The sequence below is a fragment of the Mauremys mutica genome, chromosome 24 (genome assembly GCF_020497125.1).
Source record: "Mauremys mutica isolate MM-2020 ecotype Southern chromosome 24, ASM2049712v1, whole genome shotgun sequence".
Taxonomy (NCBI): Eukaryota; Metazoa; Chordata; order Testudines; family Geoemydidae; genus Mauremys; species Mauremys mutica.
The window spans coordinates 13,373,437-13,517,615 of NC_059095.1; the positions used below are offsets into that span (position 1 = coordinate 13,373,437).

General features: G+C 45.2%; 1 protein-coding gene across 3 annotated transcripts; it reads left to right on the forward strand.

Annotated features, from left to right (window-relative positions):
- Window positions 1-3,274: 3,274 nt before the first annotated feature.
- Window positions 3,275-100,096, forward strand: ELAVL1 (ELAV like RNA binding protein 1). Of its 3 annotated transcripts, none has more exons than XM_044998591.1 (6): window positions 3,275-3,391; window positions 40,226-40,409; window positions 72,266-72,369; window positions 78,713-78,866; window positions 83,897-84,122; window positions 98,551-100,096. In XM_044998591.1, the coding sequence occupies exons 1-6, from the start codon at window positions 3,275-3,277 to the stop codon at window positions 98,873-98,875; spliced, it is 1,110 nt and encodes a 369-aa protein (XP_044854526.1). In that variant the 3' UTR covers window positions 98,876-100,096. The 3 variants fall into 3 exon arrangements, with proteins under 3 accessions (XP_044854526.1, XP_044854527.1, XP_044854528.1); XM_044998592.1 differs by lacking the exon at window positions 3,275-3,391 and adding an exon at window positions 6,485-6,511; XM_044998593.1 differs by lacking the exon at window positions 3,275-3,391 and adding an exon at window positions 15,070-15,266.
- Window positions 100,097-144,179: the final 44,083 nt, after the last annotated feature.

The following is a 144,179-nucleotide window of genomic DNA, read 5'->3' on the forward strand; positions in this document are numbered from 1 at the left end:
AAGCCATCATTGCTACATGTCATTGAAATGTCACCATCATAGAAGATTAGGTTTGGAAGAGACCTCAGGAGGTCATCAGTCCAACCCCCTGCTCAAAGTAGGACCAACCCCAAGTAAATCATCCCAGCCAAGGCTTTGTCAAGGCGGGCCTCAAACACCTCTAAGGATGCAGATTCCACCACCTCCCTAGGGAACTCATTCCAGTGCTTCACCACCCACCTAGTGAAATAGTTTTCCCTAATATCCAACTTAGACCTCCCCCACTACAACTTGAGACCATTGCTCTTTGTTCTGACATCTGCCACCACCGAGAACACCCGAGCTCCATCCTCCATCCTCTTTGGAACCCCCCTTCAGGTAGTTGAAAGCAGCTATCAAATCCCCCCTCACTCTTCTCTTCTGAAAACTAAACAAGCCCAGTTACCTCAGCCTCTCCTCGTAAGTTATGTGCCCCAGCCCCCTAATCATTTTCACTGCCTTCTGCTGGACTCTCTCCAATTTCTCCACAACCTTTCTGTAATAGAGGGCCCAAAACTGGACAAAATACTCCAGATGTGGCCTCACCAGTGCCGAATAGAGAGGAATTATCACTTCCCTAGATCTGAGGGCAATGCTCCTACTAATGCAGCCCAATATGCTGTTAGCTTCTCATCAACTGTAATCCCCAGGTCCTTTTCTGCAGAACTGCTGCTTAGAAATCTGATGAGGTTCAACAAGGACAAGTGCAGACTCCTGCACTTAGGACGGAAGAATCCCATGTTGAACAAAAACGGTCCCAGGACTGCCCTCTGGGGCACTCCAGTTTCTACTGTCTGGCAACTAGACATCAAGCCGTTGATCACTACCCATTGAGCCCGATGATCTAGCCAGCTTTCTATTCACCTTATAGTCCATTCATCCAATCCATATTTCTTTAACTTGCTGGCAAGAATACTATGGGAGACTGTATCAGAAGCTTTGCTAAAGTCAAGATGTGTCACGTCCACCACTTTACCCATATCCACAGAGCCAATTATCTCATCATAGAAGGCAATCAGGTTGGTCAGGCATGACTTGCCCTTGGTGAATCCAGGTCAACTGTTCCTGATCAACTTCCTATCTTCCAAGTGCTTCAAAATGGATTCCTTGGGGACCTGCTCCATGATTTTTCATGATACTGGAGAGCTTCACTGTTTGTCAAATGTCATCACTACATTGTGTGACATCATGGCATGGAGCTGAAAAGTCATTGTTATTTCTCAGAACACCATCCTTCTGTAACAAACATCTCAATATGTAGTGATATGTAAACATAACATCATAACACTGCTGTACTGTGTTCAGAATCACAAGTTGAGGAGGTTTTGCTGAATTGTCACCAAGTTTCTTCAAATGTCCTCACACCATTATTTAATTGCATTTAAATGTATTAATGTTGCATTGTATAGCAACATAACATCATTCAACATGTTTGAGTTGTGCCAAATGCAGGGCTGGCACAAATGGCTTTTCAGTGGCAATTCGGTGGCAGGTGCCCCAGTCCCTCTTGGAGGGAAGGACCTGCCACCGAATTGCCGCCAAAGAAGCGGCGGCAGTGCCGAAGTGCCAGCGATCATGGGCGGTGGAGGGGGTGGTGGTTGTTTTTTTTTGCCGCTTGTTCAAGGTCTACGTTAACTGATTGCCATATCTGAGGTCATGAAGGAATTTTTCCCTGGGTAAGATTGTCAGAGACTCTGGGGTTTTTTTGCCTCCCTCTGCAGCATGGGGCATGGGTCACTTGCTGGTTTGAACTAGAGTAAGTGGTGGGTTCTCTGTCATTTTAAGTCTTTAAATCAAGTTTTGAGGACTTCAATAACTCATCTAGAGGTTAATTGCCTATTTCAGGAGGTGAGGTTCTGTGGTCTGTGATGTGCATGTCAGACTAGTTGATCATGATGGTCCCTTCTGGCCTTAAAGAAGGAGTCTGTAATTGCATTGTGACAAACTAGCATTACATTTAAAAAAAATGCCATATCCTAATGCAACACGAAGGCATTGCACAGATGTGTCATCATATGGCATTGGAATTTAACAACACAAAATGAAGACATTCCCTCAAAACAGCATCACACTTTCTTTAAAAAATTAACACAGTGCAGTAAAATGGTGGCATTGCTTCAAATCATTGTCACGCCTTTACACAACACAATGCGTTTTGCATTAAAATAGCTGGCCTACTATTTTGGGGTAGAGCAGCTTTCATGTTCACCTTAGCACAAACATTGACTTGTACTGTAACCATCTATTTCTCTTTGTGTCCTGTGTTTTGATATCGGCCCCCCACACAAAGAGCTCATTTCACCCAGTCATGTCTTTTGATATTAGTGAATGCTGCTAGAGCTTTTCAATGATTCCAGCTTCTTGCTTTTCACCCTTACCACCCTATTACTCTGAAGATTTGTAGCCAGGGAGTGTTAAGAGTTTTGTTCCATCTCTGCAAGTAGAATTGGGGCCAGGCCAAATAGGTGCTTGAAAGGCAGAAAGACTCCTACTTGCCAGGACCTATGAAAGAGTGCTTAAGGTGCCCATGATTTTGCTTTGGCCAAAAATGCTTGGGAGCAGAGGAAGGATGAACATCAGTATCCACTGCCAAAACTGTCACTTTGAAGCCTTCTGCCCTCGTGAGCCTTTTACTCCTATATTTGTAGCCTGACCTTTGTTTACTCCTTTCATTCATTCCTTCATTTCCTCATTTCTTTAGCCTAAAGGAAAATGAATGTTTAGGCTGACAATTGTCTCTTTGCCTTCTGTGACCGTATTGCCATCGGTTTTGCAAGCAGACATGTCTAAGTAGATAAAGAGTTTTCTCCCCCTCCGAATCAAACCAGTGACCTGAGTGTCTCACTCTCTAAAAAACACACGAACAAGCCTCTGCTCTAGCAGCCCCGCTCCAGCCTGGACCCTGCCAAGGCCAGCTGCTACACGTGCCAGTGAACATGCTCCCCAAGTGGTGGAAGCAGCTTTGGGCTAACGGGAGCATCCACACAGGGGGCTAGTTCTGGTCTGGACAGGAGATGGGTCCTTCCTCCCGAGACACAGCAAGCGCCACGAAAAGGGGCCCGCGGGCCATTGGGAAGGCAGCCCAGGTGGCTCCCCGCCATCCCCGGCTCTCCCCGCTCCAGGCCCGGCGCTCCCGCGCCAGGCTCCCCCCATCCCGGCCTCCGCTCCCGCCCGCCGGGAGAGCCCGCCCCGGGGGTACGATTGACGGACTGAGCGTTGTTCCAATAGGGCGCCGGCCACGTGCGCAAAGGAACCAATGGGGCTCGGCGGGCGGAGCGGGGGGCGTGTGCAGGCGGCGCAGCGAGCGGCTTGTTGTGCGCGCTGCGGAGCTGTTACCCTCCCGCTGCCCAGGCCCTGCCGGAGCCGCCGCCAGGTGAGGCCGGGTCGGGCGAGGTGTGCGGGTAGGCTGGGGCCAGGCCGGACTTGCCTCCTGCCGGTGGGAGGGCGGGCTACGCTGGGCGCGAGAGCGAGGCTGTGGCCTGGGCCTGCGGGGGAGACCCGGGGCCTGTGTGTGGGGGGAGGGGGAGACCCTGGGCCTGTGTGTGGAGGGGAGACCCTGGGCCTGTGGGCGGGGGGAGACCGGGGCCTGTGTGTGTGGGGAGACCTTGGGCCTGTGTGTACGGGCAGGGGGAGACCCTGGGCCTGCGGGGGCACATCAGACCGGAGCTGGGGCCTGTGGAGGGGAGAAGTGGAGCTGGTTGCAGTGGTATTGTGTGTGCAGGATGCAGGCCCGGGGGAGCGAGTGTGGGCTTGTCTACATCATGGGTTGTGTGTTTTTTTTTTTCTTCTTTTTTTGTTCTCTTTAAATTTCCCACTATTGGTAAGACTAGAGCGACTCCACTGACTAGTGGTCGCGCTGGGTGGGAGTACTAGTGTGGACAGTATCAGAGGGGGAGCCGTGTTAGTCTGGATCTGTAAAAGCAGCAGAGTCCTGTGGCACCTTATAGACTAACAGACGTATTGGAGCACGAACTTTCGTGGGTGAATACCACGAAATATCCCTGTGTGGACAGGGATCCCATGTGCACTCACATTAGCACTGTAAGTTAGACCTGCTCTGAATAAGGTTACCCCACATCGTGTTAAATGCCGGAGACTGTGTGAAACCTTGGCTATATTAGTGCTCCACTCGTGTTACCATCCGTGAGGGTGCTCTGGTGAGAGATTTTTCAAGTAAAGCCGAGTGTATTGACCACCTGTATGTGTAGTGAGCTGGGTGATAGGAAGAATGTGTGCGTGGAGAGTGTGTGTATGTGGATCTGGCCCATGGGGAGAGCGTGTGTTGTATCTGCTTCTGATGCAGGGTGATTGATGATGAAGTGTATGTGTGGAGCGGAGCATGTGTATGATGTTTGGGGGGAGTGTATGTGTGGAAAGGTGTGTTTTGTGCCCTGGTAGAATCAGATGGGGGAATGTTTTGGGTCATGGGGTCTTGGATATGTTGATATTGTGGGGGATAAGGAGGAAGGGGCTTTATCATATAGAGTGTTCTCATTCATTTTTGCTGCCTTTGATGTGGTTGATGACTTAATCCTCTTGATTGTTGTGATATTTTTCTTTTTCTTCCTTATCTTGCACTTTGGATGATGTATTGAATAGATGGGGTGTCATACAATTAGTTAGAGTTGCTGAAAACTTAGTTTCCTTTAAACAGTTTTTCATACTCACCTCTTTCTGTCTGCCATTGTCCTTCAGTTCTCCGTTTTCGCTTCTTCTGTATACTGTCCTCTTTCTGACTTCATCACCACTTATAAATTAATTATCACCCCTATATGCCTATATACTCATGACACTTCCATACCCCCATCCATTCTAGCATACTTAGCTGATGCTGACATCTTGGGTGTCCAGCCACTATCTCAACTTCTGTGTTGGCAGTGCTGGCCTATGCATCCTGCATTCCAGGAATGAGGATGTGTACTGACAATCTACTCAAAACTAGTTACTGGTAAGTAGACCTTCTCATCTTTTCTCCTAATTTCTCTTTTCTGTCTTCATTAATAACTCTACTCTTTCTTGTGTCTCAGTCTGTAATCTTGCTATGACCTTTTATTCTACTCTGCCCCATATTGTCTTTTTGCTAACACCTGTTCCTTCTTTCTTCAAAATTTGTCCTGTATTGACTGCTGAAATGCTTGTTCATATCCTGGTCACTTCTTGCCTTTATTACTGTAATCTCTTGTCTGACCTCTCTTTCTGTTGTTTCTTCTCCTTCCAGTCTGTTTGAAATGCTGCTGCCAAAGTCATCTTTCTTTCTTGTGACTTAATGTTACTGTGATCCTTCCTTGGCTTCCTGTCTCTGAATTCATAAAAGGAGCATAATCCTCATAGAAGGCTCTGCATTGCCATTGACCCCCACCATCTCTGTCTCTTCTCATTATTCACTCTCTGCTTCCTTATCCTTTTGCCTTCTTCAAATCTTTGTAGGCGGAGAAGCGGGGATGCGACATGCTCAGGGGAGGAGGCGGAGGTGAGGTGGTGTGGGAAGCTTGGCTGCCATTGGGTGCAGAGCACCCACCAATTTTTCCCTGGGGCTGCTCCAGCCCCAGAGCACCCACAGAGTCGGCATCTATGGCTACGTTCACTACCGTTGAAGCCCTAGCAATAGGTCATGGTGTTACAGTCGTCTTAGCCTCTAGCAACCCCTAGTGATCACTTCTTGGTCCCTGCGATGGCCTGTTTGTGGCTATGTCTTCTGTGGTCTAGCCCTCCAGCCAGGTCACCTCTTTCCAGTTCTGTCTTCTTCTGGGGTAACAAAAGTACAATGAAAGAATCCACACCATCATCCTAACAAAAGGTCAAATCTTTGTCTCCTTTCCCCATTCCTAGTTTTGTGCCTTCTATCACTTTTACCTTCTATAGCTGCAACATCTTGTCTACATCCGCCAGAAGTCCAACCTCTTTCCTTTAAAACCTCTCTAAGCAGTCCCAGGAACCTTCACCCTCTGTTTCCTGAAGTGATTTTTCCCCCTTTTCTTTGATACCTATGTTGATTGTAAGAATTTCAGGGTAGAGATGTATTATGGAAAAGTTAGTGGCATCATGGTTAAGGTTATGTCAGACATCTGATTTTCATGGGCCCTTACTATCTGAAGCCCTGGAAGTTTATGGGAGTAGCTATTCTGGAATAATTACTCCAGAATAGTTACATTGGTACAAGCCCTGTGTGAGCAGTCTTACTTTGGAATAAGTGTCCACACGGGGGGGTTATACTGAAACAACTATTCCAGAATAGCTATTCTGGTAAACTTCCAAGTGTAAACAAGCCCTAAAAATACAGAACACTCTGAGGCTCCCTCTAATTTTTGAGGGTCTTAGGAACATTAGTATGTGCTGCTGGACACTATATAAATTTTAAAATCCTCTTTTTCAGAAATACATCAGAGTGTCTCCAGTTTTTTTGATCTTTGCAGCTACATGACCTTGGTACCTAGAAACCCCAGACTGCTGACCTCATACGTTCACATCCATATGGGTTCTTATGTCATCGAATGTTGGTGATATATAACTATTTTTAAACTTATTGTTTAACTTACTAACTATGCTGGGAAAAAAACCCAGGAGTTCTTGTGGCACCTTAGAGACTAACAAATTTATTTGGGCATAAGCTTGTGACTGGAGGATAGCTAATGTGATACCAGTTTCTAAAAAAGATTCCAGAAGTGATCCTGGCAATTACAGGCTGATAAGCCTAACTTAAATAACAGAATTACCAGACACCCAGATGAACACAACATGGTTTTTGTAAAGGGAAATCATGCCTCACCAATCTATTAAAATTCTTTGAGGGGGGTCAAACAAACACGTGGACAAGGGTGATCCAGTGGATATAATATACTTGGACTTTCAGAAAGCCTTTGACAAGGTCCTTCACCAAAGGCTCTTAAGCATAGTAAGCAGTCATGGGATAAGAGGGATCCTCTCATTAATCAGTAACTGATTAAAAGACAGAAAGCAAAGGATAGAAATAAATGGTCTGTTTTCAGAATGGGGCGAGGTAAATAGTGGTGTCCCCCAGGGGTCTGTACTGGGACCAGTACTGTTCAGTGTATTCATAAATGATATGGAAAAAGGGGTGAACAATGAGGTGGCAAAATTTGCAGATAATACAAAGCTACTCAAGGTAACTAAAGCCAAAGCTGACTGCGAAGAGTTACAAAAAGATCTCACAAAACTGGGTGACTAGGGAATAAAAAGGCAGATGAAATTCAGTGTTGATAAACGGAAGTGATGCACATTGGAAAACATAATCCCAAGTATACATATAAAATGATGGGGTTTAAATTAGCTGTTACCACCCAGGAAAGATCCTGGAATCATCATAGATAGTTCTGTGAAAACATCCACTCAATGTGCAGCGGTAGTCTAAAAAGTTAACAATGTTATGAACCATTAGTATCAGAGGGGTAGCCGTGTTAGTCTGGATCTGTAAAAGCAGCAAAGAGTCCTGTGGCATCTTATAGACTAACAGACATATTGGAGCATGAGCTTTGGATGCATCTGACGAAGTGGGTATTCACCCACGAAAGCTCATGTTCCAATACATCTGTTAGTCTATAAGGTGCCACAGGACTCTTTGCTGCTTTTATGAACCATTAGGAAAGGGATAGATAATAAGATGGAAAAATCATAATGCCACTATATAAATCCATGGTACACTCACCCTTTGAATACTCTGTGCAGTTCTGGTTACCCTGGTTCAAAAAAAATATCAGAACTGGAAAAGGTACAGAGAAGGGCAGCAAAAATGATTAGGGGGATGGAACAGCTTCCATATGAGGAGAGGTTAAAAAGATTGAGACTTTTCATCTTGGAAAACAGATGACTAAGGGGGGATAGCTAGAGCAGAGGTGGCCAACCTGTGGCTCCAGAGTCACACGCAGCTCTTCAGAAGTTAATATGTGGCTCCTTGTATAGGCACCGACTCGAGCTGGAGCTACAGGTGCCAACTTTCCAATGTGCCCTGCCCCCACTCCACCCCTTCCTGCCCCCTCCCCTGAGCCTGCAGTGCCTTCACTCCTCCTCCCTCCCACCCCAGAGCCTCCTGCATGCCATGAAACAGCTGATCAGGAGGTGCGGGTAGAGAGGGGGAGGCGCTGGTGGGTGGGAGGCGCTGGGGAGCTCATGTGTGGGGCCACTGATGTATCTCTGTGGCTCTTTGGCAATGTACGTTGGTAAATTCTGGCTTCTTCTCAGGCACAGGTTGGCCACCCCTGTGCTAGAGGACTATAAAATCATGAATGGTGCGGAGAAGGTTTATAAGGAAGTGCTGTTTACTCCTTCACATAACACAAGAACCAGGGCTCACCCAGTGAAATTAATAAGTAGCAGGTTTAAAACAAACTTAAGGAAGTGCTACTTCATGCAGTGCACAGTCAACCAGTATAGGGGATGTTGTGAAGGATGTTGTAAGTTTAAAAAATAATTAGATAAGTTCCTGGATGGCTATTACCCAAGATGGTCAGAGATGCAAGCCTATCCTCTGGGTTACCCTAGCCTCTGACTGCCAGAAGTTGGGAGTGGATGGCGCGATGGATCACTCAATAATTACCCTATTCTGTTCATTCTTTCTGAAGCAACTGGCATTGGCCACTATCAGAAGAGAGGACATTGGGTTAGATTGATCACTGGTCTGACACAGTGGTTCTCAACCTTTCCAGACTACTGTACCCCTTTCAGGAGTCTTGATTTGTCATGTGTACCCCAACTACTTGCTTCCAAAATCAGACATAAAAATGCAGAAGTGTCCCAGCACACTATTACTGAAAAATTGCTTACTTTCTTATTTTTGCCACATTGATAAAATAAATCAATTGGAATATAAATATTGTACTTACATTTCAGTGTGATACTTGAGCCTAATCTGAAGCCTGAGCCCCAAGTGGCAGGGCTGAAACATGTAACTTTGCTTTGCTTTTCCTAGTATCTAGCCTAAATCTCTTTCTGTAGGTCAAGCCCAATACTTCTGTGGACATGGAAAACAATTGATCATTGTCCTCTTTATAACCGCCTTTAACATATTCAAAGACTATCAGGTCAACACTTTTTCAAGACTAAACGTCCATTTTTTTTTAAACCCCTCTTCAGAGGTCAGGTATTCTATATACCTTATATCATTTTCATTGCTCTCCTCTGGACTGTCTCCAATTTATCCACATTTTTCCTAATGTGTGGTGCCCAAAACTGGACTCAGTGCTGAGTAAGTGGGACAGTTGCCTCCCGTGTCTTACAACACTCTTGTTAATACACTCCAGAATGATACTCATTTTTTTTTTTTTTGCAGCTTGTTGACTCATATGCAGTTTGTTATCCACTATAACCCCCAGATCCTTTTCAGAAGTATTACTGCCTAGGCAGTTATTTCCCATTTTAAAGTTGTGAATTTTTCTTTTCTTCCTAAGTGTAGTACTTGTCTGTACTGAATTTCATCTTGTTGATTTCTGACCAATTCTCAATTTGTCAAGGTTGTTTTGAATTCTAATTCTGTCCTCCAAAGTTCTTGCAACTTCTTCCAGCTTGGTGTCACCCACAGATTATATATAAGCATACTCTCCTCTCTGTTATGCAAGTAATTACTGAATACTACGAGACCCAAGTCAGACTCCTGTGTGACCTACTAGATATGCCATCCCAGTCTGTCAGCAAATCATTGATAACTGCTCTTTGGGTATGATCCTTCAACCAGTTTTGCACCCACCGTTATAGAGCTTCTTCTAGACCATGTTTCCCTAGTTTGCTTATGAGAATGTTATGTGGGACTGTTAGAAGCCTTTCTAAAATCCAGATATATCATGTCTACATCTTTCCTTCCCTTCCCACCCCCTACCAACAACCAGGGCAGTAATACTATTAGAAAAAGAAATTAGGTTGGTTTGGCTTGTTGTATTCTTGACAAAATCCATGTTGTCTTTTACTTACAACCCTGTTATCCTCTAGGTGCTTACAGATTGATTGTTTAATATTTTGTCCCAGTATCTTTTCAGGTATCCAAGCTAGGCTGACTGATCTATAATTCCCCAGGTCCTCTTCCTTCACCCCTCTTTTTAAAGATAGGTACTACATTTACTCTTCTCCAGTCCTCTGGGACCTCCCTGTCCTCCGTGAGTTCTTAAAGATAATTGGTAATGGTTCCAAGTTGTTTCAGATAGTTTAAGTACCCTAAGGTACATTTCATCCAACCCTGCTGACCTGCATACATAACTTACCTAAATATTTTTTAACCTGTTCTATCCCTATTTTGGCTTGTTCCTTCCTTCTTGTTAATCTTAATTTTGTTAAATATCTGGTCGCAGTTTGCCTTTTTAGTGAAGACTGAAGCAAAATAGTTACACTTCAGCCTTCTTGATGTCTTCTATTATTAGCTCTCCTTTCCTGTTGAGTAGAGAACCTACACTTTCCTTCCTCTCTCTTGTTCCTAATGTATTTTAAAAAACCTCTTCTTAAGGCCTTTTATGTACCTTGCTAGGTGTAATTCCCTTTTTTGTCTTAACCTTTCTGAATTTGTCCTTACATGCTTCTATTATTTTATTCATAGAATAGTAGGACTGGAAGGGACTTTGAAAGGTCATCTAGTCCAGTGCCCTGCATTCATGGCAGGGCTAAGTATTATCTAGACCATCCCTGACTGGTGTTTGTCCAGCCTGCTCTTAAAAATCTCCTACGATGGAGATTCCACAATCTTTCTAGGCAATTTATTCCAGTGCCTAACTACCCTGAGAGGAAGTTTTTTCCGAATGTCCAACTTAAACCGCCCTTGCTGCAATTTAAGTCCATTGATTCTTGTCCTGTTCTCAGAGTTTAACAAGAACAATTTGTCTCCCTCCTCCTTGTAACAGCCTTTTATGTACTTGAAAACTGTTATCATGCCCCCTCAGTCTTCTCTTCTCCAGACTAAACAATCCCAATTTTTTCAATCTTCTGTCATAGGTCATGTTTTCTAGACCTTTAATCATTTTTGTTGCTCTTCTCTGGACTTTCTCCAAATTGTCCACATCTTTCCTGAAATGTGGCGCCTAGAACTGGACACACTACTCCAGTTGAGGCCTAATCAGTGCGGAGTAGAGCGGAAGAATTACTTCTTGTGTCTTGCTTACAACACTCCTGCTAATACATCCCAGAATGATGTTTACTTTTTTTTGCAACAGCATTACACTGTTGACTCATATTTAGCTTTTGGTCCATTATGACCCCCAGATCCCTTTCCGTAGTACTCCTTCCTAGGCAGTCATTTTCCATTTTGTATGTGTGCAACTGATTATTCCTTCCTAAGTGGAGTACTTTGCATTTGTCCTTATTGAATTTCACCTCTTTACTTCAGATCATTTCTCTAGTTTGTCCAGATCAGTTTGAATTTTAATCCTATCCTCCAAAGCACTTGCAACCTCTCCCAGCTTGGTATCATCCACAAACTTTATAAGTGTACTCTCTATTCCATTATCTAAATCACTGATGAAGATATTGAACAGAACTGGACCCAGAACTGATCCCTGCGGGACCCCAGTCAATTTGCCCTTCCAGCTTCTCTGTGAACTGCTGATCATTAATCTCTGGGGATGGTTTTCCAACCAGTTGTGCACCCACCTTTTAGCACCTCCATCTAGGTCGTATTTTCCTATTATTTATGAGAAGGTAATGTGAGACTGTATCAAAAGCCTTACTAAGGTCAAGATATACCACATCTACCTCTTTTTCCCCCTATCCACAAGGCTTGTTACCCTGTCCAAGAAAGCTGTTAGGTTGGTTTGACGCAATTTATTCTTGACAAATCCATGTTGACTGTTACTTACCAACTTCTTATTTTCTAGATGTCTGTAAATTGATTGCTTAATTATTTGCTCCATTATCTTTCTAGGTACTGAAGTTAAGATGACAGGTCTGTATTTCCCCAGGTTGTCCTTATTTCCCTTTTTATAGATTGACACTATATTTTTCTTTTACAGTCCTCTGGAATCTTATCCATATTCTATGACTTTTTGAAGATAATTGTTAATAGCTCAGATACATCCTAGAATACTCAAGGAGATATTTAATCAGGCCCTGGTGACTTGAAGACTTGTTCTTTCCCTATTTTAGCTTCTATCCCACCTCATTTTCACTGGCATTCACTATGATAGATGTTGAGTCTTTTTGGTGAAAACTGAAGCAAAAAAGTCATTTAGCACTTCTGCCACTTCCATATTTTCTGTTGTTTTTTCCCCTTCTCATGGCATAATGGGCCTACCCTGTCCTTGATCTTCCTCTTGCTTTCAGTGTATTTGTAAAATGTTTTCTTCTTACTCTTCTATGTTTCTAGCTAGTTTAATCTCATTTTGTGCCTTGGCCTTTCTAATTTTGTCCCTATGTAGTCGTTTTTTATATATTCATCCTTTGTAATTTGACCTAGTTTCCACTTTTTGTAAGACTCTCTTTTTTGAGTTTTAGATCATTGAAGAGCTTGTGATTAAGCCAAGGTGGTCTCTTACCATACTTCCTATCTTTCCAGTGCAGTGGGATAGTTTTGTCTTGTGCTCTTAATAGTCTGTTTAAAAAATGCCAACTCTTTTGAAGTTACTTACCAGTTCTCTGTTTGGTAAAGTCTGCTTTGTTGAAGTCCACTATCTTTATTCTGATGCTCTCACATTTTCTTTTCCTTATAATGCCTGGTAAGGAGACTAATAGTGCCAGGAACTAGGGGGCAGAATGAGCATTATGTGGTACAAAAATAATGGAAGGGAAGAGCTCCTGTGTGGGACAGTAATCCCGGAGAGAACCCTGCCCCTACTTAGCATGGGGGAAAACAGTGGGAGAAGGGAGGGAAACTACTGCATGGTGTCTATAGGGGATGTGCACATTTCCCCTCCCCCATTGCTTTTCCCTTTTCTTGATACCCCCCCTCAAACAACCATTCTTCATAAAACCCAGGGAAATTACCACCCAAAAAAACGTAAGCAATCTAAACTTATTAAATGTAACCCCTACTGATCCACCCTTAACACCCATGGTTCATGTTTACCTGCTCTGAGTTTTCCTATAAATCACAAAGTACCATGCATCTCTAACACAATATCCACACCAAGTTCTCTCTGTTAATAACACTTGCATGGAATGCACAAGCTGGATTCCAACCTCATGTTTCCCTCATGTGCACATAACACAATAGAATAATTTAGTAAAGAGATGTCTACAAGCTGAAGTTGGAGTTCAGGTTTTGAGGTCCAGTGAGTTTGTAGTGTTGTGTGTACATGTTAGAGGTGCATGATACTGAGTTGTGAATGAGGGTGGGATGTTAAGGAATGACTCCTTAATTGGATATTTCCTTGCTTTCTAATGGGTGAGTTGATACAAAGGCTAAAAGATTCTTTGCTTGTAATCTTACATTATAAAAGGTTTTGAGAATTAATGATACATTAGATGAGTTCTAGTGTCCGATTTGCTGTCTACTTACCCGTAGGTCTTGATCAGCATTGCTGACTTCCAGGTTTCTCCTCTCTATTGGTTGTATTTTAGGTTTATTTGCATTTTTCCAAGCCATGTTTATTTTCTTCCTATGTTTCTAATATTTATAGAGTCTAATGTTAAATCCTGTGATCCTGTATCAGTGATCTCACCTCCCCAGTTCAGAGCTTTGCCACTTAGTAGAATGTTTTTTGTTTCCATGTCTTCAGTCAGCTTTGTGTGTGTGATTTTCAGGCCAGTTAAATAAATTATGAGTAAGATTGTGGGATGCATTGTATCAAAGATGATAGTTAAAATACACCTACCCCAATATAACGCTGTCCTTGGGAGCCAAAAAATGAACCACGTCATATTGAACTTGCTGTGATCCGCTGGAGTGTGCAGCCCCCCCCCCCCCCCGACGCTTTACCGCGTTATATCCAAATTTGTGTTATATTGTGTCACGTTATATCAGGGTAGTGGTGTATGTGTCTTCTGCTTTCTCTTTGTCCATTGATCTGTAGTTTGGGTGGACATTTGGGAAAAGGAGTGGGAAGAGTTGAGTGTATCTAGGCTCTGGAGGGTAGGGGAAGAGAGGAGGAGAGGAATCCATGCCAGGGAGAGAATGGGAGGGCCTGAAGAGAGGATGTGCATGAGGGGGAATTCAGGCCAGGGCACGGGGGGAGAGATGGGATGAAGGAAAAATCACAACTGGTGGAGAATGTGCACATTGCCTCCCAGGAAAGTACTATCAGGGTTGGAGGCAGTGGAGATGGGATTGTTGTGACCATTAAATGTCTTGAATTTGGGCCTGGTGTGAGTTGTGTGTCTTTTTGGGTGATGAGATAGGCTACAGAAGTAACTGTGATTGTTTTACTTAGCTAAGGTGGTATCCCTTAGCTAAGTAAACTACAAACTTCTTCTTACAGTAGTTTTAAAAATAGTAGGGAGAACTTCTTCTGTAGGCTTTGAATAATTTGTGAAAGGAAAGATGAGTTTTTAGCTGAAGGCAATCAGTCTGGCATATCCAGATACTTTCAACATACAAAGGTGGTAGACAGGGTTGTTCATTTGGAATAAGATGAAGAATAAAATGCAGAAAAACAAAATCTCATGTATGTTGGAGACTGCCTAGTGGACATAACTGCAACTTGGTAGAACAACTGTTACAGCTGCCGTGTTAATTAAATGGGAATTCATATTAAAAGTAAACTGTTCAAGGAACACTAAACTTACAAAGTCAAGCACTGAATTGTTAGTAAATGCCAGAATTATGGTTGTAACCTTAATTCTGCCTCCATGTGAGTATGTTTTGATAAAATATTTAATTATGATTACATTATTTTTTCCACTGGACCACCTCTGCATCACTTCGACCTGTTTTTATGTGTGCGGGGTTTGCTGTGAGTGCTTTTCCTAATTTGTCAGCACTCAAGTGCCTTAGTGTTTAGACCTTCACAGTTACTCCAGAGTGAGGTTATTATTTCTTTAGCCATGCTTGGTTGTAACTTTGTTCTTGGCACACTAGTGTTGGAGTCTAGGCACCTCAGTGATTCAGTATCAGTCTCTCTCTGGTGGTTGTTCATTGGTCTTCCCTTCTTGCAGTAGTGTCTCTTTTGTTTTATTTCAGGTGTGGCTTCCAAGGAAGACTGCTCAGTAGGTTCAAAACTTATGTGGTAGAACAGTGTCCAGTACAGATGGTCAAGTTGGTTGTTTACCTCTGTGATTTGCATGGGTGACATGTCAGCAAGTGTCACCATGGCACTGAAGAAACAGGAGGAGCTCTTTGCAGAGGACTGAAGCTTTCCTTTTGGCAGCCCAGGAAGACTCCTGAGGTCAGCCAGTGTACTTAAAAGGGTAAACCCTTGGAGCTGAAACTAGAGTTGGCCATGATAGCTCACCCATCAGAACTTGGTGCCAGCGCCACCTGTATCAATGTAGGAGTCCCTTCCCCCACCAATATTCATTGCTCAGATGGCTTTGTTATATGTCATATATGATACTGAGCTTCACTTTGCTGGATAAGATGAAGCTTTGCATAAGAAGTGAAGGTGCAAAGAGTCAACAGCTCCTCAGCATGTTTCAGTTGAAACCCTGTATTCTAGTCAGCTCCTGTTTTAAGCTTTTTGGATGGCCCCTTCTGCATTTGGGGAGCCATTCTGTGCTCCTCAGTCTTGGCCAAACACTTCTGGGTGTTCTGTGAGGCTGTGATGAAGCCAGTACCAGTTTTAAGGCATTAATCTTGCCCTCTGTTACCAGATGTCAGATCTGAGTGCAGTCAGAGTGCTTTTTGCACCAAAGCCAAGGAAAGGAAACTCTGGCCTTGATGCTGGCACAGTTGCATTGAGGGCTCTGGACAGCTAGTGTTGGTGCTTAGCAGAGCACTCAGGGTACGTCCATACTACCCGCCCGGATTGGCAGGTAGCAATCAACTTCTCGGAGTTCGATATCGCATCTCATCTAGACACGATATATTGAACTCCGAACATGCTCCCGTCGACTCCGGAACTCCACCACCGCGAACGGCGGTGGCGGAGTCGACGGGGGAGCCGCGGACGTCGCGTAGCTGAAGTTGCGTACCTTAGTTCGACCCCCGCCCCAGCGTAGACCAGGCCTTAGAGTGCTACAGGGCCCTCCTGCCCTCTGTTGTCTAAACAAATCCAGGTGTTTGAGTGAAGGTAAACTAACTATCAGAGTGATAGGAACTGTATTTTGGATAATGATAAGCCAGAGGACTCTGCCTGTACAAGACTGTGACTCTTCAGGCAAGAACCCTACCTACTTCCAGTAGCTGTCTAAGTCAGCCAAATTGTGATTTGTAATCTCTCCAAGGTTCTGCAGTCTCTCAACCCTGCAAATGTGAGGTACCTTATTTTAAGCTAGCTGGAGAGGGTGTGGTGTGGTGAATCCTTTGACTACCTTCAAGATGAGGTAGCTGTACAAAGTCCATCCTCCATGAGAATGCCACTGGCTAAGTCTCTTGCTTTCCCCTCCTCCCTCCCCCCAAGCTCTTGGTGATGGAGGTGGCCATTAAAAGAACTTTTTGTTCACTGTATTGTGCCTCAGAATCCTTAATGGTGACACTGAGATGTATTCCAAAGTGGTTTCAGTCAGACCAGTAAACCTGTGTGCCATTGTCTAATAAGTCTTCGTGACCAGAGATCAGGTGGAGCTTAGTAAGAAGGCCTCAACCCTCATTGGGCCTTTTTTCTCCAAGAGGAGAATACCAGGAGCTTATGAAGCTAGTTCATGAGGATGCAGACCCAGTCTACTTTTGATGCAGTTGATATAGTGGCAAGAGGTGCTGCCTCATGAATGAATGTCTGCTTGGCTGCAGTCAAAGAAGTGCTGCATGACTCAAACATCCTAGAAGTTGTGGCTGTTGGGTTTGCACTCGCCATCCTAGCACCAAGCATTTGGCAAACATTCATATAAGGGGGGAAAAGAAAAGGCTTCCCTTGGAAATTGTCCATGTTGATGGCTAGTTTCAAAAGGAAGAAGCCCAGTATCCCCTGCACTGGGTACTTTGACTCAACAGCAGAAGCCAAAGGGTCCTAATACCCTTTTCTGCAGGCAGAAAATAAAGGATTTTTCTAAAGGTTCTAACGTACTTAGTCTGCCTTCTATCACTAGTAGCCTGCCAGAACACTGTTGCCCGAGGCAGGCTTCCCCCTTCAAGAGAGCTGGTAACCTCTCTTCAAGAATCCTGAACACTGTTTGATAAGACTATAAAATTAGATTTTTAGGAAACAGGGACAGACTGCAGTTAACTCCCCCAAACATGAGTGCTCTTGAGCTCATTAACAGGAAAGATTCTGGAGGAAATTTAATCCTCCCTGGCGAACAGTAAATATGCCTCATCTTACTGAGAGAAACAGAATGTAGGTGTTTGAATCAGAACCAGACACTGAGGTTCCTGTGTCCATAAACAAGTGTAGTTGGAAGGAAATGAGGTTGGAGACATGTATTTCACAAGTGTGTGAATATGCAAAGCCAGAGGATTCTACCTCACTCCTTTTGTCATCTTTTGTAGTTAGCCTGATGAGATTTGGCTTTGGCAGAGTCTGGTCTCATATCTAGGACAGGAGATTCCTGCAAAGCTACATTGCTTATGCTTTAGCTTCAGCCCCAGGTGGAGAGGCTCAGGACCCTGGGCTTCAGCTCCATGCAGTGGGCCTTCAGCTTTCTGCCCTGGGCCCCAGTGAGTATAATACTGACCATGCTTGGTGGACACCCTGAAAACTGTTTACAGTCCCACAGGTGGCCCCAGACCCTCTGTGGAGAACCACTGATCTAAGATACCCTTGCTTTATCTCATTGTGGGAGCCTTCTCACTGACAGCTTAGCTGTTGACAGGGTAGAGACACAGACATGGTATCTCTAATCAGGTGGTTTGGGTCCTGTCACCTTGGAAGAAATCTACTGGAAGAATGTATTTTGATGGTAAGGGTTCGTATGATGCAGTCAGATCCAAGTTGGTACCGCTACTTGGTTACCTTCTGTCTGAGCCTGATGACTAATTTCATCTAGATAGCTTTTGTGGCTATTTACCTGTCATGAATTAGTCAAAATTTTACATCAGTGTGTCTGCAGCCATTGGCTTAACACAGAGCATGACCCTTTGAGATTTTAATGTGTACATGACAAAACTGATGAAACCTTTTGAACCTCTCAGTTCCCAAGAGGTTAAGTTTCTTATAGAGGTCATTTTCTTGGTGGTAGTGAACCTTAGGCCCAACAACTGATCCACCATATACCAGACTTTTTTTTCAAGGCTAAAGTGGTCTTAAAAACTTAGCTAAGTTTCTCTCTGTCAGAGTTCCCGTGGCCATCCTGGTGGTGTCCTCTTGTACTTTGGTTCTACTTTTAAATTCTCGAAGGGCTTTAGTCTGTTATCCAGTGCTGTTCCCAAGAGGATCTTGACTAAGTGGATGTTGGAATGTTTTTTGTATTCCTGTCTCTTTTGAAATGAAATGGTTGTGGCATGACTTCCACAATTCAAAGCAGGGCTGCAGTCATGATCTGTCTCAGATGTTTACATCACTGATGCTTGCAAAGCGACTAAAAAGATGCTCTGGCCACACATTAAAAACATCATTTCTTGGATTTTTTGCCTCCAGGAGGGATTTCTGTTTCATTCTCTATGCTCTAGAACAGTGATACTCAGACTGAGGCTCGTGAGCCGCAAGTGGCTCTTTAATGTGTCTCCTGCAGCTCTTCGCAGCACGTGATATTAAAACACTTCAGTTATTAACCAATGTAAGGCAATGTCTACGCTCCACAGCTTGCAGCGGCACAGCTGTGCTGCTAAAGCTTGGCCACTGTAAGGCACTCAGTGTAGCTGCTGTTTGCGGCAGGAGAGCTCTTCTGCTGACAAAATACAATCACCAACAATGATGGGTGGTACCTTTGTTGGCAGGAGAGCATCTCCTGCTTACAAAGCATTGTCCACACTTGCCCTTTTTTTCCCCTCAGTAAAACTGAGGGGCGTGGTGGTTGTTTTTTCCCACACCCTTGGCTGACACAAGTGCCTATACTGCCCCCAGCCCTGCACTCTGGTGTGGAAGGGCAGAGAGCGGGGCTGGGGACAGTAGGGCTGTGCCGGAGGAGCTGCTGGCGTGGGGCTGCCCAGCTGCTGTTCCAAAGTCTCTGGCGCAGCAGGAGGAGGACAGAGCCACCCCTCTCCCCCCCAGTAACATGAGAGCATGGGGGCCCTGGGCTGGGAGGAATCACGTAGAGGGTCACATGCCCCCTTTTAGCTGGTGCCCCCCCAGTACCCATAAGAAATAGATTTTACTTGCACCACTGTTCCTAGCTTGCCACCTGCTTAGCCATTATGTAAATTCTGGTAAGCTGACTTACTCAAAGTAGTTCCTTTTTAAACAGCATATTTAACAAATACAAATTCATGCCTTTCAGGTGGCATAGAAGAGCAAGCCAGTGATCTAATGGAAGAGCAAAATTCAGTGGCTCTTATTCAAGCATAGCTCTGGAATCTGCCAGTTCATGCCTAAAAGATGGGGAACTATTTATGTAGGTGTACTGCTCGATTTTAAAAGATTGATTAAACATTCTTTTGACATAACTGACTGGTATGAATGCTTTGTGTACCCGTTTAAAATATAATATCAAAACTGGATGCCAAAAATGTGCTTCCTTGGTGGAAGCAAACTTAAGGCGTAAAATCCTCAAAAGAATAATGGCCTTTAGAATATTTGTCTAAGTAGGAATTTAGACAGCTGCCTTTCTATTAATGTAAACATGGCAATTTTTTGTATCTCTGCAATTAAGTGAAGCTTTGCTCATGTTTGTGATCACTGAGTTGAAACTGTTTATGGGTGGAAGTTTTGAGTATCAAGACGGATTCTGGTCTTACTGGTCTAAATCCATTAAATTCAATGAGCTACTCCAAGCTCTTACCAGAATGAATGAGATCAAGTGGAGATGCCCTGTTTCTTTGCCTCAGCACATAATAGGAACAGACTAATAATTGAATGCTTTAATTTTTTTCAATATTTAATATATACATACTTTCCAGTCAGAAATAATGAAAGGGAACAAGTGTTGAATTTAAAACAACAAAACAAGAAAACCTATTTGTTCTGGAAAAACTTTTATGTCATCTTCTACCTAAAAGTTCACTTGTCCTCTGAAGATTAATGATGTCATATTTGGAAACAATTCTTTAAACTGTGAACCGGGAGTTTAGTCCTATTGAAGTGTAAAACTTGACTCATCCCTAGCTATGGAGTCCCAAACAATGCTTTCGTTGTTAAAGAACTTCAACTTTTTTTTGGTACACTTTTTTTCCTTTTGGGACATCCTACAAACTGCAGTGTGTTACTCATGGATAATATTTTTAGAGATGGGAGAACTACAAGCCTTTAATTCTGCTTCTCTAAAGAGAACCTTTTACAAGATTCCCTCCAGGATTTTTACTTGCCTTCTATTAGATTTTGGAGGCTACTTTTTTTTTTTTAAGGTGTCTTATTTTTATTTTCTTCCATCCCTGTCATTTTTGTTAATCTTATATTGGCATTTCTTTATAAAGTTTTGCATCCTGTGCAGTCAAAGGAACTGGCTGAAATGTTTTGAGGGACAGCTTTTATTTTCTGCAGGAGGTTGTGTGTAACAGCTAGTAGAGGACCTGCTGTTCTACTTTCCCACTACTTCTGAGAATCAAAAAAAAAAAAGTTTAACAGCTAGACTTGCACTATGTTCCCTATGACCATTCAGTGTCCCTTCTGCACTACTCCATGCGTTCTGCCACCCACTTCTCTAGTTTTTCTACCCTGATGTCACTTCCACTCAGTTTCACTGTCCTCTCTCAGAAATACTTGCCATGCCTATGCACGCGCACAGAAACACCCCTTCTCTTTTGGAACAATGGCCTCCTGCAACATTCTCTCTTCTCTCCCTCATTGTAACTGGTGAGAAGGGTTGTAGATTTTTCTCCTCTTACCAAATCAAGGTGAAGGGTTTCCTTGATCTATGTTTTTTTCATCCCATTACTTGAAGTACTGAGGCAAAAATGATCTCCTTCCCACCCTCCCCAGTTGGAGAGGTGGCCAGTTCTCTCTCCTGTACCTGTATTCTAGGTCAAATGGGTGAATAATCTTGAGTGGGGTAAGTGGTGGAATCTATGTTCATAGACTTTAAGGTCAGAAAGAACCATCATGATCATCTAGTCTGACTTCCTGCACATTGCAGGCCCCAGAACCTCACCCACCCACTACTCTAATAGACCCCTAACCTCTGGTTGAGTTACTGAAGTCCTCAAATCATGATTTAAAGACTTTAAGTTACAGGGACCCACCATTTACACTAGTTTAAACCTGTAAGTGACCCCCCCCCCAGCAAGCAGGAGGCTCCCAGAAGCAGCTCCAAGGCAGAGGGTAGGAGAAGCACATGGCAGTGGGACAGCTGAACTGCTGGCAATTGATAGCCTGCTGGGTGGTTGCTGCACAGGGAACTTAAGGGAGCAGGGAGCTGATTGGGGGAGGGCTGCCAGTCCACCCTGGTTCCAAGCCCCCACCAGCTAGCTGCAATGGGCTGCTCTTCCTGCAAGCAGTGGACAAAGCAGGCAGCTGCCAAACAAAGTTATAAGGGAGCATTGTGCAACTTTAAATGATCATGTTCTCTAATTGATCAGCAGTGTAACAATGAAATAATGTTAACCAGGATGACTAAGTGAGGAGTTACTGTATCTCTATATTTAACAAATTATATAGCTTAATGTTTTCAGATTCTTGTACATTTTTAATTTGTTTAGAAATTGGTGACTGATATTGCTTTAGATTAACTTTTTGGTCATAGTTTATATCAAGCTGCATTAGGATAACTGGAGTTTAATTAAAAACATTTAATTTTTGTATACATAATCTGTTGACATTTGCAACTAAATGATTTACTAAAGGATCAGAGTGATTAACTGTAGTTAGTGTATTAACCTGACATATCAGGTTAGCTTAGGAAAATTTTCAAGTATGCCAAAGTGAAAGTGACTGGAGCATAAAAGTCTCTCTTGAGAGAGAGAGTCTCCTAGATTACTTAGGCTGTCCTTCAGATTTTTAAAAATGCTTATTTCCTCTCCTCCCTCCTAATTTTTATTCAGAGACTAGAGAAGAGAAGTTCTCAATTTTTCAACTCCAAATTGATTTCTCAACTTTGAATGTATTAGCTCAACTGAGGAAAATAATGTTTCTGTGCCTGCAGAAGATGCTCCTGTGAAAAGTTGGTTTAGCATTTCAATGAACTCTGGCTCCAGGTCCTTAGTGTCATGGTGTGCTCTACACAATGCTAGGTGGTGTCTCTGGAATCACCAGAAGGAGGCTAGCTCTGTCCAGTTCAGCATCCTCTTTCTTCCACTGTTGCAACTCTGAGTGGGAGAAGGAGCACCTGCAGTATGGTTGCTTTGTGACTTGGCCTTTGTGATTTTCCCCCTTGGAAGGACTCCCATTCCTACCCACCCCTCAAGTTCCTTTGCACAAACAGTGTCAGGCAGTCCTCAGGCCCACTGCCCTGACTGTCAGTCAAGCAGTTACTCAAGCATTCATTTTGTTCACTGCTCCAAGCAGTACTACTCTGCAGTGGATGGTAGGGGAACCCAGGCTCACCCTCTACTCTGGGTTCCAGTCCAAGGCCCTATAATAAGCTGTTCAGGTCTGTGACTTCACCAACCATAGTGTTCTGTTCTCTGGACTACCTCCTATCATGCTTCTTTAAGCTTCTCCTTCATCAGTCTTCCTAGCCAGACCCCTCTGTAAAGGTCTACTAGACAAACCTTTCCTCACGGGTTCCTATCTCCACTTTCATCGCTCTTACCTTATGGAGAGATGCTGCAAGCTTCCTCCTTGCTCCCCTCTGTTGCCAGCCTCCTGGCTTTATAGAAGCCCCACCTGTTCCCTCACAGGTGAGCATCCTTCTAATTAGTGCCCCCCACTCAGTCTGTATCAGTTTGCAGCTTAATTGGCTGATTGGGCCCACCTGGCCTAATTCAACTCTTCCAGGCTGATGTGGGGAGTATGCCCCATTACACTTAGCTAATGACTTCCACCAGTTCAGTGGTGTGGTTTTCTTTCAGACATCAGCAAACATGTACTGCTTGAATGGTTCACCTCTAGCCCTGACATTTATTATGGTTGATAGGTGGTGATTAGATGTCCATAGCAGCAGCATCTTCTTATCCATCACTTAGTTATCTACCCTTTGGGTTGAGAATATTGGCAAGAAAATGAGGGGGAATAAGTGCTTGATCTGCTTACATCTTTACTGTGTGTAATTTAACTTTGTTGTTGGGTATTTGCTGCTTCAGTGTCTCTGGCTGTTCTTTCCAAATTTTGATAGCATCAGCAATAGAGCAGTAATCTGTCTGCAGTTTGTTCCAGGCTATGGAAATAGGTTTCAGTATATTCAGCTATCTTCTACATGTCTCTTTAGCCTGATATTGACTACTTTGACTGTGGTAGTTCCATCTGTTTTGTCACAATTTTCTTCGTAAATTGTCATCAGAATAGATCAGTTCTTAATATAGCTCAAAACAGTCAACCACTAAATTCCATTGTACACCTTTGGGGGCAAATTAGTTGGATCCTTTTGCCCCCTTCAGTGAAGCTGAAGTGAAGTGGTTGTTATGGAAGTATTTTGCAATTTCAACGACATTTTCTTTTATTCCTGGGGTTGTACTTAAGTCTTTGGCTAAAAGATGTATCAAATGATAATTGCACCCATATGTTAGAAGTTTCAGGTTCCTTTAATTGTCTTCTAGGTTTCTTCTCATCTTTGCTACATTTGGAGCATTGTCTGTGACAAAGCTACTCACTTGACACTGAGTTTTTGTTCAGTCTATTATAGCTTTTACTGCTGCTACTTTTAAGTATTCTGTTGTATAGGCATTCCTGATATATAAATAGTTTCTATAAGATAGACAACCCCATATTCTGTTGTCACAGTCACATATTACTGGATCATTGTGTACATTGCTCCACCCATCAAGACTCATATTAATGAACTTTCTGTCAATGTTTTTTGCACACTCTTCAATTTCCTTCTCATAGGCTGTATCCAGCAACGTTTGCTTTGCTGGGTAGTGTATAGCGTAGTTGTAATGATTGAACCATGCCTCTGAAGTGTTTGTTCTCAACAAGATAAAAGGGAGAACTTGTTGCATAAATGAATCGAGCAATCTTTTCCTTTATGGAGTCTTGCTGGAATTTGCTGGTCCTGATTATGAACTCATCTGTGGTTTTACTGGATAAAGTCGTCGTCTCTCTTTTTGATACAGGTAATTTACTTTTGGATGTGTGTTTTAGTTGCAGCGCTACTAGTGGTATCAGCAGATGGCTCTGAAGTTGTAGATCTTGCAGGTGATGGACATTCATAACTTGTTATGCCTAGCTGGACTCTGAAACAAAATGGTGTGTGTTTGTTTTTTTTAAAAGTCACTCTCTCATTGAGTTACTACTCAGTGTCCTGCTGTAAGAAAATGAGCTTGTAAACGAAAGATTCCTCCTACTCCAGCTCTTTGTACCACTGTTTAAATGAGAAGTTAAGCCCAGTTTTATCATAAGGATTATCTAAATCTGTTTAAACCCTTATCTCTTGCACTTATCACATAGCTTGGAAATTTTATTTTTAAATGTTAAAATTCATAAACCCTAATAAAACTTTAGTTTTTGTAAAGACAAATTCATGTCTGTGAGGGGCTGGCACTACACTGACGAATGTCACTGAAAAGCCTGTGAAGAAAGTACGCTCTCTATTCAGAGCAGAGTTTGGTTTGTCTGTAGTAAAGAATCTGAGACAAACTGAAAAGATGATAAAGAAATATTGAATTTCGAGCTTTTGAGTTTTGTCCATTCTGTGCACTGAATGAGGCTGGGTTTCTGGGATGAGGGGAATAGGATCTAAAGCAGTGATACTCAGATCTCTGTGATTTAAGAGCCAAATTATTGATCAACATTACACAAAGAGTCACAGCAGTATGAATTCATTGTTTTGTTGACTGTAGTACTATATATTTATATTTAAACAGTATGAGAGGGGAAATATTTAGCTTTATATATATACTCACAACAAAATGACTACCCAAGTATTATTAATTTATCAACTACAATTAGTTAATAACATAGTAAAAGCATCCTGATTGGTTAATAATTAAATCACGCAGTGTTTTGATATCATGTGCTTCAAAGAGCCACAGGAGATGCATTAAAGAGCCGCTTGTGAGCCTCAGTCTGAATATCCTTGATCTAAAGACTGTAATATGCATACACACAAGTCTACTACCAAAAGTGAAAAATATTTGTGCTCAGTGTTTTAAGGAATGTAATTGATGGTATACTATTTGTGCATGTTTTTTAGTCATAGCTTGTTGACTAGTTTTCTAATACATTTTATAAAGTGTAGCATACTGTATTTCTTCTGCTTTATAAATTCTTGGCTTCGATCCACATTTCATTATGTGGTGTATTTCTTCCTGCATGGTTTTATTTACCACCAGAGGTACTTTACCTCTGCCCACTAGTACTTTTATCTTTCTTTCTTTGTTATTCTTTACCTTTGCATCTATTTTTCTCTCTCATTTACCCAGTTCCCTACTTTCTAATTTATCTCTTAAATGTCTTCAGTCTGTCCATTTATCCCCTCACCTGCACATGTACGCCCCTCCTCAGGAGAAGTGAGCTGCAGCATCTTCGAGCCATTCTGCTTCCTGCCTCTCCACTCCACTCAGCATTGAAATATGGAAACAGTCCATCAGGGTAATGTTGAAAAAATTCATTTATTCTCTAAAAAATACAGTCACATGAAATGTCATGTTAGACAGCCAATTAAAAGTTTAACTCTAACCCCCAAAACATAGCTTTCAACAAATACGTTTCTTTTCAAGTTATAAAAAGTTCAAAAATTTGAAACAACTTGTTTGTTTCCATACAAACTTAACTCCCAAGCATCAGTTTATGTAAATATCTTAGGTGTGTTTAACTGTGGAATACAAAACAGTTTTGTGTAATAACTTAAAAGTGAAAATATTAGTATCTGATATTCATATGCAATTAAATTCTTCAAAAAAATATTGTGAAAGAAAATAGCGGCTTAGCAAAAAGCTTGTAGAATCCAACTGTTTATATTGACCCTTATGACTCTGTAATCTTATTGTTTCTCCCATTTCCTCCGATTGTTTTACTTTCACTCGTTTCTTGTCTTAATCTAGCTGTAAACTCTTAAAGGAAGGGATCAAGTCTTCCTTTATGGTTATAGCGCAAACCAGTTCTCCAGTTTCTATGTGGTGTTCTTTACAGACAATTACTTCAGTACAAACAGATGTGTATAACAATACACATTATGTAGAATTCAGTGTATAACAACTTATGCTCTGAAGGTTTCCCTTTTCCAATCTTCTGGCACTCGGCATTCTCTTGGGCCAAACTGTTAAGGTTAAGACCAACTTTCTGTTTAAGGCTTAACTCTTCTGAGTGCTTTAAAATCTACATGGTTACTCAGATTGCCTTGAAGTTGGTGTGCCTCATGGCAGTGGGGGTTCTGTTAGTGAGCCAGTTTGGGGCTATTTGACCTGAGAGAGAGCCATCTTTCCTCCTCCAACTCCTTCCCACCCCCCACTTGAAAAAAGTTGAGAGATTCTAGCAGCTTTTTTGCTCACGGATAGAGATAAAACCAAGGCTCAGATTATCACACCAGAGCTGCTACTGCTCAGAGGTTACTGCAACAGAGTGCACGGCACCCACCAGCCCTCTAGGGAAAATCAAATTAAAATGTTGTTTGGAAAAGATTTTTCTTCTCCTGTGAGGCTTGTTGCCTGCCTCAGTTTCACTCCTAATAGATTGCACTGAACATGCACAGAGAAGTTAACAGGATTGTAAGTCTTCAAAATTTCCCAAATTTTAGGGATTCCCAAACTCTTTGCCAGCACAACCCCATTTTAATTATTTTCTCCCAGGATCCCAGACAGCATGGATGGTGCCATTTTTCACTACAAAACCTCGTCATCTGCAGAGTGTGACCTCGTACGTATGGGTGGGTGTGTGTGAGAGAGGTCAAATTGTGACCACAAGATCGCTGTGTTTGGAGCAAAATGTGACTGACCCCCAGTTTGGGAACTGCTGCAGTAGTCCTCTTAACCTACCCACTGAGTCAGTGTCACTCAGTTCAAGTTCAAGTTTCACCTGGGGCAGAAATCTGGAAAAGGTTGGGAGGCATATTGCTAAAGTTCATCTGTCAAGTTTTCTTTTAATTATTATTGTTTCAGAGAAATGTAATCTTAGTACAGCAAAATATTTAGAAGGCACTGAAACTATTTTTGAAAAGAAGGTAACTTGCACACGTGACTGTTCTTTGAGAGGGCAGAGGTGAGTAGGGGTCCAAGAGTAGGTGGTAATAGGGGAAGAGGGGTTTGGGTCTGCTGTGAGGGATGGGGTATTAGGAGGAGGAAAAAGAATAGTAGGGAAGGTTTTCCTTTGGCATCTTAGATGAAAGATAACTTAGGGGTTGACTGCCTCTCTTTTTATAGTGCAGTAAATTGTAGAAAAGCATATCTCTTAAAGTTCATTGACCGTGCTTCAAGAAGCAAGGAGGCTTCCTGGGGGTGCAGTCTCCATCCCCCATAGGTTAATGGCTCTCAACCTTTTCAGACTACTGTACCTTTTCAGGAGTCTGATTTATCTTGCGTACCCCATTTCACCTAACTTAAAAACTACTTGTTTACAAAATCAGTTCTAAAAATACGGAAGTGTCACAGCACACTATTACTGAAAAATTGCTTACTTATAAAATAAATCAATTGGAATATAAATATTGTACATAAATTTCTGTGGATAGAATATAGAGCAGTATAAACAAGTCATTGTCTGTATGAAATTTTAGTTTGTATTGACTTTGCTAGTTGGCAAATATCTAGATGAGTTGATGTACCCCCAGGGGTACATGTACCCCTGGTTGAGAACAACTGCCATAGGTAGTTGACTTGTTACCTCTTCCCATTGTTAGCCAGATGGCTTTGTTTACCTTTTATGTAACGTACATAGAATCATAGAATCATAGAATCTCAGGGTTGGAAGGGACCTCAGGAGGTCATCCAGTCCAACCCCCTGCTCAAAGCAGGACCAAACCCAACTAAATCATCCCAGCCAGGGCTTTGTCAAGCCTGACCTTAAAAACCTCTAAGGAAGGAGATTCCACTACCTCCCTAGGTAACCCATTCCAGTTCTTCACCACCCTACTAGTGAAAAAGTTTTTCCTAATATCCAACCTAAACCTCCCCCTCTGCAACTTGAGACCATTACTCCTTGTTCTATCATCTTCTACCACTGAGAACAGTCTAGATCCATCCTCTTTGGAACCCCCTTTCAGGTAGTTGAAAGCAGCTATCAAATCCCCCCTCATTCTTCTCTTCTGCAGACTAAACAATCCCAGTTCCCTCAGCCTCTCCTCATAAGTCATGTGCTCCAGCCCCCTAATCATTTTTGTTGCCCTCCACTGGACTCTCTCCAATTTATCCACATCCTTCTTGTAGTGTGGGGCCCAAAACTGGACACAGTACTCCAAATGAGGCCTCACCAGTGCTGAGTAGAGGGGGATGATCACATCCCTCGATCTGCTGGAAATGCCCCTACTTATACAACCCAAAATGCCATTAGCCTTCTTGGCAACAAGGGCGCACTGTTGACTCATATTCAGCTTTTCGTCCACCGTAACCCCTAGGTCCTTTTCTGCAGAACTGCTACCCAGCCATTCGGTCCCTAGTCTGTAGCAGTGCATGGGATTCTTCCGTCCTAAGTGCAGGACTCTGCACTTGTCCTTGTTGAACCTCATCATACCTTCATTGTCTCTGCCCGAGGACCAGGCTGGTTAGACAAGTGAATACATAATTCTTTATGGCCTGGTCTACACTACGCGTTTATACTGAATTTAGCAGCGTTAAACCAAATTAACCCTGCCCCCGTCCACACAACGAAGCCCTTTATTTTGATATAAATGGCTCTTAATATCGATATCTGTACTCCTCCCCGACGAGGGGAGTAGCGCTCAAATGGGTATTGCCATTTCGGATTAGGGTTAGTGTGGCCACTATTCGACAGTATTGGCCTCCGGGAGCTATCCCACAGTGCACCATTGTGACCGCTGGACAGCAGTCTGGAGTCAGATGCACTGGCCAGGTAGACAGGAAAAGCCCCGTGAACTTTTGAATTTCATTTCCTGTTTGCCCAGCGTGGAGAGCTGATCAGCATGGACTGTACAGGAGATACTGGATCTGATCGCTTTATGGGGAGACAAATCTGTTCTATCAGAGCTCCGTTCCAGAAGACGAAATGCCAAAAAATTTGAAAAAATCTCCACACAGAGGCCACAGCAGGGACTCAACACAGTGCTGCGTGACAAGCGTAATGGAAAGCCAAAGAATCAAATGGACGCTCATGGAGGGAGGGAGTGGGGGACTGAGGACTCCAGCTATCCCACAGTCCCCGCAGTCTCCGAAAAGCATTTGCATTCTTGGCTGAGCTCCCAGTGCCTGAAGGGTCAAAAACATTGTCCCGGGTGGTTCAGGGTATATCTCGTCAATTTATATTCCCCCCCCCCCCCGGTGAAAGAAAAGGGAAAAAAATTGTTTCTAGCCTTTTTTCAATGTCACCGTATGTCTACTGCATGCTGCTGGTAGACACGGTGCGTCGCTGAACAGCAGCATCCCCTTCCTTTCCTGATGGCAGACAGTACAAAAGGCTTGGAAACCGTCCTCATCATCCTCACGGGAGTGCTCCTGGCTGGCCTCGGTGAGGTCGGCCGGGGGCGCCTGGGCAACAATGGGAATGACTCCTGGTCATTCCCGGCAGATGGTGCAAAAGGAAAATCATAGCACCTGGAGGCTGAGCTCCATCAGCCCCCCCCCCCCTTTCATGTCTAATGAAGAATCTGTACTGCCTGAACTATCATAGCAGCGGGAGGCTGCCTCCCCCTCATTTTATCTCACTAAAAAGTCAGTGTTTCTTATTCCTGCATTCTTTATTACTTCATCACACAAATGGGGGGATAACTGCCACGGTAGCCCAGGAGGGGTGTGGGAGGAGGGAAGCAATGGGTGGGGTTGTTGCAGGGGCACCCCCTAGAATGGCATGCAGCTCATCATTTCTGCAGGATATCTGGGGCTCTGACCCGGAGCGGCTGTGCTCTCTGGTTCTCTAGTAGACTTGCCTCATATTCTAGGCAGGACTGACTCTCTATTTTTAGACAAAACATAAAGAAGGGAATGACCTGGGGAGTCATTCCCATTTTTATCCATGCGCTTCCGGCCGACCTCAGCAAGGCCAGCCAGGAGCACCCATGACAGCAGCAGACGGTACAAAAGGATTGATAACCGTCATCGCCAATTTCCAATTGCAGACGGTGATATAGGGCTGGTAACCGTCTCTGCTACCTTGCAGAGGCGAATTAATACTGCTGTGTAGCACTGCAGTACCGTGTCTCTCAGCAGCATCCAGTACACATACGGTGACAGTGACAAAAGGCTGAATGGACTCCATGGTTGCCATGCTATGGCATCTGCCAGGGCAATCCAGGGCAAAAGGGCGCGAAATGATTGTCTGCCGTTGCTTTCATGGAGGAAGGATTGAGTGACGACATTTACCCAGAATCAACCGCGACACTGTTTTTGCCCCGTCATACATTGGGATCTCAACCCAGAATTCCAATGGGCGGGGGAGACTGCGGCAACTATGGGATAGCTACCCACAGTGCAACGCTCCGGAAATCGACGCTAGCCTCGGTACATGGACGCACACCGCCGAATTAATGTGCTTAGTGTGGCCGCGTGCACTCGACTTTATACAATCTGTTTTAAAAAAATGGTTTCTGTAAAATCGGAATAATCCTGTAGTGTAGACATACCCGATGATCCAGACATGCTAACTCCCGAACCACCTTGTGAGCTTTGATGGTTTTGTTTACTGCATATGTAAATTGCAATTTCATTGTCACTGGTCTCCCTGCTTCATTTGTATTCAAGTCCTGGGTGGACCTGTTTCTACTTTGTCCAAATACAGACTTCAAAGCATCATGTAATTGAGTATTCATAGTTACTCATAGTGTCAATACATACATTTTTAATTCTATTAATCACCAGTGTTGTTAGTTTTCAAATGATACCTCACAAGGCGTAGTTTGTACAGATATCATTGCAGTAGCATGTAGGGGGTGAATACAGGGTGCTTAGGGTCACAGGGCTGAGAGCCCTTTTGTATGTATGCTGGGATTTGGAGCTCTACATTTCTTTGGGGGACTGAGTCCCTCTCCCTGCCTGCTGTGTGTTCTAGGATCTGGAGGACCTTGCTCCTCTTGGGGTGTCTGAGCTTCTTTTTGTGCCCCTCCATGTGACTAGGATCTGGGGTGGGAGGTGTGATGCTACCGGGGCTGGAGGTAATGTGGGGGGCGGGGAAGCTGGCCAGAGTGTGTGGGAGAGGCCCTTTTTGGAGGAGGGGCAGACTGGGTGGATCTGGGGTATTGCTGAGGAAGCCTGGCTGCAGCAGGAGCAGGATTCTCAGCTGAAGGTAAGAAGTGGAAGTGAGGAATGCAGCTTAGGCTACATAACCAAGGTAACATGCAGCCTTCCAGTATGCCTCTGCCTATATGTGTATGCAGCCGCTTCGGGCAGAAGACAGTAAGAAGCAACTTCTTACATATTCATGGATTTCAGTGTCAACTACTGACTTAATATGATGGGGATGGGGAGCTGAAAGTGTTGGCATGAGGGGAGGCTACATATTGTGTGTGGGGAGTGGTGAGGCAGGGGGTGAAGGAGAGACACACTAGTCTTCTCGCACATGCTTAAAGTTACTGTAACAGTCATCTAAGGTTTTGGGACATAGACCATGGATCACATTTCTCTCCCCAGCTCTGTTAGCAGCTACACATTGCAAACATTTCAAAGCATGGACCATTGTCTTAATTCCACTGCAACAATATGTACAAAAGCGGGGAGGAGAACCGAGGAATCATAGTAACCATGTGGCATAGAGGAAAGGGTCCTGGACTGGGACTATTTCTAGCTCTGCCACTGGCCTGCTTGGTGACCTTGGGCAAGTCACTTTACCTCTCTGTGCCTCAGTTTCCCCATCTGTAAAATGGGAATAATGATGTAAAGATGTTTGAGATGTAGTGATGAAAAGTACTATATAAAAGCTAGGTCTTTTGATTATTACCTGCAGTAGCATATCAACTGCAAACCTAGGTGAGAACTTCAACTGTCTAAAAATGACCCCTAGTTCCTACCAACAAACTTCTTCCTTGTTTAATAATACTAGGAAATTAAATGGGAAAAGCCTTTATTAATGCAGAGTTAAGATTGTAAAACTCAAAGCTCTGAAAGCCAGGAAGCAGAGTTAAGGTAAATGCCCACACAACCTGAATTCTGTCCTCTTTGGGTGATGCCCCAATACACCCACAACATGCACACTCCCATGCTGCCTTTTCACTGTAATGATGATAGCTATCTGTGCTTGCTGTATGCTCAAACACCGAGCCTACTCTCCCAGCAGAATACTACACTTGTAAAATTTAACAACCCCTTCATATCCTTTCATTGTCTCTTTACATTTGTATATAAGAGAGAGCCTAAACATGTACTTTCCCCGGTCCATCAGTAAATCCACAGCTGGTTCTCATATCCCACCTCACTACTGACAGTACTCATGGTAAGGGTGCCCTGCTATTGACACAACATACACAATCCTATATTGACATAATGCAGACTGGCACCTCAAGGTACACATACACTTCCCCAGATCTCATATCGCAATCACAGCTCTTCCAAGCTGCTCCAACTTACTTCCCCCCCATTCAGTGCAGCTACACCTGGCACAGTGAATGCATTTGGAGTGCATCTAGATAATTCCCAGTAGCTATTATTGTCAGCTTCAGGGGGAAAACTAAAATGAGTGTGGGCTTTTGTCTGTACTTCCTGGTTTTCACAAGTTCAAGTTTTTCTGAACTCAACATTCTGCAAGGGCATGAGGCATCACCAGACAACTGTAACTCTGTTTTTAACAAAAAGTTTTGCCACTTACTATAAAGCGTTTTCCTGTCAAAAGGGTTGAGAAGGTTTTTCCTTATTGGTTTTTGCTGCTGATGGATGAAAGTTCTCTTGGTGCTTTTGGTGACGGACACTTGATCATTAATATCAAACAGTGCTAATTTTTCCTATTTAAATTTAATCATTTGAATTCCCCACTAAAATTTTGTTGTGTCCCTATAACTTACTAAATCAACGTAGGTATACTGTACTTGTTCTGATGCCTGAGCACCTTACAGATTTGTTAATCATTGTAACAATGTTGATATGTAGCAGTGTTGATTGTAGCACTGAAGATATGTCTGTGGGTTGCATGTGGTGTTCTGGCAGGGTCTGGTGCTCCTTTGAGTAGGTGTATCCTTGTCTATGGGGAGCTTCCTTCTGATGATGAGCTTGGGTTGTTTGAAGGTTAGAAGAGGGAGTTCAGGACTTTTTTTTTTTTTTTTTTTAAGGATGGGGTTCCAATTAAGTATAGGTTGTAGTTGTTTGTTACCCCATATGGGTTTCAGTATGGGGTGGTAGGTGACAACTAATGGTATGCAGTTGGAGTGGGTTTTATATCCATATTGAAGCAGATTCTCTTGGGGTATTTGGGTGGCCTGTTCCATGATTCAATCTACTCAGTGGTGGAGTGTCCTTTGTGTTAAGGTATGTATCCAGTGTGACGTTGCACTCCATATGTTTATGGAAATACATTATATTTACACTCATAAGGATAACTGGGATATGCTTTATGCAAAAGGTTTCTTGTAAGGTATCATTACAAAGCTTATCTACTGAGTGTGTTCATCCTATTTGTATGAATGTATCATTCTTGTATCTGAAGCTAGAAATATGAAGTGTTACTCTGAAGTCCTATGTAACTGTGCAAAGTGTGGGCCATTAATGGTGGTTTGGAATCTTGATGGCTCCCATTAGCTAGAACAATTGGTTGTAAATGGCTCTGTTTACTTGTTAGCCTTCCTGTATACCTTGTGTCAGCCAGCGGGTAATGAAGTCTCACAGGATATGTGAACATGTCACATGATACTGGAATCCATCTTAAACCGGTTGCTTTTCCATTTAGAAGGAAGGGTGGGAACCCAGAGAGAGACAAAGGATTCCTGCCTTGTGCCAAAGGAGGTGGAACAGAACAAAGGTGGCTGCCAGTCATGAGAAATCCCCTAGTTACCACCTGAGCTGGAGCTAACAAGGACTGTACCAGGGGAAAGGATTGGGCCCAGACTAAGAAGGAATCTAGTCTGTGAAAGAAGCTTATTGGAACATCTCTGAGGATGAGATTTACCAGTATTCAGTTTCTTAAATGTATTAGGCTTAGACTTGCATGTTTTTGTTTTATTTTGCTTGGTAACTTACTTTGTTCTGTCTGTTATTACTTGAAACCACTTAAATCCTACTTTTTATACTTGATGAAAGCACTTTTGTGTATTAACAAACCCAGAGTAAGTGATTAATACCTGGGGGACAAACATCTATGCATATCTCTCTATCAGTGTTACAGACGGCGGACAGTTCATGAGTTTACCCTGTATAAGCTTTATACAGAGTAAAATGGATTTATTTGGGGTTTGGATCCCATTGGGATCTGGGTGCTGAAGAGAGGTAACCTGCTGAGTGGTTTTCAGTTAAAGCCTGCAGCTTGGGGCGTGGTTCAGACCTGGGTCTGTGTTGCAGCAGGCTGACGTGTCTGGCTCAACAAGGCAGGGTTCTGGAGTCGCAAGCTGGCAGGGAAAATGGGCTCAGGTGACAGTCTCAAGGGCATCTCTGTGACCGAACCCGTCACATCCAGGACTTCTTCATCCTCTGAGCATAATCTGTGGTATCAGAGTACCTTGCTGTAGAGAACAGATTTCTTGGTGTGTTTGGGTAATGACTGGATCTATGAAGGTAGGTGTGGTGATCTGTGAGTTTCTAGTACATAGTTTTCTGTAGGATTCCATTGTTGAAGCTGATTGTGGTGTCCAGAAAGTTGTTGATCATGTGGGAGTGTCCCAGGGAGAGAGATTGATGGATGGGTGGTGGTGGTTAAAGTTTTGGTGAAAAATCTATGAGGGAGTTTGTCTGTCCAGAGGACAAAAATGTCGGTGTATCAGGTATATCGTTGGTTTTGTGATGCATTTGTCCAGAAATTATTCTTCAAGGTTGGCCATGAAGAGGTTGGCATATTGTGGAGTCATCCTAGTACCCAGAACTGTTCCCATGGTTTGGACAAAGTGTTTGTTGAATGTAAAAGTGTTATCGATGAGGATGAAATAGATGAGTTTGGCGATGCGTTTAGGGTGAATAGCTGTGTGTTGCCCATTGTCTTGGAAATATTTGAGGCAGGCAGGTATGCTGTCATTGTGAGGGGTGTTGGTGTATAGAAAAGTGACATCCCTGATGGCAGGGATGGTGTTCTGAGGGAAGTTGTTAATGTTGTGGAGTTTGTGGAGGAAGTCAGTTGTGTCCTGGCTCTTTTTGTGATGAGTGGTTTGAGGATGGTTTCTGAGTCCTGATTTTCCTTCGGTAAGAGTGCTGTGGCCAGATATGATAGGTCTGCCTGGGTTCCCTTGTTTATGTATCTTGGGAAGCATGTAGAAGGTCCCTGGGGTGGGTTCTTGGGAGGATGAGTTTTGTCTTGGAGTTGTTCAGGAAGGATTTGATGTCCTTAAATTCCTGGGTGAATTGCAGCATGGATTCTGCTTTGAGTTCTTTATAGTATGGGGGTTTCAGAGAGCTCGTTGACTTCGTTAACATAGTCACCGTGGTTGGGGATTATGGTGGCATTTCATTTGTCAGATTGTTTGATCACTGTGTGGTTAGATAATCTAATCACCAGATTAGACTTCAGGGACTGTATAGCTGTCCTCTCAAAGGTGGAGAGATTCTGGTGTATGTGATGGTCTTTTAAGGATTTCACAGTCAATTTCTTTCATGATGCAATCAATGTAATGATCAAGGGTATGGTTTCATCTGCTCTGTGGTGTCCAGTCGATTTTTTTTTCTTATGCGTGTCAATGGGGACGTGGTAATATGAGTGGTGTCCTCATTGTGAAGAATTAATTGAATTCATAAGTCTTCTAGACACCAAAAATCACAGGCTGAATAGAGACACTGGTTTTATGGCTTATTACAAAAATCTGTAACCTGCTAACAACCCTTCCCTAGCTGCCTTCTTTCCCCTCGCCACCCTTCCTTTCCCTCCTGTGACTAAAGGGGTGTTCACAGGCCAGTTCACCTTGAATGATCATACGAACATAAGAACGGCCATACTGGGTCAGACCGAAGGTCCATCTAGCCCAGTATCTTGTCTTCCGACAGTGGCCAATGCCAGGTGCGCCAGAGGGAATGAACGGAACAGGTAATCATCTCATCCCCTGTCTCCCATTTCCCAGCTTCTGGCAAACAGCCATTGGCTAATAGCCATTGATGGACCTATCCTCTATGAATTTACCTAGTTCTTTTTTGAACCCTGATATAGTCTTGGTCTTCACAACATCCTACGGCAAGGAGTTCCACAGGTTCACTGTGTTGTGTGAAAAAATACTTCCTTTTTGTATGTTTTAAACCTGTTGCCTATTAATTTCGTTTGGTGATCTCTAGTTCTTGTGTTATGAGAAGGAATAAATAACACTTCCTTATATACTTTCTCCACACCAGTCATGATTTTATAGACCTCAATCATATCTCTTTTCCAAGCTGAAAAGTTCCAGTCTTATTAATCTCTCCTCACAGGGCAGCTGTTACGTACCCCTAATCATTTTTGTTGCATTTTGTTCCTTTGAAATACATGTAACTTCTTATGCTAAACAATCTGTTGCATCTTGTATTTAGTTGTGACACTGTGTACGTTTCCCAGACTAAGGAAGAACTCTGTGTAAGCTCGAAAGCGTCTCTCTCTCCAACAGAAGTTGGTCCAATGAAAGATACAAAATGTGATCTCACTGTTGTGTGTTTTTTAAACCATAATACTTGAACTTTTTTCAAAGTTAGTGAAAATTTTCATTCACCCTGAGAATTGACCTTCAGTGTTTTGGTAACACAGATTTGAATCTGAACTACAAGGGTAAGTGAAACATAGGCTTGTTGTGGAACTTTTTCTTGTAGGTCAGGGGTCGGCAACCTTTCAGAAGTGGTGTGCCAAGTCTTCATTTATTCACTCTAATTTAAGGTTTCGCGTGCCAGTAATACATTTTAACGTTTTTAGAAGGTCTCTTTCTATAAGTCTATTATAGACAACTAAACTATTGTATGTAAAGTAAATAAGGTTTTTAAAATGTTTAAGAAGCTTCACTTAAAATTAAATTAAAATGCAGAGCCCCCGGACAGGAGTCCAGGACCTGAGCAGTGTGAGTGCCACTGAAAATTAGCTCGCGTGCTGCCTTCGGCACCCGTGCCATAGGTTGCCTACCCCTGTTGTAGATGAACATCTAATTTTGATATAAAAATGATCGCTGATTGAGAATCCACCATGATCTTTCATAAATTATTCCAATGTTTAATTGCTCTCACTGTTAAAAATGTGCACTTTATTTTGCAGTCTGAATTTGTCTAGCTTCAACTTCTAGCCATTGGATCGTGGTATACCTTTCTCTTCAGCCTGAAGAATGCAAAGCCTACTGGTAGTCAGACCAGGAGAGTGTATGGAGTTTAGTATTTCTGAAGTTAAAAGGAATAAGATCACTGTGGCTAAAAGGTTAAAATAGCTTCAACACTTCCAGTGGCTGTCATGAGGGTGTTATACTGGGAAGGAAGGGATGGTATTAGAAAAATCTAGTGTGAAGTGCATATCACTTGAGGGGTGGGTGTTTGCATACCTTATTTATACATCAATATATTGAATCAAGGTACTCGGATTCCATGGTGACAAGCGTAACACGAATTTAAAAATTTTTAATGTTAAAGGTGTATAGGTCTAGTAGTTTCATAAGTTTGTATGGAGCATGGCAAGACTATAGGGGTGGAAAATTTTGCATCTGTATACTGTCCAAAGTGTAGGGTTTTTTTTTACATTTTACTTTTAACTCAGAATTTTTTGGTATTCCAATGTTTTTAACACTTGCAAATCTCCTGAAAATTGGTGGTGGTACATATTTCCATCTAGAACTCCAGTTTAACATAGTGCTGTACTCTGGGTTAAATTTTAATTTTGTATGCTGAAAGGTTCCTTGTGTAATAAGGAACTTTTTTTTAATGTAACTTATTACAAAATGTGTGTGTGTGGGGTGCTGTAAAAAAGAGTGCTAATATATAGTGACCAAAAGGGACTGGTTCTGCTTTATATAACTGGTGATGGGAGTGATTTGGTAAGTTGAAGTTGGAATTAATTTCTACAGGGAAGATTTAATAACAGTATGAATGTGCTCATGGGCATAGATTTCTTTTGAAAATGTTGTTGTAATTGGCCAGACATAAGGTGATACCAGTGCACCAATTCCTATTTGTGTACAGTAGAGGCCTCCATCACTTAAGAATATTCTTTATGCCCATTGTTTTTAAATAACCATCCACTTAGGCATCCTTCTGCTTAGTAGGAGCAGTTGCAGCCCTTTTGGCATAGGGGAAGGAGTGCTAGGCTGAGAGCTGGGATTCTGAGTTTTAGTTCCGATTCTGTGCACTTCACAGCCTTTGTATGTAGCCTTGTAACTCAGTAACACCTAGTTTAGGAGGCAGGGAAGTATAATTCCACCCCCTCCCCCCCCCCGAGAGTTGCACAAGATAATGTCAAACAGCTGGGAAAATAACCTAGGCTATGGCTACACTTGCAAATTTGCAGCGCTGCTGCAGGGTGTGAAAACACACCCTCTCCAGCGCTGCAAATTGCGGCGCTGCAAAGCGCCAGTGTGGTCAAAGCCCCAGCTGTACGTTATTCCCGACAGGGAGGTGGAGTACGGACAGCGCTGAGAGCTCTCTCCCAGCGCTGGCACTTTGACTACACTTAGCGCTTCAAAGCGCTGCCGTGGCAGTGCTTTGAAGTGCAAGTGTAGCCATAGCCCTAGTCCTAATTTCAGAGGGATGGCTGTGTTAGTCTGTATCAGTAAAAACAACAGTGTGGGGTTTAGCCCATGAAAGCTTATGCCCAAATAAACTTGTTAGTCTCTAAGGTGCCACAAGTCTCTAATGTTGTAGACCAAGTCTCAGCCATCTAGCTACTTTGTTTTTGAGAATGCATGTGCCAGACCTGTGTGTTTTTGTCTGGGTTTTCTATAACCACTAGGCCCCATTTCCCTCCTGAGCCAGGAATAGAACCTGGCAATTCTGATTTTCAACATTCCCAGATAGTTGTGTAAGTCACTGCCCTTTGGGTGGCTGGTCCACATAGTGGGTAACAGCCTGATATTGTGACTAGTTATTCATTTAGCTCAGGTAGTACATCTCTGTTGTGGATTAAAAAGTTCTGGATTCAAGTCCTGATGATGACTTAAGTTGGGTGGGGAGGTCAGTATGACTTCCCATGAAACTTCTGGATTTTTTTTCATTTTTTTTTTAAACTTAAATTGTAATAAAAAACCCCACCCCTGTTAAAAGCATGTTTGAGTTTCAAAGTCAAGCCCTAAATTAGGAAATGCCAGAATTAAGGTTCTTATGCAATCTTAATTTGCCTTTTCTGTATGTATTATGAATGATTAAAGTCTTCATGTGGTCACGTGCTGTCAGTTCTGCAACACCCAGGCCTCATTCTGTATAAAGGCTCGACAGTGTATAAGGCAGAAGTTTGTAAGAAAATAACTTGTAGTTAAGGCACTGGACTGGAACCCAAGAGAACTAGCTTCTATTTCAGTCTCTGCCATAGATTTCTGATGTTACCTTGGGTGAAGCTGTTGCCCCTGCAATCTGAGTTCAGCCCCTTGCTCATATGTATTATAATAGCAACTCTTTTTAACAGTTTTGTGTATGTGGTTTGTTATACATTGAAATGTACCTAAAATCTATTTGCACTCCTGTTTTTTTTTTCTTTTCTTTTTTTCTTCTTTTCTATTTTTTTTTCCAATTTATTGAAATGAACATCTGGGGGGCTTTTCAGTGGTTCACGTTTGTTAGTTTGAGAGAATGAAATAGTCTGGAATTTTTTGAAAAACACTGGACTTTTCCTTTAGGAAATTAAGATAATATATAGTTTTGAAATAGCTACTTGTTTTCATCTTCCTAAAGTAAAAAGCTTTCAATTGAATACAGGCAGAGAAAGTTCAATTTATTTTAAAATGAAGTTGTAGACCTTATTTGTGATTTTTCTCTTTGCAGATATTTTATAGAATGTCTAATGGTTATGAAGATCACATGGCTGAAGATTGCAGGGATGATATTGGTAGAACAAATTTAATCGTGAACTACCTCCCTCAAAACATGACACAGGATGAGTTACGGAGTCTGTTTAGCAGTATTGGCGAAGTTGAATCAGCTAAACTTATTCGGGACAAAGTTGCAGGTATAATCTAGTCTGTAAGAGTTTTTGCTTTGTGGTAGACTACTTGCTCAAACCCTTGACTAAATGCAGTTCAAGTAGATATTTTGGATATCTGTGTATATTGTCTGCAGCGAACAGGAATGAACACAACTAGATTTAATGCAATGTTAAGATTAAGAAATAAAGTATTATAAAGTCAAGACATTTCATAAATGAAGGAGTTAAATTCATCTCTTGGATTAGGAGGTGCAACTCATTAATTTAATTCAGACCCTGGTGTGAACAGGTCTCTTCAACTCGTAAGTTCTTCTGCAATATTAACTTGACCTTACTGAATAAGGTGAGACATAGACTGTGCAAACAATAAGAGTCTTCAAAACAGGAAAATACTACATGTGCAACGTGCCTTATGTATTGTTGCAGGATAACCTTACTTTAAGGAATTTTCTTATTTGAGTGCTTTATTTTGTGACCTTAACATTGCTCTAATGCTAATTCCATTTTAACTTCCCAAGCTCTTTAAGGAAGAAGGCAGGATGGGGCTCAGGGAAAAGTAATAAACACAGCTGCTTAGACTTGTGGAACTTGATGGTTCTTTGAAATTCAACAAATGAAATCAGAGCCGTAACTTTCTTGATACACCTATTCAGTTTATTAGCTAACATGGTTCACTAGCAGAGCTTTTATCAGCTTCTTGGAGTGGAAATAATGAGGTGGTTAGAGTATAAAGGCACTGTAATTTTTGACATGCTAAGCAGTTTCCTATATTTACAAGTTCTGCTCATCCTTGTTCAGAATCTTTTGAGTTTACAATCTCCTGCTTCAGTAGGTGAGGTTGTAAATTCCTATAACCAAGTAGCTGTGCAGCTAACTGACTGTGGATACATGTTTGCCTACACTCATGTCTAAGCATGCAGCTAACAGCCTAGTGGAATTTTCTATAGTACTTGGTGAATCCTGCATTTCAAAGATTCTTACTCGCTTCTTCAAAATTAGCAAAGCCCATATTGTTCATTAAGGCCTATTTTATATACCAAGTCTGAAGCTTCAAAATTCAGTGGTTGTTATCCTCATAAATAAAAATTAATATTTGTACAGAATGTCAGTTTTGCTAGAGATGAAGCATGTAAAATTTTATGCAGAAGGTGAATATTTTAGAAAGCATGCATGTGAGAACAGGTTACTACAGCGGAAATGGTTTTGAAACTTTAATTATAACATTGATGACTAGTATGACTTCTGATCTCTGTTCTCATTTTTTCCAGAACTTTTCAGAGTCCTTCTTTAGCTGAAACTACTTTATATGGCATGTGGATATGTGGGTAGTATGAGCAGAACTAGTTCATGAGGGGTTTACACAGAAGCTTGACAATGTAGGGGTGGAGAAGACCTGTGATAGTAAGCCATCCAGTCCATTTCCCAGTCAGTGCAGGACTGAATTCTACAGCACATTGTCCATTATTTTGTTCAGACTAGTTTAAAATGTCTTAAGCACTATAATTGGGACTAGAGACATTCCACCACATTCTTGGGGAATCTACTTTGCAACCTTATACATTAACTGACAGGAATGTTTTTCCTGGTCATCTTAATTGTTCCATTCCTTAATTACTCCTAGCTAGATAATCTTTGTATTAGACTAAAACACTTATTAACCAAAGACTTATATGAAAGATGGAGAATGGAGAGCCAACAGTGAGGCCTGTAACTGAATAGCAAGCCCAGCCACACACCTCGTTCATCTGCTGGGGAGGAGGAATTCATCTCTAGATTTGCCTGTGGATCCAGCTGATGGGCTTGGTCTTCCACATCAGCTTCTGTCTCCTAAGCATCCAAGATAAATCTGAAGAGCTTTCCACTTTCATTTCTCTTGCCCACTCTTACTCTTTTTTGCTTCTTGGAGGGAAGAAACTTTTTTCCCCTCCTCCTTCCCTTTCCACTACCACTGCATCCCATTCTGGAGGGTCTGGTGTAAAATTTCTGGAACAGACTCCAAAGAGAAACTGCTGAACTCGAATTAATATGCAAATTAGATACAATTAACTCTGGCCTAAACAAAGACTGGGAATGGTTGGGTCATTACACTAATTGAATCTATTTCCCTATGTTAAGTTCTCCTCACACCTTCTATGGGCCATCTTAATTATCACTTCAAAAAGTTTTTTTTCCTCCTGCTGATGATAGCTCATCTCAATTGATTAGACTCTTCCTGTTGGTATGCATACTTCCACCTTTTCATGTTCTCTGTATGTATAAATATCTCCTGTCTGTGTGTTCCATTTTATGCATCCGAAGCAGTGAGCTGTAGCTCACGCTAAAATAAATTTGTTAGTCTTTAAGGTGCCACAAGTACTCGTGTTCTTTTTGTGGTATTTTATCGCCTCATCTGGCTTGCGTTTTTGGATCATCCTTTGCTATGAATAGCTCCAGTACTTGACTGTGTTTCATTACTTTCCCAAGCAGCTATGGGGTGGAATCTATGAGCAGCAGCACAGACATTGGAGCTATATGCAGCTTTGAGAAGACATTAGACATCAGTTAATATTTGGAAGATGATCTTTGCTCCTTATGATGGTGTTTTTACTTAATCTTGTTTTCTGCAGAAATGATGACCTAGACCTTCTTACAAGGGAAAACTACTTATTGTTAGTGAGTGGATTTTTCATCTTTTGGCAATTCCTGTCCATCTTTGATGTCTTAATCCTTCAAATAGTGTTTTTGGAAATAGTCTCACCGGTATGACTCTCTTCTTAGTTGCTGCTTCAATTATGTGAGATTTAGTTATTGTAATCTTACCTTGTAAATTAATCCGTCTGACCACAGTTGTTGCCGTAAACTGTATTCCACTGCATCATTGTGTCTCTGGTAATATAAGATCACACTTAGAATAATATGTTCTGCGCTGGACACGAGCAAACTAGAAAGAGCTATTACATACCTAGGTTTGTTTGTGTGTGTGTGTGTGTGTGTGTGTGTGTGTATATAAGTGGCAAATTGATGGGTCTCGTGCTTTCTCTTCTTTGGGGGGGTTCAGGGCACCATTTCTTGCCCCTGAATTGGAATATTAATTGCCCCACTAGTGTCCTTGAGGAGGGGAGTGGAGAGGGAGGGACCTGGGCCCACCCTCTACTCCAGGTCCCAGCCCAGGGGCCCTGAGGATAGTGGTGAACCACTTGAACTGGCGGTTCCCTCCCCTGGGCTACTTCCTTCTCCTGCCCTTCAGCTTGTGGGGAGGCTTCCTGCCCTCCCTCTGCACAAGCCAGGTGCCCCTTACCTAGGGTCTAGGACTTCTTAGCCCACCGCAGCACTTCTCCAAACTGTCCTCTGCTTCCCTTCAAACTGCTCTCTGCTCCAACTCTAATCCTTTCTGCCCCAACTCCCACACTGTCTGATTAAAGCAGGGGTTTTTATCATGTGACTTGCTTCAGGTGCTCTGATTAATCTATAGCAAACTTTCTTCCCCTTACAGGGAATAAGGCTCCCTTCTACCCCTCTCCTGCTGCCCTCTGGCCATGCTGTATCTCTGTCTATCTAATCTATGGCCAGAAAAGACAACTGTGAGCATGGTCTGGCCTGCATAACACAGGCTGAAGAATTCATATGGTAATTCCTGTATTGAAGGAAATTATTTGTCCCTACTATATAAATGAACACTTTCAGGCCCAGTAACTTGTGGTTGAGTTAGATATGCAACCTCTCTATTTAGACTTTAAGTGATAATGAATTTACCTCGTCCCTTATTGGTAATTACTTTCTTTTAAGAATTTGTCTTATTTCCTGTTTGAATAAATTGAATTTACAGGCATTGGATCTTGTTATGCATTCTCTGCTCGATTAGTCTTCTAGTGTCAGATACTTTCTACCTCAGTAGGTGCCTGTAGACTATGATCAAGACCTTTAACTTTTTTTGCTTAGCAACATTGAACTTAAGTTTCTCATTGTACGACATGTATTCCATTCCTTGAATCACTTTCATAGCTCTTCTCTGAATTCTCTCCAGTTTTTTCCATCTCCTTTTCAAGTATGAGTATCAGAACTGGATGCGGTATTCCAGTAGCGGTCTCCCAGTGCTGTATATGCAAGTGATTCTGTCTCCCTACACTTAACTAGATCCCTGTGTATACATCCAAGGATCTCGTTAGCCTTTTTTGCCATAACATCCCTCTTGTCTTCAGGTGGCCTACTACAATGACACTAAGTACTTTGCAGTCATTGTTTTCAAGAATAGTTACTCTTCCTGTAAATACTGGCGTATGTTTTTGTTCCTAAATCCATGAACTTGTATTTGGCTATATTGAAATTCATGTAAAAGCAGCAAAGAATCCTGTGGCACCTTATAGACTAACAGACGTTTTGCAGCATGAGCTTTCGTGGGTGAATACCCACTTCTTTGGATGCAAGTGGTGGAAATTTCCAGGGGCAGGTTTATATAGGCAAGCAAGAAGCAAGCTAGACATAACGAGGTTAGTTCAATCAGGGAGGATGAGGCCCTGTTCTAGCAGTTGAGTGAAAACCAAGAGAGGAGAAACTGGTTCTGTAGTTGGCAAGCCATTCACAGTCTTTGTTTAATCCTGAGCTGATGGTGTCAAATTTGCAGATGAACTGGAGCTCAGCAGTTTCTCTTTGAAGTCTGGTCCTGAAGTTTTTTTGCTGCAGGATGGCCACCTTAAGATCTGCTATTGTGTGGCCAGGGAGGTTGAAGTGTTCTCCTACAGGTTTTTGTATATTGCCATTCCTAATATCTGATTTGTGTCCATTTATCCTTTTCCTTAGAGACTGTCCAGTTTGGCCGATGTACATAGCAGAGGGGCATTGCTGGCATATGATGGCATATATTACATTGGTGGACGTGCAGGTGAATGAACCAGTGATGGTGTGGCTGATCTGGTTAGGTCCTGTGATGGTGTCGCTGGTGTAGATATGTGGGCAGAGTTGGCATTGAGGTTTGTTGAATGGATTGGTTCCTGAGCTAGAGTTACTATGGTGCGGTGTGCAGTTACTGGTGAGAATATGCTTCAGGTTGGCAGGTTGTCTGTGGGCGAGGACTGGCCTGCCACCCAAGGCCTGTGAAAGTGTGGGATCATTCTCCAGGATGGGTTGTAGATCCCTGATGATGCGCTGGAGGGGTTTTAGCTGGGGACTGTATGTGATGGCCAGTGGAGTCCTGTTGGTTTCTTTCTTGGGTTTGTCTTGCAGTAGGAGGCTTCTGGGTACACGTCTGGCTCTGTTGATCTGTCTCCTTATTTCCTCGTGCGGGTACTGTAGTTTTGAGAATGCTTGGTGGAGATTTTGTAGATGTTGGTCTCTGTCTGTGGGGTTAGAGCAGATGCGGTTGTACCTCAGTGCTTGGCTGTAGACAATGGATCTTGTGGTGTGCCCGGGATGGAAGCTGGAGGCATGAAGGTAGGCATAGCGGTCGGTAGGTTTTCGGGATAGGGTGGTGTTAATGTGACCATCAGTTATTTGCACCGTAGTGTCTAGGAAGTGGACCTCCCGTGTCGATTGGTCCAGGCTGAGGTTGATGGTGGGGTGGAAGCTGTTGAAATTGTGGTGGAATTTTTCCAGAGTCTCCTTCCTATGGGTCCAGATGATGAAGATGTCATCAATGTAGCGTAGGTAGAGAAGGGGCGTGAGTGGACGGGAGCTGAGGAAGCGTTGTTCCAGGTCAGCCATAAAAATATTGGCATATTGTGGGGCCATGCAGGTGCCCATAGCGGTGCCACTGATCTGGAGATATATATTGTCATCAAATTTGAAATAGTTGTGTGTGAGGATAAAGGCACAGAGCTCAGCAACCAGTTATGCTGTGGCATCATCAGGGATACTGTTCCTGACAGCTTGTATTCCATCAGCGTGTGGGATGTTGGTGTAGAGAGGCTCTGTGAAAACACCATCCTGGCCACCATGGATGTAGAGGCTCAGGAACCAATCCGTGCAACAAACCTCGATGCCAACTCTGCCCACATATCTACACCAGCGACACCATCACAGGACCTAACCAGATCAGCCACACCATCACTGGTTCATTCACCTGCACGTCCACCAATGTAATATATGCCATCATATGCCAGCAATGCCCCTCTGCTATGTACATCGGCCAAACTGGACAGTCTCTAAGGAAAAGGATAAATGGACACAAATCAGATATTAGGAATGGCAATATACAAAAACCTGTAGGAGAACACTTCAACCTCCCTGGCCACACAATAGCAGATCTTAAGGTGGCCATCCTGCAGCAAAAAAACTTCAGGACCAGATTTCAAAGAGAAACTGCTGAGCTCCAGTTCATCTGCAAATTTGACACCATCAGCTCAGGATTAAACAAAGACTGTGAATGGCTTGCCAACTACAGAACCAGTTTCTCCTCCCTTAGTTTTCACTCAACTGCTAGAACAGGGCCTCATCCTCCCTGATTGAACTAACCTCGTTATGTCTAGCTTGCTTCTTGCTTGCCTATATAAACCTGCCCCTGGAAATTTCCACCACTTGCATCCGAAGAAGTGGGTATTCACCCACGAAAGCTCATGCTGCAAAACGTCTGTTAGTCTATAAGGTACCACAGGATTCTTTGCTGCTTTTACAGATCCAGACTAACACTGCTACCCCTCTGATACTTGAAATTCATGGTTTCAATATATTCTACATAATTTACCAAGCAACCTAGACTACTCTGTGTGAATTGTTTACTACTACAATTTTTCAGTCATCTGCAAATTTTATCTGCAAAGACTTCATATTTTCTTCCAGGTCATTGATTTAAAAAAAAATAAATTAAATGGCATAAGGCTGAGACAGATGAGGCAGGAACCCTCTAGAACAGTGGTTCTTAAGCTATGGGGCAGGCCTCCCAAGGTAGGAGCAGGAACATGTCAAGGGAGGCGCAAGCTCTGTGTGTGTGTGTGTGTGTGTGTGTGTGTGTGTGTGAGATTTATATATATATATTTTTGAGAGCTCTGGCTGTCAATCCGGGTAGCTGGGGCTCATGTAGAAGTGCCATGCACATTTGGGAGGTGGGGATAAACAGGTGGCGGAGGGGAGCCAGGGGGTCTCGAGGCTTGGGCTACAGGGGGAGGGGGGCTTGGGGCTCCGGCTATGGAGAATGGGGCAGGGTGGTCTCGGGGCTTGAGCTGCAGGGGGCAGGGCAGGGAGTCTCGGGGCTCCGGCTGTGGGGGAGAAGCAGGGGGTCTCAGGGCTCAGGGTCTCCTCCCTCTAGCAGCCCGGGCTCTCCCCCTCCTCCCATTCCTCCAGTCTAACAAGTATCATTGATTTAATGCAGGGGTTCTCAAACTGAGGATCAAGACCCCTCAGGGGGTCGTGAGGTTATTACATGGGGGAGTTGCGAGCTGTCAGTCTCCAGCCCAAACCCCACTTTGCCTCCAGCATTTATAATGGTGTTAAATGTATTAAAAAGTGTTTTTAATTGATATGGGGGGGGGTCGCATTCAGAGGCTTGCTGTGTGAAAAGTGTCACCAGGACAAAAGTCTAAGAACCACTTATTTAATATAATGCAGACTTTTATCTGAGGTAATAAGTCATATGCCTTACAGATATCACATTATATTCTATCAAGTTACTTTTATCAACCAGATTTGTAATGTTGTTAAAAAAATCAAGTTTGCTTGACAACACCTATTTTCCATTAAGCTATGTTGATTGTCATTTAATTATATTTCCGTCTTCTCTTTATTGATCCATTATTTTTGTCTGACATTGAGGCCAAACAAACTAACTTATAATTAGCTACTCATCCTGTTTTATTCTTTAAATAGTGTCAGAACATTGACTTTCTTCTTGATCTCTGGAATTTGTTTTCCAAGGTTTATTTAACTAACACCAGTGGCCTGCAGACTCTTGGGTGCAGCATTTCCAGATCTGTTGATTGAAAGCTTTTAACTTTAGTAGAAGCTGCTTAACACCCTCCTTGGTTACTGCTGGAATGGTGCGGTTATGAGGTGGATACATTATCTAGCTTTGTTCCTCATACAGAACAAACATTAACCAAATGCTTTTACCTTCTGTGCATCGTGATTCATTAAAAATATTCTTCCTTATTGTCCTTTAACCTGTTAGCCATTGTTACTCCATTGGTACCTTTAACTTCCTTTATGAGTCAACTGCAATTCTTAACTTCTAGTTTATATTCATTGCAATCCATTTTCCTTTTTTCCATTTGCTGATTGCTGCATGCTGACTTATATTTTATTGTTCCTTTCATATCCTCTCAGCCAAGATGCCCCTCTAACTGAAGCATTATGCTCCCAGTCAGTATTTCATATAATTATTTTTAGCTTTGAGAAATGGCCCTTTTAGTAGAATGCCAAGAATCTATGTTATTGGCTGGAACTGTATTCTGTTTTCACACAGCAAATAAGATCATGGTCACTTGTACTGAGGCATCTGCTAACTTTCTTTATTTTGCTGAGCAATGTATCTTTGTCCTTTAAATAAAATTCTATAAATCTTTGTGTAATGTCTTTTTTTGAACCCTTTTTGCTAAGAAATGGCTGTCTTTAGTTACATTTTCCATATAGTTAAATATCATTGCCAGTTATCCTCCAATTACTATTATTTTTTTAACCGTTGAAGAAATTAATGTTTAAGCAATGTTATTAACTATTTTTCTATCTTTCCCATTACATTCGCAATTATCTTATTCAAAATTGCTGTGCTTTCCCAGAGGTTAATGGCGCTTAAGCTACTTGTGCCTAAGTAGAGAAGGAACTGCTTTCCTCGAGGGCAACATCCAGAGTTACCTTCCAAAGTTTTAGTAACTAGTATCTAAAACCATTACTTTAGGGCATAATCTAACCTCTAACTTCTGGGGTTTAGGAGGAAACTTCCCTGGGAGCAGGTTGCCCCCATATCTGTTCGGGTTTTTTTGGTATCTTGTGGCCAATGCCAGCTGCTTCAGTTTTAGAGCTAGGATACTGAACTAGATGGAGCACTCACCTTGAATTTCTGTGTTCTGTTGGAGTGGTTATGCTTCTGTGCTTGCTTCAAAGCAATCATCTGACTTCTGTGCAGAGTGTCGGGGCTGAGGGTTTTGTCCTGAGAGCCTTTGCATTGCTTAGTTGGTTGATTAACTCCTCAAAGGAGGTTGAACTTCCAAGTGCTGTTTGATTGTCATATCACACTTGGAGGTCTTGGTGGCTGGCTTGGTTGGAAGGTTGGGCACCATGGAAATTTCTCCTGGCTTGATGCAGAAAACTGCACCTCTAGCCTGTTTTGTGCTGCTGTTTTGTGGATATGTAACACCCTTGTCTTTGATATAATTCATGTCAATGATTGCCCAAGGTTCATAGGCTATCCCAGCCCCCCTTAACAATGCTTCAGCCTCTCACCTAACTGGGGGCAAAGGGATAGTGCTGAAAAGAAATATGACTGTTTAGAGTGTGATGGGCTGATGATTCCTCAAAAGCTATGTAAATATCCACTGAGGAGGAAGACAAAGCAGTGTCTGTCCAGGATGATCTTACTTTTGCCCACTTTCTGAAGCAGCCCCAATGCACTTCCTAAACCACAAGCCCATCCTTTCTCTTCCTGTAGTTCCCTGCTTTATTTGTTACACACCTTTGAATGAGGCAGGGGTGGGGTGAGGGCTTCAGATAACTGCCTCATTGGGGGCATAGCTGCACATTAAGCGCAGCGGCACAGCTGGACTGATGCCGCTGCAGCGCGTCTGGGTGAAGATGCTCTCTCAATAAAACTACCTCAGCGAACGGCAGCAGCTATGTCTGCAGGACAAGCTCTTCCACCAACGTACACTATGCACACGAGCACTTTGTCAGTGTAACTTATGTCACTCGGTGGTGGTTTATTCACACCCCTGTGTGATATAAGTTATACCAATATAAGCTGTTCTGTAGCTATAGCCTTAGTATGTATGCTAGGCATTGACTTGAGGCCCAGGTTCTGTGGGGCAAGAAAATGATGTGGGCAAAATTAAGGAAGAAGGGGCGCCTTTATTATGATTTCCCCCTTAAAATAACTGTTTATTTAGGAAGTAGTTTAGCAATTTTACAAATCTCTCTACCACACAAGCACCACAAGTGTAATATTAACAATTACAAAAAAATCATTTTGTTTAGAGAAATCTTATACAAAAATAGTCATTGGTGAACCTCTTTGTCATCTAGGTATTTTTTTCTACTTTAAACTGAAAAGACAGTTCTTCTTCGAGTGATTGGTCCCTATTGTATTCCAGTGAGGGCTTATGCATGTGCACCGTGTGTTTGGATCTGGAGATTTTTTTCAGGTAATAGTGTTCGTTGATCCGCGCATGCGCCCATGGCTTGCCTCATGGTTTTGTCTGAGGTGATAAAGGGCAGACTGGACCAGTCACATCTCTAGTTCCTTCTGACTGCCACATGGTCCAGGTCGGAACTATTAGTGTCCTCTTGCGTGTGATTCACTTTATTATTTAAAAAAAAAATGTACATGGTAAAAACTGTAAAACTATTTCTGTAGATTTTATAGTAGTTTTAGTAGTTTGTTAGGAGAATCGGGGTTCCTTTTTGGGATGTTTTATTCCCAGTGAACACCCACCACCACCACCACCCATGTGCGGCTACTGGCCTATGCAGAGAACCCCAAGCTTTAAAATCTGCGCCTCCTGCCTGCATTCCTTCTTGGTCAGCTATGAACATCAACACTGCATCTACTGTTTGGAAGAAGCCCACATTTCATCCAGGTGCAGTATCTGCCAGTTCTTCCCAAGCCATACCCAGACTTTGCACCTCCCAGAAGTACCTCATGGAAGTTGCCATGAGACCTCACTTTGACCCTGGCCAGGCAACCCCCTGTACGTCAACCTGAGGCTACCAGCAGTGTGCCTTCAACTATGAAGTTCGAAGCCGGTACCAGCAGTACCACCATTGTGGACCATGTGCCTGGGCCTAGTCAGGAGATAAGGAGACATGCACATAAGCATGGCAGTAAGTCTTCTTCTAAACCTAAGAAGGGAGAGACTCCTTCCGTGAGTTCTAGTCATGGGGACGGAGTGCAACCTAAAGTGCACAAACATGAAAAGAAGCTGCATAAATCCACAGATCCACCAGTACTGAGTGTGGACCCACACACACAAGTCAACATTAGCATCGCTCAGAGCCAGAGAGCCATAAGCTCCAAGGAAGACCATCGCTTCCATTTTGGTTCCGGGGACCGAGAAAGCGCTCTTGACTCCAGGGAGGTTGGGAAAAGTGCCAGAACCCTAGTAAGTGTTTGTTCTGGGAGTACCAAGGTCCCCATGCTTTCTGGAGCCCTCTACTTCCAGGGAGATGTTATATCTGGCATCAGACATGCCACATCTGAGGCACTTCTCGCCCCTCACTCCAGCAGTGCACGTTCTTCTGCCAGCTCCGATGGTACTGCCAATGGAACTGGTCTCCGAGTTTTCATCTTCAGAGGACTTGGATGAGGGTTAGGGACCATCCATCCCTTTTTGCCACTATGAGTACACACTGAGGGCTTCTGTATTATGACAGTATTCTCCATTCCAGCTGCCGTGGAGCCACTGGTTCTTCTTCGAGTGATTGCTCATATCCATTCCATGTAGGTGTGCGCGCGCCGCGTGCACGTTCGTCGGAAGACTTTTACCCTAGCAACTCAGTGGGTCGGCTGGGCGCCCCCTGGAGTGGCGCCACCATGGCCCCGGATATATACCCCAGCCGACCCACCCACTTCTCAGTTCCTTCTTACCGCCCGTGTCGGTCGTTGGAACAGTGGAGTGCAGCTTAGCTGACCTCCATCTCCCTAGCATTCTCGTAGTTCTCGTTCTCTTTGTGTATATAGTTGTAGATTTAGTTGGAATTTAGATAAGTGTAGTTAATTCTTAATTGTTAAGTTAGTGTTTAGTGAGTTTAGTCGGGTTCAGGGCTTAGGCCCTCCCCGTACCGGGACTGGAGCACATGCCCGGCTCCCCGGGATTCAAGCCGTGCTCGGCTTGTCATCGGCCAATGCCCACAGGAGATCCGCACGACTCCTGTTTGAAGTGCCTCGGCGAGTCGCACTTATCTGCCAAGTGCTCGATTTGTAAGTCATTTAAGCCTCGCACTAAAAAGGAGCGGGACATTAGACTTAAACAGCTCCTTATGGAGGCAGCTCTTACCCCTCCATCCTCGGCACCGAGTGCGCCACCATCGGACTCGAGGAGTTCCTCTTCGGCACTGGGCCGCACCGGGGCGCCCACTCCTTCCCAGCACCGGACGTCCCCGGCCCCCAAGTCAAGCCAGAGGCGCTCGCTCTCGCCCAGAGCGAAGAAGGTTAAGACCCCTGCCGCTCTGGCACCACCCGAAGCACAGCTCCGTCGCACCGCCCGGTGCCTGCTGCCACCACGGCTCCTGCTAAGCCGTTACCGTCGACTCCGGTCCGCCAAGGGCCGTCGAGTCCGGCACCTGTCTCCCCGGCACCCGCCGTGGTTGAGCTGGTTATACCATCCACGCCGGAGGTCTGTGAAGTGGCGAAGGACCTAATCGCGCTGTCGGACCCGGCACCGCCGCCACCCCCGGCACCGCCAGTGCGGGTAGTCCAGTCGATCGGGAAGCCAGCCCTGATTCGCCCAGCTTCTGTCAGCGCTCCTGACCGGCATCGCTCTCGATCGCGGTCCCGCAGGCGTTCCAGGTCCCGGCCCCATTCCCGCTCTTCACGCTGGTTGCAGTCCCGGCCCGCTCCACCACACGGCGCCGGTCTGACTCGCGGCACCGTTCTCCATCCCGGTTGCTGTCTTATTATCCGCAGCACCGCTCACGGTCCCGGCACCGCTCACGGCACCGCTCTCCCAGGAGCCGCTCCCAATACCGCTACTCCAGGTCCCGGTCGACCTCCCAGTACCGGGCCGGTAGTAGGTCCCGGTCTCGTTCTCGGCGCCGGAGTTCTTCACGGCACCGATCCCCTGTGCAGAAGAGCACCAGATCGGTGGGAACATTGGCCCAAGGCCTCTCTGCTCCGCCATGGCCTTCCAGACATCCGTCGGCTTCGTCCCAAGCGGGAAGTTACTACTCCCAGGACCATGAAGCGGATGTGCCGGAGGGCCTGTTTCAGGAAGCCCATTCCCAGGAGCAAAGTGCTCAGCAGTGGCCCTTTTGGACACCATGGGCATACCATCAGGCCCAAGGTGCTCCTCTGGTTCCCTCGCAGGCCGCCTCTTCAGAGCATCGTGCCCCTGAGGCTACGGTTAGTCGTCCTCCGCCAGCTGGCACGGACGTCCAGTTAGCTCAGGCCTCCACCTCACCGATGTACCTTGAGCAGGAGCAGATACAGGATGCCCTTGCCCCCGGCGTCTCGTCCTCCTCTTCGCCGGATGAGGCAGTGGCTGGCTCATCGTTTTCGAGTCCGCCCCCAGTAGACCTTGCGGCACATCAGGACCTCCTCAGGAGAATTGCCCTCAACATAAATCTCCAGGTGGAGGAGGTCCCAGAGGTCGAGGACCCTGTCGTCAGCATCCTGGTGGCTGACGCGCCCACCAGAGTGGCTCTGCCGTTTATTAAAACAATCCAAGCTAAGGCAGATACATTGTGGCAATCGCTGGTATCTATTCCGCCGACAGCAAAGGGAGTCGAGCGGAAATATATGGTGCCATCCCAAGGGTATGAGTACCTCTATATGCATCCTCCTCCTTCCTCCCTGGTGGTCCAGTCCGTCAATGATAAGGAGCGCCATGGGCAGCCGGCCCCCGCTCCAAAATCCAAGGAGGCCAGACGGATGGACCTTCTGGGCTGCAAGGTGTATTCGGCGGGTGCCTTGCAGCTGCGCGTAGCAAATCAGCATGCTCTGCTGAGTCGCTACGATTATAACACCTGGGCAGAGATGGCTAAATTCTGGGAGTTGCTTCCCCTAGATTCCCGCCAGGAGTTTAAGGCCTTCCTTGAGGAAGGGAAAAAGGTGGCCAGGACCTCTTTGCAGGCTTCCCTGGACGCGGCGGACTCCGCAGCCAGGACCTTGGCGGCCGGTGTTACCATGAGGCGCATCTCCTGGCTGCAGGCTTCCAACCTTCCGCCCGAACTCCAGTATACCATTCAGGACTTGCCGTTTGAGGGCAAGGATTTATTCTCGGAGAAAACTGACAGCAGACTCCAGAATTTAAAAGACAGTAGGGTTACTATGCGTAACCTGGGTATGCGTACTCCCGTGACCCAGCGGCGCACCTACCGCCCCCAGCCCTTCTTCCGCCTGTACTCTGTCCCTAGGCAGAGACAAGACTTCGGCAGACGCCGAGGACGCGGAGGCCGCAGGCGCTTTTTGGGATCTGGCCAAAATCGTGGCCACTCCAAACCGCAACCGGACCCGAAATCGTCCTTTTGAAGGTGCGCCCGGGGACAGCATACCACTTCCAGTTCAGGATCCTTTCTCTTATTTTTTCCCTGCATGGTCCCACCTGACCTCGGACACCTGGGTCCTGCGCACCGTGAAGCAAGGATACCACCTCCAGTTTGCTTCTACCCCGCCTTACCGCCCTCCCTCCCAGTCCCTCTTCAGGGACCCCTCTCACGAGCAATTCCTCTTACAAGAGGTCCAAACGCTTCTCGACATCGGAGCAATAGAGGAGGTGCCAAGGAAGGAATGGGGCAAGGGGTTTTACTCCCGTTACTTCCTGATTCCCAAGTCAAAAGGGGGTCTCAGGCTTATCCTAGACCTACGCGGCCTCAACAAATTCCTAATAAAGTTAAAGTTCCGGATGGTCTCCCTAGGGACCATTATCCCGTCCTTGGATCCCGGGGACTGGTATGCTGCCCTCGACATGAAAGACGCTTACTTTCACATAGCCATTTTTCGTCCGCACAGGCCATACCTCTGCTTTGTAGCGGACCATCGGCATTTTCAGTTTGCGGTCCTTCCCTTCGGCCTCTCCACAGCGCCTCGAGTGTTTACAAAGTGCATGGCAGTGGTGGCCGCCCACCTCTGTCGTCAAGGGATCCATGTGTTCCCCTACCTGGACGACTGGCTCCTCAAGGGAGCCCTCCCAGGAACAAGTCAGGAAGCATGTGCGAGTGGCAAAGGACCTGTTCACGAGCCTCGGCCTGCTGCTCAGAGTAGACAAATCCACCCTGGTTACCACTCAGAGGCTGGACTTTATAGGAGCGACCTTGGATTCTATTCTGGCCAAGGCCTGTCTTCCTCAGCCAAGGTTCCTGGCGCTGGCAACCATCATCCACAACCTTCAGGCCTTTCCCACGACCTCGGTCCGCACTTGCCTCGCTCTACTGGGCCACATGGCGGCGTGTACCTATGTCACCAAATTCGCCAGGCTCCGACTTCGCCCTCTTCAGTCGTGGCTCCATTCAGTATACCGTCCAGGCAGGGACACGATGGACACATTAGTCACCGATCCACCGAGTGCGCATCGATCCCTCGACTGGTGGCTGAACCCCTCCATGGTGTGTGCGGGGTTGCCGTTCCGTCCGCCGCAGCCCACCCTGTCTTTGACGACAGACGCATGATCCCTCGGCTGGGGAGCCCACCTCGGCCGCCTGCGCACCCAAGGCCTGTGGTCGCTGGAGGAACTCTCCCTTCACATAAACGTGCGGGAGCTCAGAGCGGTTCGCCTAGCATGCCATGCATTCCTCAAGCTTCTGTCAGGCCGTTGTGTCTCCGTCTTTACGGACAACACAACGGCCATGTATTACATAAACAAGCAGGGAGGCACTCGCTCCTCCCCTCTTTGCCTAGAGGCCATCGAGTCGTGGGAATTCTGCATAGCACATACAATCGACTTGGTGGCATCCTTTCTCCCGGGAGTTTGGAGAACACTCGCGGATCGGCTGAGCAGATCCTTCCTGTGCCACGAGTGGTCCATAAGACCGGACATTATCCATGCGATCTTCTGCAAGTGGGGCTTTCCCCAGGTGGACCTATTCGCGACACGCGCGAACAGGAAGTGCCAAGCGTTCTGCTCGTTCCAGGGCCACTCGCCAGGATCGGTCTCGGATGCGTTTCTCATTCTGTGGACGCACCAACCGCTCTATGCGTTTCCCCCGTTCCCACTAGTTCACAGGGTTCTGTTTGAAGCTCCGACAGGACAGGGCTCATCTGATCCTGATTGCTCCAGCGTGGCCCAGGCAGCCCTGGTACACCACGCTGCTCAGCCTCTCTGTGTCCCCTCCGATCACCCTCCCCCTCTGCCCGGACCTTATAACCCAGGAGCACGGCAGTCTCCGCCATCCGGACCTCCTGGCTCTCCACCTCACAGCGTGGCTCCTGCGTGGCTAGACACCTCGGAGTTGCGCTGCTCCGCCCCGTGCAACACATCCTGCTCAGTAGTAGGAAACCTTCCACTCGGTCCATGTATTTGGCCAAGTGGAAGCGTTTCTCGGTCTGGTGTGCAGCAAGGACTCTTGCGCCCTCGGAGGTCCACGTTCCAGTCATTCTAGACTACCTCTGGCACCTTAAACAGCAAGGCCTCGCCATATCTTCCCTGAAGGTCCACTTAGCGGCCATATCCGCTTTCCATCCCGGCGAGGGTGGGCACTCTGTGTTCTCTCACCCGGTGGTTGCTAGGTTCCGCAAGGGGTTGGAACGCCTCTACCCTCAAGTCCGTCGTCCTGCCCCTACCTGGGACCTCAACCTAGTACTGAACAGGCTTATGGGTCCGCCCTTTGAGCCGCTGGCAACCTGCTCTCTCCTATACCTGTCATGGAAGACAGTTTTTCTGGTGGCCATTACTTCGGCCAGGAGGGTCTCCGAGCTCCGAGCACTCACCGTAGACCCACTCTACACTGTCTTTCACAAGGACAAGGTTCAGTTGTGGCCACATCCCGCTTTTCTCCCTAAAGTAGTTTCGGCCTTCCATACCAATCAGGACATCTTCCTCCCAGTTTTCTTCCCTAAACCTCATTCATCTCTACGGGAGCAGCGGTTGCACTCCCTAGATGTCCGCAGGGCGCTTGCATTTTATATTGACCGCACAAGGCCCTTCCATAAGTCCCCCCAGCTTTTTGTGGCAGTTGCGGACCGTATGAAAGGCCTTCCTATCTCCACTCAACGGATTTCCTCTTGGCTAACAGCATGCATCCGTACGTGCTATGACTTGGCCCATGTCCCAGCGGGCCACCTCACTGCCCATTCTGCCAGGGCTCAGGCTTCTTCAGCCGCCTTCCTGGCACACGTACCAGTCCAGGAGATATGCCGTGCAGCGACCTGGTCATCGGTCCACACGTTTGCTTCACACTACGCTCTGGTCCAGCAATCTAGAGATGATGCGGCCTTCGGCTCAGCGGTTTTACATTCCGCCACGTCTCACTCCGACCCCACCGCCTAGGTAAGGCTTGGGAATCACCTACATGGAATGGATATGAGCAATCACTCGAAGAAGAAAAGACGGTTACTCACCGTTGTAACTGTTGTTCTTCGAGATGTGTTGCTCATATCCATTCCAAACCCACCCTCCTTCCCCACTGTCGGAGTAGCCGGCAAGAAGGAACTGAGGAGTGGGTGGGTCGGCTGGGGTATATATCCGGGGCCATGGTGGCGCCACTCCAGGGGGCGCCTAGCCGACCCACTGAGTTGCTAGGGTAAAAGTCTTCCGACGAACGTGCACGCAGCGCGCGCACACCTACATGGAATGGATATGAGCAACACATCTCGAAGAACAACAGTTACAACGGTGAGTAACCGTCTTTTTCCTTGCACCATGGGGCCCTCCTCAGCACCCTCTGGATCCATCCTGCTGGCCCTATTGGGGATCCTGGCCCCAATACCTTCTCTCAGAACCTGTCCATTTTGTCAGGGAGGCTTCGCCTATTTCACCATCTGAGGTGCTTTCAAGTCGACGTTTGGAACCTGTAATGGAAGATGAGTGTTTCAGACGGTACTGCTGGAACAGGAGAAAGTCCCATCATCCTCTCCTGATGTGGCAGTGGTTTCAGCGTCCTGCCCATCTTCTGATGACTGCTAGCAATTCCGGGATCTCCTGAGTGGAGTGGCTGGAGAGCTTCACATTCCCCTGGAGGAGATCCAAGACACTCAGCATAAGCTGCTGGATATACTTCTCTCAGAGTGACTCTGCTTGGCCTCGATATCAATCAACGATGCCATCCTTGAGCCAGCTCACACAGTTTGGCATATGCCAGCCACACATACGCCTACCCAAAAGGGGGAGGGGGGCAGAAAAAGATACTATGTACCAGTCAAGGGGTCTGAGTTTCTGTTCTCACATCCACCTCCCACTTAACTTGTGGTACATGCAGTGACAGAACGGGCTAGGAAACAGCATCCACACTTCACCCCATCCAACAAGAAGGGCAAGCAACTGGACCTTTCAGGCTGTGAAGTCGTCTTTTCAGCCAGCCTTCAATACAGGATTTCGAATGATCAGGCGTTACTTGCCACATATGATTTCCTGAATTACAGAAAATTGAAGGATTTTGCTAAGAAACTGCCACAATAGGACCAGACCCGATTCCAGGCAATAATTGTGGAGGGGGGAAGCTGGTAGCAAGGACCTCAGTCCAATCAGAGGTACATGCAGCAGATACCTCATCGCACTAAATGGCCATGGGCACATCGTCATGAGGAGGTAGTGGTGGCTCCATTTGTCTGGTTTACCCAGGGAGGTACAAAATACCATCAAAGACCTGATGATTCTCTCCACACCCTCAAGATTTTGAGAGCTACATTCCATTTTGAGTATTTACACACGTGTGCTGAAACTTAAGTTCTACTGCCGCAGCTCGCATAGCATTACAGAACCTCCCAGTTTTTTCGTCAACAGCCTTATGAAACACCAAGGAAGCATCAGAAGATTCAAAAATCTCATCTTCCAGGATCCACCCTCACAGTCTTTTCCTCCTCCCAGATGCAACCAGTACAGAAGAGGTATTTCTGAGGAACTCTAGAGAGCTGTTAGCCACCTTGCCTGCTGCCATACAACCACACCACTCCGTCTGGGTGTCGTCTAGCACTCTTTACAAGCTTGAAGCGCAATAACAACGTACAGTAACTCCTCACTTAACATTGTATTTATGTTTCTGAAAAATCTGACTTTAAGCGAAAACGATGTTAAGCAAATCCAATTTCCCCATAAGAATTAATGTAAGGGGAGAGGGGTTAGGTTCCAGGGAATTTTTTTTTCACCAGACAAAAGACTATCTATCCCCACACACACACACGTTTTTTAAACAATTTTATACTGTACACAGCAATGATGACTGTGAAGCTTGGTTGAGGTGGTGAAGTCAGAGGGTGGGATATTTCCCAGGGACTGCCTTACTACTAAATGATGAACTAGCACTCGGCTGAGCCCTCGAGGATTAACATGTTGTTAATGTAGCCTCACATGCTACAAGGCAGCACAAATGGAGGGAGGGGAGACAGCATGGCAGACAGACACACATAAACACACACACACTGATATGCATTGCCCCTTTAAGTACACTGACCGCACTCTAAGTCCATTGCCTTTTTAAGTAGATCAGCAAATTGAGACAGCAGCTGCTCCCAGCAAGCTCCCTCTGTCCTGAGCCCTGTTGTGTGTTGTCCTGTCTCTCCCCTCTTCCCCCCCCCGCTCTATGGAGATGGGGTGAGCAGGGGGGAGGGGGACACCCTGACATTATCCCCCTCATCCTCCCCCCCCCACCCGTTCTCTCTCCTTCCAAGCAATCAGGAGGCTCCTGGGAGCAGCTCCAAGGCAGAGGGCAGGAGCAGCACATGGCAGTGGGAGGAGATACAGCTGAACTGCTGGCAATTGATTAGCCTGCTGGGCGGCTGCCACACAGGGAACTTAGGGGAGCTGCCAGTCCACCCTCCAAGCCCCCACCAGCTAGCACCAACGAGCTGCTCTTTCTGCAAGCAGTGGACAAAGCAGGCAGCTGCCAAACAATGTTATAAGGGAACATTGCACAACTTTAAACGAGCATGTTCTCTAATTGATCAGCAACGAAACAGTGTTAACCGGGACGACTTTAAGTGAGGAGTTACTGTACAAGTGGGTGCTAAATGTCATCCACTAGGGCTATATGATCGAGTTCTTTATGCTACCTCATTCACAACCCCGTCCCTGATCCCTCCTGAAGGACAACTCATGACAGCATCCTCCTGACCACAAAGAGGGGCGATGGAGTGGGTTCCTCTGGATTTTACTATTCAACTTACTTCCCGATACCCCAAAAGAAGGATGGGTGGAGCCCAATCCTGTATCTCTATCATCTCAGTTGCTTTATCCGCAAAACCCAAGTTTCATATGGTCACCTCTAGCAGCTGTCATCCCGTCATTCGAAGAAGGCATGTGCTTATGGCTTTCAATATTCAGGATGCTTATTTTCATATAAACATTCATCCGTCCCACCAAAGGTTCCTGATGTTTAGGGTGGGCCTTCAGCACTTTCAATACAGGGTCCTGCCATTTGGACTCACCACTGCTCCCAGGGTCTTCACCAAAGCTTTCTCCATCATAGGGGCCTATCTCAGCGGACTACAAGGACCCCATAACACCTATCTCAATGACTGGCTCTTAGCAGCATGGTCCAGAGATGAAGTCCAGATTTCCACCTCCATGTTGCTCAGACCCTTGGGGTGAGCATCAATGTTGAAAAATCAACTTTGGACCCCACATGGTCCCTAGAATGTATAGGGGCCTGCATCAACTTAATCATAGCACGAGCGTACCTACCAAGGAACATATTCCAGTCTCTCTGCAGGAACTCGTAGCCCGAGTAGTCAATGGTCCTTCTGTCCCGGTCAGGACTTGCCTATCCCTCTTTGGCCATATGGCCGTGGGCACATACATCACTGCCTTGGCTCGCCTCCACTTTTGCTGCTTTTAGATGTGGCTCTAGAGAGTTTACTCACCTGTGTGCCATGCCATGGATCTGATACCAACAGTTCCTACTGAAGTACACTCTTCCCTCCAGTGGTGGACAGACTCCCAATAGGTCTGTGTGAGGGTCCTCTTTCTCCCATCCTCCCTGGACAAGATGATTATCACCAACACATCCTTCATAAGTGGGGAGATCACATAACATAGGGAACATTGACCCCTCAGGAATTCAGGAGGCACATCAACATTCTAGAACTCAGAGCTGTAAGGAAGGCATGCCAAGCATTTCTCCTATCCATTTGCTCCCATCATGTTCTTATCATTCTGGACAACACCACCACTGTTTACTACATCAACAAACAAGGGGGCATGAAGTTAACTGCTCTATTTGTGGTGAGGTGGTCAATCTATGATATTGGTGCGTCGTCCACAAGATCCTTTTATCTGCAACCTATCCTTCAGGGACTGAGAACTTGATTGCAGACTCTCTTAGCTGACAGTTCATGACTGATCACAAGTGGGAATTCCACGATACCGTAGTAAGCGACATCTTCAACAAATGGGGGGGCCTCCGATAAGGGATCTCTTTGCCTCCCCCAAGGCACATACCTCTCCTAGTGCAGTATTGGTTTCCACTTTGAATGCACTCATTCTCTGCTTGTTGGACCAGATCAACTACATCTTCCCACCACCACTCCTGCCACGAGTACTCCACGAGATCAGGCAGGAGAGAGCAATGGTTATCCTGATTGTCCCACTGTGACCCAGACAGTTCTGGTTTCCCAACCTTCTCTGCATGTCAGCTTGCCCTCCACTTCCCATCCCCCACTTTCCCTGAGCTGCTAACGCAACATAATAGGAAGATCAGACATCCTGATCAGCAGACACTTCACCTCACAGTGTGATATTTAAGCCTGGTCTACACTACGCGTTTAAACCGGTTTTAGGAGCGTAAAACCGATTTAACGCCACACCCGTCCACACTAAGAGGCCCTTTATATCGGTATAAAGGGCTCTTTAAACCGGTTTCTGTACTCCTCCCTAACGAGAGGAGTAGCGCTAATATCGGTATTACCATATCGGATTGGGGTTAGTGTGGCCGCAGATCGACGGTATTGGCCTCCGGGCGGTATCCCACAGTGCACCACTGACCGCTCTGGACAGCAGTCTGAACTCGGATGCAGTGGCCAGGTAGACAGGAAAAGCCCCGCGAACTTTTGAATATTTCCTGTTTGCCCAGCGTGGAGCTCCGATCAGCACGGGTGGTGATGCAGTTAAAAATCAAAATAAAGAAAGAGCTCCCGCATGGACGATGCGGACGTGATCGCTGTAAGGGCAGGCAAATCTGTTCTATCAGCACTCTGTTACAGAAGACGAAATTCAAAATCATTTTTTAAATATCTCCAGACAGATGCCATAGCAGGGACTCAGCGCACTGCTGCGTGACAAGCGTAACGGAAAGCCAAAGAATCAAATGGACGCTCATGGACTGGAGGACTCAAGCTATCCCACAGTTCCTGCAGTCTCTGAAAAGCATTTGCATTCTTGGCTGAGCTCCAAATGCTTCTAGGGTCAAAAACAGTGTCCGCGGTGGGTCAGGGCATAGCTAGGCAATTTACGCACCCCCCCACCCACCCCCAGAAGTGAAAGGGAAAACAATCCTCTCTTGACTCTTTTACATGTCACCCTATCTTTACTGAATGCTGCAGATAGACGCGATGGTGCAGCACTTAACACCAACATCCTTGCTCCCCCCACGCTATGGATGGCTGATGGTACAAAATGACTGGTACCCGTCCTCATCATCAGCCTATTGGCACATGGGGCAGTGCAAAAGGACTGGTAACCATGCTGACTAGCATCTGTTGGGTCGATCAAGGGCGCCTGGTCCTAATTTTTCCTGGTAGATGGTACAGTATGGCTGATAACCATCGTCATCATAGCAACAGGGGGCTGAGCTCCATCAGCCCCCACCCTTCATGTGTAAAGAAAAGATTCAATTGCCCCTGAACTAGCAGAGGGATGCTGGGCTCCTCTCCTTACTGTCCTGTCTGGACTATCATAGCAGCTGGAGGCTGCCTTCCACTCATATCTCACTAACAAGTCACTGTGTCTTATTCCTGCATTCTTTATTACTTCATCACACAAGTGGGGGGACAATGCTACGGTAGCCCAGGAAGGCTGAGGGAAGAACGGAATGAACAGGTGGGGTTGTTGCAGGAGCACCCCCTGTGAATAGCATACAGCTCATAATTGCTGCAGGATCTGACACAGAGCAGCTGTGCTCTCTGGTTCTCTGATACAGTGGTTCTCTAGTACACTTGCCCATATTCTAGGCAGGACTGATTCTATTTTTACATACCAAAAAGGAGGGATTGACTCAGGGAATCATTCCCAATTTTGGCTTTTGCGCCCCTGGCTAAGAGCAGCCAGGTGCACTTATGACAGCAGCAAATGGAACAGTGCAAAAGGACTGGTAGCCACGATCATCTTATTACCAATTTATGGTATGGTAGATGGTACAATATGGCTGATAACCATCTCTGCTATCATGCAAAAGCAAAAGCATGCTGCTGTGTAGCGCTGCTGAATCGCCTCTGTGAGCGGCATCTAGTACACATACGGTGACAGTCACAAAAGGCTAAACAGGCTCCATGATTGCCATGCTATGGCATCTTCCAGGGCAATCCAGGGAAAAAAGGCATGAAATGCTTGTCTGCCGTTGCTTTCCCAGCGGAAGGAGTGACTGATGACATTTACCCAGAACCACCCGCGACAATGATTTTTGCCGCGTCAGGCACTGGGATCTCAACCCGGAAATTCAAAGGGGCGGGGGAGGCTGCGGGAACTATGGGATAGCTACGGAATAGCTACCCACAGTGCAATGCTCCAGAAATCGACGCTAGCCTCGGACCGTGGACGCACACCACCGATTTAATGTGTTTAGTGTGGCCGCGCACACTCGATTTTATACAATCTGTTTTGTTAAACCGGTTTATGTAAATTCAGAATAATCCCATAGTGTAGACGTACCCTTACATGGGCATCTTCTCTAGAATGGGTGTGTTCATCAGAAGTGCAAAACAACCTCTTGAGTAGCAGAACGGAGTCCACAAGGCGTTCCTTCTAGGCCAAGTGGAACCACTTCTCCACTTGGGCCCAACAGAAAGGACTTTTCCCTAGAAGAGGTGAAGATTTCCTCTTTTTTTTGGATTACCTCCTGTGCTTGGAGTCACCAGGTCTCGCCCTCCACTCTCTCAGGGCCCACCTAGCAGCAATTTAGCACTTTTCACCCCCCTGTGGAAGGATACTCCATATGTACACATCTGTTGATTGCTAGGTTTTGGAAGGCCTCGTTAGAACCTTCTCACCATGCAACCTATCGCCCCCCCCTCCCCCCCCCCCCGTGGGACCTTAACCTAGGTCTGTCGGCACTGATGAAACAGCTCTTTGAGCCTCTAGCTTCCTACTCTATGTCCCTCCTTTCCATGAAAGTTGCCCTCCTTGTGGCTATCACTTTGGCAAGAAGAGTAGGTGAATTTGGGGTCATGAGGGTGGACCCTCCTTTCTCAACTTTCCCATAAGGATTAAGTCTCCCTGCACCTACATCCCAGTTTCTGCCAAAGTTCGTATCCCAGTTTCATCTCAACCAACCCATCCATTTATCTGCTCTCTTCCTGAAGCCTCATGCCTCTGAAGAGGAATGATGACTTCACTCACTTGATGTCCATCAGGCCTTGGCCTTCTACCTGCAGAGGACAAGACCAATCAGGAAATCTCCTAGATTGCGATAAACAATAGCTAAGAGGGTTAAGTGGCATGCAATCTGCAAGTGGATTTCACTATGGTATCAGTTATTGGGACTGCCTTCATCTCCTGGGGTGAGGGCCCATTCCATGAGAGCCTAGGCTTTGACCATGGCCATCCTCCACATTGTGCTGCTTTGGGACATATGTAGAGTGGACACATGGCACTCAGTACATACCTTTGCCATGCATAGGTGTGGGATTCTGCGACTGATGTCTCATTCAGCACAGCTGTCCTCTGCTCAACCATTCCATCTTCATCCTTGCACCATCCTCCGACTTAAGTGTACTGCTTGTTAATCACCCTCAGTGGAATATAATAGGGACCATCACTCAAAGAAGAAGAGGAGGTTACTTACCTGTAACTGGAGAGTCCTCAAGATTTGTGGTCCCTATCTGTATTCCACTTCCTGCCCTCCTTCCCTTCTGTTGTGAATATCTTTGAAATTCACAGTGGAGAAGGAATTGGAGACAAGGTCAGTCTGCCCCACCCTCGATTACTTCTGTTGAAACTGTGAGGCGAGCAAAGGGCACAAGCATAGCCCAACAGAGACTACTTCTTGAAAAAATCTCCAGCTCTGGATGCATGGTGCACATGCACAAACCCTCAGTGGAATACAAGTAGGTACCACGTGTGTCTCAAAATATCTAATTAAGTAACCACCTAATCTAAGTACCTCCTAATCTGTTTCTGCTTATATTAGCAAATCAAAGCAAGTGTAACGTATTTAAAGATATTCAAAAACAATTGTAAATGCTCTATCATTTGCAGGTGATTGTACTGTCCAGTGTTGCAAATTCTAACTAAATATTTAAGTATGTTTTTCCTTTGTGTATATTTTTGTATAGGTATGTACTTGATGAGTTAACCCTTCAGTTACAGCAAAACATAATTTTAGGGCTGTCAAATTAATCGCAGTTAATGCAAGGGATTAATGCAAAACAAATTACAGTATCTAGATTTTAAAAAAAATAGTCGCGATTTAATCACTGCTTTGAATCATTATCAAGCAGAACCCATCATCAACATGGAAGCATATGAATATTTAGCATATTTGGCATGTAAATACCTTACAGTGCCATGTGAATACATGTTTTCACTTTCCGGTGACATCATAAATAAGAAGTGGGCAGCATTATCTCCCATAAATGTAAACAAACTTGTTTGTCTTAATGATTAAGCTGAACAAGAAGTAGGACTGCGTGGACTTGTAGCCTCTAAAGTTATATTTTTATATATATATTTTTTGAGTGCAGTTATGTACAAAATAATTCTACATTTGTAGGTTCCAATTTCACGATACAGATTGCACTACAGCACTTGAATGAAGTGAATTTAAAATATTTCTTTTGTTTACAAATATTTGTAAACTAAAAAAGATCAGAAATATTAAGTGAGCACTGTACACTTTGTATTCTGTTGTAATTGAAATCAATATATTTGAAAATGTAGAAAAACATCCAAAATATTTATAACAAATTTAAATTGATTTTCTGTTTAACATTGTGATTAAAATTGCGTTTAATTGTGACTTTTTTTAATAATTTGACAACCATACTTATTAAAGTTTGTCTAATTTTCAAAAAAATTTCCTTCTCCATTGAGAAGTTGCCAGTAGCCCAGTGGCTACTAATTTAAGATTCATTGTTCACTTTTTCATTTCTTACTAGGAAGCCCTAAAGAATCATTTGGTAATGTCTAGAGGGTTGCATACTTCAATGTTTATGTAGGTGAAGCTATATACCCAGCTGGATCCCTTGACCCCCTGAGGGCCAGGTCTTGACCCAGGGTGAGTGTCCCAGCTGGGAGCAGACCTGGCTGGAGTGGAGGTGAGGGGCCCAGTGGGTGAATGTGTGAGAGGCTTCTAGCAAGCCTGATTTTCACTTAAATTGGGTCCACAGAATGCCCATTTGGTGCTGCAGAGAGAAGTTCTCGAGCCCCAATATCTTACCTTAACCCCTCAGGGCATTGACTTCACCCTTGTATCCAGAGCCTGTGTAATCATAAGAATTAGATCAGTGGATATCAGGCTTCTCTGACTTGTGCAGAATCTTACCGATTTGTGGCAAATTGATATCTGGAACATTCCCTGACACTTTGGAATTGAGCCTGTGCAGTTTTCAAAAGTTACCACATTACAGACAGAGAAATGCCATTGAATTGAGTGTAAGGCCTTGCTTTGCTCAGCCAACTATATAAACATATGGAACTGTTTGGTGGTTATGAATTGCCGATAGTCTAATAATTGGACATGTTCACTAAGTGTATAACACATTTCTCACCTCTTTGACTGCAATTTCTTCAAAACCTGTACCCACCCAACTTTTATAGTTTTTTTTAACCACGCTAGTCTTAAAGTACATTTAAAAACTTACATTTTAATTTTATTGTGCTGCAAATCAAGATTGCTGATTCTGTTCCTAAGTCAAATCCCATTCCCCTGGGCTAACTTTTCCCACTACATATATGTGAACACTTCTTTACCAGGTTCACAGCAAAACTGATATAAATTACTTATTTTAGTTCCTGTTTGTCCAGAAGCTATTGTTTCTATTGTATGAAACAGCTTTCTAGAAAAGCTGAGAACCCTAATGCCTAACCTGAAGGTACTGGGAGACTGGGGCAGTTGAAGATGATCTTGATTTCTGGAAAAGTCTCTGAATAAAGCACTTCAATGCTGCTGTTTGTAAATGCAATAAAGACTGAAAATGCAAAGTGTTCAGGCTTTTCACACCTGTCCAAACAAGGAGTGAACAGCAAGGATGAACAAATTCTTAAATACCTTTTTTTAAATTGAAGCTAATGGTTTTGCACATGGTTATTTTTGGGGAGTTTGTTCATTAAAATTGATGTTCAGAAACATAGGAATTGCCATATTGGATCAGAATAAATGGTCTGTCTATTCTGTTTTTCTGTATTTGACAGTGGCCAATATCATATGCCTCAAGAGAAGCAGTTAGAATACACCAACAACAAAAAAGAGATTCTTTTGTGTTGATTGTGAGCATACTACTTTATCTAAAATAACTTCTATGCGTGCTGTGCTTGGCTAATGATTCATCTGAAGAAAGTGTGTTTGCTTTTGCTTTTTATTTAATTTAATGTGTTTGGATTTAAATATACGCACAAGCTGGTCTATCCAGAGTCTTGCTATCTTTTTCCATCAACTAAAAATAGACTATGAAAACCATTACAAAATCAATACAGCAGTATGTTCTCCTCTAGTCATTCCCTCCCCCCCCCCAATATCATACATACTATCACCAATCTGCAAACATAGGATGAATAAAATAATTTGTCCCCTATCTGTCTCCTGGCCCCTAAATAAACACTTTCCCTAATCACTTCAGCTCTCTCCAAATGCCTGCTCAAAATATACTTTCCAGCATGCCCTAAAAGTCAGTTAAGTTGGACTATCTAGAAGTAGGATATGGGAGTGAATTACAATTTCAGAAACCTTCAGAGCGGGTGGTCTGTGACCAGCTCCCTCTTCTGTACCCAGGAAGCTCTAGTTCATATGCCTCTTCTGATGACAACTACTGCAGGATTGCACAAGGAAAGAAGTGTGTTTTATGTTGGGTGATCCCAACCCATTTATGGCATTAAAACTCAAAATCAACAACTGGGAGCCAAGGGATAGGTCCTGGAGCACTGCCATCATGCACTTACAGCAAGGTACTCCATTTTAACAAACGAGTTGCAACATTCTGCACTAGCTTCAGCTTGTGAAAGGTTACATCTTAAATCCAATGTATAGAGCACATTGAGTCCAATCTAAAGGTGACAAAGGCATGGATTATAGTGGAAAAGTCTTCATCTGAGAGGAAAGGATGCAACCCCATTGCCAGAGGCAGGAAAAGAGTGTCTTTGTCGCTGCTCTTGCTTGAGCATCTAGCAGCAGCTGGAAATTTAACCAGACCCTTAATTTTTTAATTTGACTACTAATTATGGCCAGACACCTTCAGAGGATCCGACATAAGCCAACCCCTCCAGTTGCCTCCCGTAACCCACTATATCATTCAATGTTTATCTGTAATATGTTTCATCCAGCTCACTCTCATCCATAGCCAATCTTGTCCAGAGCTAGGGAAGATGCTCAACTTCACTCTCTGAGCTGTAGGGAATGGCAATAACTCTATCATCAATATATTGAAATATTTAGGGCCATATTACTTTGCCACTCATTTAACATGCTCATTGAGTGACATCATAGAACTTTGCGGTACTTCACATGAAAGAGCCCTCAGGATCTCGCCATAAAAAGTAACACAGCCACTAAAGAGCAGCCCTGTTGACTTGCCATAACACTTCATGATCTGTGGTACTGAAGGGAGAGTTGATAACAAGGATTATGGATTTTTATCCTTTGCCATGAGAAGATTGCACTTGTGGTGTTGGTTGGCAGTCTCTTCACCTAGGTTAGAATCCTGATCAAAAAGGTGGAGGAAAGTCCATATAGTGAGAAATTTAGTTTTACTGTAACCTTTTCCATAATCTCTGCTAAGGGTAAGAGATTAGGTACTAGTTTATAGTCTGCTTCGAGGTGGGTTTCTGGCCAGAAGCTGAAAATATGCTTCCTATAGAGCATTAAACACTCCGCTTTTCAAAGGAGGTGTTAGGAAAGGCACTGGATCCTTCACAACTGGAGCATGCTATCTCTCCAGTGGTCTGTACCAGTCAGGAAGGACAGGGACCCAAATAACAGGTTGTGGCATGAAGTTCTACCAATGCATAATGCAGACCAAAACTCAACCATAGAGAGAATCTAGTATTTCTCTCTTCCCAGGCTCTGCCCCATTATCTCAGATATAGAGAATTCAGTCTGCCTCTGATCTTTATCTGTAAAGTAACCAGACGTTTCCTCCAAATTGGAGAAAGACTGGTTAATGCAGACTGTCTTCATCTGATTGCTGACGAGACTATCTGCAATCAGACCAAATCCATTGATCAGGACTTTGCACATGCTATAGTAGAAGTCAAGATATATATATATATTTTTTGCCATCTGTACAGTCATACCATATCAATTTAAAAACATCTGTCATCTTCTCTGCTTCATCTGTCACTGGTAAACTGTAAATCTTTGTATCTTCCAAGGATGAAGCAGGCACCTAGGGGGCCACCGTTATCCATAGTTAAGAGGAAAAGATTGTTATGGAGTGGTACCAAGCCATCAAGAGAGTTGTCTGTCATAAATAACACATTCTCCTTCAGAACCATCTGGAAGCATTCAAGTTCACTGAGGGCTCATCCTCAACAAAAAATAGGGTATGCCCGCTATATTAATGGAGAGAATAGCACACTGTGTTTAGTCCTATGTGGGGAAAGTTGATGAGAGGTCCACTTCATTTGGGAGCTATAGCAGATTGGTAGAAGTCAGAAGCATTTGATCTTTTGTGATTGATTTGAGGTGTGAAATTTACAGTAGTACTCTTTGGCTTTAGAGACTGTCGGGCTGTTGCATCTTTTATCTAGTGGGTGTTGTCATTTTGCTGGCCGATGTGTACAACTTCATTAAGAATGTCAAAGGGTGCTGTAGTTGCATATTAAATTTAGCCCCATATCATACATAGTTTATTCCCAGCACTCTTCGTAATCACTGAATCATTATACCCCTCGAGATTCCTTCTGTTCTTTGATATTGCTGTTAGTTCATCTCATGCATCCTTGTGTGGATGTACTGGTACTTTTGAGAGGATCAATGTTTGAGTCCACTGCTATTATCTGTAGATCGTCCAGAGCAGGTACTGGAAAGCTGGCCTTATTTTGGTGTATTCAACTTTGAAATGGTACTAGATGGTTTAATTTTGCTATAATACATGGGTCCTGCAGGGGATCTCACCTTGGGACAGTACAGAGCTCCCTCTTTGTCTGGTGATGGCTACTTTGGAACCAGCCCACATGCCAAAAGTGACTGATTCAGAAGAAGGTCCTCTGGGGCAACTTTCTCAGCCATGTCTTCTCCCCTAGTGACCTCAAACCAAACCATTTCCACCAAAGCAAAGCTTCTAGACTGTCAGATAAAATAATACGATCTTTCCCTGGCCTTCTTTAATCATAGCCCACGGCTCTGACTGGGGAGCAGGGAGAGGGAGTCTGAGAAGGGAGTGGAGGAGTGTCACTGTATTGAGGTCAAATTATTTGAGAAGATTAAAATGTGTTATATCTGGTGGAAGTAGTTGCACCCTAAAGTGGGCTTCGTACTTGTTACTTCAGTAGGGGCTGGCATGTAGGGAAATTGAAGAAAGAATGTTTATCTGAGAATTCATTTTTTCAGAGTAAGTAACTGTACTGTTCCTGGCATACTGCCTTATTTACCTACAGGCCTAAGAGATAGGGAGCTTGCTCCTGTCTGAGATGATTTAAAGATTGAATTTTTCTTCTCAAACACTTAAGAGGGAGTAAAGAATAATTTAAGAAAAGAATGGACATGAACATCCAGTAATATACCTGCAGAGAAGTAGAGCGTTTTCTGTTTTAAGAGACAAGGCATGACCCAACTTGGACCTAAGGTTTTCTCTATCCTTATATACAGAGCATGACAAATTTAACAAAATAATAAGAGTGGTGTGAAAGAGAGCCCTCTTTCTCTACTCTTGCCTCCAGGAATGGAGGATTCAGTTGCAGCAGCAGCAGGGAAACTGATAATCTTGTGCCTTTTCTGGTGCACGGTCATTTGCCAAACCTCACTTGCCACTCTTTTTCAAACTTTGTGTATTTATAAACTTAGTTTATCATTTGTTTTTGCATGAAGTTTAACTGTTCTCTCACAGATTTTGAAACACACTGTTGAAGGTAGGGGGGAGAAGATAACAAGTGAAATAGAAAATGTTGCATGTCAGGATCTGTCCCAGGTGACAAAATAGTTGCTGACTGTGATTGCAGATGACACAGGGTACCTGAGTCATTGTTTCAGACTTGAATGTATTGTTGAGGCCAGGGCTTTGGAGCAGAGCTCGGAGCAGCTCCGGAGCAGTGGAGCTGCAGGTTTTTGCCTGGAGCTGGAGCGGAGCCAGAGCACAGCTCCAAAGCCCTGGTTAAGGCTCCCTATTTGCCATCTGAGATGCACTAGCCTCAAGGGGACACAAGTGTCTGAAGTGACAAATGGGTGAGCATTACATCAGACACCCCACATGATGTGCCAGGGCTGAGTAACTTAACTCAGGATTGTTGGAATAGCTCTTAAGTTTTTGTATGTTTTAGGTGAAGTTTTGTCATCTAAAGACTGAATACTTTTTTACTTATTACATGTATTTCACTTCATTGCAACAGTGACACCTTTTTATTCATCAGGATTAATGTAAAAAATGTTATTTCATGCAGGACACAGCTTAGGCTATGGCTTTGTGAACTATGTGAGTGCTAAAGATGCTGAAAGAGCAATAAACACACTGAATGGCCTGAGACTTCAGTCAAAAACAATCAAGGTAACAAGCATGGATTTTAAAGCTTAATATTGTAAAAGTGTTAATATTGTAAAACTTATACAGAAAGAACAGTTAACTGGAACTCTGTCTTCTAAAACTTTAATGCATTCTCCTAGTAAGTTGTCTCCCCAATTCCTTTTAGACTTCTATATGCCTTGCAAGGTTAAAAGCTCAAGAATGAATGTTGGTTTAATATCTTGCATAACTTAAAGCAGTGCTTCTTTTGATGTAAGAAAATGTTTGAAAAGCTTAGCTGGTGAGATAAATTATTCTGAAAACTTCTAATTAGCATTTTGTTGTTTCATTACTGTCTTAAAACTGCTTTGAGAGCTTTTGGACTAATTTTCATAAATGCTGGTCACCCAGCAGCTGCTACTGAATTAAGTGTGGATTGCTGAGTATTCAGCATTTTTTTTTCTCTTGAGTTCGCAAAGTATCTGTCTCCTTGATGATACCACTGTAAAGCACAATAGCCACCCCAAGTAGGCAGCTCAGATAGCACCCATTTGTTTTGCAAATATATTTGTCAAGCATATTGGTAACTTACATTGGAAGAAGTTCTTATAAGTCTGAGACTTTTTAGATTCTGTGCTCAGATAAATATTTAGTTTTGTCATTTGCTGTTCTTGAGTGAATGCTGTGCACTCAAGAAAGAGAGCACCAGAAACTGGGAACAGGGTGTTTATAGGGGAACTGTGCAGTGGAATGAGCTGTCAAACACCTCAGCTTTTGTAATAGCTTTATTGTCAAAGTCTCTCTCTCTCTCTCTCCTTCCCTCCGTTTTTAGAGCACCCATCACTATAGTATCTAGGTGCCAATTTACATACTCCTGGTGTACATAATTACTGGCAGGTCATGGGTTCTATCCCAATGCCATATGTGATGACTGTGGTGTCTGTGCATTGTAGGTAAGATTATTCCAGATTGTTGCCTGCCTTTTGGATTGAACTCATGTGAATCTCAGGTACTCAATAAGCGCTGTCTTAAAACAAAGGAAAGACGTGCACAATGTGTATATATACCATTGTCCTGAAAAGGATAGACTCTCAGATCTGCTGAAATATTTTTCTGTAGTAGAAGGCTTGAAAAGAGGATAAAAGGTACTTTTGCTAGTTAACTGTCCCTAACGCAGGTGCTAAAAGCCTATATTGATGTCATGAGTTCTTCAGCTGGTATGCTCTGTGCTTGATTATTGGTTCTTAGTAGGCACTGAAATTATTACAAAATAACAGATATGAAACATGAAGCAAAACTCGTGTTGAGGCTGCTCAGTGTATCATTGTCAGTTGGCAGCATCAATGCTGGGCCTATAGTTGGGTCATCAGAGTAATGATGCCACTTAGGGGCACGTCTACACTGGCAGAGTTACAGTGCTGACAGTTACAGCACTGCTCACAGAGCGCTGAAGGGAAACTACTGCTGTGTGTTCACACTGTCAACTGCCTGCACAACAGCGTGTTCACACTTGCATCAGTATTCGGAGCTGTGCACTCTGGGCAGCTATCCCACAGAGCACCTCTTTCTCTTCTGCTGCTAAGACTTGTGGGAAGGCTGAGGGGGTCGCGGGGCATCCTGAGTCCTGTCCCAGTGACCCGTGATGCATTGCTTCGCATCCCAGCAATCCCCGCGGTTCCATCTGTGTTTGGCACTATCTTTCAACGGTTTGTGTACTATGTGCTCTGCCTCTTCGGGCTGCAGGAATGGATCCCGAACTGTTGACCAGTATGGTGCCCGCTTTGACTAACACGTCACAAGTAGCAGTGGAGTTCTTTCTTAAACTACAAAGGCAAGAGGAGTGCGACATTGATCTTGCCACGTGTAGTAGCTATGACACGAGACTGCTTGTGGCATTCATGGAGGTGCTGACCACGGTTGAACACCGCTTTTGGGCTTAGGAAACAAGCACTGAGTGGTGGGATCGCATCGTCATGCACGTCTGGGATGATGAGCAGTGGCTGCAGAACTTTCGGATGAGGAAAGCCACATTCATAGGACTGTGATTTAGCTCACCCCAGCCTGGTGGCGCAAGGACATGAGAATGAGAGCATCCCTCCCGTTGGAAGTGGACTAGTCCAGACTGCTACTGATTGGTCGCTATTGAGTTTGGCGTGGGAAAGTCTACCATTGGCGTCGTGTTGATGGAAGAGTGCAGGGTCATTAATCGCATCCTGCTCTGAAAGACCATGACTGTGGGCAACGTGTGTGACATTGTAGATGGCTTTACACAAATGGGCTTCCCTGACTGTGGAGGGGCAATAGATGGCACGCATATTCCAATTCTGGCACCAGACCACCTAGCCACCAAGTACATTAATTGCAAGGGGCATTTCTCAGTGGTTCTCCAGGCACTTGTGTGGATCACGCATGCATCTTTCGGAACACTGGTCTGTTCAGGAAGCTGCAAGCAGGGACTTCCTTCCTGGACCAGAAAATCACTGTAGGGGAAGTTGAGTTGCCCATTGTGATCCTGGGAGACCCCACTTACCCCTGAATGCCATGGCTTATGAAGCCATACAGGGGGCAATTTGACAGCAACAAGGAGGGCTCAACAACAGGCTGAGCAAGTGCAGAATGTCTATTGAGTGTGCTTTTGGCCATTTTAAAGCCCGCTGGTGCTGCCTCTGTGGGAAGCTGGACCTGGCCGATAACAATATTCCTATGCTTATATCCATGTGCTGTATGCTCCTGTCAGGGCTGATTCCCCACTCTGGCACTTGGAGTGCAGAAGGTAGGGGCCCACAAGGATTCTAAAAATTAATACTTGCCAATCCAGTCTTGTATTAAACTCCCAAGGTTACAGCTTTTCTCTGACCTTGGCTTGGTAAATGCTGCCACCACCCAAGTGAAAAACTGCCTCTCGCAAATCCTGGAAAAACTCACTTGGGAAGTTTTCCCTGAGGCCCCTCGGCTTTTCCACCCCTCCCTTGGGGAAGCCAAGAAAGAAGAAAAACAAAAGGGGAAACTCAGCTGTTGCCACCAGCTAATTGAAAAACATATGCACAGACCTTTAAGACACAAACCAATCAGGTTTTTTAAGAAAAGTACATTTTATTAAAAAAAGAAAGGAAACACATCTGGAAAATCAGGCTATTGCTAGATTTTATAAAGCAACTGAAAAGGGGTTAAACACTAGGAGTGGCTCCCTGGGGTCCAGCTTAATGTTACAAAAGAAAATAAAAATACCTGAGCTTAGCACAGAGGAAATCCACAAGCCAAAATAAAGAAATAAACCTGATCGTGTCTATCTAAACATTCCCTTTCCCAATGAATCCTCCTAGGTATGGAATATAATTTTTCATACCTGCTGCAAACTTTACACAGCACTCCTGCTGCCCCTGTCTCTTCAACCAAGAGAGAACAACCGAGAGACAAAGGGGAAAGCTTTTTTTCCATTTTTAAAAAGTTCTAACCTTCCCATTGGCTCTTTTGGTCAGGTGCCCACTCCTTTTCCTTTACCTGGGGGACTTGGTTAGCTCTTTACAGGTAAAGCAAGCAGAGAATAGCCACCAAGAGAGACTCTATAGCTAACGGGCTGGCTGGGTGTCCGTAAAAGGGAGATACTGCCCCTCCCCCCCCTTTCATTTATCACAGCTCCATAATATTTGTGAAGGGAAGGGTGAAAGCTTCACTCAGGGCTGGACCACAGAGGCTCAGCGCCTGGAGGCTGAGTTTGAACAGCCAGAGACCAGGGCTATTAGAGGGGCACAGCGCAGGGCCGTAAGGATCAGGGATGCCTTGAAGCAGCAATTTGAAGCCACTAATATTTGTTGCTATGCTCGGGATTGCAGTGCTTGTAATGCTAGGAGGTGATTGGTGCACACGATGCAATAAGAGGGTTTAACATAATTGTATGTTGCTTTGCAGGGTTCTGTTTGCCTTCAATTAATAGAATAAAGATTGCTTTCAAACCATCACAATTCTTTTATTAAAAGACAACAACCGGGGGAGAGTCTCAAACAAAAAAACACATCAGCAGGGAGGGGGATGGGAGAAGGGAAGGTCCCAGGAGGAGATGGGGTCCCGGGATGGCTAAAGATTTGTGTATGTCCAGGGATCATATCCAGCCTTCTCCTTTGGAGTACAATGCAGCGGGCACTGTACTTCAGCAGGGCCAAACTATTGAGTGAAGTGGGTAGTGGGAGTCCACCGTGCTGGCCTGTGAGGGGGGAGGAGTGGAATGCCGCGGGTATAGACTGGAGTCAGGAGGTTGATAAGAGTGTGTTGGCGGTGTCTGGGGAGTGCATGGGAAAAAGTTTTGCGAAAGCAGCTGCAGGGGAGGGCAGGCAGGCATGGAGCTGCTTGGTTTGCAGCGCTAGTATTGCCTGGAGCGTGTCCACTTGGCGCTCCATAATGTTTAAGAGCTGCTCCATGGCTTCATTCTGACGTGCCATGTTCTCCTTTCGGTCCCTCTTCTCGCTGTCCCGCCACTCCTTCAATTCCTGTTTCTCGGCGGCTGAGTGCCTCATAACATCACTCAGAAAGTCCTCCTTAGTTCTTCGTGGCCGCTTTCTAATTCTGCGCAGCCGTTCAGCTGCCAATAACAAAGAGGGAGGCTGTGCTCCCCAGGTTATCTCTGTTGCGTTTAAACTTCATATTTTACAGAAGCAGTATTGTTTTGCAACACAGAGAACACTGATTCAGTGATTTAAAACACAGCCAGTATGCTCACACTTGTCACTAACTGGCTGACCCCAGGCAAGCACACATGAGCCACAAGACCCCCAAAATGGTGAGTAGCCGCAGGGTAAATCACTCTTCCCAGACCCTGCAGTATACTGGGCACGTGGCTCTTGGGGGGGAGCCAGCACTGTAGGAGGACCTGATAATCATTCCTTGTCTCCACACTTTCGACAGGAGGGATCATTATGGAAGATATCTCGCTGCTGAGGGTGAGCAGGGAATCAAGGGAGGGTCTTCTCCAAGCTTGCGGCTTCTGCCCTGACCCCTATGCGGCTCACTTGTGTGCAGAAATGGTCCCCCCCCACTGTGATGGCACAGTGGCGCAGGAAAGTTACTGATAATGGGTCGAGAAACAAAGCAACTCTGCCTATGAACCTGCGGCAGCGGATTGCCCAGTATCTCCACGAGAGTTTCCTGAAGATCTCTGAGGGAGATTCCTGTGAAGTGAGGGAGTCAATCAACAGCCTGTTCCGCCGATCAAACTAGGCATGAGGTGGGAGACAAGCCTGCTTTCTGCAACCCTCCTGCTCCCAGCAACTCACTTCAGCGATTCCCAAAATCAGGTCCACTTACCAGGGGCCTCCTCTCCTGTTTGCACTTCGCCAGTCTCCGACAGTTGTGACTGGCTAGCCTCCTCCAGGGTAGAAAAAAGTTCCTGGCTGCATGCATCGCTGACCTCCGAACCATCCTCTGCCTCTGGGTCCTCCTTGTCCAAGATTTCCTCCTCCTGGCTCAGTCCACTCTTGACTGGCATGTGAGCCACTGAAGTATCTGCAGTGGAGGTGGGGTCGCCGCTGAGTATCGCGTCCAGCTCTTTGTAGAACCGGCAGCTTGTGGGCGCAGCACTGGAGCCGCGGTTTGTCTCCTGCGCCTTGTGGTAGGCATTCTGCAGCTCCTTCACTTTGACCCTACTCTGCAATGTGTCCCGGTCATGGCCCCTTTCTGTCATGCATTGTGAAATCTGTCCATAGATATCAGGATTCCTACGACTGGAGCGCCTGGGACTGAACAGCCTCCTTTCCCCAAATGCCGATGAGGTTCAGCAGCTCGGCATTGCTCCAGTTGGGGGATCGCCTGGTGCATGGAGCAGGCGTGGCCACTTGGAAAGATAGCTGAGACCACTGCACACATCACCGAGCAAACAGGAAGGAGACTTTTAAATTTCCAAAGGAATTTATGGGGTGGGGATTACGGTTGGTACCTGAGGGCAGGGCAGTAGAGTTCAAACCGATGACCAATGATGTGAGAACAGCCATTGTGGGACACCTTGCAGCACTGTAATCGACCATGGTGTCTACGCTGGCACCGCAGTGCTGTAGCCCCACTACAACTGCACAGTTTCTGCGCACTAAGTGGCTTACCAGTGTGTACTCTTTGGGAGTTACAGCACAGAAAGCTGCTTTACTGCACAGAAACTTGCCAGTGTAGACAGGGCCTTGTCAGTAGAGTCAAATAGTGAAGAGGATTGTGTATCCTTTTTTTAATCAAGGACAAAAAACACTTTTGTTGCTTACTTTCCATATCTTGGCAATCACTTTTCCTTTTATGAAACTACCATAGGAAAATTGCCTATATTACAAAGGAAGGATTTTAGGTGGGTGTCTTAATAACACAGCAAATCATTAATGTAATTTCACATACAATAAAAAAATTTCTCTTGAAGGTGTCGTACGCTCGTCCAAGTTCTGAAGTTATCAAAGATGCTAACTTGTACATTAGTGGACTACCAAGGACAATGACACAAAAAGATGTAGAAGACATGTTTTCACGTTTTGGCCGCATCATCAACTCACGTGTACTCGTGGATCAAACTACAGGTATGCATAATAATGTTGGATATTAAAAACTTGACTATACAGGACACACAGAAATGTTCATTCTTTCAAAGATTATTGGTGCTTAAAATTAACTTTTAATTTTCCAGATAGTTGTATTGTTCTATGTCAAGCACCAGGCATGGACAATGATCTGATCTAGTATAGAAAATCTTGTGTTCTTAATTACATTCTCAATTTACAGAGCATGATCTACAAAATGGACTCTAAGTCACGTGTTTCAGAAAAGCCCCCAAACAGGGATGTTTGCCATTCTAGTTCTATATTTCTGTGGACACAGTGATCAATACCAAACTCAACAATTAATGTTTATATATGTTCAGAAACTATCTGATTATGCAGTACTTCATCACTGTAGGAGATTAGCTTGCAGCTTGAAGCAGGAAATTTTGTTACCTTTTCTTTACTTTTTTCCGGGGGAGGCAGCATGGTACGGTGGAGAGGGTGTAGGCCTGAGATTCGAGAGCCCTGAGTTCCATTCCCAGTTCTGTAACTGACCTTAGGAATGTTGCTTCCTCTCTGTACCTCTGTTGGGCAGAAGGGGCTTGTCAGGTGTGGCAGGCAGAGAATGAAAACTCCAATTTTAACCCAAGAACATCTGATGTGGCCATCTGGTTTGCAAAAGTTGTGCCAATCACACATGCTCTGTGAGTCTACACTGCCGACCCCAGCCGCTGGAAAAGGTGAAGCAAGAAAGCACTTTTCACAGACAGATATTATTTAGCAGTAAAATCCAGCATATCCTCTTATGTGAAAAGATAACTTGTTACCTTACATTTAATCAACTTGAAATTGATCTGTGATTGTGCTTCATAATTTCTCATTGCACTTAAGTATATCTGGAGTTTCATGTCCCCTCTCAGCCTTCTCTTTTCCAGACTAAACAAACCAAGTTTTTTCAGTCTTCCCTCATAGGTCATGTTTTCTAGACCTGTAATCATTTTTGTTGCTCTTCTCTGGACTCTCTCCAGTTTGTCCACATCTTTCCTGAGATGTGGGGCCCAGAACTAGACACATGTGACGAACTGTGAATGTTCTTAATGTTTTCTCTGAATACTGTGTTGCTGCCTCAGTGTCCCCTATGCAGTTCTTAAGTATCTAGGTGGTGGAATAAGGGTGTGTGATTGCTGCAGAGCAAAGGTCCAGTGTACATAAATGCCTGACACTCTGTCTCCTAGCAACTGATGGCCTGGGCCCCTCCTCTGCAAAGGTGCCAGCTGAAGGTGTTGGAGACAAAGAGGTCAGGTGACCTCCTGGCCCGGAAAAGGAACTGAGCAAAGAAGGAGGGGCTGGAAGGGGTTTGGAGTCTGGAGCTGGCTGGGAACGAGGAGTGAAGTGCAGATGTGGGGTTCTGGCTCCATGCCCCCCAGAATGGACCCGGCCGAGGGGTCCGGTTCTCTGTACCTACAAGCTCTGTTTTAGGCCGTGTTCTTGTCATCTAATAAATCTCTGTTTTACTGGCTGAGAGTCACATCTGACTGCGAAGTGGGGGTGCAGGACCGCTGGGGCGGGCTCGCTGTGGGAAGCGCACGGAGGGGCAGAGGATGCTGAATGCTCCAAGGAGAGACCCAGGAGGTGAAGACGTGGGAGCTTCTTGCCCTAAAAACAGTCTGCTCCAAGGGAAAGGAGGCTCCCTAAAGTCCTGACTGGCTTTGTGGGGAGAAGTTCCAAAGCATCGCCCAGGAACTCCCTAACAACACACTACTCCAGTTGAGGCCTAATCAGCACGAAGTAGAGTGGAAGAATTACTTCTCATGTCTTGCTTACAACACTCCTGCTAATACATCCCAGAATGATGTTTGCTTTTTTTGCAACAGAGTTATACTGTTGACTCCTATTTAGCTTGTAATCCACTATGACCATCAGATCCATTTCTGTAGTACTCCTTCCTAGGTAGTTGTTTCCCATTTTGTATGTGTGCAACTAATTGTTCCGTCCTAAGTGGAGTACTTTGTATTTGTCCTTATTGAATTTCATCCCATTTACTTCAGACCATTTCTCCAGTTTATCCAGATCATTTTGAATTTTAATCCTATCCCCCAAAGCACTTGCAACCCCTCCCACGTGGTATTGTCTGCAAACTTTGTGTACTCTTTATGCCATTATGTAAATCATTGATGAAAATACTGAAGAGAACCGGACCCAGAACGGATGCTTGCGGGACCCCACTCGTTATGCCCTTCCAGCATGACTGTGAACCACTGATAATTACTCTCTCTGAACGGTTTTCCAACCAGTTTTGCACCCACCTTACAGTAGCTCCATCTAGGTTGAATTTTGGAGATGGCAACTCGTGAAAGATTACACAAGTGCACTGTTTGAACCCCAAATGACACTAACTGTGTAGCTGTTGCAGGAAGTATCTTGTACACATTGTACAGCTAAGTTAGCCAGGCCATGTGCAGCACAGCCTTCCTTCCCTTTAAAACACTGGTAAAAATTGCACATGCAGAACTTTGCTAAACAATTGTACAAAAACGTAGTTTTCTGATCCTCATAACTTGGACCAGTCAAAGTAGTTTTTCATTGGAGCACTCAGATGCTCCTCAGTGAGGGCCATTCTCTTGCCAAATTCTAGCTTTCTGCTCCCAGTTTCTTCCCATGGAAGATATGTCCAAAAGTAGTTACATTTTGATAATGGAAGAGGTTCCCCCATGCACTCGTTCTCCTTGTACACAAAGACAGTGAAACTATTTGATCTGACATCCCTTAAAAGAGAGACCAGTCCTAGAAAACTTTATTCCAGTGTGTGAAAGTTTCTCAAAGTTGAGTATTTGAAAATAGGGGCTTCTCATAGAAATGATCAGCCTTTTCAATTATAGCAGTTATAAATGTTGGAGTTGTAGCGTTGGTCTTAAATACAGGCTCTTAGTGCCCTATTAATAACTTTTCTGCACTTTAAGCAACAGCTGTGTATTAAACTTGGTTGTCACATAACCAATTTTTAATCTGTCTCATGAAAAGATCTTGTCCCTTAGGATGCAATTCTTTAATTTTCCTGTGTAGTTTCTTCTCCTATGTCCCATAGAACAGTACAGACAATGTTAATTTTAGCAAACTTGTATATAGTGCCATAACTTTACATGGTCTTTAGAGATAGGGCCATGACCTGAAGCGTTTACAACATGAATTAGATGAACATATAACATGAAGATAAGCAAAAGAAGGGAATAGGGAAATTGAACAATGTAGTAAAAATAATAAAAATGCAAGTGCTGTTATACAGCAAGCAAATTATAGGTGATCTATTTCAAATGGTAACTAAGGTAGGGCAGGAGAGAGGACTAAAGGAGCACAGCACCGAGTAATTGAAAAGTGAGACTGTGCATTAGACTGCGGTATAGTGCCTGCTGGAAGCTAGGAGTTGCAGCTGCTGTAACACCCTTTGCGAGAATATAGTGTGTGTTCCTCTAGCATAGGAACAGCTCTTCTGGGTGGTGCAGGGGGTATGTGAGAACATGACCAGATGGACCACTAGTGAGATCTAATTTGGTTAAGTCTCCTGTTTTTGACAATAACTGGTACCAGATACATCAAGGTGCGAGAAACCCCCAAATGGAAGTTCACAGAGTAACATAACATGTTCATGGCACTGCTCCTTCCCAGCTAACTTGGGAGAGGCTAGTGTCATTGTTGGTGCTACCCAAGAACATATTCCTAACTCAGGCATCTTGGAGCTACACAGTGTTTCCTTAGTGCAGGGACTAAGCTAAGGGCCATGCTCAGTTTCAGTCCCATGTACTTTAAAATCATGCAATGAATGCGGCAACAGCTCCTGAATAGAAAGGCTCAGAATGCATCAAGTAGAATAATGTAACCATAACTATGCTAGGAAGCAGGACATGTGGATTCCACCCAGCTCTTCCACTCACTTGCTTCATGACCTTGATTATATCACTTAAACACTCTACGCTTCCGTTTCCTCCATCTGTAAAATGGAGACAATGTGTACCCACCTTTTTAAAAACACTTTCTAGTCTGTGTGTAATAAATGCTATATAAATGTTTCAGACTCTTGTTACTATACCTATGCACATCTAAAAAAAATAAGAGGGAGGGGGAAGGTTCAGAGAAGAGCCAGTAGAATGATTCTAAGTGTGGCAAACCTACCTTAGAGTGAGAGACTTAAGAAGCTCATTCAATTTAGCTTATCAAAGTGAAGGTTAAGGGATGACTTGATCACAGTTTATGACTATATATGTTAGGAGAAGATTTCTGATAGTACAGGGCTCTTTTATCTACCAACGGTCTAACAAAATCCAGTGGCTGAAAGTTGAACCTAGACAAAATCGAATTAGAAATTAAGTGCAAATTTTTGAGAGAGAGTAATTAACCATTGGAAAAACTTCTGAGGGGGTGTGGTGGAGTTGGCATCAGTTGAAGTCTTTAAATCACAATAGGATGTCTTTTTAAGAGATGCTCTAGCTTGCCCACAAATAATGTGGGAATCACTGGATTCTATGGCATGTGTTCAGCAGATCAGACTAGACAATCATAATGGTCTCTTCTGGCCTTTGAATCTGTGAAATAGTGTGTGTCATCAGCAAGCATTCATTTCCTATTTGGAAATTATTTTTCAGTTTTAGGTCTCTAGATGTTTTGAGTAACACAACTGAGCAAAAACAAAAAATGATTTTTAGCCCAATAGTCACTTTACATTTCTCCTTTGAAAAAGTTTTAGTTGATCTGAAATATTTTTCCCTTAATGTCAGTTGACAGTGAGTTTCCTAGAACACTTGTACATTGTACAGTTTTTTATTTTTTTTGACTATGAACTAACATATTATAAATGTTTTTGCTCCACCAGCATCATTATATATTTGAAGTAAATGTGCTCATTTGTGTTTAATTTTCCTAATTTTAAATGTTTTGATTTCATCCTTTTGAAGAACCACTAGTAAAATTGTAGAACTTAAAGCCATGACCTTAGAAATACTTAATTTTTGTTTTTTCAGTTGGAAAATTGTTTTGAGCTTATCCTTTATGCATTTTTATTTGTGTTTGGTTAAAAGGTTTGTCCAGAGGAGTCGCTTTTATCCGGTTTGACAAAAGGTCAGAAGCAGAAGAGGCAATTACAAGTTTCAATGGTCACAAACCCCCAGGTTCCTCTGAACCTATTACTGTGAAGTTTGCAGCCAATCCTAACCAGAACAAAAATGTGGCACTGTTATCACAGCTGTATCATTCACCAGCTAGACGATTTGGAGGGCCAGTTCATCACCAGGCGCAAAGATTCAGGTACGTTAGGAAGAATAATCCATTTAAGGCCTATTCGGTCACCCACACTTCCACTGGGGAAAGTGTTGCACTGTTTCAACCGTAAAGTAATAAATATATTTGTCCTGGCATGTGTGAATAAATAATAATGCATTGTGTATTTCTGTGGTGTGTATGTATCTAAAAATTGCTCAAGTAGAGTATAATTAAAGTAATAACCTATATGGAAAACTGTGTTGAAACTAATCAAGTAAAGTTTCTAGTTCCACAAAGTAATACATAGTGAGAAAGTATATGAAGTGTTGTTGTAGCCGTGTCGGTCCCAGGGTATTGGACCAACTTCTGTTGTCCTTTGTATCATACCTTGGCAGGCTGATATTTTAACAAGACTTGTAATCTTGTCAAAGAACTATATCATGTTTGTCTGACAACATATTTTCTCATGAAACCATACTGATTGGAGTTATACTTAGATCTTCTAATTCTTTAATGTTAGAATCCTTAATAAGTCGTTTCATTATTTTGCTGGGAATCATTGTCAGGTTAATTGGCCCATAATTATCCGAGTCATCCTGTTTACTGTTTTAAAAATATTGCCAGTCCTAGAGTTTCTCCAGTTTTACAACATTTTTATTAAAAATTAACATTGGCTGTCAAGTCTTTTAAAACTCTTAAATGCAAGTTATCTGCACCTGCTGATTTAAAAATGCTTAATTGTAGAAGATATTAAATGGCATCTTCTTTAGTTACTGCTAAAAGAAACTATTTTATCATTTTATTTTATTACCTTTGCTTGAGAGAGGTGATTAAGGTTCTTAAACTCAATATGAAGGATACTTAATTTTTTCAGAGATTTTTTTTAAGGATCTTCTTTTTTAGTACATTTCAAGCGTAGCATACTGGTTTTTGGTGTGATCCTTCCCCCAAGGACATTGAACTTAGAACTACTAAACAATATTTTTTATTAGGTGCTACCACAATACAAATAACTATGAGCCCCAGTCATGGACCAGAACTGCACTGTGGTAGGCACTGCACAAATACTTAATAAAAAAATGGTCCCTGCCCTAAAGAGTTTCTAATCTGAGTGAATTATAATTGTGGTCACTGTTACTTAGAGGTTGAACTATAGGTATTTCTTGAACGACATTTGTGTGTTGTTTAGGCTGTTCAGTTTAGTCCTCTTCTCTTATGTCCAGGACTAAGGTTTTTGTGTCAGTCTGGTGTAATGAAGCAATGTCTTGACACAAATAATAGTTGGAGTCATCCATGATCTCAAAGCTCCTGCGCTCCTCTGTTCTGCACTTGGAACTGGTCTTAATAATTTGTGGCATGTCATGGTTTTAGTGCTGCTAATGTGGACGCATGCTCCAGAAGCTTCAGTGCTTCCACCTCTTGAATTGACATCACAACATGGGGCTCCTATTTGAAGGATTGGATGAAAACAATTAGGACTAAATTTGGCTAAGGGAGGTGAAGGAATCGTTTGTGACCAGTGTATCTTCACTGTGAAGTAGAGAGGTAACAAAGCCCGAGGCTAAATCCATCCTCTTTATTATTGGAGGCTTTTTAAGACTCAAATTGAGATACCTAAAGATGGGTCGCATTACAAATATGGTATCTGGACAATTCTATCTTATTGTAGAGACAGGGTGGGTGAGGTAATATCCTTTAGTAGACTGACTTCTGTTGGTGAAAGACAAAATTTTGAGTTTACACAGGACCTGAACAAGAGTTTTGAAAGCTTGTTTCTTTCCCAAGCAGAAGTTGGTCCACTAAAAAATATTCCCTCACTCACCTTGTCCCTTTAATATCCTGGGGCCAACACTGAACAACAGTGGAAGATACCTCCGTCTAGGAATGGACGTAAAGGAGGTATTTTCGCTTCCTTCCACCACTCCATCTTTGTCAAAGGCAGGTATATAGAACAATATCTCTGCCTCCAGATGTCAGTAACTGTTCTTTCCACCCTCACCTCAAGAGCTTGGTTGCAGGAAGGGACTATAGCAAAGAGTAGCTGGACTTCACATATAAGCATCCTTTGATGTCACTAGTATGACAGTAAGAGCATCTGCCTTCATAAGTGATGCTTAAAGGGGTTCATGAATGTTTGTTTTTCATTATGTCATTAGATGGAGATTCAGTATTATAGAGGAAACATCTTGGAGATAAAAAATTCTAATCATGTGACATCTGAGACACAAGCCACTCCTGTGTTAATTGTCTGCATTTAGTAGGTAAAAATTTGGATCATAAGAGTAATAACAAAACAAGCTGTTTTTAAAAAAAAAAATTTGGTAAGAGACAGGATTACAATTGTATTTGCATTCTCAATTTAATTAGAGCAAATTCTCTTTCATTCAAAGCACTTTCCAGCATTACCAGAATTCTAGGACAAAGAGACAGATAAACAAAAATGGAAAAGGACCCAAAGGAAAAGAGAACAGGAACTAATAGAATTACTGACTAGCTGGCCATCCTGTTGATTCATTTTTAATCCTGGCAGTCTGATAAGCAGCAGCTTTCACAAGGGTTGATACTGGCATTTCTGTTAAGCTCTTAAGATCCGCTAATATCGGTATTTTCTTCAGCAACACTGCCAGTAAAGTTCTGTAGTTGTAAGTTGAGAAAGTATTAGCTTTAGTTATTCATTCAGATTAAATGTAGACATGTTAAATTCATGGCTGTAGAGTATGTTGCAAAGTCTTACAGATATGTACTTGCACAAAGGGACTACTACATCTCAACCACTAGATTTGTATCAAAGTTATTCTAGGAGAATAACTGTGCTAGTTCTGAGATGTATTCGCTGGCTTTGGTGCTCAGTACATTCATGGTGCTTGATGCAATGTCTGTTAAAGTCAATACAAGAACTTCCATTGACTTCAGTAGGTGTTTGGTTGGGCCCGAAATGTATAAGGATGAGAGTGCATGTTTGTTGTCCCCATTGACAATTATCTGATCAAGAACATTATGGAAGGGATCCAAGAATCTGTTTCTCTTTCACTTGAGTTCTGGAATTGTATCTTTCCTGTCCCAGCACGGGATGCATGAATCATAGAATATCAGGGTTGGAAGGGACCTCAGGAGGTCATCTAGTCCAAACCCCTGCTCAAAGCAGGACCTGTCCCCAGACAGATTTTTTGCCCCAGATCGCTAAATGACCCCTTCAAGGATTGAACTCTCAACCCTGGGTTTAGCAGGCCAATGCTCAAACCACTGAGCTATCCTTCCCCCCAGTGTAAGAGTTTTCCTTAGCCAGCAAGTATCTGCTGGAACTGTTATAAATGCTGGGACTGAGGGCTGCATTAGTATTCATACACACTGGTTTTTGCAACCTCAGTGGGAACCACATAGGCCTGGAGGGCATCTGTCTTGATGCCAATCTAGGGACAATATAAATCTGGTCAGGGCTTCCAAATTCATCTAAACAAATGTGTAGCTCTTATTTGAGTGCTTGCTTATGTCCATTCCAATGTAGGTGCGTGCTTGCCCCAAACGCTGCCGCCAGAAAGTATTTTCCCTCAGTGATCTCCATTGAGTCAGCTCTGTTGCCCCCTGGAGTTGTGCCCTCATAGTGCCAGTATATAGGGCCTCACCACCCCTTGAGTTCCTTCTTACCGCCCATGATGGTCATTGGAACTTCTGCTCTCTGCACTTCTGCTAATACCTGCTCTAAGTGGATTGGTTCTGTAAAATTGTAAATAGTTACCCTTTAGAGTTAAGTTTAGTTAGCTTAGCAGTAGTAGTAATGGTATAGTCAGCGAACCCCACTCAGCAGGGCTAGCCTTTCCCTGAGCACCAGGATATGCCTCGGTCCCAGGGGTTCAAACCATGTGCATCATGCCACAAACCAATGCCAGTTAGTGATCTGTATGCTAGCTGCCTTAAGTGTCTGGGAGAGACCCACGTGCAGGATCTGCAGGAGTTTCAGACCCAGAACAGAAAAGGACAGGGCTTAAGTTCCTCTTCATGGAGGCAGTGCTCAGTTTCCCTTTGGAGCCAAGTCATGGGGACTCAGCACCGAGCACTTAAACTTCAGTGAGATGTATCCTGGCATCTCTGAGGGAAGCGCAGAGCTGTTCCACCTCCCCGGCACCAAGGAAGGACTCCGCACTGATGGCCCAGGACTCCCAGCACAAACGCACATCACCAGTGCCAAGGAAGTCAACTCCAGCACAGGATTCTTGGCACCCGCTTCCCATCGTCGATTCTGAGGAAAAAGAAGAGAAAAACTGACTGGGGTGTTCTTGAACTCCAAGGTCTACGGGCCATAGAGATGCCGATGGAGTGCAACCTGTGCTGGGCCCCTCAGAGACGCTAGCAGGGTAAGCAGTACCATTGCCTCTGGCCATGGGAAGGGAACCGTTGAGTCCAGTTCTGTTGGATTCCCCACCAAGGGAGGCCACGGGGGTTCAACAGCCCTGGCACTGCCATCAAGGCCAGAGGCATTTGAGGCAGCAAGTGACTGACTATCCCTCCTGGTACCGCCATCCCTGGACATTCTAGTGCTGCTACTGTTAATTCCTGAAACGCGGACCGCTGCAGCACCAAAACAAGAGCTGTTGAAGTCATGATAGTGCAGCGCTGATATCCCTCCCTCCCTGGCACCGTTCTTCAGCACCAGTTGGTACTACTCCTTCCTGGTCGCTGAGAAGTGACTCCTCGGACTCCAATTCAGAAGCGGAGCCCTATGCCTTGTGCAGGAGCAGACACCACTCCGAACGGTGGCACCCTACGGCTGACATGAACCAGGGCATGCTGCCAATAGCCTGGCGGCTGGCGCAATGGCAAATGCCACTGCAGTGCCCATTCTGGAATTCCTGGGCTTTCCAGCCAATCCAGGGCCCCAAGTCCAGAAGGTAGCTCTGGTACATCGGAGTCAAGATCTTCCCTGCCATTTCCATCAGAATGGAGATCAGTCACCGATGCCGAGCCTGCACTGAACTACAGGACTCTCCCCCACAGGACCCATCTAGGGCAGAGGGAGAAGTACAGGGTCCAGGGCAGGCTGCTGCTTCCTTCCTTCTAGATGAGGTGGAGCTATGGCGTTCACCCAAGGTGTTACAGGGTGCACCAGGAGGCTCCTGAGGATGGGTGCCCAGAACCTGGGTATCCAGGCAGAGGAGATCTGAGTCCTTCCACATCCTAGTGACTATTTAAGCAGCCTCAGGGCTATCATAGGTGGCCCCCTGTCATTGAACAATGCCATCATGGAGCCTATAAAAGCTCTATGGCAGACTCCTGCATCCCACCAACCTACTGTTAAGGGGATGGAGACAAGGGGTATGAATTTTGGTAACACCTCTTCCTCCCCCCTCTTCCCCCCCCCCCCACTGGGCTCGCTGGTTGTTTCAGCGGCAAACGAAAGGGAGAGACCGGGACAACAAGGGCCAACTCATAAGGTTAAAGATGCCAAAAAATTTGACTTTTTTGGCAGAAAGATCTACTCCAGAGGCAGCCTCCAGCTCAGGATCACCAGCCATCCTGGGCCGGCGTGACTGCAACTTCTGTAGTGTAAAGGCAAAATTCAGGGCGCTCTTGCTGCAGGATTCCAGGGGTGAGTTCTGCGCTTGAGTGGATATGGGGAAATTAGTGGCCAAGGCGTCCCTCCAGTAAGCACTGAACACAGCAGACTCTGCAGCCTGCTCCGTGGCTTCTGCAGTGATCATGAGGTGAAGCTCGTGGCTTCAGTCTTCAGGGTTGCCATATGACAGCGGTCCCCAACGTGCCTGTGGGTGCCATGGCGCCCCCAGGGGCATCTAAATGCGCCCACGTCCTGGCTGGCAGTCGAGCATCCACCGAAATGCCGCTGAAATTCAGCGGCATTTCGGCGGCGACACTTCTCGATGATGCCGCTTGCCGCTGACAATTTGGCGGCATTTCGGCGGATGCTCGACCAAATTGTCGACCAAATTTCGGCGGATGCTCGACCACTGCCATGGTCCTTCATCTGGCGCCCGCCAGACGAAAAGGTTGGGGACCACTGCCCTATGAGGTACAGCAGATAATTCAGGACCTTCAGTTTGAAGGCAAATTGCTCTTTTTGAAGCAACCAGACTTAAAATTGCATAGCTTAAAGGACTCTAGAGTAATCCCTAGGACTGCATACGCCAGCCCCTGCCAGGAAGCACTACAAGGCCCAACCAATGGGCTGCTTCTGTCCATCGCATCAGAAGTAGGAGTACAACAAGAGAAGGAACCAGAGGCTATAAGAAGAGGCCTCCATCCAAATCCTCATCTGCCCCAGTGCCTCTATCCCCCTCTCACCCCCCACCCCGAGATACTCAGCAGGGTCTAAGCAGGCCTTTTGATGGGACGCTCAGGGATGACTTACCAGGACAATGTGTGGATCCGATTTCCCCTATGTTGGTGGACCAGTTGTCCCACTTCTATCAGGCATAGACTGCATTTCCACAGATTGCTTGGTACTACAATAGAAGTGGGGTACACTCTTCAATTCACTTGCTCCCCTCCTTCCCACCCTCCTTACTTGTCCCTCATCAGGGACTCTTCTCGCAAAATACTAAGCCAAGAGGTGCAGTCGTTCCTAAGCACAGGTACAGTGGAAGAGGTCTCACTGGAACTAAGGGATCAGGGGTTTTACTCCCGTTACTTCCTAATTCCAAAGGCCAATAGCAACCTCAGACTGATATTTAGACCTGTGAAATCTCAGTGGATTTATGAAAAAACCAAAGTTCCACATGGTCTCCTTGGCCTCCATTATCCTTTCTCTGGATCCAGGGGACTGGTACCCCACCCTTGACTTGAAAGACACATTTCCATATTGCTATTTTTTGGGGATGTAGAAGGTACCTATGGTTTGTTGTAAACTACAAACACTACCAATTTACAGTACTCATCTTCAGCCTGTTAGCAGCTCCTCATGTGCTCACGAAGTGTTTGACAGTCTCTGAGGCGCCTTTCTGAGTAGACAAGGGGTTCATGTCTTTTCTGATCAGCCAGTCATCTAGGTAGGGAAGTCGGACCATGGACCAGGTGCAGGCAAATGTAAAGTCAACCTTCCAGGACCTGGGACTGTTGATAAAAATGCACAAATCCACCTTTTCTCTGGTTCAAAGGATAGAATTCATAGGGGCGGTCCTCGACTAGATCCAGGCCAGAGCTTTTCTCTGGGAAAACAGCTTCAGAGCTATGGAGGCACTCAGAGAGAGTCTGAGGGGGTCACTCCATCACCACAGCAAGAAACTGCTTAAAGCTCTTGGGGCATAAGGCATCATGCACCTATATAGAGCAACACGCAAGACTGTGACTCAGACCTCTCCAATCTTGGCTAGCATTGGTATACATACAAGGTTGACACCATCTGGACAAGATGGTCTTGCTTCCCCTGTCGGTGATTTCCTCCCTCCTTTGCTGACTGGTCCCAGGAACAGTATGTGCGGGAATTCCATTCTCGAGATCTCCACTGTCAATGTGTCTCATCACAAAGGCGTTGGCAGTGGGATGCGGGGCTCACTTGGGAACCCTCAGAACTCAAGGCCTCTGGTCACCATGTCTGATCCTGATAGCCTAGCTGCACCAACACTGGCTCAACACTCTCCTAGATCTCTGGGTGGATACATCAGTCTGAACCTCACATCTCTTCACCTCATGACATGGAAGCTCCATGTCTGAACTCAGCGGAACTGGCTTTCTCCGGGCCTGTTTGCTAGGTGCTTTTAGGGAACAGAAAGCTATCTAATAGAGCCACTTACCTGGCAAAGTGGAAGAGATTTCTCTATCTGGTTAGCACAAAAAGGTGTTTCATCTACCAGCTCATCACCGCCCTTCATTCTGGAACATCTACTCCACCTAAAGCAGCATGGCCTAATGGTGTCATCCATATGGGTCCATCTAGCTGCAATCTCAGCCTTTCACCCACAGATGAACAGCAGTCAGTCTTCTCAGACTCAGTCTGTGGCCATTTCCTTAAGTGACTGGAATGGCTATACCCACAGGTGTGCCAGCCACTACCTCCTTGGGACCTCAGTTTGGTGCTGGCAAGGCTAACAGGACCCCCATTCGAACCACTGACAGCGTGTTCTCTGCTCTGTCTTGGAAGGTGGCCTTCCTACTCTCCATTACTTCTTCCAGTAGGGTTTCAGAGATCCGAGCTCTTACCTCTGAGCCACCCTACACAGTCTTCTTCAAGGACAAGGTACAATTATTGCCATACCCATTTTTTCTGCCAAAGGTTATCTCATAATTTCATAGTAACCAGGATATCGTTCAGCCAGTCTTTTTTATCCTCAGCCACATGCAAACAGGGATGAATAGAGACTCCACTCACTGGATGCGAGATGTGCGCAGGCGTTTTTCATAGGAAGGACTAACCCTTTAGGAAGTCCACACAGCTGTTTGTAGCCATCATGGACAGATTGAAAGGCCGTCTAGTCTCGGCCCAGAGAATGTCATCATGGATCACATCTTGTATTTGCACATGCTACGACCTGGTGAAGGTCCCAACTCCTCAGTTGACAGTGCATTCTAAAAGAACTCGGGCATCATCTATGGTGTTTGTGATGCAGGTTCTAATTATCTGTAGAACAGCAACGTGGTGGTCAGTCCATGCGGTTGTGTCACGCTACGCCATCACCCAGCAAGCTAGAGACGATGCAGGCTTTGGCCGAGCGGTGTTACAAACAGCGTGCCAACAAACTCTGATTCCTCCACCTGCACAACTGCTTGGGAGTCACCTACATTGGAATGGATGTGAGCAAGCACTCGAAGAAAAAAGTTACTAACATCCTGTAACTGTTGTTAGAATCATAGAACTTAAGATCAGAAGGGACCATTATGATCATCTAGTCTGACCTCCCGCAAGATGCAGGCCACAAAAGCTGACCCACCCACTCCTGAAATAATTCTCTCCCTTGACTCAGCTGTTGAAGTCCCCAAATCCTGATTTAAAGACTTCAAGTAGCAGATAATCCTCCAGCAAGCGACCCCTGCCCCATGCTGCGGAGGAAGGCGAAAAACCTCCAGGGCCACTGCCAGTATACCAGTATGCCATCAGCTGAACCCCGAGCATGCGGGCAAGACTCTCCAGCCAGACACTCAGAAAAAAGACTTTCAATATCCCAACATTGACCCTCGTACTAATTACCAGTGGTCGCACGTTATTGACCTATTGACTAAATCACGTTATCCTATCAAACCATTCCCTCCATAAACTTATCAAGCTTAATCTTAAAGCCAGAGAGATCCTTCACCCCCACTGTTTCCCTCGGTAGGCTGTTCCAGAATTTCACTCCCCCTGATGGTTAGAAACCTTCGTCTAATTTCAAGCCTAAACTTCCCAACTGCCAATTTATATCCATTTGTTCTCGTGTCCACATTAGTACTGAGCTGAAATAATTCTTCTCCCTCCCTGGTATTTATCCCTCTGATATATTTAAAGAGTGCAATCATATCTCCTCTTATCCTTCTTTTGGTTAAGGAAAACAAACTGAGCTCCTCAAGTCTCCTTTCATATGACAGGCTTTCCATTCCTCGGATCATTCTAGTGGCCCTTCTTTGTACCCGTTCCAGTTTGAATTCATCCTTCTTAAACATGGGAGACCAAAACTGCACACAGTACTCCAAATGAGGTCTCACCAACGCCTTGTATAACGGGACTAGCACCTCCTTATCTCTACTAGAAATACCTCGCCTAATGCATCCCAAGACCGCATTAGCTTTTTTAACGGCCACATCACATTGCCGACTCATAGTCATCCTGCGATCAACCAGGACTCTGAGGTCCTTCTCCTCTTCCGTTACTTCCAACTGGTGCGTCCCCAGCTTATAACTAAAATTCCTGTTAGTCATCCCTAAATGCATAACCTTACACTTCTCACTATTGAATTTCATCCTATTACTAATACTCCAGTTTACAAGGTCATCCAAATCTCCCTGGAGGATATCCTGATCCTTCTCCGAACTGGCAATACCTCCCAACTTCGTGTCATCCGCAAACTTTATCAGCCCACTCCTACTTTTGGTTCTGAGGTCAGTGATAAATAGATTGAATAAGATCGGACCCAAAACCGAACCTTGAGGAACTCCACTGGTAACCTCCCTCCAACCCGACAGATCACCTTTCAATACGACCCGCTGCAGTCTCCCCTTTAACCAGTTCCTTATCCACCTCTGGATTTTCATTTCGATCCCTATCTTTTCCAATTTAACCAGTAATTCTTCATGTGGTACTGTATCAAACGCCTTACTGAAATCAAGATATATTAGATCCAACGCATTTCCCTTGTCTAAAAAAATCTGTTACCTTCTCAAAGAAGGAGATCAGGTTGGTTTGGCACGATCTACCTTTCGTAAAACCATGTTGTAATTTGTCCCAATTGCCATTGACCTCAAGGTCCGTAACTACTCTCTCCTTTAATATTTTTTCCATGACTTTACATACTACAGATGTTAAACTAACAGGCCTGTAGTTACCCGGGTCACTTTTTTTCCCCTTCTTGAAAATAGGAACTATATTAGCTAATCTCCAGTCAAACGGTACAACCCCCAAGTTTAGAGATTCGTTAAAAATTATCGCTAACGGGCTTGCAATTTCACTCGCCAATTCCTTTAATATTCTAGGATGAAGATTATCCGGGCCGCCTGATTTACTACCATTAAGCTGTTCAAGTTTGGCTTCTACCTCGGATACTGTAATTTCCAACCCCGCACCTTCATTCCCATCAGTCACTCTGCCACTATTCCTAAGCCCTTCATTGTTCTTCGAGATGTTTCTCATGTCCATTCCAAAATCACCCTGCCTTCCCCTCTGTTGGAGTTGGCCAGCAAGAAGGGGGGAGGGGCCCTATATACTGGTGCCATGAGTGGGCACTAGAGCTGACCTGATGGATATCACGGAGGGAAAAGCTTTCTGGCAGCACTGCTTAGGGTGAGCGCATACCTACATTGGAATGGGCGTGAGCAACACATCCCGAAGAAGAACAGTTATGCAAGGTTAGTAACTGTTTTACTGTGGCTGCATCTTGCATGGAATGGAGAGCCCACAGAGAAGAGCTTCACTTCGATAGAACTTGGTCTGTCTAGGCCAATGGGTCTCAAACTTATTTGATCAGCTCCCCTCCCCCCCTTTCTTTGTCTGTAGTCGTTTACGCACCTCCCCTCCCCCGCAAGTACAAATACCGCCACCCAGCTCTGAAGGCGGAGCGGAGAGCAATGGCTGCTGGCTGGTCATCCAGATCTGAAGGCAGTGCCACGCCAGCGTCAGCACAGAAGTAAAGCTGGCAACGTGAAAAGTGGTATTCGTCAATATCACTTTTCACAGCAGACTTAGTGCCCCATTGTCACCCTTACTTCTGCGCTGCTGCTGCCGCCACCCCAGGCTGACATCCGGAGCCCCACCACCTCCAGGTGAGGGATTGGGGGAAGGAGGAGAGAGCTGTAGCCTGGGCTACCTCCTGGTGAGGGATTGACAGGGGTGGGGGAAAGGAGAGCCCCTTTAGCCCCTTGTTGTCCCATTTATCCCCACTTCCCAGGAGTGTACAGCCCTTCTGCACAAACCCCAGCCACCTTGGGGCTGACCGCGAGAGCTCTACAAAAATCAGAAAAAGCACACCTCCCTTGGGAGGCCCACCCCATAGTTTGAGAACTGCTGGTCTAGGCAAAGCAATAGCATATTGTTACTGAATGCTCGATACTGCTCTCTGACCTGCAACGTGAAGGTGTTGTCAACACCCATATGGTAAAGGATGGACTGTTCCTACCCATAGCTAGAATCTAATTGTAACCACTCAGGAGAAAAGATCTGGACACATCATTGGAGATAGCTCAATAAAAACCTCTGCTCAGTGTGCAGATGTGGTCAAAACAAACTAGTTGTTAAATGATGATACAATGGTTTCAAAATCACTCTCTCTTCCTTTATCATAATTATGTAAATTGAGGGAATACTCTCACATTGAAGCTATATCCAGTTCTGGTCAGCTCATCCCCAAAAAGATGCAACTAGAATAGAAGGACAAGTAAAATGTTTACAAGTATGAAAGGATGTTGGTGTTGAAAAGATTAGGTCTCTAGTTTAGAAATTAGACTTTATCCTGCCTCATAATACTAGAACAAGAGAGTAACCAGGAAAATTTAAAAGCCAGCGAATTTAATGTTGATATTTGTTTGTACAGTAGTGGAAGTCATAGCCACAGGATAATAAAGGTGTGAGCTTAGCAGGTCACTGTGTAAGCTCGAAAGCTTCTCTCTCACCAGCAGAAGTTGGTCCAGTAAAAGATATTACCTCACCTACGCTGTTTCTCTAATATTCTGGGACCAACATGGCTACAACAACGCTGCATAGCCTTTTTTTTTTTTTTTTGCAATGTGTCTGTTTATAATCTCTTGTGGTTTGGGGTGTATCTTATCCCCCTCTGCTTTTTCTTAATTTTAAACCTGTTGTCAATGTTTGTTTACAGAAAATGCTTGCTGCAGTTCTCTTTGTAGTTTTCTTTAGTAACATTCCTGTAGCTTTTTAGTCTCGAGTGAGGAATCTGTTCAGATGGGTATTATTGCGTATATACACATTAGCCTATTCACCCTGTTCACCACAGGAAGTTGGGTTTTCCTCTCTTTAGAGTATTTTCACTTGTTGCCATGACCATAGCCAACGGTTAGAACGCTGGGTGAGGGTTGGCAGCACCTAGGTTTGACAGCAAGTGGTGCAATAAAGCATTGACTGCAGGAACTCAAGATTGTATATCTTCAAAGAATGATTTACAGGAAAATAGGCCTCTCCTTCCCAGCAAGACTTGGATAAACAAATGAAAGCTCAAGGTTTTCATTAGAAGAACCAAAAGCGTAACACACACAAACACACAAGAAAACAAAAACACTATTTTATGTTTTAAAGTGTGAACTGCTTGATAGGGCATAAGATGTTAGTCATCAAATCACTTGGGTCTGCTCAGTAAAGAATTGTACAAGAAGTGCAATTTCTGTATATCAGAAAATTTTGTTTTGGGCACTTAATGTGTGGGCTACGTACAGCAGCCTTGCATGTACTTCAGCCTGCTTTTAGTCGGCTAACGACTTTCTCAGCTATAGCTTAATACTACACAGTATTTCTGGAGTCACATGGAACCACAAATTTAGATTGTTAAACATATACGCGCATGGGATCACAGTTAAAATTGTACCTTTGGCCTTAACTTTGACACTTGTTGATCTTTGAGTGCTTTAACTGTGCAACCCTAATGCTTTATTAAAATAATTTTATTGATTTAATTTCCTAGGTCAGCAGAATAGAAGTGGAGGATGAAATAGCTAAGGGTGTGGGACGTTGGTTGGGGAAGGAAAGAAAAAAAATAAGAAAAAAGCAAAACAGAAAAGAGCAAAGGTTCAGAAGTCCTGAGATGCCTCTGGGTCATTGTGCAGGAGGAGTCAAGACAGGATTCTGGGGGAGAGGAGGAAGGGGAGAAATGTATATCGGGGATGAGAAAGCATAGGCATATTGAGTCTGGTTCTCTTCTCATATGTATGTAAATCAGGAGTCCACCCTAGTGAAGTCACTGGAGTTTTACTAGTGTAAAATGGGTGTAAATGAAAGTAGACTCAACCCCATTGGATTTATGTTAAAAAAAATAGTACTATTTTTAAATTATACATTCATGGATAATCTATATTTGGCAGAAGAAACTTTAGAATCAATATTTAAAAACAGAAGTGGCTATTTAATAAATTATAAATGATAGTTACTGGAATTAAACATCATCAGTTATGCGTATGCGTTACCAAAATTAAATCAGAATGCACTGGAAGTGACCTATTAACAGTGTACTAGGAATTGTGGGTTATTCCAACTAATATGCACCTGCTAGGGAAACTCTAGTAGTTCCCTGCCTACTGTGGTAGGGACTATGAGGTATCTGCCTGTGTTCAGTATAGCAGCCAGTTGTGAGCAGGAGTGTTTCGCTGTTGCTTTATGGTGGAAAAGGGGTCAAGCTGTATCTGCTGCCACAGAAAACCCTTTGACCGGTGAGACCCCGAGACACTGCAGTAAAGGCAGGATTAGCTCCAGGAGGGGATTGGGCACAAGCCCCTTGTAGACACAGATCAGTTGATTTAAGGCTGGTTGGGGCGTGTGGGAGGGATTCTTGGCCTATTTTTAAGCACTGAGTAGTGCCGTATTGCTGCCCTAAGTCATCCCTAATAGTGTATATCCTTGTATATCCTGTTTGAGGATTGTCCCATCACCAGGCAACTCTTTCATTGCCTGTCTATTCTTATGTAGTTATCCGTTAATGTAGACACATTGCTGAATTTAATTCTTCTCTCTATCAGCTGCCAGTTTGATTGTCCTATGATAAATGGGGGAGGTGAAACGTTTTACTCTGATTAGAAGTTTTGATGCTTATATAGAAAATATTCAGTTGCTTCCCTTTCAAGTTAATTTGCTTGATTGTATTGAACTTTTACATGAAATATTGTGCTTTTTATTTGCTAGGTTCTCTCCTATGGGTGTAGATCACATGAGTGGGCTTTCTGGTGTAAATGTTCCAGGAAACGCATCTTCTGGCTGGTGTATCTTCATCTACAACCTTGGTCAAGATGCTGATGAGGGAATCCTCTGGCAGATGTTTGGCCCCTTTGGTGCGGTTACCAATGTGAAAGTTATTCGAGATTTCAACACCAACAAGTGCAAAGGTTTTGGTTTTGTGACCATGACAAACTATGAAGAAGCTGCAATGGCCATAGCAAGTCTTAATGGCTACCGCCTGGGGGACAAAATCTTACAGGTTTCCTTCAAAACCAACAAGTCCCACAAATAACTTGCTCGTGCTTTTTGTATGGAATAGATAATTGAGTGACAGAAGTTAAAACATTTTTGTTAGTGTAAAACTCATTTTGCGCCAATTTTCACAAGTGTTTGTCTTAGTCTAAATGAGAAGTGAAAAAGGTTTTTATACTCTGGGATGCAACTGACATGTTCAAATGTTTGAAATCCCGCAATGTTAGACCAATTTTAAGTTCCTTAAGTTATTTCATTTAAAAATATATATTAAAAAAAAAAAAGTAAAATCTTAAGTAGATTGCATTAACTAGACCCTCTGGATGGTGGTAAAATTGAAGCATGCTTTCACTTATGAGACTAACATTTGTTCTATTGAATGTTGTCTGCAAAAACTGGAACTCTTTTTTTTTTTTTTTTTTTTTTTAAATTTTAAACTATCAAGCGGATGCTGTTAGTATGGTCCTCCCTTCAGTCCCCAATAGCCTGGTACAAAAGTTGAGAAATACTGATGTTGGCAGTACATTGCTTTTTAAAGTAATTTTCATTGCTACATCTAGTTGAGGATTAGACTTCATAACATGAAGGTCTTGTAAGTAGTAGCATGCCAGCGTAACTTTTAACACCATTGATGAGGTAAGTTGCACACTGAACAGTGGCCAAGTTGTCAAATTAAAAGGTTTTACAAAAAATTTTAAGCCCAGTTTTTCATAGGAATGGACCAAAGAGTTTCAGAGAAACTCGGAAGATTTCAGAGTCAAAACTAAACTCCAAAAACTGTGTGAATATATGTTTCTACTTCATCAAACTGAATCTCTTCTGTCCAAATATTTAATGCATGATGCACTACTTACTGGTACATTGTAATGCAGCAAGATAATTATTCAGTTTCAAAGATCATTATAGTTTGAATTCCTAAGGATAGTTCCATTTTGTAAAAACAGTTATAAACATTTGAGCATTGTATTTCTCGCATCCCTTCTAACGAGTGCTAGATTTTTCTATTTTAATAGGATTTTGTTTTGACAACTAGCTTTACTTATTGAACACTCAGCAGAAAAGTACTTACTACTTGCAAGTTAGATATTAACAAAAAACTGATTGTAGATTGAAAGATTAATCCCCCAAGTTTTCTGCAGACTGCCTTGAAACTTTGAGTTGTTCTGTTTCTGTTAATTTTCTTTTGCTTTTTTGTGTTTTTTGTTTGTTTGTTTTTACTTTTGCATTTAAGACCATTAAATTTGATTTTGTTTTGCTCGAATTTTGTTTTGTTTTTTATTTTATATTATTTTTTTTGCCAAGTATTGCACAAAGTGTCCAATATTAAAAGAATATTTCTTTAAAGTACTATAGGTCTTCATTAAAATTAAAATCCATTAATCTGTCCTTTTGACAGATCAGTAGGGGAAAATATTTGTGTGAAAACAAAAGCATTACAATAAATCTGTCACATAGGAAGTATGTGCCAGACACTGAGTTAAACACATTTGTTGCTTTGTAGACTGACTGAACAATATTTCTTTTATCAGAAATGTGCTATGTAAGGTATGTAGGTACATAGCTAGTGTGCATGAGCAGGGACTTCACCTGACAGACTATTGCAAGAATTTTATCTGTGTTCTGTCACCAGAGTTCAGAGGAAATGCAGAAATTGGGACAACTTGTCAGCAATTCTCTTTTGAGTGAACCTGTGCCAATCCCCAAGAACTAATGAGTAGTCACTTCAGATTCTGGAGGCAGTCCCATGCGGAATTGTTTTTGTTTGTATGGTGCCCAAACATTGGCTCTTTAAGATCCTATCTTGCATCACAACTATGATTTCTCTTTTTTCAGCATCAGGACCTCCAGTCCTGTGCTGCCGCTGGAATTTTGTGCTCTCCTTTCCTGTACTTCATTGGTTGGTTCTTTACTCATTCTTCATTCAGTTGTTGGCCTTTCCTTTAATCTGCAGTATGCACTTTTTGCTGTCAGCAGCCAGTCATTTGCTGCTATGATGATTGACTCTTTTGTGGTTGTACACAGCCTCTCTCTGCTGGCTCCAGAAGAGCCCAGCAAGAGCAGAGCTCTTTTCCAAGATCTCCAGCAATGTTGAGTGAGCTGTCTTAGCTCCAGTGCAGTATATTAAAGTGCTTTCTGCTGCCTAATGTGTGCTGCCTTTCCTTTTTTAGCCATTCCCATTTACTCCATGTCCCAAGCCTTTGAGAAGCACAGTCAGCATCAGATAGTTGTAGGATAATGTCCTCTAAAACGAGCAGCTGCCACCAGGTAAAAGGCAGACAGTGGGCCCTCTATGAGCTCCTCCTTGGACAGGCTGCTATTTCCAGTATTTCCTCTCCATCACTCATGTTTCCTTCCAGTGAGTTGTTCTTTTCCTGTATCCTGTGGCTAGATACTAGTTTTGGGGGGTTCAGCAGCTGTATCAGGGTTATTTTACCCATATCTCCATGTTAGGTCTGGGGTTCTTATTATTTAAATAAAGTCCTCTCACAGTGTCCCATCAACTCTTTTACCAGCCTTAGACTCCTCCACAAGAGTGCATCTTTAGAGATCCAAGAACCTTCCTTGTAGTTCCCTCCATCTCATGGCTCATTAAGAAACATTTTAGTGGGAGTAGGGCTGCTGCTGTAAAGGGCATGATAGATAATTGCACAGACCAATCTTTAAAATGAGACAAGGCCTTTGTGGTATTAAACCATTAAAACTGCACATGAAAAGCTTCACTGTTGTGAGCTTGCCAAACCTTGCTCTTCAAGCAGAGTAATGACAACTCTTTGCGATATCCTCAAAGACTTTGATATTGCTCTCCTTTGTTGGCTGCTTCGTGCAACATTACTGATTTTTCTTTCCGATACACTTCTGCTCAGTAAGACTGAGACACAACATCCTGGTTTCACACTTGGGGATGCAGATTCTGTTTCTAGAACCCATCTGGTCCAAGTTTCCTTTAGCAATTTTGGGGGGAACCCTTAATCTGTCAATGAGGCCATTCACCTGAGCAAACTGCCATTCACCAAGGCAGGAGAAAATCAGGAGAAGATACATTCATTTAATTCCTCAGAGGATAATGTTAGACAGATAAAGCTACAAATCTCCCTTTCAGGCCTAGGGGCCACTTTATATCTGGCCAGAGAGTGTGCTCAAAGTCCTTTTTTGTCACTGTCCCTAACAACTCCAATCTGACTCCCCAGGTGGAGAGAAATTGAGGCATGTGTTCACATTACTTATTGATAACTAATCGGATGGGTAGTTCTGACCCATACCAGACCTGCTTTCTCTCAATCCCTCTGTTTCCATCCTGAATCCTGCAGTCTTTACACTCAATTCTAATAAGATAAATCCAATGATTTCTTCTGCCTGGTGGTTTAGAATTGTGCCTGCCTTGGTGTGCCTAGTCATCCAGCATACCACACATTTCCATTTCTACCTGGACCATCACCACTTCCAGCATTGTAGTTGTACTTTCTGGTCTCTTAGCCCTCAGGGAGTGTACAGAAATCATAACCATCATCATACCCATCCCCAAGACAGAGGTCATCCACAGATTTCATTAATTGGATGACCAACTAATGCAGATACCTTGGCACATCTGTGTTTCCATTTACTTTTGTCTGTTTTCCATAATTCTGGCTTCAAGAACTTCCCTATTCCTTCTCAAAATCTTGTTAATGTAGGGGTCTATTTTCACACCAGAGGCATGGTACATTTCTCATCAGACACAGAAGGCAAGTAAGATAAAGGAAACTGTCAGGTCATGCCTGGTGAACCAATTTATCCTGATCAATCCCTATAGCAGGCACACTACAATGAGCAGCACTACATATAAGAATTCTTCTGGCCTTTGTTCTGTCTGAGATAGTTGGAAAGACTCCCTGGGCTCCTTAATTTACTTTCTCTCCAGGTCCAGACATCACTCCAGCAATGTTGCATAAGAAATCCCTATTGAAGGACAATTTGCTATTAGAGTTATCTGTTTCCAGGATAATTCTGTCACCAGAATTACAAGGTTTCAAAGGATGGAATGTGCACTTGGGTCACAGACTTCGTTCTGGTCCGAAGAATCTAATCATCATGCAACGAAGGACAACAGGTCTGGAGGGCACAGGGTTTTCTTCATTACGTCTACTCACCAGCCATTCTGATTGAATGCGAAAACAGAATCTTTGCAGTTTATATAATCTCCAAAAATGAGCCCATTTTTAATTCATATCCACCTATGTTCAAGGCAACCTGCATACTCAAAAGGACTGGCAAGTGAGAACCTCAATAGAAGAAATCAGTGCTATGACAGACATTTTTTGTCAGTCTGCCTGCTTCATTTAACAATATTCAGCTACCTCCACTCGTCCCCAAACACAGAGGTTCCTGGGTTTTGAAAGGTGGATTCCTTTTCCTATTGATCAAGCATATAGTTGTTTGTCTTTGCTCCTGTAACACCCTTTTGACTGTTTGGAGACTGACAAGGATGATCCTTGAGAACTTTGGGTACTCATCTCAACTGATAGAAATTGTACAGAGGGCATGGAAAAACTACCCTCAGAATTGGATGACTGGTCTTACTGTTTGCATTAATGCTCTTCCATAGATGTGTACACTTCTCTTCATGCCACTCTATCATTCATCCTGGAATTTCGGTTGGATGGGAACCTTTGCCAGTCTGGCATCATTCCTTCTGTTTACCTGTTCTTTGTTTTTGTTCATCTTTCCAAGCATTTCCTGGGGCTGTTGTTCCAAGCAGGCTCTTACAGGACCAGAGTTTGGATACTAACCACATTGGAAGCAGTCCTGTGCAGACAGAATTTGATATTGGCATGGCTAACTGGCAGTTCTTGCATGAGTGGTGAAGTTTCACTCTTAAGATGAGACAGTTTTTTATAGGTAAGGCAAAACTATCCTAATTATAACCATGGAATGACTTCTAAAACTCCATTAAAATGTTCTGGGCTTTAGCTGTTAAGACATTTTTTAAAAGTATTAGATTAAATATTTTAATCTGGTAAAATTCAATGTTTTCAAAAGAATTCAAATGAATTGAAAAAGTATTCAGAAACTGGCTTTTTCCAGTCCATCTTACTTATATTAATATAATATAAGTAATATTTCTTAAACCCTCCAACAATCCATATTTTGTTTGCTTCACAAGATCCCATTGTGGATGGAATTCACCCTTGTGTAGAAGAAGGGTTAACAACAAGGCCCATGTGCCACTTTAGCCTTCAGTATAGGCTTGTGTTGGTCATTAGCACAGGGGGAATTTCACTTTAAAAGCAAAAAAAAAAAAACATAAAATTATAATGCTGCTATGTGCTTTTGTACAAGATGCAAAGATAAATACAACTCTTTCACATGAATTGGCAGCAACAAAATAATACCGAGAATCATGAAAGCTATGAATTGAGATGAAGTAAAACAACTTCTCTTAGTGTTTTTAGTCTGTTCCAAATACATTGATCCCCTCGATTCTCCTATTTGCAAACTGTTCCCATGTGCTAAAGTGAGCAGGGGGGTATCTTTATCCTTGAAGCTGTTGCATCATAAGATATTTGGTTCATTTAGGATCCTGTGCCCCCACTCTACTATGAGGTGTGATGGGGGTGGAACTGAGCCAAAACAGTCATGCTGCCTCCTGCCCCCGAGCCTATGGCAACCCCTCCTCTTCAGTTCTTTTGGTTTGGGACTGTGAATTATTTCAAGATCATGCTGAGGATGGAAGGGAAAGAGTAGGAGGCATCACTCTCCAGGGCAATATCCCCTCAGTGATGTATGTCTAAACTTTTTTCTTTCCCCTTGGTTGTTTTTGTTTTTTTTCCAGCGCATCTGCATCATGATAGTATCAGAAAACACACTGATAGTATTGAGGTATTCAAGTCCTTGCAATAGGTTATGAATTTCTCACTGCAGTTACTTGTAGATGGTCAGTATATGGTCATTTACTTTATTGCAAGTGACCAAATGGGTTTGAATACCTTTACTCCTAAAGGTTTGTAAGTCAGGTGTTTTTAACATTGTTTTTATAGGAGCATGCAAAGTTGTAGCAATGTTACTTTTACAAAGCAATTCAAAGTTTGGGAAAAAGATACTGTAGCTATTACTATCGAGACAGCTTTCAGCAATTGAATTAAGCCTCAACTAAAATATCAGTTACTTTTTCCTAAAAATGAAACCCAATCTTTGTGAATGCTAAATTTCAGACGTGGATATTTCCCAGCCTCCTTATAAGCAGTTACATAATTTTATGTTGTTCTGGTTAGGCAATAAAATGGAGGTTCTTCAAACATTTCAGAAAAGGGTCTCAGCTTCAGTATATGCTAAACTGGAGTGATTAAAGTTAAATGTGTACAGTTTATAATTACATAATATGTACTTCTAATTAATTTTATAAGGATGTCCCCAAATGTACTTGATTAGTTCTAACAAAAATTTGCGTATTGGAATTAGGACTTCTAATAATTACCTGTAAAATGTTATATAGTTTGTGGAAACTTTTTTTTAAAAAATGCACAACTTTTTAATGAAATATTGGTGATGTCATGGTTTTCCATAATTCTCAAAAGTAAAACACAGAACACCCTCCACATAGGGCTTTCTGTCATAATACTACCTCTGATATAAGGTTACCGAATTTTGACTTCCAAAATGGGAAGTTTGTATCATTGTTGAGCAAGCACCTTATTACACCATTTCAATTTTGGGGGGGGGGGGGGGGCGCGGTTCCAAACAATTAGTTCTAGGGAGAAGGGACCAAATTCATGCCTACTATGAACAGGCACACATCTTTTTAAGTCAGTGGAGTTGCATTAATTTAGTCAAGGACTGAATTTGTCACTTAGCGTGTACCACATTTTCTTTAATCTCTGTTTGTTGGCAGAAGAGTCTTCTGCTGTGCTGAAGGCAGGTTCCTTAACATTATGTCTGCACTTCCTGTTAATACTGGGAGATCCCAGCACCGTAGGATTGATAGAGGAATATATTGATCAAAAGGCTAAGCATTGTGATCTGTAGTATATGCTACTGGGTTTCCGCTACATTATGAAAATACATGGATTTCAAAGAAAACACAATGACCCCACTTCCATTTTTAAGTTGAGGTACTTGTGTAATGCACAGCTTAGTGTGTCCAAGGTATAACCGATAGATTTAAAAATTGAAGTTCAACTTCTGTCTAAATTTCTTGTCTTAGTTCTAATCAGGTACAGCATTATTTTTTCTGTATGCTTTTTTGTATCATTCATATGTAGTAAAATATATTTAATAAAAAGTTAGGTGTATATTTTTCCCTGTGCATGATAAAAACACAATTGATGTTAAAGCTTTTATGATCTCTAAAACAGAACACAAAGCATCCAGTGAGTGGCTTTGCCTTTAAAACTTGTTGTTGCTTTGTTCAATCTTGCTGCAATTCTTTGATGTATATCACACTTGGTAAACAATTTACAAGGACAATTTTAACTAGAAATATTTTTCTGTTGAGTGGAATTTTCAACACTAAATTCTTTTGTTCATGATGATGGAAATTCAGTAATAGTGGAACAGCCACCTGAAATCTTGAAATATTGCTACTGTGTTCACATTTTAGAAACTTCATTTTCATATTAGTTATTGTTCTCTATTTTTAAACATTTTTAAACAACCTTTCAGTGATATAGCTAAACTTTTTCACTTGGTCATTAAGAAGAAAATGACTTGAGACATTTGAAGCATCATAAGTTGGGATAAACCTTTATTTGACCAGTAAGTTTGAATAATATTGTACTTCTAGTCTATTTACTGATTTCATTTCCCTTAACTTATGTAACCTTTTGTTTATAAAGTAATCTGTTTTGTGGGACAGAAGGCTTTATCAATTGTTTCCCATATACTGTACAGTATATCGTTAATCATTTTGTATATTAGTATGTTTTTAAGTTATTGATTTGTTTTATATCAAATAATTTATTTTTCAGGTACCATTTTTCATTTTAACTTTGTTTTTACATGGGTTTATTTAAAATAAAGTATGACACTGCTTTCCAAATGTCTAAAATGAAGTTGAATCCCATTTTGTTATTTTGAGAGCGTTTATGTAATTAGTTTATTTTAGTAGTAGTTGCAGAAATGTACAAAGTCCAACTTCTGTTTGCATTTTGATTCATATTCTTGGAAGTTCTTAGCAATGTTTTTTAAACAACAAAACAACTGAGTTTTGATATTCAAGAACATTAAATCTTTAAAGGACCTATGAAAGAAGAATCAATTTTATAGAACCCTGTGAGTGAAGTTACCAGCATTCTGTTTTCTAAATGGTATTCTCAAAATTAATAAAAACAAAAACACAAATGTTTTACTCCATTTTCAGAATTTTTAAAAATACAAAGTAAATAATAATCTGTACCAAGGTTTTTGGTTTTTTTTACCACATGTTCATTACTAATTTTATTAAACCCTTGTTCATAACTTCTTCATAATGTTAGTAAGTGAACTGGAATGAAAACCTAATGTATTTTCAAATATAAAATCACAATTAAGGCTTTTATGTAATTTTTGCTGAATTGTTCAAATACTTATCTGTTTTCTCCACAGGAATTGGATTGTTGTTGTACACTATACATTAACTTATTGGAATAGTGACATTTTTCAGAAGCATTTGAATTATGTTCATTCATGAAATGAGATAATCAGGGTTACTACAGTATAGATTTTGCGTACTTGTAATGTTATCAACAGAGGGGGAATTAAAATAAGACACCTGGTTTACTTTTTACTTTTCAGGTAAAATGTTGTTTTTTTTCCCACCAAATGATGGCAGTTACCTTGGCTGAAAGATTTTTATTTTAACCAGATCGTAGTCTGAATTGCAAATCTGAGTTTGGCAATTTGAGAAGGAGCTTTCTACCTGAAAATGAGAACCTTCCACCCAGTCTTCAAATCAGATGGGAAGGTGAAGTGAACTTCGGTTGATCCCTTTCCCTGCCTCACTTCTAAATGTTGCTTTTTCTTTGAGGCAGTGGTAACATCTAGATTTTACACACTCAAGGAAGACTGTATAAAGTGACCCCTTTGGAAAGAAAGGCCATGAAAGTTTTGGTTCACTGAGTAGAATAGTGTGTATGTTCTGTCCAGTTGAGTCACATCACCCTGCTTTCATTTTTTCTCTGAACATACTATGTGTTCAACTGGAACTGTAATTTTTTTTATTACTTCACTGCCAGAAAGCCTTGGCGTACATCTTATGATCACCTTGCTTTTCAGCCAGAGAAATCATTCTTTTTGATTTTCTGAGACATAATGTTTTCTTCTGAGATCTGTGCATTTGACATAGGCTCTGAATCTCCATTGGCCTGCATCTTGTGTAATCATTTATCTCAGTGCAAAGTGGGTGTAAAACATTGCTGCATCAGAATCTTATTGTTTTATACTTACTTTGTACTAATGAATATACAGTGTGCAGGGACACAAAGAATCAGGCATGTTGCTTTTGATAATTTGGACCCATTTGGAAGATGGATTTCAGAGTTGTTCCTACCTATCTTGGTGATCAGATTAGTGTGGCAAACTGTAGATCATGCTGAAATTAGCTTTTTCACACTATGCTTGTGAAAGCATTTATTACTGACAACCAAAGAGTAACACAATACTGAGTACAACTTGAGTTGTACAAAAAGACAACACTGAAAACAAATCTAAATCCCATTTATTGGGCTTAGTATATTTAAATGGGGTTTAGATCTTCCCTGAGCTCTTATCTGCTCAGAACCCAAGGTAAGTTGCTTCTCTTTACCTCCTCAGTTCATTTTAAAAGCTTAGTTCAGTGTGTTGCAGTAAACTCCACTTCCTCAGGTTGATTCTAACTGATGAGTTTTCTGCCCTTTTTTATGGAAAATCTCACGGAGGACAGAGAGCTGATGACTTACCTTACTTACTTTTTAGTTGCTAACACAAAACAGTTAAGCCCAACATACCTCTCCTCACACAAATGGCTGCTTACTGCTGGACTCAAAGAAGAGACAACTTTTAGGCTAGATAAAGAGGCTAACTCCAAAATGGAGTTTTTCCAGAAGAGGGAGCGACTTGCCATGCTTCTCCTTTCTAGGTTCTTCAAAGCCTGTGCCATCCTAGCTGCTTCAGAGAATCAGCCGGGGTCACGTTCCATTAGATTCTAGCCCAGAGGACCCTAAGAGAACAGCAATAGAAGCTCCACTAATTTCCTACCCAGTGCTACTTCAGAAACCAGCTGAGGACTGTTTCCATCTGGTCCTGCCCACCTAGTTGCTCTTGTCACCCTGCGTGTGTGTGTGTGTATAGATATATAAATATTTTCTTTGTTTTAAGGGAGGTAAATGTTTTTGTTTTCTCAAGTATCCTGGTATCTTTTTTTTTTTTTCCCCCTGAGTATTCATAGAATATTAGGGTTGGAAGGGACCTCGGGAGGTCATCTAGTCCAACCCCCTGCTCAAAGAGAGATTATTTTAAGAGAGATTATTCTCCCCTCTTCAATTTCTTGACTTCAAGGAAGTACCTCTTTCCTTTTAAATACCACCTCCTTTTATTACAGTATTTTGCTTCCAAAATCAGGCAGAAAGGGAACAAGTGTTGTTGTAGGATAACTTTTTCACATTTTCTTACCATAAATACAAGTGAGTTGTTAATGTGAGGAGTAGATATTTTCTTTCTCTTCACTTCCTACTACAATTACCTTTTTCCTGTGCCTGGTTTAGAAGCTGTTAAATTAGAATAACAGAAATCTGATTCCCTTTCTTCACCACACACCTCTGCTAACAGCTCATTAGAGAAGATTTTCTTTACAATAAAAATTCTTCAAACTAAACTTGACGCATCTGAGTTAAAATTAGATTGTTTCAATTAAAATGGTAAATTCAGAACAATATACTATGCAGGCAAAAACATAAAATCTGAGAAGATTTTGGATTTCTACAGGAGCTCTAGCTGGAGCACTTTATTAAAGATAATGTGCTTCTTTGCCCTAAACTAGAATTTATAGAAAATGTTCTTGACTAATAAATAGGATTTGGGGCATTCCTCGATCTGTAGCTATTTATGTAGCTATCTGTTAATGTTTACATTTTTTTTAGCTTCATTGATTGCAACTGATCCTCCTTAAAACATATTGGAATCGGTTGTGGCCCCTGTTACAGCATCTGAATCCTCTTTGAGCATCATATAAAGGCCACGAAGGGGCTGCAGGAATGCAGGAGAGAGTTCTCTTGGCACAGGAACAGTATAGGGCAAATAAAAGAAGCCCAAGGCTGACCCCTTCCCAGGCCCTGGCATAAGGGCCATGCCAGGAGCCACAGAAAGAAAGCTTGTGTTTGTAACACTCACTATTGCAGAGATTGTGAGCTGCAGGTCAGCCCGGGTAAAGCTGCTGTAAATTAGAACAGCCTGTTTGGGCTACTCTAGCTAATGTCCGAGATAGTTTTGATCTGCAGCCACCCTGAATTGGAAAGCGTGTGTTCCCTCCTCACCCCATCACTCTTTTTCTCTCAGACTGTTTGTTCTGTGCTGTATCTCTCAGGAGGCTCAGACTAGGCTACCGCAGATATATTGTGTATCCTTAAATCCTATTTTATTTCTGTAGCTTCAGCTATTATAGTCAGTCTTTCTCACACCATAGCACATTGGTTTATGAGCAAGGTAAGCATGTCAAATGAGAATTGGCGGTGGGATAAAAAAATTGTATTTAAATTCCCTCCTCTCCTCGCATTTTCTCTAAAATAACTACAAATGGTTCAGAAAAATGCCCTTTCTGTGAGTTTGTATTAAAGGGACTCACTGGAAAGGCTTCTCTTTCCCGTCCATGTCCTTGCCCCATAAAGGAAAATGCTGTTGTTTCCTCGGGGACTTGGCAGCCTTCAACGTAATTATTTTCGCCTCTTTTGGGCATCTTCTCCCTATCTTTCACCCTTTCTATTTTTACCAATGCTGCATAGACGGTCTTAATTTTTTAATCCTTTCTTACCGCAGGAATGGATCAAGGAAGACAACCCAACAACTTCCAGAAGTACCATGAAGGTAATGAAATGGTGACCCTGACTGACCTCATCTGCCGTGGCACAGAACATAACTGACGGGGGTGCACCATGTGCTCGAAGGATCCCAGAATGACCCTCATCCTGACTGCCTGCATTAGCTTAACTAAGGTTGATTTATGGCTGGCCCAAATGAGCCTCAGGAGTTTCAAGTCCCCACCAGGTAGAGTTAAGGTTTTAGCCAAGACACTGAGGGTTTGTATTCATGACAGCTGCTGTCATAGTACCTTTTATGACCCCATGCATTGGTGTCCCTGAGTCATGTTGACCCTCAGTGCCTCCACCAGCCACACAGGTGGCTTAGGAAAATGGACTTCAGTTATGGCATCATCACTCATCTCTTTATTCATGGCTAATGCTGTCCTCATCACATCTGTATGCCCCTGTTGAGTCCTCCAGTTACCCTGCTTTGAATGACATTTGATGTTACCTCAACATGGGGCTTCTCAAAGGCAACAGCAGGAGATATTGTCTGATCTGATCTCATCAGCCTGTGTCTTCAATTTTGTCATGGGTCTTTGCACCCCCTCAATGCCTCAGAGCACCAGTTTGTCATCTGGGCAGGTTGTAGCCTTTAGTGCTATTGGGCTGCTGTCTTCTTGGATGTAGGAGCCTTTGATTTGGATTTCAGCACCCTCACTATCCATTGCACCAGTCCTGACAGTTACCAGTGTCATTATCTGTAACGGTGGATTTGATGTAACTAGCTCTAATGCCTGCTTGCGCATCTGGTCTCCCAACTCCTGCTTTGGATCAGAAGTTATTGGGTTGGGGGTGTTAGGCAAGGAAGAGAAAGGTGGTGATACTACTTAGGCCCCAAACTGAGAAGGACAAAGGGGGGGTGCCAGGGAAAAGCCAGTCTTTCTCCAGTTCATGGGACTGTTGCTAAAGCTGGCGTCATTTGGGATTAATAGATATTTGCATCAGAATTCCACCTTCTCAAAGGGCTGCAACAGTCTTGCAACCCATTATGGGCCATTTGGTGAAATGGGTTCAGCAGCGTCTTCATTCTGGCAGCTGCCAGGATGTTTGGGAGAAGAAAACTGCTTGTCTGTAGTTCTTGTTCTTTTAAAGTATATGATGTAATAGATTCATGGAGCAGTTCTTCTGCAATGCATGACTCATCAACAATTCCCATCGCTATAGACCAGGGGTCTCAAACTCAGTTTACCTTAGGGCCAGTGCCAGTCCTCAAATCCTCCCAGCGGGCCAATAACGTCACTGAAGATGGTGTTCAGAAAAGAAAATGTTTATATTGTATTTTTTTATTTTGAATTTCTTAGGAGTAATAAAGCTGTCATACAAGTTTAAACAATTCTTCGCCTGCCAGAGAGTTTTTAGTGTTTGCCAGACACCTGGCAACACTTCAGTTCTGTCACTTCAGTTCAGCAATTGTTTGGCCTCTGTGACTGAGCAGTTGAAACCTTCAGGATTGCAGCAGGGTTTGCATCTGAGAGCTGTTTTCGGTATTTTGACTTGTTTATATTCATTGTGGAAAAAAGTGACGCTGCCTCTATGACTGACTCTGCCCAGCAACTAAGGATGCTGCCGCTATGGCTGACTCTGCCGGGTGACTAGTGATGGTATCTCTGTCCCTCTCCCACAGCCAATGGGAGCTGCGGGGGGCAGTGCCAGCAGCAGAAATGGCTGGCAGCGTGGCTGCATGCGTCTCTCCTCCGTGGGCCACAGTGGGGAGGTTCTTGGGCCACAGATGGCCCCTGGGCCAGGATTTTGAGACCCTTGCTATAGAGTATTAAGAGCAGCAGGTGATGCATATCCTCTCTGCTCAGTGGGAGTGGCAGGCGATAGAGCTCCAGCTTTTAATTCTTTTTTGAGTGAAGGACCCATGCCACCGTGTATCCCTCACTTAATGCGGAAGGTGAAGATGCATGTGATTCTATTGCAATTTCTATCGTTGGAAAGCAATTAAGTAAGTAGCTTCGGTTCAAGATACCAGGGATTCTCACCCTTGGGTCTTGTGCTCCCCTTATGGGCAAGGCAGAAATACCCTACCCCAAATTATTTTTGGCTCTCTGAGGTAATAAAGGCTAGCGTGAGACACCCTCATCTTACTGGTCAGTTGTGCCCCAGCAATTGTCACTACCGTAGCCCTACCAGATCCTTACACCTAATTCCTTGTTGGAGCCAGCCAGACAAAGCTTCTTACAGCAAGTGCCTTTTGATCCTGCCAGCCTTTAGTTCTGTCTCAAAATAGACTGCAAGATGTTGGTGATGAGTTCTGGCTCATCTGATGAGGCATTGCTTCCAAGAGGCATTGCCTGCCCTGCATGGTGCTGAGTCTGCCTGGGTGGTAGCTGTAAGTAGAGGCCTCTGCATAGAGATCTTTCAGCTCTTGGTATAGTAAGGGTTTTCTTTGACCTGAGGACAGTACATGCAGTTCAGGAGTAGGCCTCAGCACTTGCTACACTAGTCTCAGCATGAAGACCCCTACAGCTACCCATACAGTCTCTCAGTAGCTGGTGTTGCTTTCATTCCTGTGAAAAACACCATGCTGACTAATTTGGAAGCACTGGGAGTGTGATTTCTGTATAGTCACTGATGCAGAGTATTCATCAGAGGCTGATTACCTCTTACAGCAGAGGAGCAGGAAGGCACTGACTCTGTGCTGGAGAATCCATTCTGGTACCCCACTGTCTTTTAAAATAACATAAAAATGGCCATACTGTGTCAGACCTATGGTCCATCTAGACCAATTTCCTGTCTTCTGACAGTGGCCAATGCCAGGTTCTTCAGAGGGAATGAACAGGACAGGGCAATTATCAACTGATCCATATCCTGTTGTCCACTTCCAGCTTCTGGCAGTGAGGCTAGGAACACCCAGAGCAAGGGGTTGCATCCCAGACCATCAGGGCTGATGAACTAATTCTTTTTTTTTTAACCCAGTTATAGTTTCGACCTTCACAATATCCCCTGGCAATGAGTTCCATAGGCTGACTGTGGGTTGCATGCCGAAGTACTTCCTTGTTTTAAATCTGCTGCCTATTAATATCATTGGGTGGATCCTGGTTACGGGAAGGGGTAAATAACACTTCCCTAGTCACTTTCTCCACACCATGATATTAAAATATATATTGTGTTCCCCCCAACCCCTTATTTGTCTCTTTTCCAAGCTGAACAGTCCCAGTCTTTTCATTCTCTCCTCATATGGAAGCAATTTCATACCCCTAATAATTTTTGTTGCCCTTTTCTGTACCTTTTCCTATGAATTATGTGCATGCGCAGTGGGGCAGTATTCCCCCAGGAGTAATTAATAATATTATCTAATGTTGGGCACCGTGCAAAATAAAATAGATTGCTGTCCTGAAGAACTTGCAATAAAAATATAGGTATGATGTAAAAAGTGAGGATTGAGAATAAACCAGAGAGAGGCTGGGATGAGGTAAAAAGGATTTATAAAAATAATATAGAAAACACTTTGTTGTGAAGCAACACACTGGCATGAACTCACAAAAGTAAGGAAATGAAAAGTTAAACCACCTAACATTACATCTCTTCAAGTTATTGCCCCTATGGGTGCTCCCCTTGAGGATGTGTGTGCGCCCGTGCACTCTGAGATTTTTCTGCTAGTAGTACCCTGGGGCTCTATGTCTGTGCCATACAACACCCTATGCTCTGATGAGAGAGCATATAAAGAGGAATGGACCTGTGCCACTCCAGTTCCTTCTCAATCACCTGCAGTTTGAAGAATTCTGTAATGTCCAGTATCTAGCTGATGCAGTTATTCTTCTGCACCTTTTTACTCTGTTTTATAATTAGGTTTTTTGGTTGTTTATTTTTATAGCACAGTTTGTGCTTTGAAAGGGGGGTTCTCCCAGGGGTGGCTCTAGCTTTTTTGCCGCCCCAAGCACGGCAGTCAGGCAGCCTTCGGCGGCTTGTCTGCGGGAGGTCCACCAATCCCGTGGATTCGGCGGTGGGTACGCTGAATTCACGGGACCTCCTGCAGGCAAGCCGCCGAAGGCTGCCTGACTGCCGCCCTCGCAGGGACCGGCAGGGTGCCCCCCCGCGGCTTGCTGCCCCAGGCATGCGCTGGTACCTGGAGCCACTGCTGGGTTCTCCGTTCCTGCTTTCCCCCTCTTCTTCGAGGCACCCCATTCTCTGTCAGGCCTTTTTGCCTGTCTTTCCTAGCAGTATGGCCAAGATTCCAGGATTCAAGCCCTGCCAAACTTGCCACAGGTCTTTTCCCTTCAGCGATGGGGACTCCAGCTACCTCTGCAGTTCTCACATCCCACCCAAGTGTAAGATCTGCTGTGGCTTTAAGAGCAGATCTTGAAAATGGTGGGAAAACCATGCTCATGGAGCATTCCCTTAGACTCGCAGGATCTGAGTTTCCATGCCCTACCCCCAAGTAAATCAGACTGAGCCATGTAAAGTTCTCCAGAGAATTCATTGGCTCCAGCTTTAAGCTACAGAAATCAGGGGGCAACTTTGGTCTTGCTGAAAGCAACCAAACAAGAGACCCCACTCTCCTGACAGAATCTAAACAGGGAAAGGAGTCTCCACTTAGATCTGGAAGCAGGGAGACCCCACATCCCTCTGCAGGTACCACCAGGGCTCACACTGAGCATGGTACCAAGGTGTCAGCATGGCTGTAAAAGACTTCTTAGCTGCAAGCCAAGAAACCAGATACAGAGAATCTGAGTACCAAGAAGTTCGTTGTTCAGGAGCCCCAAGCTTTGGACCCATCAGTACCAAAACTGGACTCTTTAAAGACTAATGGCTCTTTAAAGAAGTTCTTACCTGATAGCATCCACCAGCACCCAGATCTCTCCAAAATGACTGGGACCTCCACTGGTACCCGTGGACAGATTTCATCTGGAGGAACATTCCATGGGCTCAGTACCTTCCAGGTTTCTCTCCCACAAGGACATTCATGTTATGGAGGAACCGGAGTTCCCTCCTGCTAAGGGATACCAGGAGGAATTTCCCACTGGCACCAGTTTCCCAGCCTCACCCAGCATGTTCCCTAGTACTGCTGCAGCCTCAACTAAAGAACTGCCTACAAGTACCATCATGATGGCTGGATTCTGCTCAAGCTTCTATACTGCTGTGAGTCCCAGTAGGGGCTCCTCCTGTGTCTAGTGGCACTATTTAGTGCTCTACCATCCACCACCCTCCTCCCCTTGAGGTCTTCCCTGAGGAAGAGACCCCAGCAGATGCTTGACCTGGTGCCCTAGAAAGACCACCCATGGGGTCCAGCACCTTTCCCTTAAACGCACCCTTGGGCTTCTTACAGGGACCAAGTCTACAGGGCACTTTTATGCAAAAGGTCTCATCAGGAGTTTCATCCATCAACACCTCAGGAGTCTCCTCACCCTATTAAAGAATGGCCACCAGAAAGGAGACACCACCATCCTCTTCCTCTCCAGATGAGGCAACTATTCCCCCTCTGCCATCATTTGTGGATAACTTCAGAATCTTTCAGGACATGATGAAACTCATAGCAGAGGCCTTGCCAGAGTCCGTTGGGAGGAAATCCAGGAACAGCAGCACTCCTTCGTGGACAACTTACACACCTTCACGCAGGGCAAGCCTTACCTATTAATGAGGCCCTTCCCTTGCCAGCCTGCAGTGTGGCACACTCCAGACTCATCCCTCCTACCTGCAAGAGGGTCAATAAAAAGTACTGTTCCCAATCAGGGACTCAGAGTACTTTTCACATCCTGCTTTTAACTGCCTGGTCATTAGTGCCACCATGAGTATCGGGTATCGAAGGCCAGAGGAGGTCACCCCTAACCTAGGCCATGGCATTGCCCACGCTCTGCCCTGAGGCCCCGTCCTCACTCCCCTGAAGCCAGCGGGGGCTCAGCTCCAGCCAGTGGCCTGAGGCTCGGGGCTCAGGCTGGCAGCCACGGGCTAGCAGCCTAGGGCAGCTGGGGCTGGCCTGGATGTCGGGCAGGTGGGGGGACCGGGCCTTGGGCAAAAGGGGTGGAACTGGGGGCCTAGCCTCCCTGAAGGGGGAGTTTGCCCGATGCCCATGAGTGTCACCAATGAAAGCAACATAGCTTCAAATCAATATCATCTGACAAGGAGCTTAAGCACCTGGACCTCCTAGGGCATAAGATCTACTTATTGGCCTCTCTTCAATTCTGAGTTGCTAACTAACAAGCCCTGATGGCAAAATGTGACTTTACCAATTATAGTAAATTTTCTCTTTCTTGTCCGGAGGCAAAAAAACTCAATAGAGAGCAGTTTCAAGCTCTTATTACAGAGGGTCAGACAACAGCCAAAGCCTCCCTTCGGGCTCAGGTGACCAGAGAGCAAGGGTGAAAATTTGGGACGGGGTGAAAGGTAATAGGTACCTATGTAAGACAAAGCCCCGAATATCGGGACTGTCCCTATAAAATCGCGACATGTGGCCACCCTGCTTCAGGCTTCTCTTGACATGGTGGACACAAACTCTCATTTGATGTTTACTGCCACAATCATGTGCCAGGCCTCCTGGCTACAATCCTGCAGCTTGCCCAGAGAAGTGGAGAATGCAGTGGAGGACTTGCCCTTCGAAGGGCCTAAACTCTCGAGTGACATTACAGATGACTGTCTTCACTTGCTCAAGAATTCCAGGGTGATAATGTGCTCTCTTGGTATCTATGCACCATCTACAAAGAGAAAATACAGCACATCTCAGACATCACAGTTCTTTCATCTGATGTACTGTCAGATACCCCAAAGAACTGAGCCACTCAGAAAGAGACTGAGGCCACACAAGGAAGACCCTTCCAGCACTGTTACTTCTCAGACGACTACCTCATCCAAGTGATCATTTAGATACATTGGTAAAGCCCCATAAATCTTCCCCCATTGAATCTTCAGCTGCAGCATCCATCTGTTCACCCATCCTTTGGGGGTCACTTTCTTCGTTCCTGGGATCATATCACTTCAGACAAAAGGATACTGGTAGTAATCTTAATGGGCTACTCCATCCAGTTCTGCGTCTCCCATCCCCATTCAGGGACCTGTCTCACAGGTGCTCCTAATTAGGAGGTTGAATTCCTCCTGCATCTGGGTGCAGTCGGCCTCATTCCTCCAGACTTCATCAGAAACAATTTTCTCTTTAGGTACTCAAAGGAAAAAAGAGGGTGGAAACAGATAGACTTTCAGTCTGTAAACACTTCTATTCATATTCAGCACTTCAGCATTGTCACCCTAGCAACAATTGTTCTTCGAGTGCTTGTTCATGTCACTGCCAATCAGGTGTGTGCACACGCATGTGCACGGTAGCCTGAAGATTTTTCCCTAGCAGCATCCGTTGGGTTGGCCTGGGTGCCCCCTGGAGTTGCACCTTCATGGTGCTCAATATAGAGCCTTGCCAACCCGCCACCCCCTCAGTTCCGTCTTATTGCCAGTGACAGTTAGCTGAAACTTCCCTGTGCTCTTGTCTTGACAAGCACATTTAGCAGTGTTCTTATATTGTTCTCCATTAGATCTCCATTGTTGGTTAATAGTTAGTTCGTTAATGTTAGATAAGTTTCCTTTGCAGGGGAATCCCCTCCTACACTCTCCCAACACTGGGGCATGCCGGGGTCTCCAGGCTTCAAAGCTTGCAGCAAGTATATGCCCAGAAGCAATCCTCATACCTTGTGTCTAAGGTGCTTAGGAGATGGCCATCAGAAGGATCGTTGTGCCATTTCTAAGACCTTGTGACCCATGACTTTAAAAGAGAGCAGCGCCTGAAGGTCTTGTTGATGGAGGCGGTGCTCCTTCCCCCGTCCACCCCTGGGTCGACGGATCCTGTGCCGAATACCTCCTCCTCAGTGCAGAGCATTCTGGCACTGTCAGCACGAGCACCAGTGCTGGGGGTCCACTCGCGACTCATATGCCGCAAGCAGGCACCGTTTACAATCACCGGTGCCGCAAAAGAAGATGGAGAGGGGTCTCTCCCGCTTCTAGGCCTAAGGAGCCTGCCGCTGTTAGACTCGAGTTGGGCCATGCTAGTGCTGCTCCACTGGTGACGGTCGTGTCAACTCCTGCACATACAGGGGTGGTTGATTCCGGACCCTCCTCGCTCGCCAAGGCCAAGCCGTGAGCTGCACCTCCCTTCGACACCGGAGGCATTTGAGGCGGCCCAAGAATGGCTTCACCTCATGGCACCATTCTCCACCCAGACAGGATAAGTCACCAGCACTGGTCGCTCCCCGGACTCCTTCAGGGGGAAAGCCCTCTACGATGGCCCGCTGATCGCCGACCCCGCCATGCCACTCCCCAGCACCGGAGCACACCCAGCCACGCCGAGCCCTCGGCGCAAAATCATGGTGCCTAGAAATACCACTCCCCCATGGTCGTCGTTTTTGGACACTTTTTGGAGTTGGAGTCGGGCTCCTATCAGTCCTGGAGGAGTAGAGCAGATGGTCCACAACAACTCAGGACCGGCACCCTTACCTGGCACAGTGGCCAGCCCAGTGGCCCTTTTGGACTCCTTGGGCTTTTTATCAAAGCCAAGGTCACAGCCAAGGGTCTTGTTCAAGGGCAACGTCTGTGGCCTTGGCCTCATTTGTTCCCCTGCCAGCACTGCCGGCACCAGCAGGGTCAGGTATGGGCCGATTACCACCTTGTGCTACCATTTTGGCGCCTCCAGTGCAGTCAGCACCGGGTCCAGAGGTCCCAGTGGCACTGGCAGGGACTCTGGCACAGGCAGCGATTCCAACACTGATTCCAACATTGAGAATGGCATTGGCACCGATGGCACTTTCAGCACCGGCAGTGCCTGCATCGGTGTATGCAGCCCCTACACTGAGGGTTGCGACACCATCTGGGTCGGCACCGGCCCAAGAAACCCAGGTGCTGTGGGACCCCTTGGGGGTGGAAGGAAGGTAACAGCCACCCCTCATGGGTGTCTCTTCGTCCTCGCCAGATGAGGTTTTGGCGGACACGGCAACAGTCCTGGCCTTGGAGAACAACAGGGTTCTGCAGCAATTGCTGTGGAGGGTTGCTCAGCTCATGGGCATTCAGGCGGAGGAGGTAGTGGAGGATGCAGGTCCAGTGGTGGACATCCTCACCCCCTCTGGACCTGCTTGTATTGCCGTGCCCATCATAAAGACCATCTCTGACACCACAAAAACTCTGTGGCAGAGCCCAGCCTCATTGCCCCCTACGGCTAAGAACAACAAAGGATGCCACTTTGTGCCACCCAAGGGTTACAAGCATTTATACACTCATCCCACACCCGTCTCTTTTGTGGTCAATGCTGCCAACCAACATCAGCGTCAAGGCTTCCAAGGATCCTCCCCGAGGAATTGGGAGGCGAAAAGGCTTGACCTATATGGAAGAAAGATCTACTCCACTGGGGGCTTGCAGCTCCGAATATCTAATCAGTAGGCCATTGTCATTAGGTACTCCTACATCACCAGCTTGGCGATGGCCAAATTCACGGAGCTGCTCCCCTCAGACTTTCATGCCAAGTTTTTTGCAGTGGAGGAAGGTAGATTCATCTCGAGGGTGTCCCTTCAGGCAGCACTTGACTGGGCAGATGCGGTCACTGGGATTATGGCCACAGGAGTGGCTATGGAAAGGGGCTTATGGCTCCAGGTTTCTGGCCTCCCCTCCGAGGTACAGAAAACCATTCAGGACCCATCTTTTGAGGGTGAGACACTCTTCTCAGAAAAAACTGACAAAAGGCTTAACAGTCTTAAAGACTCCAGAGCCACCCTCAGGTCCCTAGGCCTCTATAAACCTTCAATGCAGCGGCGATGCTTCCGTGCACGACCTCCTCAATGGTTCAGTCATCAGAACCGCCAAGATGGCTCCAAAAGGAGAAATTGGAGTGGCAGGGGAAGGTTGCGTCAACCCTCTGGCCAGGGCTCGGGAGGCTCACCAGAGCGAGATCTGGATCCACCCTGCCATACCTTTTTGTCCTGATTATCCCCTTTCTCCTGTGCGTGGTCCCGCATTACTTCAGACCACCGGGTGCTCCACATGGCAGAGAGGGGATACTCCGCCCAATTCTGTGCCCTCCCACCCTTTCACCTCCCTTCTCCATCCCTCTTCAGGGACCCCTCTCATGAGCAACTCCTTACACAGGAGGTGCACTCGCTTCTATTGCTAGGGGCAGTGGAAGAGGTTCCTCAGCAGCCGAAGGGCAAGGTCTTCTATTCCCAGTATTTCTTAATACCGAAACCCAAAGATGGCCTCAGGCCCATCTTGGACCTGCGAGAACTCAACAAATTCATAAAGAAACTGCATGATCTCTTTGGCCTCCATCATCCACTTGCTGGATCCAGCCGACTGGTATGCCTCTTTCGACTTGAAGGACGCGTATTTTCATATCGCAATTACTCATCCCCACAGAAAGTATATCAGGTTTGTGGTGAACAATACCCACTACCAATTCAGTCCTTCCGTTTGGCCTATCATCAGCACCTTGAGTCTTCACCAAATGCATGGCAGTCGTTGCTGTGTTCCTGTATAGGCACCAGGTACAGATATTCTTCTTCGAGTGATTGTTCATGTCCATTCCAAGCAGGTGTGTGCACGCCGTGTGCATGCCAGCTGGAAGATTTTCCCCTAGCAGCGCAGTAGGGTTCGCCTGTGTGCCCCTGGAGTGGCGCTTCCATGGTGCCCTGTATAGGGGCCCGCTGACCCTCCACCCCCTCAGTTCCTTCTTACCGCCGGTGACGGCTAGCTGGAACTTTGCTCGCTCTCGCAGCAAGCCTAGCAGTGTCTCTAAGTGTATATAGTTTGTTTTTTCTCATAGTTTAGAGTTAGTGTTAGTTGTAAGATAGTTAATAGCTGTTGGGGGGCTTCCCCCCCCACCGTAATCGTCGCCCCATCTGGGGCATGCCCAGGTCCCCAGGGTTTAAACTTTCATAGACTTTAAAGTCAGAAGGGACCATTATGATCATCAAGTCTGACCTCCTGCACAATGCAGGCCACAGAATCTCACCCATCCACTCCTGTAACAAACCCTTAACCTATGTCTGAGTTATTGAAGTCCTCAAATTGTGGTTTGAAGACCTCAAGCTGCAGAGAATCCTCCAGCAAGTGACCCGTGCTCCATGCTGCAGAGGAAGGCGAAAAACCTCCAGGGCCTCTGCCAATCTGCCCTGGAGGAAAATTCCTTCCCGACCCCAAATATGGCGATCAGTTAAACCTTGAGCACGTGGGCAAGACTCACCGGCCAGCACCCAGGAAAAAATTCTTTGTAGTAACTCAGATCCCACCCTATCTAACATCCCATCACAGACCACTGGGCATACTTACCTGCTGATAATCAAAGATCAATTGCCAAATTAATTGCCAAAATTAGGCTATCCCATCATACCATCCCCTCCATAAATTTATCAAGCTTAGTCTTGGAGCCAGATATGTCTTTTGCCCCCCCTATTCCCCTTGGAAGGCTGTTCCAGAACTTCACTCCTCTAATGGTTAGAAACCTTCATTTAATTTCAAGTCTAAACTTCCTAGATTCCTGTTTATATCCATTTGTTCTTGTGTCCACATTGGTACTAAGCTTAAATAATTCCTCTCCCTCCCTAATATTTATCCCTCTGATATTTATAAAGAGCGTGGACTGTGGGAAGTTTATGCTGAAGAGTGACCCACACTCTTCCTGCTTGAGGTGCCTCAGGGAGAGCCACCAAAGAGACCGGTGCAGTATCTGCTAGGGGTTTCGTCCCAGGATTCTTAAGGACAGAGAGTAGAGACTTAAAGTGCTCCTGATGGAGGTGGCCTTACGGCTACACTTGGCCCCTGAGCCTGCCGACCTGGCACCCAGCACCTCATCCTTGGTGCGCAGCGCTCTGTCACCATTAGCAAGAGAGGAGGCCCAGTCTAAGAACTCTAAGTCCCGGCACCGTAGAGAACCCGGACATAGAAAATTGGCCTCCATGCGGCACCGATCAGCTTCGCCGGTGCCTGCAAAAAAAGAGGACGGTGAGGGGCCGATCACACCGGCAGCGTCCACAAGTGTGGGACAAGTCGTGCCACAGTCACATCCTCCCAAGGGCCCATTGACTCTTGCCCCCGTGGGGGTGCAGTTGAGTCCGGACCAGTCTAGGTCCCCGGACCTCAGCGATGATGTGCGCCTCCTATTGATGCTGGAGGCGTTCAAGGCGGCTTCCCGGTGCCAGCCTCCCTGCTCTGGAGGGAATAGCTGCCAGGGATGGCCCGACCCCTGATCCAATCAAGGGGCAAGCCGGCCATGATGACGCCACAGGCCCCGCCCCGCTCCAGCGGTAACGGTGCAAAGAGAGCATTCCCCAGACTTGCGGCACCGCTTGCCGGCGACAGTGAGTACTGCCCCTCCTCGGTCTTCATATTCGAAAACCTCAGAATCGGATGCAGAATCCTACTGCTCCAGTAGATCAAGGAGCAGGAGGTTGGCTTCACAGGCCAGCCAATGACCTTACCCGGTGCCGTGGCAGCAGCAGTGGCAACTGCCCTCCCAGTGGCCCTTCTGGGCTCCCTGGGCTTACCATCAGACCCTGGGACAGGTACATGGTCTGCGCTCCAGGTCTGCGTCGGTCTCCTCGACATTGGTGGCTCCGGCGCAAATGCCTCCACCACCAGCACCGCTGTCCGACAGGAGTGTGCCACAACAGAATCCAGCACCGCCTAGTCAGACACGGGCACCGACTGGGGCCATGTTTTCGACGCTGCAGGCACCACCCAGCACGCCTTGTTGTTCAGTGTCGACCCCGTTACCGGTCGCGGTGCTGCATCCTACATCTGCACTGGCCACACAACCAGAGTACCGTGTGCCGCAAGACCGTGTAGAGGCTGAAGGTAGCAAGGAAGGTCCCCTGCAAGTGATCTCCTTCTCTTCCTCGCTGGATGAGGCGATCGCAGGAACTTCAGTGGCACCGGCTCTAGAGGACAACTGGGTGCTTCAGCAGCTACTTAAATGTGCCGTGCAGAGCCTGGCGATCCAGGCGGAAGAGGTCGAGGTGGATGTAGATCCGGTAGTGGACATCCTTGCTCCCTCGGGGCCATCTAGGGTCGCCCCGCTGTTGATCAAAATGATAGCTGACACGTCCTGCACTCTTTGGCAGACACCAGCTTCTTTGGCCCCCATGGCGAAAAGGACAGAGAAGCGCTACTTTGTACCTTCCAAGGGCCATGAGCACCTATACGCTCCCCTTCCCCTGGACTCTCTGGTTGTGGATGCGGCCAACCAAAGGGAGCGACGGGTTTCAAGGGTCTACACCAAAGAACAGGGAAACCAAGAAGTTGGACCTTTTTGGTAGAAAAGTGTACTCAGCAGGAGGTCTGCAACTACGCATAGCCAACCAACAGGCTATAGTGAGCCAGTATGGCCACAACATGTGCTTGGCCTTGTCCAAGTTCGCTGAACTCCTCCCCAGGAATCGCGAACGGAATTCTCCGTTCTGGTGGAGGAGGGGAAGCTTAGGACGGAAGAATCCCATGCACTGCTACAGACTAGGGACCGAATGGCTGGGCAGCAGTTCTGCAGAAAAGGACCTAGGGGTTACGGTGGACGAAAAGCTGAATATGAGTCAACAGTGTGCCCTTGTTGCCAAGAAGGCTAATGGCATTTTGGGTTGTATAAGTAGGGGCATTTCCAGCAGATCGAGGGATGTGATCATTCCCCTCTACTCAGCACTGGTGAGGTCTCATTTGGAGTACTGTGTCCAGTTTTGGGCCCCACACTACAAGAAGGATGTGGATAAATTGGAGAGAGTCCAGCGGAGGGCAACAAAAATGATTAGGGGGCTGGAGCACATGACTTATGAGGAAAGGCTGAGGGAACTGGGATTGTTTAGTCTGCAGAAGAGAAGAATGAGGGGGGATTTGATAGCTGCTTTCAACTACCTGAAAGGGGGTTCCAAAGAGGATGGATCTAGACTGTTCTCAGTGGTAGAAGATGACAGAACAAGGAGTAATGGTCTCAAGTTGCAGAGGGGGGCGGTTTAGGTTGGACATTAGGAAAAACTTTTTCACTAGTAGGGTGGTGAAGAACTGGAATGGGTTACCTAGGGAGGTAGTGGAATCTCCTTCCTTAGAGGTTTTTAAGGTCAGGCTTGACAAAGCCCTGGCTGGGATGATTTAGTTGGGTTTGGTCCTGCTTTGAGCAGGGGGTTGGACTAGATACCTCCTGAGGTCCCTTCCAACCCTGAGATTCTATGGTTCTATGATTCTAAGCTGATTTTGCGTGCATCCTTCCAAGTGGCCCTGGATGCGGCAGATGCAGCCTCCCACACACTGGCCACTGGCCTGGTGATACGGCGGGGGTCCTGGCTTCAGGTCTCAGGCCTTCCACATGAGGTCCAGCAGACCATCCAGGACCTCCCCTTTGAGGGGCCCACGCTGTCTTCCGAGAAAATGAACAAGAGGCTCCATAGCCTAAAGGACTCAAGGACTACCTCACGGTCGCTGGGCCTGTACACTCCAGCCACCCAGCACAGGCAGTTCAGGCCGCAGCCAGCCCTGCGGCCGTACCAGCCCCAGAACCGCCTGGAGCCCTCGCGTAGGCGGAGCAGAAGTGGCAGGAGGAGGCAACAACAGCCCTCTGGACAGTCGTCTGGCCAGCCGCGGCCTCCATCGGGGCCTAGACCCCAAGTTTGATGGTGCGGTCGAGGACGACCTACCAGTCAGGACTTTTTCAATCGTACCAATCCTGCCTTTTCATCACGTCCGTCCCCCTTCTATCGTTCCTGGTCCCGCATCACATCGGACAGTTGGGTGCTCTGCCCGGTAGAGAGGGGATGTTCTATCCAATTCTCCTCCTTCCCACCCCACCAGCCCCTCTCCCCATCCCTCTTCAGGAACCCCTCTCACAAGCAACTTCTAATTCAGGAAGTGCAGTCCCTCCTCGTTGTAGGGGCAGTGGAGGAAGTTACTCAGGGGCAGGGGGTTCTACTCCTGGTATTTCCTAATACCAAAGGTGAAAGGGGGCCTCAGACCTATTCTGGACTTGCGGCATCTGAACAAGTTTGTGAAGAAGCTCAAATTCGATATGGTCTCCCTGTCCTCCATCATGCCCTCCATGGATCCAGGAGACTAGTACACCGCCCTTGACTTGAAGGACGCGTATTTTCATATCGCGATAATCCCTCAATACAGACATTGCCTCAGATTCGTAGTGAGCAACACCCATCTCCAGTTCGCAGTCCTGCCTTTCAGCCTGTCAGCGGCCCAGAGGGTCTTCACAAAGTGCATGGCAGTCATAGCAGCCTTCCTGCGCAAGCACGGAATTCAGGTGTTTCCCTACCTGGATGATTGGCTCATCAAGGGCCGCTCCCAGGCACAGGTGTTCTTTATCAGACAGACCTTCCTCGAGCTCGGCCTCCTGCTGAATGAGGCCAAGTCTACCCTGTCTCCTGTCCAGCGGATAGAATTCATAGGGGCAGTTCTGGACTCGATGCAAGCCAGAGCATACCTACCGGAGTCCAGGTTTTGGTCCATGTCCGACGACATTCTCTGTCTCTGGCGTTTCCTGACCACCACAGCAAGGAATTGCCTCAAGTTGCTGGGGCATATGGCTGCGTGCACCTGTGTGGTGAGCCACGCCAGGCTCAGGCTGGGCCCTCTTCAGTCCTGGTTAGCGACTGTGTACTTTCTGGTGACTCTTCCCCTAACGGTGCTAGATTCCCTCCAGTGGTGGCTCGACCTGCAGGAGGTCTGCGCGGGAGTACCCTTCGCCAGCCCCCAGCCATCCCTATCCTTGGTAACAGACATGTCAGATCTGGGGTGGGGGGTACATCTGGGGAATCTCAGGACCCAAGGCCTTTGGTCCCCAGAGGACCTCTCCTTGCACATCAACGTCAGGGAGCTACGGGCGGTGTGTCTTGCCTGCCTGACCTTCAAATCTCACTTGGTGGGGAGGTGTGTTGCAGTCCTCAAGGACAATACCTTGGTGATGTTCTATATCGGGGTAGGCAACCTATGGCACGGGTGCCGAAGGCGGCACGTGAGCTGATTTTCAGTGGCACTTACACTGCCCAGGTCCTGGCCACTGGTTCAGGGGGCTCTGCATTTTAATTTAATTTTAAATGAAGCTTCTTAAACATTTTAAAAACCGTATTTACTTTACGTACAACAATAGTTTAGTTATATATTATAGACTTATAGAAAGAGACCTTCTAAAAACATTAACATATATTACCGGCACGTGAAACCTTAAATTAGAGTGAATAAATAAAGAGTTGGCACACCACTCCTGAAAGGTTGCCGGCCCCTGTTCTATATCAACAAACAGGGGGTACACGCTCCTCTCCCCTGTGCTGGGAAGTCCTCACATTATGGGACTTTTGCGTACAGAATGCAATTCACCTAATGGCATCCTACCTCCCAGTGGTGCAGAATGGCCTAGCAGACGCCCTCAGCCGCTCATGAGTGGTCCCTTCTCCGGGACGTGGCACATTCAATCTTCCGTCTCTGGGGCTATCCCCAGATAGACCTGTTTGCCTCGCGGGACAACAGGAAGTGTCAGCGGTTCTGCTCCCTTATGGGGTGCAGTCCAGGGTCTCTCATGGATGCCTTCCTCCTCTCGTGGGAAGGTGTCCTGCTTTATGCCTTCCCTCCAATTCCGATGGTCCACAGGGTACTCCTCAAGATTTGCGGAGATCACGCTCGAGTCATACTGATAGCGCCAGTGTGGCCGCACCAGCATTGGTTCACGTCGCTACTGCAGATGTCCGTACGGGCGCCCCTCGCATTGCCCCTGCTCCTGGACCTGATCACACAGGATCGAGGCCGCCTCTGGCACCCGAACCTGGAGTCGCTCCACCTCATGGCCTGGATGCTCCATGGCTAAACCCGGTAGAAATGCAATGCTCACAGCAGGTTAGACAAGTCCTCATTGGTAGCAGGAAACCCTCCACCAGGGCCACATACATGGCCAAATGGAAACAGTTTTCCATCTGGGCAGAACAGCAGAGACAGGCCTCATTGCTCGCCCCGATCCCACTCATCCTTGACTACCTACTTCATCTGAAACAGCAGGGTCTTTCTCTCTGTTCGGTTCGGGTCCACTTGGCAGCCATCTCCGTGTTCCACCCAGGAGCTGACGATGGTTCAGTCTTTGCAAACCCACTAGTTGTTCACTTCCTCAAGGGCCCGGATAGGCTTTTCCCGCATACTCAACAACCTGTCCCAGCCTGGGACCTTAATTTGGTCCTGCCCTCACGGGGGTCCCCTTTGAGCCCCTGGCTACATGCTCATTACAGTGTCTCTCCTATAAGGTCGCATTCCTCATGGCTATCACCTCAGCCAGGAGGGTATCGGAGCTCAGAGTCATGACGTCCGAGCTCCGTACACTGTTTTTCACAAAGACAAAGTCCAGCTCAGGCCACACCCGGCGTTCCTTCCTAAGGTGGTCTCCCAATTCCACATGTGTCAGGACATTTTTCTCCCTGTGTTCTATCCTAAGCCACACTCCTCCAGCACGGAGCGTAGGCTGCATTCCCTAGACATTCGCAGGGCCCTGGCATTCTATATTGAAAGAACCAAATCGTTCAGGAAATCAATCCAACTCTTTGTCGCTGTGGCCAACAGGATGAAGGGGCTCCCCGTCTCATCACAGTGTATCTCCTCATGGATCACAGCCTGCATCCGTGAATGCTACGATCAGGCTAAGGTGCCTGCCCCACTGATCAAAGCCCACTCCACAACAGCACAGGCCTCCTCCGTGGCATTCCTGGCTTAGGTCCCGACACAGGAAATACGCAAAGCTGCTACATGGTCTTCAATCCATACATTCACGTCGCACTATGCCATAATGCACCAGGCCAGAGACGATGCAGCCTTCGGCCGTGCAGTGCTCCAATCCGCAGTGAATCCTGACCCCACCGCCTAAACTCAGGCTTGTGAGTCACCAGCTTGGAATGGACATGAACAATCACTCGAAGAAAAAACGGTTACTCACCTTTTTGTAACTGTTCTTCAAGATGTGGTATTCATGTCCATTCCAATACCCACCCTCCTGCCCCTCTGTCGGAGTGCTGGCAAGAAGGAACTGAGGGGGTGGAGGGTCGGCAGGCCCCTATATAGGGTGCCATGGAGGCGCCACTTCAGGGGGTGCACAGGCCGACCCTAAGGCACTGCTAGGGGAAAATCTTCAGCAGGCGTGCACGCGGCGCGCACACATCTGCTTGGAATGGACATGAACAACACATCTTGAAGAACAACAGTTACAAAAAGGTGAGTAACCATTTTTTTCTGTACCTCACCGACTGGCTGATCAGGGGCCTCTCCAGGACCTAAGTGGAAGCTCAGGTCAGATTTATCAGACCCACCTTCGACAACCTGGTTCTCCTTCTAAATGAAGCAAAATTGACTCTGTCCCCCATACAAAGGATAGAGTTTATAGTGGCAGTACTGGACTCAACCCAAGCCAGGGCGTATCTGCCAGAAGCGAGTTTTCAGGCCCTGGCTGACATCATTTGAGGCCTCAGACAGTTTCGCACCACCACAACAAGAAACTGCCTGAAGCTTCTGGGACACGTGGCTGCCTGTACCTACGTGGTGCAACATGCCAGACTCAGGCTTCAGCCTCTTCAGGCGTGGCTCACATCAGTGTATCGACCAGCCCGGGAAAGCTTGGACAATCCTCGACTCTCTCCTGTGGTGGCTCAACCCTCAGGAGGTATGCTCAGGGGTCCCCTTCACCAGCCCTCAGCTGTCTCTCTCCCTAGTGACAGACGCATCATACTCAGGCTGGGTCTCCACATCAGTGTCACAGCGCTGAGAGTGGTGCACCTAGCATGCCAGACCTTCCCTGCACACTTAATGGGTGATTGTGCATCTGTTACGATGGACAGTACAACAGCAATGTTCTATATCAACAAACAGGGGTGCCCACTCCTCTGTCAGCATTCAATACACCTGCATGCGTCATACCTCCCAGGGATACAAAATGAGCTGGCGGACCACCTCAGCAGGTTATTTCAAGTCTACAAGTGGTTCCTTCACTTGGACATCTTATTTTCAATCTTCCAGAGGTGGGGCTTTCCCCAGATAGACGTATTTGCCACGCGACGAAACAGGAAATGGCAGCAGTTCTGCTCCTTCCGCAATCACAGCCCAGGCTCCAGAGCAAACATGTTCCTCCTTCCATGGGGAGGCCATCTCCTTTACGCCCACACCGCCCCTTCACAAGGTGCTCCTCAAGATCCGAAGGGAACAAGCTCAATCATATTGATAGCTCCAGCCTGGCCCCGCCAGCACTGGTACACATCTCTCCTAGACATGTCCGTGGAAGCTCCAGTTGCCCTGCCACTCTTCTCGGACCTTCTGATGCAAGATCACGGTCGTCTTCAACATCTGAACCTCGTGTCACTTCACCTCACGGCGTGGAAGCTCCATTGTTGAACCCGGTGGAACTTTCTTGTTCAGACCAGGCTAGACAGGTCCCCCTTGGCAGTAGGAAACCCTCTACTAGAGCCACCTATTTTGCCAAGTGGAAGAGATTTTTAATCTGGTCAGCGCAGCGCCACTCGTCCCCAACACTAACACATCTCAAAGAGCAACAATTGCTAGAAGGTGAGTAACCATTTTTTCTGTTAATCCTGGGGTGTTAATCATCCTCAGCCTCCAAGATGCCTGCTTTCATGTAGTCATACACCCAGAGCACTGGTGCTTCCTCAGGTTTGTAATGGATACCGATCATTACCTGTACTGTGTCCTGCCTTTCGGCCTAGTGACTGCCCCTAGGGTCTTTACAAATGTTCTCTCCCTCATCATGGTCCACCTTCAGTAGTTCGGAATACCATTTTCCCTATCTGGATGACTGGCTCCTCAGGGGGTGTTCTTTTCTCAGAGCCCGGTCTGCCACCACAAGGGCCATAGCTCTGTTCCAGTCTCTAGACCAGTGGTTCTTAACCTGGGGTGCACGCACCCTCTGGGGGTGCGAGACATGCCAGTTTTTTTAGAAGGTAAATCATTGAAATCACAAATTAAGCACAGGCACGTAAGTACTACTTTGTTTCATCAAACCTATGTATTTATTAATATACATTTTTTAACAATTACTGTAATATACAAACAAAAAATATATCTAGGTTTAAGGGATGCGAGAACATATTTTGATTTTTGATAAGGGATGCGAGAACATATTTTGAGAACCAAAGGGGTGCAGGCTGCAGTAAAGGTTAAGAACCACTGCTCCAGACCTTCATCTCAAAGTAGAGAAATTGACCCTGTTGCCTGTGTGTGCATAGTCTTTATCAAGGCCACTCTAGAATCTGTGGCAGCCAAAGCGTACCTACATGTGGACAGGTTGCCACAAAGTCTGACCTGCTCTCCACATTACGGCAGAACCCACGAAGTTTGGTGTGAGTTTGTTTTCAATTTCTAGGGCACATGGAGGTCTGCACTTTTTTAACCCCCCATGCAAGGCTGCCCTCCTAGTATCTTCAAACCTGACTTAAAGTAGCCTACACTCCCAACCAACACAAGCTGCCCAGGGCGGTGTCGGCCCCACAAATTGTACTCAACTCCCTCAATTGGGGAAAGGACCTTCAAAAAATCTGCATGGGAACCACCTTCTTACATCCACCTTCCACGCACATCATCACGATGGATGCTTCCATTCGAGGCGGAGGTGTTCACCTAACTAAAAATAATAATTCAATCCAAAGCAGATGGACTCTTCTAGAGTTGTCAAACTTGGAGTGGTCCTTTGCTTCCTCTCTCTCATCTGGGGGCAGTCAGTCTGCGTGATGCTGGACAACCAAGCAGCCACGTGCTATACAAACCACTGAGGAGGTGCACATTTCTGCTCCTTTTGTAAAGGGTCAGAAGGCTATGGAACTGGTGCCTAGTCCAGCGAATAGCTATCTCAGCGGTCTGTCTGCCAGGATTGCAGAACACCATCGCAGATTCACTGAGCAGAATTTTACACCACAAATGGGAGCTGAGTGATGTGATCTTTTTGAGAGATTTGTCTTATTGGGGGGGTCTCCCACAGGGAGGTCTCTTTGCCACACCTTCCAATTCAAAATGCTTTTACTTCTGTGGAGGAGAGGGGGAAATATAATCACAACTGCCTCTTTGCCCTTTGACCCACAGTCCCTTATACACCTTCCCTCCAACTTCACTGATCCCCAAAGCCCTGCTCAAACTGAAACAAGAAAAAGTTGTTTTCTTAGCCCCAGGATGGCCCAGATAGGTGCGGTTGCCAGCACAGACTCAGCAGGTGACACATCTGTCTCTACTTCTTCTTCTAATAACAGACCTTCTGATTCAAGAATCAGGTTCCAAAACCCACTCCAACCTATCATCCCTATACCTCAGGGCCTGGCTCCTTGTTGGCTCTCAGGCCTAGAACAGAAAGGTTCCAAAGCTCAGTTGCTTCTGTTAAATAGCAGGAAACCTACCACATGAAGAACATACCTACAGTAGTGGAAGCGCTTCCAGATCTGGTGCACCCAGCGCCCTGCATGTCTGGCTGATTCTACCCAATGCTAATCCTCAACTATCTAGTAATCCTGAAATTGGTGGGACTGATCCTGAACTCTGTTAGGGTTGATTCAGCCACCATCACATCATTCCACTCACCAGTTGAGGGTTTCTTGATCTTCATGCATCCTACGACAGCAAGATTCATAGAAGAATCATAGAACATCAGGGTTGGAAGGGACCTCAAGAGGTATCTAGTCCAACCCCCTGCTCAAAGCAGGACCAATCCCCAGACAGATTTTTGCCCCAGATCCCTAAATGGCCTCCTCAAGGATTGAACTCACAACCCTGGGTTTAGCAGGCTAATGCTCAAACTACTGAGCTATACCTCCCCCTCCTTTATCTGTTCCCTCCAGCGCAGGTCCTACTGCAATCTGGGACCTCAATTTAGTGCTTAATGCATTAAAAGGACCTACCATTGAGTCCATGGCATCACTACTCCATCTGTCCTTCAAGACTTTGTTCCTTTATGGCAGTCACCTCAGCCAGAAGGGTAGGAGAACTAGGAGCCCTCATGGCTGACCTGCTGTGTACTGTGCTTTATCTGGACAAGGTTAAACTTTGCTCCCACCTTTGACACTTTAGGGAGGAAACAATCAGGACATTCAACTGCCAGTATTCTACCCCATGTCCCGCTCATCCAGAGTAGATTTCAGTCTAAAAACACTGCATGTACAATGAGTTCTGGCTTTCTATTTTCAACTAACTGAGCCCTTCAGGGTACCCCCAGTGTCTCTGTCGCTTTTAGTAAGAGGATGAGGTGTGCATTTTGTAATGCTGAGTCCTCTGGGATGCATCCCCTCGTAAAGTCACTGCTCACTCCATGAGGGCTCAGTCTTCTTATTGCTTCCTTAGGAATGTACCCATCAAGGACATCTGCAAGGCCATCACCTGCTCCTCCGTTCACACATTTTCACAGCTTTGCCTTTGTGACGAACTGGGACTGTTCTTACTGTGGTCTGTGAATGCTGAGTCGGGGGTGTTGGCCTGGGAGGACGATCTGCATTGGGGGATGGGAGACTGGCTGGAGGGAGAATACCTGAGCATGTAATGTGAGAACCCAGGAAGGAGTTGGAGGCCAGGTGACACCTCTGCCCGGGAAGCTGAACATAGGGTGGGGGAGGAGATGCTGGGGAGAGAGGGGAGTTTCAGGAGCTGGCTGGGGAATGGAGGGAAGAACAGACAGGGCTCTGACTCCCCAAGGGGGCTGTGGGGCTTCTGGGACCCCAAGATGAACCTAACTGGGGAGGATCCTGTTGTCTGTGCCTGCAAAACCTGTTTCGGACTGGGTTCCTGTCGTCTAAATAAACCTGCTTTACTGGCTGGCTGAGAGTCATGGTGAATCGCAGGAAGCCAGAGGGTGCAGGGTCCTGACTCCCCACACTCCGTGACAGCCTTACTCCATGCCTCCACAGGAGATGCGGCCTTTGGTGAAGCTGTTCTACACCCTGCATAGGGTTTGCCCTCTCAGCACCCTCCTCCACATTAAGATACTGCTCAGGAGTCTCTTCATGTGGAGCACCCACAAGACAATTATTTGGAGGAGGAGGAGAGATTACTTACAGTAACTGGACTTCTTCAAGGTGTTTTGTCTGTATGGGTGGTCCACTACCCATCCTCCTTTCCCCTCTGCTTCAGAGTTTTATCTTGCTCGGAGGTTAAGAAAGAACAAGAGTGTTGTGGGTCCAGTCTTCCCTATATGTCCTGTATATGAGTAGCTGTATAGTGCATGTGTGCACATCCTCGCATGGAGCTCTCCTGTAGGTACAAAACATCTTGAACTCCAATCATGTAAATGTAAGTAACTCCTCCTCTGCCACTCACAAGCATGTCCCTTTACTCTATACCACAAGCTGCACGCTGCAACTGACCCTCTCAGCCAGCCCTCCACACACCTTTTTACCAACCTAACCCCTCTCCATAGTATAATTTGTGGATGTTTGATGCAGCAGTGTGTTGGGATGGGGTGAGGGATGGATGGCACTCCAAGGGACAAAGGTAAGTGCAGTGTGTGGTCTTCTGTGTAACTCAGTTGTGGTGCAACTGGATGAAAGTGTGGTGGTTTTAACTTTTAATTTTCTTTTATGGGTTTTTGTCATATCTGTTGTGTATAGCTACCTTAACTGCTTCAAAGTTTTTTGTGTATTAATGTTCTCAGGGAGATTTTTATGCTTAAGTGAGAGGGGAGTTAGATAATTGGGAGTGTACCTGTGGGAGATAGATGTGCAGCGACTGACAGAAGATTTTATCAATAAGCATCCGCATATCAGACCCTTTTCTGCTGTAAGATAAATGAATCTCCTGACGGAGAAGACATTGTGTGTGCACTGGTACATTGTTTATGCTTGTAGCATATAAACTATCTCCATTGGCAGCTGTTGGCAAATAAACTTTTTCAGCTGTGATGAAAAATGTGTAAAATTGACCCAAAATCCAAATTAAAAGAAGAAACTATATGTTGTATCAGTTCTTGGATGTACCTGTCTACCATATTTTGCGTAGATACATAATACTTTTCAAAAGATACTAATCAACATTGAAATGTCAGACTGTCAAGGACAAATTTCAGCCAGAGACTAATTTCAAAGTCTTCCTATTGGGATTTATGAAGAAAAACAGAACAACTGTGTAGTTTTTAATCCCTTTGAATTTTCTAAACTTCTATATCATTTCACAGTCGTTGGCCACCTAATTTTAGAGAATAATGGGGATTTGTTCTCCATTTTAAACCCACTGTAGAATGAAAGCCTAACTGTGCGGAGCTGCTATCAGGAGCCTCTGTAGTAAGATAATACCGTGATTCAGATCATTTTTGTGTCCACCAAGCTATGTCTACAGTGGGGTTAGGTCAACCTCGCTGTGTCGCTCAGGGTATAAAAATTTTCACAGCCCTAAGCAACATAGTTAAGTCAACATAAGGCAGCTAACGTTGACCTGTGTAAGCCTTTACACCACAGTGTTGCTCCTGCTGATGTAAGTTGCCCACTACACCGACTCCCACCTCCACAAGAGGCATAGTGCTTAGGTTAGTGTAGTTAGATTGACACGGTGTCAGTGTAGACAATGTATTGACGTTCCAGCTGACAGCTGGAGCCCTGCTGGGCGGCTCCAACAGTTGGCACTGGTGTGAACACACAGTCACTGCAGTTGTTAAGTCGGTTTTGTATGTTGATGTAACTTAGGTCAATTTAATTTTATAGTGTAAACATGCCCTTAGTGATTGAGGTCTGGGAGAAACTTTGCCCCCCCCCTTTTTTTTTTTTTTGCTTCACTGAGAGATAGGGTGTGTGTGGGGGGGTGTTTGTAAGGAATCCAGGGATTTGAAAAAACTTTTTTATGACTTGGTGATTCACATTGTTGTCAGACTTCCATAAATTAACACGCTACTGGAGCCAGATTTTCATAATACACAGCAGTTCTCACTTACAATGGAAGTTACTGGGAGCTGAGCTCTTTTGAAAATCTGGTCCTTAACTTCTTTGCATCTCAGTGCCAGGGGGACGAGACTATGCTCAATTTTTTTGTGTTAAAATAAGTTAGTAGTTTTAAAAATGTAAGTCTGCTTAAGACAGGTAAATGCTAGCATTTCTTTCTGCATTTGATTGCAGACATATCACTCAAGTCACTGAAATTTTAGCTGACTCATTAACACTCTCAAACAGTAAAGAAAAAAATCTCATCTCAGGTACAATGAATTTGTACCAGGGAGTTTTTCACTCTGTACAGGACATAGAATTCCCTCTTCTCAGAACTGGTACTATAGTGAAACAAGCTCTTCCTTTGTAGATACAATAAACATTATAAGATGTGTTACAGGGGAATCAGTAATGACTGGAGCTGAGTGAATAATTGTTTGTTTCTAGAGCTGAACTGAAAAATTAGAAAACAAATTAGTTTGGTTTGAACCAAAGCTGAATATTTTCAGTATTTCTCACTGAAACAAAACAAAACAAAGTTGTTTTGGGTCAAATGAACATTTTGTTTGATATAAAACAAAGTTGTTTTGGTTGGTTTCAGCTTGACTTTGGGTGTATTTTGCCTTCTAACTGAAAAGTTGAAATGAAACCTTTTGAAATGTCTGAAATGATTTGACTTGATTCCCCCCTTCCCATTTCAAATTCTCAAATAGTTTTGTTGACCTGAAGAATATATATTTTGCAAATTTACTAGTCTCCTCTCCCTCCCCCACATAATTTTTTTTGGCCTAGTTCTAGTGGTGACCCATATATTCAAGTTGACTATCCTTCCCTTTATTAAAAAAATATTTTTTTTAACAAGAACTCTGGCACCTTTATGGTTTGCAGCAGGACTTAGAAGTTTGTCAAAAGGATAGTTCCAGGATCAGGAAAGTGCCTTTTGCTACTCCCCGTGAAATCTGTTCAGATTTGGCTGAGTTATCCAGCAGTAGAACATGCTTCTGAATGTTCCATCTGCATTGAGTGTGCGCTCTGGCATTTCAACATGCCTCCCAGAAATGAGCCTCTGGTCGTGACACAGATGGAATCCGGTGTCTGTCTACCACCATTAATTTCTGCTGCTGCTGCTGCCTTCAACAGCCTTTGGCATAAGGGAAGAGGTCCTGCTGGGGACTTTGAGTACCATGGTCAGCAGCTGACAAACTGGCGCCTTATCAGGTATTCTCCTTCTGAGCAATTGTATCCAGTTCTTGGCACCACATCTCATGAAAGATGTGGACAAATTGGAGAAAGTCCAGAGAAGAGTAACAAAAATGATTAAAGGTCTAGAAAACCATGAGGGAAGATTGAAAAAAAATTGGGTTTGTTTAGTCTGGAGAAGAGAAGACTGACAGGGGACATAACAGCTAGCAAGTACATAAAAGGTTGTTATAAGGAGAAGGGAGAAATTTTGTTCTCTTTAACCTCTGACAGGACAAGAAGCAATGGGCTTAAATTGCAACAAAGGTGGTTTAGGTTGGACATTATAAAAATGTCCCAACTGTCAGGGTGGTTAAGCACTGGAATAAATTGCTTAGGGAACTTGTGGAATCTCCGTAATTGGAGATTTTTAGGAGCAGGTTAGACAGACACCTGTCAGGAGTGGTCTAGATAATACTTGGCCCTGCCTTGAATGCAGGGGACTGGAGTAAAAGACCTCTTGAAGTCCCTTCCAATCCTATGATTCTATGATTGTGCAAAAGTTTGTGTTGAGACAGCTCAAGTATCTAGATGCATTTGGTCTGCTTGACATCATTCTGGATGTAGACCTGGCTTTGGCGGGCGTAAGACTGACATTCAGTAGCTTCATTCTTTTCTCTCAGAAATTGGAGTGAGTAATTATAGGCAATTGTTCCTCTTCTTGAAAGGCTTTTAAGTGTGGAGTGCTGCAGTGTGCCATGTGGGTTAGGAAGGCGGCGTGGGGTTTTCAGGATGCTGACACCCACCTGTATGATTCTTGCTCTTCTCTACTCTCACAACAGTGCAGTTCAGTACCTTCACCATTGTCTAGTTGAGAATGGGGCACAGATGAGAGTGATCTGGCTGAAACTCTCCCCATACAACATTGAGGTGAGAGTGGGTTGGGGAAGGAGCTGGAGGAGATGGAGTGAATATCTGTCCCTCTGGTTGAGGGGGTACTGCGTCTGCCATTGGTCACCATCAGAGTTTGCAAATGGGGGCAATTTTATACCCCCAGCTGATGGTGGATGATCATATTACAGCACCTGGTCAGGCGGTGGCGACCTCTTCTGTCAGATGCCAACCTTACAATGTTGTCAATGCTTTTGTCATCTCAAGATGAGACCGTCGCAGTGTGCTCTTCGTGGGGTGGCACCTTACAGCCACGTGGAGACTGAAGCTGGTGTAGAATGTGAGGGAGGCAGCTCTCTGGAAGTGGCTGCCAGGGCTGGTACTCTGTGAGTGTTGCTGTTGGTCATGACTAAGGCTGTGTTTTAGTCATGGGTATTTTTAGTAAAAGTCACAGACAAGTAACAGGCAGTAAACAAAAATTCATGGCCCGTAACCTGTCCATGACTTTTACTATATATCTCTAACTAAAAATTTTTTGGGGGGGCGGCCCAGGGGTGCTGGAGGAGGTGGCCCAGGACCCCCGCTGGTGTTGGGGAGGGATGGGCGGCGCATGGCCCGGGACCCCCCATTGTGGCTGGGGGGGTAGGGTTGGCGTGGCTGACAGGCTCCCTACCTGGCTCAGCATGTCCCTGCAGCTTGTAGGCAGCAGAGGGACCAGGGGAAACGCACTCTGCCCCCGCCACAAACTGCAGCCAATTGGAGCTGCTGGGGCGGGGCTGGCAGGCGCAGGCAGCATGCAGAGCCCCCTGACCCTTCTGCCCAGGAGCTGTGCAGGGCCATGCCAATGGAGCCACAGAGCCCCCCACCCCGAGGTAAGTGCTGCATCCCAACCTCCTGCCTCTAAACCTGAGCCCCCTCCCACACACCCAAGCTGCTGCTGCTGCTGCCAGCTTGGGCAGCCCCTAGGCCACCACCGGCTGCTGCAGAAGTCACGGAGGTCGTGGGAAGTTAAGGAATCTGTGACTTCCGTGACAGACTCGCTGCCTTAGTCATGACCTACAAAGCCCTAAATGGCCTGGGACCTGATAGAGTAGCTCTCTCCCCATGACTCACTCCCACAGCTGTGGTCAGCAGAGATGCTTGAGCTAGATCCCTTATTAATAAGGGGGGGAGGGGCTGCCAGCAAGGCATTCTCTGTGAGGGCCCCAGGAGGCTGGAATTTCCTCCCACCCTGGTCCAGCATAGCCTGAATGTCATGATCATTGTTAGATGGGGTTTGGGGGATGGGATGAGGGTATGTTCCTGGGTATGATTTTGGGGTAGTGGCTTTTCTGGAGATTCTCCATTTTTTATTATGTACTGGCTATGGTAAATTACCGCTGCGATTATTTAAGGCTGCTGGCTGTCAGTTTATTTGTATGTTAGTGTTGATGCAGGATGTCTATTGTAAATCTAATTGTCAGGGTAGTCAGAGCTTTTGTTAATGTTAAATTGAAATAAAACCGTAAAAGAGATGTGTTAATTAACTGGTGTTAATTCCTGCCATTCAAAACACTTATTGAACCAAACCTCATAGCCTAGTAAATAGTTACACATTCTGTGAATAGAAGAACCTAGATCTCTAATATAGGAAACCCAAATGTCACCCACTTAACCACCTTGCCTCTCAGAATGTGTCAACTTCATGTGCTAGCTCTACTGTCTATAAAATGAGGCTACTCGTCTATGCAGTGAATAGTGAGTCCTCTTCTCATGCCACCAAGGATAACATCCTATTCCTGCTGCTGTCTATTATAGCTAACTGTGTTGCTCAAGCAGTACAGGTCTGTGTTGCGGTGCTGAAAGGTCCAAGGTTCAAACCCTCCTTATGTCTGCTGGTTGGCAGGGATGGGCATTACACTTCCAAATTATAGGATTTGATGTTGCCTTTTTTTCTCTAGAAAAACAAACCTGGCAAAATATGTTAAAAGAAGATTATTAAGGTTGCAAAGTCCGAGCATTCGAAAGTTAGAAATGACAGTGTTGACATTGCCTGTAGAACTGTAATTTGGACCCATTGGGCTGTGCGTTATTACTGTCTTTAATTATGTGATCCCATACTGTTTTTTCTATAGAACCCCACCTCATTTAGAGGACACTTAAGCATGTGCTTAGGTCCCCTTGAAGAGTATGGAAATAAGCAGGTCCTTGCCTTTAAGCGTTTATGTTTCTGAATCAGGGCCTTAGTGCACAGAATGCACAGTCTGGCACTCTGTTTTAAGCAGTATCACAACTGATGTTACATGTGGGATGCCCCAGGTGGGGACATGCTAAAGAGAAATAGTCATGATGCCAAAGATGGCAAAGACACCTGGCAAAAGAGAGGGACTGTTCAGACTCAGCACGGAACTTCTAGCCCCCATTTTTCGGAGATGAGGAAGGAGGAGCTTTTGGGAGAACAATCTTGGTTATAACACTTCATTCTTTGGGGATTAATCTTATCTTTAACTAGTAGGTTGAGACCTGCAAGGGGGACAGATTGTCCCATATCTGCTTTATTATTTCTTGCTTCCTCCTCTGAAGCATTTGGTGCTAACAACTATCAGTGACAAGAATTGACACACTAGATGTGACCTCTGGTCCAGCTAGGCCATTATCCTACATCCCTACATCTAGAGCAGGGATCGGCAACCTTTCAGAAGTGGTGTGCTGAGTCTTCATTTATTCACTCTAATTTAAGGTTTCACGTGCCAGTAATACATTTTAACATTTTTAGAAGGTCTCTTTCTATAAGGCCTGGTCCACACTAGGACTTTAATTCGAATTTAGCAGCGTTAATTCGAATTAACTGTGCACCCGTCCTCACCAGGAAGCCATTTAATTCGACCTAGAGGGCTCTTTAGTTCGAATTCGGTACTCCACCCCGACGAGGGGAGTAGCGCTAAATTCGACATGGCTATGTCGAATTAGGCTAGGTGTGGATGCAAATCGAACTTACTAGCTCCGGGAGCTATCCCACACTGCACCACTCTGTTGACGCTCTGGACAGCAGTCCGAGCTCAGATGTTCTGATCAGCCATACAGGAAAAGCACCGGGAAAATCTGAATTCCTTTTCCTGTCTGGCCATTTTGAATCTCATTTCCTGTGTGGACGTCGTGGCGAGCTCAGCAGCACTGGCAGCGATGCAGAGCTCTCCAGCAGAGGAGTCCATGCAATCTCAGAGTAGAAAGAGGGCCCCAGCATGGACTGACCGGGAAGTCTTGGATCTGATCGCTGTGTGGGGCAATGAGTCTGTGCTTTCGGAGCTGCGCTCCAAAAAACGGAATGCAAAGACCTACGAGAAGGTCTCCAAAGCCATGGCACTCAGAGGATACAGCCGGGATGCAACGCAGTGCCGCGTGAAAATCAAGGACCTGAGACAAGGCTACCAAAAAATCAAAGCGGCAAACAGACGCTCCGGAGCCCAGCCCCAGACATGCCGCTTCTACGAGGCACTGCATGCCATTCTCGGTGGGTCTGCCACCACTGCCCCACCAGTGACCGTGGACTCTGAGGATGGGATAGTGTCGAGGGGCAGTTTCTCGGCGATGTTCGCCGATGGGGAAGATGAGGAAGGGTTTGTGGAGGACGAGGCAGGCGACAGCGGTTACAATACTGCTTTCCCCGACAGCCAGGATCTCTTCATCACCCTCACAGAGATCCCCTACCAACCCTCCCCGGCCGTTAACCCGGACTCCGAATCAGGGGAAGGATCAGTCGGTAAGTGCTATAAACATGTAAACATTTATTTCTTAACAAAACAGGAATAAAAACTATATAAAAAGGTCAATGCATATAGGGATCGAACAAAAATCCTCTTGGGACAGTTCAGCGAAGCTCTCTGAGAGGTACTCGAAAAGCCTCCGCAGGAGGTTCCTGGGGAGAGGTGCCTTGTTGGGTGCTCCGTGGAAGCACACTCTTCCGCGCCAGGCCATCAGGAGGTATAATGGGAGCATCACCTCGACCAGCATGGCAGCATAGGGCCCTGGTCTGTGCAGGGATTCACGCAGCATTCGCTCTCTGTTTCTCCTGGAGACCCGCCTCAGGGTGATCTCGCTCGGCGACTGCTGCATCTAATTAGGGGAATTACTTTAATGTTACTATTGTGAATGCTTGACTTTTCCTTTGCATAACAATGACCGTCGTTTAACAGCCACGTGTTGTAGGCTGCAGAGGAAAAGCATACAGGGATCTTTCCCGGGGACAGCCGCGAGGGGCTGGAACAGGGTCAGACTTTATGCTTTCCAGATTGCCTGCAGCAGGAGGGCACTGCTATCCATTAACTGTTAAGCAGCCTAAAGTTTACGGCTTACCAGGCCTGGCTGCTACACGGATTCTGCTGTCCTGCCCCGCTTGTCCGATCTCCAGTGCAAGACCCCAGGCAATGAAAGCGAATGCCGAAAATTCGAACTTGTCCTGAGAGCACATGAGATTAGGTGCCCTGTATGGTCTTGTTCACAGAAACTGAGTAGACTGTGTTCAGTGTTCGCAAACATGTATCTTTGGAAGGAAATCACTTCCTTTTTCCCATCACACAGCTGCGGCTCTTTCCCGAACTGCCCCGGCATCCCCCTCACAGAGGCTGGCGCAGATTAGGCGGCGAAAGAGAGAGACTCGGGACAAGATGTTCGCTGAACTGATGGCCTGCTCCAGAGCCGAGGCGGCCCAGCAGAGCCAGTGGAGGGAGACCCTCTCTCAGCAGCAGCGCTCACACAGCGAACGGGAGGACAGGTGGCGGCAGGAAGACCAGCAGGCGACTCAAACGCTGCTTGGACTAATGAGGGAGCAAACGGACATGCTCCGGCACCTTGTGGATGTTCTGCAGGACCGCAGGCAGGAGCAGAGAGCCCCCCTGAACTGTATCTGCAACCGCCCTCCCCCGCCACAAAGTCCTGTCCCCCCCTCACCCAAAATCACAAGAAGGAGGGGCGCTAGGGGCCGTGAAAACTGTCACTCCACCCCAGCAGAGCGCTCATGTACCAAACAGCTCTCATTCCCTAAAGTATGAGCATTGCTTGCCTTCCTGGCTCACCCGATCCCAAATCCCAGTTTCATCCCCCAACTGTGTAGTTGAGTATTAAAAATAGTTTGCTGTTCATTACTGTTTCCGTCATGTTTCTTTGCAGAAGACTTTGTGTGAAGGGGGGGGAGGGGTTTGTTAATTGCATAGGACAGCCACCATTAACAGGGTACAGACATGGGGGCAGGATCAACAGCAGGTCACACACAGAGTGCAGTCACTAGGCACCCGGGTCACTCTGCGAGGTGTCTGCTGCCCAGGTCAGTTTGGGAGGTGTATGTTGCCCCAGGGTCCGAGCGCCTGGCATCCACAAATGGCAAGGCAGGCTGCCCTTACCATGCCCTTCCACCCTAGCCATGAACCTCTCCGATGCCCTGAGCCCCAGCCAGAGCCATCATCCCCCCACACCTACTCACCCTTCCCACACACCCCTCACCCCTTCCTGCAAACCCACCCCTTCCTGCACACCCTCCGGTAACCGTCCTCCCCCCAGAGACCGCTGTAGGAGCAGGAGCCTGTCAGTCCTCGAGTGTAGAAGCGGTCTGTACATCACTGCACACCGTACCCACCACAGTCTGCGTCCCTGTTGGAACCCTTGAACGAGAATTCGTTAGTAAAGAAAACGTTGTTAATTTAAAATGTTCCAATAACTTTATTTTTAAACGTCTGTTGGAAGGGGGGAAACCTGGTGAACGGGGTATGTAACCGCTGAAAAAAGTGAATAGTAACTGAAACGGGCAGGTTCAGCTTCTCTGTAAAGAGACTGGACAGTCATAGGTTACCCTGCTCTCTGAGGAACCTAGCTTTCAAAGCCTCCCGGATGCACAGCGCTTCCCGCTGGGCTCTTCTAATCGCACGGGTGTCTGGCTGAGCGTAATCAGCAGCCATGCGATTTGCCTCAACCTCCCATCCCGCCATAAAGGTCTCCCCCTTGCTCTCTCAGAGATTGTGGAGCACACAGCAAGCTGCAATAACAATGGGGATATTGGTTTAGTTGAGATCCGAGCGAGTGAGTAAGCTCCTCCATCTCCCCTTGAGACGTCCGAAAGCACACTCCACCACCATTCTGCACTTGCTCAGCCGGTAGTTGAAGAGCTCCTTGTCACTGTCCAGGGTGCCTGTATAGGGCTTCATGAGCCAGGGCATTAGTGGGTAGGCTGGGTCCCCGAGGATCACTGTAGGCATCTCCACATCCCCAACACTTACTTTGTGGTCCGGGAAGAAACTACCTTCCTGCAGGCGTCTAAACAGACCAAAGTTCCTGAACACACGCGCGTCATGAACCTTGCCCGGCCACCCGACGTAGATGTTGGTAAAACGTCCCTTATGGTCCACCAGTGCTTGCAGCACCATTGAAAAGTAGCCCTTTCGGTTAATATACTGGCTGGCCTGGTGGGCTGGTCCCAGGATAGGGATATGAGTGC

Excerpts from the sequence above, each read along its gene's own strand:
- ELAVL1 (XM_044998591.1), top strand. The coding sequence starts at position 3,275 with ATGGGGCTCGGCGGGCGGAGCGGGGGGCGTGTGCAGGCGGCGCAGCGA. Across the intron at positions 40,410-72,265 it reads TATTCGGGACAAAGTTGCAG|GACACAGCTTAGGCTATGGC; the intron begins GTATAATCTAGT and ends TATTTCATGCAG. Across the intron at positions 78,867-83,896 it reads ACTCGTGGATCAAACTACAG|GTTTGTCCAGAGGAGTCGCT; the intron begins GTATGCATAATA and ends TTTGGTTAAAAG.